The sequence below is a fragment of the Macaca mulatta genome, chromosome 2 (assembly GCF_049350105.2).
Source record: "Macaca mulatta isolate MMU2019108-1 chromosome 2, T2T-MMU8v2.0, whole genome shotgun sequence".
Classification (NCBI taxonomy): Eukaryota; Metazoa; Chordata; class Mammalia; order Primates; family Cercopithecidae; genus Macaca; species Macaca mulatta.
The window spans coordinates 36,720,607-36,850,809 of NC_133407.1; the positions used below are offsets into that span (position 1 = coordinate 36,720,607).

Consider the following 130,203-nt stretch of genomic DNA (forward strand, 5'->3'; position numbering starts at 1 on the left):
GAGAGTAGGCCCAGCGCCGTCCGTTCAAGAGGTAGGACCACAGGCCAGGAATACTCCTTTACTGTTAAAAAAGCCACGGAAAGAAAGGATGTCCTCAATAGATGTACTTTATACCTGCCTTATACCAGGTATGCACGGAAAAACGTATTATCCAAAACAATTCCTTGAGGCAAATAGTGGTAGTTCCATTTTGCAGATGTAAAAACGGAGGAAGTTAAATGATGGGTTCAAGGGCACACGGCTAGTAAGTGGTAGAATTAATACTGCATCCAGGTCTTCTGACTACGGACTGGGTGGTTTCCCTCCAACACAGCAGGAATAGAATCACTGCCTAACACAGCCACAAGATGGCAAGGGAAGAAAGGATGACTTACTACACAGCTAATGTCTTTGCCAAGATCGTCAATGGTCTCCCCTCCTCCTCCCCTTCAGTGGACATCACCGTTCTCTTTCTCTGCATCTGCCTCGTACTGGGGAGATTCTAGCACTGAACCTGAGGTTCAAATGGCAGAGAGCAAAGGGAGAGGGGGTAAAATGGGCCTGCAAAACCTTAGCTCAGTGATAACTAGTGGTAAACTGATTAGTTGTTGCTTCTTTTCATTTTATTCTTTAAAAATATTTTTTTCTTATTTTATAAAATCTAGCCACTATACTAATGCGGATCATTTTATTCTTGACTGCTGAGATTGAGAAAATGACTTTGGATTTACTAATGTAAAAGTATAATGCCATGTCCCTTGATCGTTTTTGTTTTTCTTTTCTCTTTAGAGCCTAAAGATAGTAGTGAGCAGCTTGAGTCTTAAGTGTTTGAATACAACGATGGAAGGTGACAAGGATTCTTTGCTTGGCCAAACTTTAGTCAGACTCCTCAACTTTCTCGTAGGTTTATCTGTGTATTTCCTTGGAAAATCCAGTTAGAACCCTCCACGCTCAATATCTGATCAGGTTCCTCATCCTCTACCATCCTTAGGTGATGTCTGATCACCTTCACCTATTTTCAGCAAGAAACCCCTTTACTCGTGAAGTTCCTTCTTAGTAATATTGTATCCAGTGACCCCAAACTTTTGTTCCTTGGCTATAAATTCCCACTTGCCCATGCTGTATTTAAAGTTGAGCCCACTCTCTTTCTCCTAATTCGGCATCCCATTGCCATGGTTGCTATACGTATCCTGATGGTCCTGAATAAAATCTGTCTTACTATGCTTTAATAAATTTCTATCATTCATTTTTTATTTATTTATTTATTTTTTATAAAAAATGAGTCAGAATCAACACTGGGGCTCAAAGGTAAAGACCTATTGCTGGGGGAAGGGTGAAGAAAGCCTTAAAAACAAAAATCACTAGAGGTGGAAAAAAAAAATAAACCACATTAATTGTTAAGGTGCAAATCTGACCTGAATCTGTAATAATAATTAATATTTCTGTTAACTGTAAACGGCACTTTACAGTTAACATGGGACTCCTCACACTATTCCCGTTTACTCTTTTCAGCAACCCTATAATAGATGGGTATCATTGTCTCATGTTATGGAGATGGGGAAAGTGAAGTTCAGGGACTGTGTCACTTGCCCATGCCTTTCCTGACACACCACACTGCTCCTGGGTACGTGCTGTCTGCCCATCTATGTGTGAAGGTCCACACCAGGGAGGGAGCCCATTCCTGGCATTTCTGGCCCAAGTAGAGACCTCACACAAGAAGGAGATTCATAGATGCTGCTCATGAAGATGAAGAAAATGCACCCTTTAGCTTTTAGCCAGCCAGAACTTGATAGCAGAGGAGTGACCTGTCTTTAGAGTAAGAGTTCACCACTAGGGGCAAGTTCTCCCATCGTGTGTCTCGAGACAAGCAGAGAGGATCTGTCTCTAGTACCTACTCCTGGAAAATGGATAGAGCAGTGGTTCTGATGTGTAGTCTCTGGGCCAGCAGCATCAGCATCTCCTGGGAATTTTGGGGGAATGAAAATTCTTGGGCTCAACTTCAGACCTATTAAGTCAGGAACACTTGGGGTAGGGCTAACAATCTGTGCCCTTCAGGTGATTTTGATACACATTTAAGTTTGCTTGAACAGCAGTCCTTCAGGAAAGGGTGAAAATGGTTAGTCATTTCTCAGTATGCACGGAGGATTGATTCCAAGGCCCCCTGCCGATAACAAAATCTGAAGATGCTCGAGTACCTTATATATATGCACATACTCCCATGTACTTTTTTTTTTTTTCTGAGACAGAGTCTCACTCTGTTGCCCAGGCTGGAGTGCATTGGCACGATCTCGGCTCACTGCGATCTTCACCCCTGAGGTTCAAGCGATTCTCCTGCCTCACCCTCCCGAGTAACTGGGATTACAGGCGTCTGCCACCGCACCCAGCTAATTTTTGTGTTTTTAGTAGAGACGGGTTTCACCATATTGGCCAGGCTAGTCTTGAACTCCTGACCTTGTGATCCACCTGACTCAGCCTCCCAAAGTGCTGGGATTACAGGTGTGAGCCACTGTGCCTGGCCACTCCCATGTACTTTAAATAATCACTAGGTTACTTATAATACCTGATGCTATGTAAATACTATGTAAACGGTTGTTATACTGTTTTTTAAAATTTTATTTTTTATTGTTTTTCTTTTTCCACTATGGCAAATTTTACACAAAAATTGTATTTTTTTTCCTAAATATTTTCGATTCCTGATTGGTTGACCTCCTCAGATGTGGAACCCACAGATACAGGGAACTAACTGTATATGGGTTTGTGGTCGCTGAAGACTTTGGTGAAAACGGGGAAAGGTTGTGATATGACCTTGGAAGCTGAGGTTTTGGTGCTTGCTTTGGCAGCATATTTACTGAAAAAAAAAAAAATGATACGGAGATTAACATTGCTCATGTGCAAGGATGACATGCAAATTTGTGAAGCATTCCATATTTGCCGGTCATGGTGTTTCACGCCTGTAATTCTAGTACTTTAGGAGGCCCAGGCTAGAAGATCACCTGAGGCTGCTAGTTTAAGACCAGCCAAAGCAACCTAGCAAGACCCCCATCTCTAATATTTACAAAAATTTTTTTAAAAGAAGCTGGGGACCGGGTGCTGTGGCTCACATCTGTAATCCTAGTACTTTGGAAGGCCAAGGTGGGCAGATTGCTTGAGCCCAAGACTTTGAGACCAACCTGGCAACATGGTAAAACCTCATCTCTACAAAAAATACAAAAATGAGCTGAATGTGGTGGCAGGCATCTGTAGTCTCAGCTACTCGGGAGGCTGAGGTGGGAGGATCACCTGAGCCTAGGAAGTTGAGGCTGTGGTGAGCCATGATCATGCCACTGCATTCTAGCCTGGGTAACAGAGTGAGACCCTGCCCCCTTCCCGCCTTCAAAAAAAAAGAAAAGAAAAGAAAAGAAAAAACTGTAGTTGGGGTTGGGAATTAACTTTCCCCTCACTTTCCTGGCATTTAGGGTCAGTTTCCTCTTTCTCTGGCACTTCTGTCACCTAGAGCCAGTCTCTCTAGACCCTGCTTGGGATGAGATTACAGGCAACTTTATCTGTTTATAGAATGGGAAAGGAGGCCAGGAGCAGTAGCTTATGCCTGTAATCCCAGCACTTTGGGAGGCTGAGGTGGGCAGATCATCTGAGGTTGGGGGTTCGAGACCAGCCTGACCAACATGAAGAAACCTGTCTCTACAAAAAATACAAAAAATTAGCCAGGCATGGTGGTAGGCACCTGTACTTGGGAGGATGAGATAGGAAAATCACTTGAACCCAGGAGGCGAAGGTTGCGGTGAGCCGAGATCGCACCATTGCACCCAGCTCGGGCAAAAAGAGCGAAACTCCATCTCAAAAAAGAAGAATGGGAAAGAAATCACAGGAAACAAATATGACTAAATAGTTACTTTTACAATGTGGGTGGTGGGAATATGAATATTTCTTATTATATTTTACTACATAGATAATATTTCTCAAAATTAAAGCCAAACTAAAACTAGGTTTTTTGAGTGATAGAGTTTTACATTTGTTTCCAATGCTGTAAATGAATATATATAAATAAATGAATGTACGATTTGTTTTTATTTTTGTTTTGAACTGGAGTCTAACTCTGTCACCCAGGCTGGAGTGCAGCGGCATGATCGCAGCTCACTGTAACCTCTGCCTCCTGGGTTCAAGTGATTCTTCTGCCCCAGCCTCCCAAGTGGCTGGGACTATAGGCACGTGCCACCATGCCCGGCTAATTTTTGTATTTTTAGTAGAGATGGGGTTTCACCATATTGGCCAGGCTGATCTTGAACTCCTGACCTTGTGATTCGCCCGCCTCGACCTCCCAAAGTGCTGGGATTACAGGCACGAGCCACCACGCCTGGCCTTGAATGTACAATTTAAAAGTGAAATTAGTAAATGATATTTATCACTACAGAAATAGTCTGATTAGCAAAACATTTGTTTAAACTATGGTGTTCAGTAACCTGGAAGATAGAACATAGGCCTACTAAGTCTGCTGAGCTCTAGTGAAGAGGAGGTAAAATGGAAGATCAGCAGCATATTCTATTCTATGTTGGTTGCTACTGGCTGCATTTAATTAGGTAAGCAAAAGACAAGCTCAGGGAATTGGCCTGTTTGCAAACAAAAATAAAGAGAATTTAAAAATCCGGGCAGGTGCAGTGACTCACACCTTTAATCCTAGCACTTTGGAAGGCTGAGGCAGGAGAATTGCTCAAGGCCGAGAATTCAAGACCAGCCTGGGTGACACAGCCAGACCTTGTCTCTCCAAAAAAGTGTTTTGTTTTGTTTTTTTAATTAACTGAGTGTGGGGGACACACCCCTGTAGTCCTAGGTACTGGGAGGCTGAGGTGGGAGGATTGCTTGAGCCCAAGAGTTTGAGGTTACAGTGAGCTATGATCTGACTATTGCACTCTAGTCTGAGTGACAGAGCAAGACCCTGACTCAAAAAAAAAAAAAAAATTCAAGTATGTGAGATTTTGCAAAGCTGGAAAAGCTGACTTCATCTGTGTCCTAAAAACAAGAGATAAACCTAAGAAAGATTTTGAGGAACAAATGCCCATTACAACCCAACTATGTGGAAAAGATCTGCTTAAAGAATATGGTCCTCTCACCCAAGCTAGGTAGGCACCATCAACTGAGAGAGAGGTATGGGGCCAAAGATAGCGATCAGGTGTGAAAATTTTGTCTAGGAAAGAACTGGGGAGGGGACTACTTATGTAGAAGAACAACTCTGCCATGGCTTCCCCTGTTGATAAGCTTACACTTATCAATAGAGGCAAAGGCTTGAATTGCAACTTCTCTGAGCCCTGGCAGAACACCTTGTCATCCTTAAAGGAGGTGTCTAAGGAGCTACTAGAAAGGCATCTCTCACTTGCCTTTCTGTCTCTCCTAAGAGGCCGTCATGACATAGTTTCTCATCACCTCCCAGGTTTTGATGAGATATGGGGCTTTCTGCCCCACTCCCCTCATGATAGGACTGCAGAATATAAAAGCACTAGCTACCATCTAGATTTGGCTCCTTGGTAATAGAGTATCCTACAACTCACATTGCCATCATCAGACCCAGGGAGATTACATCTTTCACTTATTCTTCTCTGTTGCTATCTATGGAAGTAATAAACCATCTAAATCTAAAATTGTCTCAAGTATATTCACTGGTGGAATCAGGCCCTACCCTTGACCTTGTTTCATATGTGTGAGGTTGACAGCTACCATGTGAAACTGACTGGAACCAAATAGATCTGAAGATTACGAACATTTTGAGGTAATTGCTTTCTGAACCCAACCAGAAACCTGGAGTATTCAGACTTTGATTTAATCCTCAAATTTTCGCAGCACAAGTAGGTGAAAAGTCATACAGCCCCAAGGAGCACAAACTCCTCAATACTGAGATAGGGATAGAGAGAGTAATAGAAAATGAAGATCCTCCCAGAAGGAGGCACCAGGGATCTTGAAAAGCAATGAGCAAAGGAGCTCCTGTAACAGAACAGAATCTGATCTAAACAGAACCCCCAATAGAGAGCCTCCTAGTGCCTGCCCAACTTCAAAATTGATACTAATGATGGCTATGGGTCTCCACTGCTCCCTTTTCTGAAAAGGAGTTTTATTGTTGTTATTTTGTTTGTGCCTCCCCGTTCCCCACTGTGTAGCAGATGTGTGCTTGGGCAGGGAAGGACAAAAACATTGTCTTTTGAGTCGTATGTTACTGGTCGATTCTGACAGAGACCATGTAGAAACCCTTAGTGTCTCACCCATACCCCCTCACCCTTAGCACTCATGCACATTAGGAAACTTCCAGGTGCCAGCATCTGTGTTCGTTGCATGTAGGCATTCTCTGGCACCAGGAATCTGCTCTGCCACCCACACAGTAGGCCAGAGGGCTAAAGGATTTATGACCCATAGGAAAGAAAACCCTCAAATGATGGCTGACAGGAGTTAGTGCACAAAAACCCTTGTTTGCATATCCCATGGATGGGATATCTACTCGGACTCTCATAGTTTCCTCAGGGGAATTAAGGCCCAGGGCCCACAAGTGGCACAGTGGCAATTGACTTGTTAACACATTCTTTGGATGCCTTTCTCCCTGTCTCGCATCTGTATTTTATTTTCTTCTCTCCCCCCCTCCCCCGCCCCCAAACTGAGACAGAGTTTTGCTTTGTTATCCAGGGTGGAGTACAGTGATGCAATCTCAGTTCACTGCAACCTCTGCCTCCCAGGTTCAAGCAATTCTCTTGCCTCGACCTCCCAAGTAGCTGGGATTACAGGTACCTGCCACCACACCTGACTAATTGTTTGTATTTTTAGTAGAGACGGGGTTTCACTGTATTGGCCAGGCTGGTCTCAAACTCCTGACCTCAGGTGATCCACCCATCTAGGCCTCCCAAAGTGCTGGGATTGCAGGCATGAGCCACCATGCCCAGCCACATTTCTACTTTCTTGCCTGTGTTTCTTGTCAAATAAAACATCTGAGAAGTCTTGTCTAAAAGTCCATTTTCTGGGGCTGCTCAAACTAAGACAAAAGACCCCAGACATGTGCTCCCCTTTCATAGTGTTTTGCTGTTGCTGAGAAGTAGTTTCCCAGCCAAGGACTACAGTTCCCATCCTCTTTACAATTGGTGGGGTCATGGGACTGAGTTATGACCAATAGAATATAGGTAGAAGTGATGTTTGTCACATCCGGGCTTGATCCAGGAAAATTTCTTGCACTACCTTCCATGCTCTTCCTTATTCTGTCATTTGAATGTCAACACATGTAGCAATCTTGGAAGCCACGTGTTGAAAATGGCAGAACCTCTCTTAGCCTGGATCTCTGAATGACTGAATGGAGTTATGAAAGTGAACTCCCCACTCCCACCCTAACAAATCACCACAATTGCTGCCAGATGGGCTTTATGTTACTAAGAAGTCAACTCCTATTGTGTTAAACCATTAAGATTTTGGAACTTTGCTATTATAGCAGTTAGTGCCAATCCAACCAATTCTGAACTTGGAAACAGTTTAAACAAACATGTTGCCCCCATGCCATTATTATTTCAAGATCCCTTGGAAAGGGGAAAGTGTGAAATTGCTCCAGAGACAAATGCCAGAGGCCACATGAGAAAGAGCATGGACTATGGAAGCAGACTGCCTAGTTTGAATGCCAGCTTGGACACCTACTAGCTACCTGACCTTGGGCAAGTCACTGGTTAACCTCTCTGTGCTTCACTTCTCTCTGTACAAAAAGGGGATGTCAATAACCTTGTGGGGTTACTATCAATTAACATTTGGGAAGCACTTAGCACCCTGCCTAGTACACAATTAATAATAAATCTATACATCCCAAGTTTTCCAAAGATCATCTTTGCCATGAAGTTTTTAAACTGTTTTCCACCATACAAGCATCATACCTTCTGCTTTGCTATTTGTGAGAGCCTGCACCAAAGCACAGAAATGACTTTAGCACTTTGGATGTCCTATCTTTGCAATATGACTTTGTCTCAGTACACATGAAGTTTTCAGAGTTTGATCTAATCTAGGGTCGGGGGCACAGTGGCTGCTATTGGATTTAAGCTGTGTTAGTTTTAGGTGGATAATTAACCTTAGAAGGAATGATCACCTCTGGACTTTATTTGGTTTTTGTCCATAGGTCTGCAGAGGAGATTGCTCAACCCACTTTTGAGACATTCGTGTGCATTTATTGATCTGTTTGATTTTTTGAGCCCAATATTATAGCAGACACTATTTTCCAACCTTGTATTAGAATGTTGGACAAGAAAAAAATTGATCTCTGCCCTCATAGACCCTATTTCCTCTCAAATGTTTGAATAAGTGAAGGGAGAGCCAGGACAGTTGAAGATGAACCACTCGGCACAAAGTCAGAGGGAATCTGGCTTTGCCTGAGCAGAGGGTCACTGCTGGCTTACAGAGAAACCAGCCGAGCTGATGGCAGTCTCAGGGCTGGGAAAACAGAAGTGGAGGCAAGATCCCAGTGAGAAAGGAGGAGCAGAGAACTAAGCTTGACAAAGGGCCAGTTTTCTCCTTAAGATACTTGGCACAATTTGAAGTTCCATGGAATGGGAGATAAAAAGATAATGCCACACCTGGAAGAGGCTCCAATAAATATATCAAGTATATGAGTTTCCTGTTACTATTGTAACAAAACTTAATATCTTACAGTTTTGGAGGTTGGAAGTTGGAAATGGGTCTCACTGGGCTTAAATCAAGATGTCAGCAGGGCTGAGTTCCTTTCTGGAGGCTCTGTTTCTACATTTAAAGAAGCCTTATGATGATATTGGCTCACCTGGATAATCAAGCAATACATTTCTAAATAAACCATGAGTTGAATAAGAAATCACAATAAAATTAGAATATATTTTGAACTGAATAACCATGAAGTTATAATATATCAAGAAAAGGAATGCTTATAGGGAAATTCATAGCCTTCATCACATATAGTAGAGAAGAGAGGCTGAAAAATCAATGACCTTAACTGCCTTAAAAAAAAAAAAAAAAGCAAGAGAAGCCAGGCACGGTGGCTCACACCTGTAATCCCAGCACTTTGGGAGGCCAAGGCAGGCAGATCACTTGAGGCCAGGAGTTAAGAGACCAGCCTGAACAACATGGTGAAACTCCATCTCCACTAAAAAAAAAAAAAAAAACAGCCAGGTGCTGTGTCTCATGCCTGTAATCCCAGCTACTCAGGAGGCTGAGGCAGGAGAATCACTTGAACCCGGGAGGCGGAGGTTGCAGTGAGCCGCAATCGTGCCACTTCACTCCAGCCTGGGCAATAGAGCAAGACTCTGTCAAAAAAAAAAGAAGAAAAAGGAGAAGGAGGAGAACAAAGAAAGAATAAAGAAGCTAGAGAAAGACCAAAACTCAAAGAAAGTCAACAGAGCAGAAATCAATGAAATAATAAATGAATGTACAATAGAGAAAAACAGCAAAGCCAAGGTTGGTTCTCTGAAAAGATTAATGAAATAGGTAAAATCTTGGCAATACTAACCAAGGAAAAGTGGTAACATAAATCACCAATATCAGCAATGAAAATACTAAATACCACATACTAAAAATGTCAAAGGATAAGATCGTGAATGATTTTATATCAATAAATTTGAAAATTTAGATAAAATGGACAAATTTCTTTAAAAAAAACTTACCAATATTGAAATTTGAAGGATCATAAAACCTGGATATTTCTCTAGCTATTTAAGAAACTCAATCTGTTATCAAAAACTTTTCCACAAATAAAACTCTAAACACAGGTGGCTTCATTGGTGAAGCCTTGCAAACATTTAAGAAAGAAAGAATGCTATTCTTACACAGTGTCTTCCAGAGAATAAGAAAAGTAGCAGCATATTCCAGTTCATTTTGTGAGCCATTAAAACCTTGAAACCAAACTTTTAGTGACATTAAGATAAAGAAAACTGCAGAATGATTTCTCTCACGAACACAAATGCAAAAAATCCAAAAAAGAAAAGTAAGTTCAGCAATATGTAAAAAAAAGTTAAACATAATAGCCAAGGGGGGGTTATTCCAGGAATGTAAGAGTAGTTTAACATTTAAAAATCAATTAAAGGAGTCCAGCGTGGTGGTGCACAGCTGTAGCCCCAGCTACTTGGGAGGCTGAGGAGGGAGGATCACTTGGGCCTAGGAGGTGGAGCCTTCACTGAACTATGATCCCACAGCTGCACTCCAGCCTGGGCAATAGAGCAGGACCCAAGCAAGAAGGAAGGGAAGGGAAGGGAAGGGAAAGGAAGGGAAAGAAAGGGAGGGGAGGGGTGAGGAGGGGGAAAGAGAAAGGAAGAATGGAAGGATGGAAGGAAGGAAGGTAAACAGAAAAAGGAAAGAAAGAAAGAAAGAAAGAAGGAAAGAAAAGAAAGAGAAACAATTAGAGGAGTTTACCACATTAACATAAAAAGAAAAGGGAATCATATAAGTATCTTAGGTGCAGAAAAATACTTGACAAAATGCAACACCTATTCATGACTTTTAAAAAATTTGGGCAACCCAGGAAGGAAGGAAATTTCCTTAGTATGGTTAATAATATTTAAAACAAAACAAAACACCAGCAAAAATTTTGCATAATGGAGAATTATTGAAAACTTTCCCTATCACCACTTCTACTCAATATTGTATTAACAGTTTGGCAGTAACTATTAAAGCTGAACATACATCTACTTCATGATGTGTGGGGAAACCCTGCAGTAATGCATACCTAAGTGCACTAAAAGACATGTAGTAGAATGTAATGTGAGTTCTAGCCGGTGCAGTAACTCAAGAGGAAAGAGATTCCTAAGGATCTGAAAGGAAAAACCAAAACTGACGTTATCCATATAAGATGTAAGGATGTACATAGAAAAGAAACAATTCCAACTAATAAGACAATTCAGCAAGATCACTAGATTCAAGGTCAATATACAAAACCCAATTTTTTTTTCAGATACTAGCAGCAGATAGAAAATAAAATTAAAATTATATTCACAGCAGCACTATCCTTAGGAGTCCAAACTGAAGACTGCAACGATCAAGAGGAAAGATAAAACGTGCTGCATACACAGTGTAAAATGTGCAATGCTGAGAATGAATAAAGGGCAACTATACACAACATAGGTGAATCTCACACACAGAATCTCCAGTGAAAGAGGCCAAACACAAAATTGTACATATGGTATGATCCCATCTGCATAAAGCTCAAAAATCAACAGAATTAGTCTATTCTGTTAGAAGTCAAGATAATGGGTACCTTTGTGGCAGGGGGCTGTGCCAGCTCTGTTAACGTTTTGTTTCTTGATGTGGGTGCTGGTTATGTGGATGGGTTCATTTGATGATAATTAAGCAGTACATTTATTTAGGACATGTGACGTTGTATGTATATTTATTATATTTTAATTAAGAGTTCTTAAATTTTTATTTAAATTCAGATTTTCCTCCGGCAGAAGTCAGACTTGAGCAGGATCGCGCTGCAGGTACGAGGAGAGGCAGCCCTCTCTGGGTTCAGCGCTTCACCTGACCTTGGCCTCCCAGAGCTGAGGGCTGCTGGGGACAGTGTCATTTGGGTAGAGTTTCCGAGAGGACCCAGGAGTGGTCCATTCTCTCAATGGAGACCCTTTGGGAGGAAGAGTCTGAGAATCCTTGAGAATTGTGTTCAAAACGTTGGGTATACGAGAGCGCGTGCTTTCCTGGGGGAAGAGCCCACAGTTTTCACCCTATGGACAGCCCCCGAATCCCAAAGATTTTGTGTTTTTGAGATGTTTAGGAGCTGCTGGGCTGGATGAGGGTCCGGGGGGTCAGAAACTTGCGAACTAGCAACTCACCTGGGACCCCCTGCGGATCTCTCTCTGGGTTGTAAGGCGACCAGGCTAGTGCGCTCCGAAGCTGCTCAGGCTCCGGGGTGCTGCCCCTTCGCCCTAGGTGCAGCCTCGCAGACCCCGGCCCTGGGCAGGGGGCGGGAGAGAGGCTCGCATCTTGCAGCCCTCTGGTCCCACTGAAGGCACAAGCTGCTCGCTGCCTGCCCCACGGGAGGAGTGCGAGGAGTAACGAAGGTTGCTTTCCCAGGGCGAACCTTTGCCAGGAGGCGCTGCTTGCTCCGGCAGGGTAAAGCCGGACGAGGCGCGAGAGCGGGTTGGGTGACGCGCGTCAGCCGCGGAGAATGAGGCTCGCCTTCTGCGCCCTGCTGTACGCCGGGGTCCTGGGTGAGTGCGCGCTGGGAGTCGAGGTGGGGGCCGGCGCTGCAGGGTGCTCCGTGGAGGCACTGGGTGCCAGCAGCGGCTCGGTCACAGCGGGACCCTGCGCGACGACCGGACAGCCAGCGGGCCTGCAGGGCTGCGATGCACCGCTAAAAGTGCTTTCTCCACGCGGGCGCACCTGACACTTTGGTCCTCGCAGAAACCCGTTGACCAGAGAGAGGATTGCAGACTATGACTAGCTGGCCAAATCCTGTCTGCGGCTTGATGTTGTATACACCTAGATGAGCCGAGAATGCTTTTTCACATCTTTAAATGGTTGAAAGGGAAAGGCCGGACGCGGTGACTCAAGTCTGTAATCCCAATATTTGGGGAGGCCGAGGTGGATGGATCACCTGATGTCAGGAGTTCCAGACCAGCCTGGCCAACATGATGAAACCCCGTCTCTACTAAAAATACAAAAATTAGCCGGATGGGGTGGCGCGCGACTGTAGTCCCAGCTACTCGGGAGGCGGAGGCATGAGAATCTCTTGAACCCGGGAGATGGAGGTTGCAGTGAGCCGAGATCACACCACTGCATTCCAGCCTGGGCGACAGAGTGAGACTCTGCTTAAAAAAAAAAAAAAAAAAAAAGGTTGAAGGGGAAATCTAAAGAGCAATATTATGTGACATGAAAATTATATAAAATTCAAATTTCAGTGTCCATAAATAAAATTTTGTTAGAATGCAATCATGATCATTCAGTTAAATATTGTCTATGGCAGCTTTCAGACTTGTCCAAGTCAAATATCCCCAAGTTTAAAACATTTTATTTGGGAAGCAAGAATTGAAATTCTGGGCATACACACAGACTGGGTCGTCTTCTATATGTCCAAAGGACAAAGAGAAGATTGGAGGTTTCATAGAAAAGGAGAAATGTTCTTCTAGAAAGTTCATTGGCACAAGTAAAGTTTTGGGGAACTGACAAGTCCTGACTGGTGAGGGACTATAACAGGTAAAATTAACCTTAGAGTGGCAGCTACTTAGCCAGTAGCTGTTAACTAAAACTGGTCTCAGGTTACAATAGGCAGTTTCAGCAGCCAGGCTTGCGAAGAATTTCACATGTGGAGCAATGCTATGAGCCCCGAGTGCTTTTTTGCCTCTGACTTCTCACCGTGTTTTAGTTGGATATGACAAAAACGACCCAGTTCTGTATGATCAACTTTCACAGGCTTCAAGGTCAGAGTTGAGTAGTTGCCACAGAGACTGTGTGGCACACAAAGCCTAAACTATTTACTCTTTAGCCCGTGACAAAATAAGTTCATGACCCCTGGCCTAGAGGCTGTTGATCTCCTTTAAAGTGAAGGAAATGGGGTTAGAGGAGAGAAGGGATTTTTCCCCCCCAGGGCTTAAGGGTTATTATTAAGTGCAGGGGAGGAGCAGGTGGGACACATGCTAGGTGTGCCTAACATCTAACCAGAGGAATTTTTCTTGACCCAAACCGGAGAGCACTTCCAGTACTTTTACCATACAACAGAGAGGTAGAGGGATATAGAGAAAAATCAATCACTGTAGAATGAGATCCACCTGTCACTCGCTGCTGTGTGACTCTGAGCTCTCCCTTGACATCTCTGAGCTGGTTTCATTCACTAGTAATTGCCTTTTCACAACAAACACACAATTACTGTGAAAATGTGATACTATGTCTAGTGGCAGGCAGAGTTCTAGGCACAGGTGAGTTTCACTGGTAAAAATCCTGCACATAAATGCAAGGGGCCCCTTCCTGTTTTGCAAGGGTGGGGTCCTCCAGGGCTCTTGGCTGGGTGATTTGAGGAAGGGAGTGATGCAAAGTCAATGAACTCATGCATGTGAAGAGCCCTTCCTGACTCAGCAACTGTTGGTTCTGTCCAGCCCTGGTTCTGTCATGTCTGAGACTGTGGTAAATAATTTCTGGGGTAGGGTATCTTATGTGGGGTGAGGAATAACCAGAGCAAGGGCAGAGCAAGAAGGCGGCAGGAAGGGAAGGGGGTGCTGTGATGGCCCTTCACTGGCTCAGCACTGCCACGTGGGGCCACACAGGGAGCTCTGCTGGGGCTAGGGAAGGCTGGAAGGTAGAGCACAGCTGTAGCTCAACTGCAGTCACAAGGAAACCCAGAGTGCATCCCCGCTGAGATGGTTCCAAAATTCTTCCTGAACAGGGTTTGTGCTGTTTGTTCTTCCTCTGTCTCTTGTCCTGGCAATGTCAGGCTCTGACCAAAAGATCATTTTCCCAATTCACCCTGTGTTTACAAACCAGAGGCAAGAGCTGCCCATTTCAGCCTCCGCATTTACCTTCTCTCCTTCTTGGCTGCTGGACCAGGCTGGAGTCTGGGATATGCTTTCCTCAAAGCTCAGTATTCTAGTCAAACAAGAACAATTCTGGTGGCAAATGACAGAAAATCCAACCAAAGTAGCTTAAATAAAAAAGAGCAAAGGGAAGGGGGCAGTTATTGGTATGCCCTGCAAGATCCAGGAGCCAAGGGCTCAGACAGCCAGTACCTCCACCTTGGCCTCCACCTCCTTTCTCAGCTTCTTGCCCTTGCTTAAGAACTTTCTCTGTTTGGTAGGCATCAGCAGCTTTCCCGTTTCAGGATCAGTCTGAAATATTCACAGCGGGCTCTGATTACCACTGCTTTAAATTGCCATATGGCCAGTGCTTTTGGTGAGTGACCTAGTCTAGGTTACTTGACTCTTTCTATCCTTAGCTTGCTTGCGCATACTTTCATTTTCTTTTAAAAATTATTTCTTTCTTTTTTCTGTTTTATAGAGACAGGGTCTCTTTCTGTCACCCAGGCTGGAGAGCAGTGGTATGATCATAGCTCACTGCAACCTCGAACTCCTAGGCTCAAGCAATCCTCCCATCTCACCCTCCTGAGTAGCTGGGACTACAGGTGTGCATCACCATGCCAAGCTAATTTTTTATTTTATTTTGTTTATTTATTATACTTTAAGTTCCAGATACATGTACAGAATGTGCAGGTTTGTTACATAGGTATACACATGCCATAGTGGTTTGCTGCACCCATCAACCCATCATCTACATTAGGTGTTTCTCCCAATACTATCTCTCCCCCATTCCCCCACCCCCCAACAGGCCCCAGTGCGTGATGTTCCCCTCCCTGTGTCCATCCATATGTTCTCATTGTTCAACTCCCACTTATGAGTGAGAACATGCAGTGTTTAGTTTTCTGTTCCTGTGTTATTTTGCTGAGAATGATGGTTTCCAGCTTCATCCATGTTCCCGCAAAGGACATGAATGCATCCTTTTTTATGGCTGCATAGTATTCCATGTTGTATATGTGCCACGTGTTCTTTATCCAGTCTATCATTGATGGGCATTTGAGTTGGTTCCAAGTCTTTGCTATTGTGAACAGTGCCTCAATAAACATAAGTGTGCAGGTGTTTTTATAGTAGAATGATTTATAATCCTTTGGGTATATACCCAGTAATGGATGGCTGGGTCAAATGGTATTTCTGGTTCTAGATCCTTGAAGAATTGCCACACTGTCTTCCACAGTGGTTGAACTAATTGACACTCCCACCAACAGTGTAAAAGCGTTCCTATTTTTCCACATCCTCTCCAGCATCTGTTGTTTCCTTTTTAATGATTGCTGTTCTAACTGGCATGAGATGGTATCTCACTGTGGTTTTGATTTGCATTTCTCTAATGATCAGTGATGTTGAGCTTTTTTAAATATGTTTGTTGGCCACATGTCTTCTTTTGAAAAGTGTCTATTCATATCCTTTGCCCACTTTTTGATGAGGTTGTTTTTTCTTGTAAATTTGTTTAAGTTCCTTATAGATTCTGGATATTAGCCCTTTGTCAGATGGATAGATTGCAAAAATTTTCTCGCATTCTGTAGGTTTCCTATTCACTCTGATGATAGTTTCTTTTGGCCCAGCTAATTTTTAATTTTTAAAAATTTTTGTAGAGATGGAGTCTCACCATCTTGCCCAGGCTAGTCTCGAACTCCTGGGCTCAAGTGATTCTTCTGCCTCAGCCTCCCAGGGTGTTGGGATTACAGGTGTTAACCACCATACCTGGCCTTTAAAATCATTTTTATTGAAGTATGATTTACCTATAGCATAATACCATGTATTCATTTAAAGTATACATATAGTTCAGTGAATCTTAGCAAATATAACTATTCATGTAATTGTCACCAAGATAAATGACATTTTCATCACCCCCAAGATGCCCGCAGTCATTCCTACTTTCTGCCACTATAGATAAGTTTTGTCTTTTCTAGGATTCCACGTAAGTGGAATCATACAGTATATTGTGCTTTGTTTGACTTTTTTTTTTTTTAACTCGACATACTTGTTTTGAGATTCATCCATGTTCTTGTGTGTAGCATGCTTCATTCCTTTTTATTAGTGGGTAGTACTCTATTGAATGGATTTACCACAACTTTTTCACCCATTCACTTGTTCATGGACATTTAGATTGTCTCCAGTTTGGGGCAATTATGAATAAAGCTGCCATGGACATTAGTGGACGAGTCTTCGGAGGACATGTTTTTATTTCTTTTGGTTAAATATCTAGAATTACTGGGTCATACCGGTAAGTGTATGTTCAACTCAACTTTGAGTAGCTGTGCCATTTTACATTCCCACCAGCAGCATTTAAGAGTTTCAGCTGCTCCACGTCCTGCCAGTGCTTGGTGGTGTCAGTTTTTCACAGTTAGCCATTCTAATAGGTATGCATTCTAATTGGTATGTAGTGAAGTCAATCTCCATGTGGCTTTAATTTGCATTTCTCTGGGGACTCACAATGTGAGGATCTTTTCATATTCTTATTTTCTATTCCTATATTCATATATAGTCTTTTATGATGTTTCTATTTGAACTTTTTCTCCATTTTTTTTTTCAAATTATGGGAGGCTTCCTGGCTTTCACTCATACCTTTTTTTCTTTTTCTTTTTCTTTCTTTCTTTTTTGGAAATAGGTTCTCATTCTGTTGCCCAGGCTGGAGAGCAGTGGCGCAATCATGGCTCACTGCAGTCTCAACCTCTTGGGCTCAAGAGATCCTCCCACCTCAGCCTCCTGAGTAGCTGGAACTACAGGCACATGCCACCACACCTAGCTAATTTTTTTATTTTTTGTAGAGACATGTCTCACTATGTTGCCCGGGGTGGTCTCAAACTCTCTGGGCTCAAGCAATCCTCCTGCCTCAACCTCCCAAGCATCTGGGATTGTAGACACACAGTACCATATGGAGCTACTCTCCACCTTTTTTTGTTGTTTGTTTCTTTTAACACAAATACAATGGTGACTGAAAATACTGACTTCTAAAAAAGGCCTTATCTTGACATTCCACACAAAGGCGCATGGCCTGCATAATTCCACTCCCTCACTCGGGCTTCTTACCCTGTCTTGCTGCTACTGAAGACATTTTCAAGTAAATTTGAAGGGCTCTATTTGTCCCTTTTCATCACTGGCATGGGATTCTGTGTAAGGTAATTTGGCATCTTCTGTCCTATTTCTTTTAATATTTCCTACCTATAGACAGTTAAAAAGCAGTATAGGTTTTAGAGTCAAACAGACCTGGATGGTTCAAATATTAAGTTCAACTGCAGTAATTTAATTCCCTGGCAGTTTTTTAAAAATCTCATTTCACAACTGTGAAAATTAGAGGAAAGAAATGTGCTTGGCCCACTGCCTGACATATGGGGCTCAGTCAAAAATGGTAGCAGTTATTATTGCAAACCTCACCTTCTAGAGTTCATTTAAATAATGTTTTGCCCAAATACCACAGATTCGTAAACAGCATTTTGCCTTTCTAGTGCTCTCTACGTTAATTATTCCACCTTACAATGCCAGTAAACTAAAGTCACTGATTTTAACATCCCGGCAACCCTACCGTGTAAGGTTCAAGTCCCCAGTGTTGAGATACTGAGTGAATCACTAGGCCCTACCTGTGGGGGTAGGAAGCATTTTTTTTTTTTTTAAGGTGAGATTCACATAACATAAATTAGTCATTTAAAAGTGTACGAATCAGTAGTATTTAGGGCATTGGAAATGTTGTACAACCACTACCTCTATCTAGTTCCAAAACGTTTTCACCATCCTAAAAGAGAACTCCATACCCATAAGTGGTCAGTGCCCATTTTCTTCACCCCCTGGCACATGGCAACCACCAATTAATTTCCTTCCTGTCTCTATAGATGTACCTAGTCTAGATATTCATATAAATGGAATCATATCGTGGGTAGCCTTTTGTGTCTGGCTACTTGCACTCAAGTTGGAGTTTTCGAGGTTCATTTACCCTGCAGCATGTAGCAGTACTTCATTCTTTTCATGACGGAATAATATTCCATCATCTGGCTATTCCCCATTTTGTTCATGCATTCATCTGTTGATGCACATTTGGGCTGTTTCCACCATTTAGCTATTGGAAATAGTGCTGCTGTGAACATTCGTGTGCATGTGTTTGAGTCCCTGTTGTCAATTCTTTTGGATATATACCTAAAAGTGAAATTGCTGTACTGTATGCTAATTCTATGTTTAACTTTTGATAGAGGTTTTTGGCTTTTTTAGCTGAGGGGTGGGGCAGAATCAAAGAAATGGGCCCAGAGAATTCATGTGAGCCAGGCAGCCTATGGAACTTGTGTGTAGCCCTCTTAGCTGACCCTTTATCTTGTCTTTAACCTCTTCTCCCAGCACAGAAGAGTGAGTGCTGTGGGTCCCTTACACCTCTGGCCTCTCCCTCCTAGGCCTGTGCCTTGCCCCTCCTGAGAAAACTGGAAGATGGTGTGCCGCATCAGATCACGAGGCCATGAGGTGTGCCAGTTTCTGAGACAATATTAAAAAAGTGTTTCCAGCAGATGGTCCCCTTGTCACTTGCGTGAAGAGAACCTCTTCCCTTGAGTACATTAAGGCCATCACAGTAAGTCACTGCTGACTAAAACAGAGTGGAAGAAAGTCTATACTTTCGTTTTGTTTTTCTGCACTTGTTTATTGCTTTCTCCCCACAGGAAGCAGCCCATGCTTTAGAGCAGAAAGAAACAAGCCAAAGATCTGAAAATGCAGGGACTATGGGTGGAGAAAAATATAGCTGCTCAACATTCATTGATAGCAAAAATTGTAATCCTAATCATAATTCAACAACTAATAGAGAATGATTCAATCTCAGTAAAATACCTCTGTCAAGCAAAGCTAGCATTACATTGAAAGAGAATCTGTAAAGGCTCAGAAATAAACAAGAAGCTCTAGTGTCAGTATTATTACTAAATATTGTTTTTGGAAGTTATCGTAGTGCAATATGATATAAAATGCATATAAGATAGAAGACACAAACAAAAACACCAATATTTTCAGATGGTGGAATGCCTAGAAAATGCAGTAGAATCAAGAGAAATGTTGCTATAATTATTTATTAATGAATACATTAGTTTGGCAAAAGATAAATGTATCACAAAGTCATTTTCATATACCAACAATTGTTAGCTGTGAAAAAAATCCCAAAATTGTTATCTCATTTACATTTAAAATAATAAAAAGAAAAATATTTCTGGAAAAATATTATATGAGAGATCTGCAAGGCTTTTATAAATATAATATAGGCTGGGTGTGGTGGCTCACACCTGTAATCCCAGCACTTTGGGAGGCCAAGATGGGTGCATCATTAAGGTCAGGCGTTCGAGACCAGCCTGGCCCCCAACATGGTGAAACCCCATCTCTAGTCATTTAGAAAAATACAAAAATTAGCCCGGTGTGGTGGCACACACCTGTAGTCCCAGCTACTTGGGAGTCTGAGGCAGGAGAACCCAGGAGGCAGTGGTTGCAGTGAGCCAAGATTGCACCACTACACTCCAGCCTGAGCAATGGAGCGAGACTCTGTCTCAAAATAAATAAATAAATAAAATAGTAAATAAATAAATAAAATAGTAAATAAATAAATAAAATATAAAGGTCTGTAACAAGTGAATAATATTTACTAACAAATGAAAACATATGCTGTATTCCCAGATGGAAAGACTAAATATCACATACTTGCGTACCTTCCCAAAGTTAACTCATAAATTTAGTATATGTTTAATCAAAATACAGTCTTTTTAAAAGCATCAATAAAATATTTATAACATTCTTGAGAAAAAATACATGCATGAAATTTTAAAGTTGTATTATGAAAAAGAAAAGTAGCAGGGGAGTGGCTGAGTCCTACCTAAAACTATACCATATTTAAATAACAGTGTTACAAAGGACAGGATACTGGCACATATATAGAAGACCCGGAAGAGAACAAGATTCAGATACATTGTCAGCTTTCTGTATATCCATTCAACTATCTAATTATCTACTTGATATGATATAGATGCAAACTGTGATAGACATTAGGGCATGAGGGTCCTAGGCTTAATAAATTTAGGTAAGATACATGAAGATTTGTTCTTTAAATCAAATTAAATTGAATTTTTATTTGACAAATAATAATTGCACATATTTATGGGGTAAATGTGGTGTTTTGATACATGTATACTAGATTTAGATAAGTATAATAAGGCAAACTTGCAAACAAATGGCTGAGAAAGGGGTCTTTAGTTGGACAACTGGGTAGTCATTCAGAAAAAATAATCAAGTGAGCTTCTTAATCCATTCACCGAAATAAATTCCCAGCTTGACTCAACTTGATTAAAAGACATACACATAACTAGAGAAATTACAAAAGTAGACACATTTGGAAATGTAAAAAAATTTAAACCATGACAAAGAAATGTTTTTTAAAAGCCCTAAGCATGCAGAAAAAAAAAAAAATCACATCAGCTATAACAAAACCACAAACTATATAAAGATGTCATTTAAACTTATAAGAAATACTGAAGAATAAGAAACTATAAACAAGCCATTTGCAGAAAAGACATTAAAACTGAGAATATTAACAATAAAGGAAAAATGTTCATCCCTTTAATAAACAAAGAAATGCAAATAAAAGCATTCTAAAAGTAGCAGTTTGTATTTAGTAATGTAATGACATTTCTAAAGTGGTAACACTTCTCACTGGTAGGTTTGCAGTGAAATTGGTATGCATTGCTATTGGCATTATAAGTATACATTTCTATATCATTTCTGGAAACCAATTTAGAAATATTCAGTAAGGGTCATAAAGATGTGCATAAATTTTCATCTATTTTTGTAATGTGTGTGTGTGTGTGTGTGTGTGTGTGTGTGTGTGTGTTTATGGGAAGAGAGAGCGAGAGATTTGTTAGAGGAATTTGACCTTATACAGTTGTGGGTGCTAGCTAAGCAGTCTCTATGAGACTGTTGTCTTTTTGCATCTGTTATTGGGGTTTGCAGAGGAGTCAGTCAGGAAAGAAAGATGTATGTAAAGTGGAGAAAGGCAAGAACTACCCGGAGGCCATAATCATGAGCTGGAGCCCACGGAATGGACTGAAACCCATGTCAATTCTCCTGGCTTCTCATCTTGATAGTGCTCACAAGGCCCAGTGGCCTTTTGTCCTTTTACCTGTATACTAAATCTCTCCTTTTCTTAAGGTAATTCGTGTCAGTTTCTGATGCATGCATTTAATAGAGTCCTAACTTTATACACACATACATAGATACAAATATACATACATATATATATGAATATATATTATAAAATATTTATAAGAAAAAGTGGGATGGAGGAAAAGGGAGGAATACAGAAAAACTCAAGTTGCTTTAAATGTCAATTAATAAATGAATAAAAAGAATGATTTCCATGACAGGTAGGGAGATGATCCAACATCCAACCTCATTGTGGAGAAGAGGCTGTGCAGTTTCCCTGCCACGGGAATCCACATCTGAGAGTGCAAAACCTGACTTCTTATGGATGGAAATATTCTACAATGCATTCACTCACGTACCCAACAAATGTTTATTGAACAGCTGCCTGTGCTAGGTGGTCCTCTAGGTGCTGGGATTCAGTAGGGAATAGAACACACAAACATGCCTCCGCCTTCATGGCGCTTACATTCCAAAGGGGAGGACAAACAATAAACAGAGTTTGTCACATGGTCGATAAGGGCTCTGAAGGAAAACAAAGTGGCATCCAGCATACACGAGGTGGTAGTTTGAAGACTGTGGTCAGGGAAGGCCTCACTGAGGAGATGACATTTGAGCAGTGACATGATGGAGGTGAAGAAGGCTTGAAGCCATGCAAGTGTCTATTGAGCAAGTGTCTCTGGCAGAGGGTTAGAGGAGTCTTTCTCAGAGGTGATGGGCATCATTCATGGTCTGTTCCCTTCTCTTTCAGGCAAATGAAGCAGATGCTGCGACCATTGATGGAGGTTTAGTGTTTGAGGCAGGCCCCCTACAGCCTGAAGCCCATCATGGCAGAATTCTGTGGGTCAAAAGATGGTGTGTTCTCCCTGGGGACGGGTGTCTCTGGTCCGACACTGCAGCAATGGTGGGTGTGGCAAGGGCCCTGTAAGCATTACACTTAGTAGGGAACCAGGTTGCTGGAGCTCTTTGGATTGAAGGAGGCTGTCTCTCATGCTGACTCCTGAGAGCTGGGAAATTGGCTCTTCCTGGGCGACTATAAACTGCACATTTTGATAGAAACTCCGCTGGTGCTGCTGGCCGTGGGGTATCTCCAGCCTGAGAGGGGAGTGCTGTCAAGAGTCCATTGCTCACCCAGTGGGGTCTCACCCATGGGAGGCCCCTCTCTGGAGACACCAAGGACCTGACTGCCTCTCCTTGTGCTAACCCTGCCTGGGCGACAGAACACGGGCCTCCGTCTAGGGTAAGGAGAGATTTGGGGGAGTCTAAGAATGAGGCTTTGCCTCTTTCCCATACTTGTCCATTAGTGTCATCAGTGTGTGTGTGAGCGCAGCCGGCCTCAGTCTGACTCACTTGAAGGGCCCCGGCATATTCCTGGGACGCCCCTGCATCCTTCCTCTTACACCTCCACTTTGTGTTTGAGCTGCAGGGAGAACCGCTGTTGGGGAAAAGGGGGAAAATGGGGAAAAGGAGAAAAGCCCTCAGGGAGAAGCAGTAACAACACAATGGCTGGGCGCTGAAACAATCCCTAAGTGCGCTCCACTCAGTAGGCCCTGTAATAGCTGGTGACCTCGAGGATCCTGTTTCCACTGGCTTAGAGGGACTAGCAGAAAAAAGAACTAGTGTTTATTGACTTGAAAAGGGACGGTGTTCTCTCTCCTGTCAATTAAGGGCTTTTTTTTCTTTTTCTACCCACTTGCCAGAGGATGGTGAGGTCCTAGCATCCCAGAGTTCTGCATGGTACATGCTCCAGAAGATCAGTGACAATATGGCATCTTCCTTTGACCCTTCTTTCTCTCTGCTCCTTTGCAGATCCGCAAACCCACTATTATGTCAATGCCGTGGTGAAGAGGGCACCAACTTCCAGCTGAGCCAGCTCCAAGGCAAGAAGTCCTACGACATGGGCCTGGGCTGGTCTGCTGGGTAGAACATCCCCGTCAGGACACTGCTTCCCCCTAGCTCCCTTGAAACAGATGAGCCAGCTGGGGCTGGGTGTCCCCAGGCAGGGCTTCTGCACCGGTCACCCTCATGGGCTGTGCTGGAGTCACACTGTCTCTGTGAAGTGTATGTGTCCACGGCCTCCAAGATGGAGTGAGGGTAACCTGCTTTAAACATGCACTGGCTGGGGGTGTGCACCAGCAACTCCTGGGAGCTGGCAGCTGAGTCTTCTCTGAGGAAAGGTGTCAGTCCCACCTTCCTCCTCATCCTCAGTCGCTTGGCTTGACAAGAGACATCACTGAGGCCCACTGAGAAAAGCCACCTCCCTCCCAGCTTCCCGGAAAGGCTCAATGGGGCTTCTAGCCACACTGCCAGGACTCAGGCCTCCATGACTTAGGTGAGGGCTTGGGACATGGGCAAGGAAAGGTTGACTGGGCTGGCGCTAGGGTTTTTTGTTTTCTCTAGGCTTCCTGTTCAGTTATGTTGAGGCACAGTAAGCCTAGGGTGATTTTTCAGCCCTTGAAAGATGATGGCCAGATCTTTTTGAACTCTGCAAAAGTACATCTTTTTGAGTCCGACCAACCTCTGCAGTGTTGATGTCTGACTGTGACAGGGACAAGCGGCTGCAGGGACCTGAGAAGGGCTACAGCCTGGATCGCGGTTCTGGCCAGCTTTGCCCTTTCTGGGAGTGATCACTTGCCTCAGTGTCAGGTGCAACTGGACATGCATCTGGGCAGCTGTGCAGTGGCTGGTAGCACACCTCCTACCCAGTCCTCGACAAGCTGTCCCAGCCCTCTCCCAGAAGGCATATCCCATGAGCTACCACAGCCTCTGGATACACAAGGGGAGGTTGAAGGGGAGGCATTTCCTGAGGTAAAGAAGGACTGTTGGCGGTTGGCTGACGTGCAAGTGTTCCTGCTGTGTTTAGAGTTCAGTCTGGCCCCTTCGAGCCTCCATGTGGGTGAGTTAGCAGAACTGCGTGCCACTGGGACTGAAGTCTTGGTTCAGTGTAGGTCAGCAGCTCTCACATCCTGCAGTGGACAAGCTGGAGAACATTCCTGTGGGTTCCATCACCACATGAGTGTGATGCCTACACCTGCAGGGACCCTGGGCCATGCACTCCCTCCGGCTTGGGCATTGCCAGCCACCTCCAGCAGGCTGCACTGGCTGGCCCCTGCACACCCACTTCCTCAGCCAGTCCTGGGAGGTGTGTGCACATGCATGGGTTCTCAACGAGGGCCACTCTCTCGCGCACATGCATGACCTGGAGGCCCCAGCCAGCTCATGCCCTGGGGTCCATGTCTCTGTGCTGAGCAGCAGCGGCCAAGTTCTTCTCCAGCAGCTGCGTCCCCTGTGGGGACATGAAGAAGTTCCCCCGCCTGTGTCAACTGTGTGCAGGGAAAGGGACAGACAAGTGTGCCTGCTCCTCCCAAGAACCGTACTTCGGCTATGTGGGAGCCTTCAAGTGAGTGAGACCCCACTGCTCCTCCTCCTCAGCCTGATGTTGGGGAGACAAAGGCACAGAGAGCGAACAGGGCCCACCCCAGGCCACCTAGCGCATCAGTGAGAAACCCGGGGTCCCAGGTGCCTCCCATGGCCAAACCTTGCTCCTAACCATCCACAGAGCACTCTTCTGTGTGGGAGCTCCTGGCCTCCCCGGAGCTTGGGGTCTGCCCGTGTTACCCTCCTGGTCAAGGGAATGCTGGGGAGACAGACTCAGGTCTGGGACTCTGAGATCTACAGACATGGGTCTGGGCTTTCGGCTGGGCCACAGGCCAGGACCTGCCGGCTCACAGCTTTCTGCTGAGCTGCTTCTTGTACGTGTCTCTCCTCATCTCCCTCTCAGCCCCCTTGCAGGCACCTCTGCACACTCCATGCTCCATAAGAGAAATAGCTACTATTCCAAGGCTATCCAAAGTTATTAGTCTCCATGGAAAGGCTTTAAGCCTTTAGATTTTTTTTTTTTTTTTTTAATTTGAACCTGTTGCTTTTGGTTGCTTTCTAAGAGGAAAATGCGGGTCCTTCTATCCCATCCTGCCTCCTCAGAGTTGTCTGGTTTGGTGACTTCCAGGGCTCCTGGCTGCTTTTGGCCTGGGCTTGGCTGTGGGGTTCAGAGGCCCTTCAGACAAAGCCGTCGCCTCTGTGAGGACAGACTAATACTCAGGAACTCTGGGCAAAGCCCTGTGAGCCAGCAGTCCGGGCTGACCCTCAGAGGGGCTGCGTGGGGGAGAAGTGAGGCCTGTGCCTGACTGCGGCTCTCTCATCTGTCAGGTGTCTGAAGGGTGAAGGGTGGTGTGGACCCCACCCTAGCCAGAAAAGCTGGTGTTTTTTTTTTTTTTTTTTGAAATGGAGTCTCACTCCTCACTAGGCTGGAGTGCAGTGGCATGATCTCGGCTCACTGCAACCTCCACCTCCCTGGTTCCAGCGATTCTCCTGCCTTAGCATCCCGGGTAGCTGGGACTACAGGCACATGCCACCACACCAAGCTAATTTTTGTATTTTGGTAGAGACAGGGTTTTGCCATGTTGCTCAGGATGGTCTCGATCTCTTGACCTCGTGATCCACCCACCCCGGCCTCCCAAAGTGCTGGGATTACAGGCGTGAGCCACTGCGCCTGGCCCATCTCTAGATATAAGTTGTCTTCTATCTAGAGATCGGTAAAGCTCATTAATGCCACACGACAGTTTCTATGTAAGCATTTCTATTACAGTAATTCCCACTTATTCACAGTATCACTTTACACAGTTGGACTTGTGGCCAACCAAGGTGCAAAAGTATTACATTACTACTCTTGCACCTTGAGGCCATTACTAAGTAAAATAAGAGTTACTGGAACACAAGCCCTTTGATACCACGGTGGTGGATCTGATCACTGAGAAGGCTACGAAGTAACTAACAGGCAGATAATGTAGACAGAGTGCATACAGCATTGACAAAGGGAGGATTCACATCCTGGGAGGGACAGAGCAGGACAGTGCAGATTCTGTCACACTATCAGAACAGCAGGCAATGTAACACTTGTGAATTGCTTATTCCTGGCACTTCCCATTTATGTTGCAGTGCCTTCACAAGAAGGGTGAATATGGTGTAAGAAGATATTTTCAGAGAGAGAGAGAGAGAGAGAGATATTTTGAGGCCATATTCACTTAACTTTTATTACAGTATATTGTTATAATTGTTTGATTTTGGCTGGGCAGAGTGACTCATGCGTATAATCTCAGCACTTTGGGAGGCTGAGGCAGGAGAATCACTTAAGCCCAGGAGTTGGAAGCTGCAGCGAGCTATGATCACGCCTCTGCCCTCCAGCCTGGGCAACAGGCTGTCTCAAAAAAAAAAAAAAAAGGTTCCATTTTTTATTAATTATTGTTGTTAATCTCTTACTGTGCCTAATTTATAAATCAGACTTTATCGTTAAGTATGTATGTATGTGAAAAGAAACATACCGTATTACGGTTTGGTACTATCCGTGATTTCTGGTATCCACTGTGTGTCTTAGAACATATCCCCCTTGAATAAGGTGGGACTGCTGTATTTGTTTTTTCTTTAGTGCTCAGTTTGATTCATCTATAAATCTACTAAACAAATTTTATGAACGTTTAAACAATACTTACCATCTAATAAAACAAGTTGTAATAATCAATTCTCTTAGTCATTGAAATTTCAAATTTAATCACTTTCTTCAGAACATTTCATCATAAATGTCTCTCAACTGCTTCAGGCACCTTAAGCAAAACACACAAATTATTGTAAATATTTCAGAACTTATTAGCACATCTGCAATTAAATCTGTTGCAAAAGCATTATTGACATGGACAAAAATGTTTATCTTCTTCTTCGTTGTCTTTTTTTTTTTTTTTTTCACATTTAGGGAAAAAAAACAAAACTTTTTCAGAATGTTGGACAGTTTACCACAAACAAACAAAATAATATTTCAGACAAATTGAGTTTCCAGATTCTGGGTCTTATAACAAATTAAATTTCTATCAGATACAGAACATTCAAAACATTTGAAATACAGGTATATAGTCACGGTGCTAAGCTCATTTTTATAATAAATGTCTGCTATATAAGGAGAATTTTAGGTCCTTGCTTTTTACATAGGTCCCAGTTCCTTACAACCTAATGTCTTTCCCTAACACGAAATTGACTTCAGTGTCCTTTGTTCCCTTGTTCAGTTATTCACAATTCACTGTTTCCTCATAATTACACATTGACTACAATTATTACTCATTATTACACGGTTTGTTAGCATTTTGGCAATTGATGCATGTCTTATTATCCACAATTTTAATTAGTGGGGTCACCTATGGGTCTCATCAAGTTATTATTATTACGCATTGACTACAATTATTACTCATTATTACACGGTTTGTTAGCATTTTGGCAATTGATGTATGTCTTATTATCCACAATTTTAATTAGTGGGGTCACCTATGGGTCTCATCAAGTTGCTCCAAATAATTATTATGTCCTTTGGATGCTCAAGTTACCACACTTAATGATAGTGGCAGCATCTTCTATCTCCCCCTGAAGTATTTGAAAGCATCTTCACTTTATGGAAACAACAGATTGTCCCAGACCATCTTGATTTACCTTTATCCAAAGTCACTTGTGTATTTTGTAAGACCCCTTCTTACCTGGTAGGAGAATGTCCTGAGATGATGACAATGAGTGCGGGTGGAGAGCCCTGGGCTGCTCTTGCCACCCTGGGCCCTTGAGTGGTCAAGGTAGAAAACTGATTTATTTCTGAAGCCATTACGTCATATTGATTCTCTAAATTTAATACTAATATTACTAAATAATTTTGAAATTTTTCTTTGAATATAAAGATGTAAAACATATTTTCTAGAGAAAATACAGAATTAAAATTGTAACCACTCACAGGAGCCCTGATGACACTCTTTCTCTTTCAGTTTGAGATTTTATCAACCCCAAAGACCATCTGATGCAGGAGAATAGGGAATTAGGGTAATCAAGGGTGAAGGCATAAGCAATAGCAGGCGTAGTCAGTTAGTTCTAGGCAAGACATAGGTCACATCCTCGCTCCTGTGATAACAAGACCGAAGTCTCCACTTCAGCCTCCGATTGACCATGGGCCAGTCCTTTATAGGGTATAACCAACTGGAGGCCTCTAAAGGGCACCTGGGGTGTTATCAAATTCTTTTTGCTTAATAAAAACCCTAAAGAACACTGTAATCAAGGCTCTGGAGCCTGCTCCCGCTCTGTGGAGTATACTTTCACTTCAATTAATCTGTGCTTTCATTGCTTCTTCTATTGCTTCATTCTCTTGTTGCTTTGTTTGTGCATTTTCTCCAATTCTTTGTTCAATGTGCCGAGAACCTGGACAACTCACAGTCAAGACTTTCCATCCAGTAACACATCTGCATTTGTTTTCTAGGACTGCTGTAGCAAAGAACCATGAACTAGGTGGTTTAAGCAACATAAATGTCTTGTCCGTTACCTCCGGAGGCTAAAATTCCAAGATCATGATGTTGGCAGGGTTGGGTCCTCCTGAGAGCCGTGAGGGGAATCTGTTCCAGCCCGCTCTCCTTGTTTCTGGTGGTTTGCTGCTGATCTTTGGTGTTGCTTGACTCACAGACACATCACTCCAATCTCTGCCTTTATATTCACATGACCTGTGTGCATGTCTTCTGTGTACAAACTCCCCTGTTTCATAAGGACACCAGTCATATTGGATTAGGGGTCCACCCTAACCCAGTGTGACCGCATCTTAACTAATTACATTTTCAAGGACCCTATTTCCAAATAAGATCACATTCTGAGGTAATGTGGATTCGGACTTCAATATACGAATTTATTGAACCCATAACACTTTCCAATACCTAGACAATGGAATCAAAGAGCCTGTTTTCCTCATAGGGTCTTTCTGGTTCATCTTTGTACCTGCAGGTTACCCTGACTGGGCCCCGAGACCTACTTCCATCTCTCAACCCTCTCACCTTTCCCCAGCAGTCTCTGTATCAAAGGGAATGTGGCCCCTTTAGTGGGGGACCTAGGCTGTCCTGGCATGGTAATGCATCAGCCCCAGACTAGTTACCTTAAGTCTCTGAGTCTCAGTTTCCTCATCTGTAGAATGGGATAATCATATTACTGGCCTCTCCAAGTTGTTGTGAGGATTAAATGCAACAGAGCCTGGAGAGCCTTCGGCAAGTCTTTGATGAGCTATGAGTGCAGAGTACACATTTGCTGTCACCATTCCTGTCAGCAGAGCCACAGAGAAGTGGGGCAGTTGCGCTGGGCCAGGCACACCTCCCAGCCCTGTGTCTACCTGCAGTGAGATTGTGAACCAGCTGTTTCACTCCCGAGGCCTCTAGTCCTTACCTGTATAAAATGTTTTTGGAAAAAAATTCTCTCTCAGTCCTCTTCAGGCCACATATTTGATGGTTCATTGAGGGGCATGGGTCATCCTAACTACGGCTCATGGCTTTCCAGTGTTAGGCTCACCTGGGCTTTCCCTCCCCAGACAACCTGGCAAACAAGGCCGACAGGGACCAGTATGCGCTGCTTTGCCAGAACAACACCCGGAAGCCGGTAGATGGATACAAGCACTGCCATTTGGTCTGGGTCCCTTCTCATGCTGTCATGGCCCGAAGTGTGGGTGGCAAGGAGGACTTGATCTGGGAGCTTCTCAACCAGGCCCAGGTATCTCCACCTGCCATCCTCCCCTCTGGCTTAGTGCTCCCTGCTTGGATTTGGAGAGAGGTTAACTTCCTTGACTTCTTGTCACTCTGGAAGTCCTGGTGTGTTCAGGGTACAGTGGGAGCCATGCCACACGTGATCCTCTTCACTGACAAATCGCTCAGTCTATATGTATTATAGACAGCAGAGGCATAAAACCTCGTCTGGAACCACGAACCTGGTGGACTAAAGATTCTCTGCAGAAGTTCTTTTTGTCCCATTTAATTATTTTTCATTCTAAACGGGTCCTCAGGATGAGCTCACATGCCCCTCTTCCTCCACAAAGTGCTCCTCATCATCCCATGGCATGTGATCCTGCCCTCCTGACACCTCTGCCAATGCTCTCTCCTTAGCGCTGGGAGATTCAGAGATGAACTAGGCAAAGACTTGTCTTGAGTCATTCACAGATGAGTGTGGGAGGCACACGAGTATGGATTCTTACCCGATGGAATTGCACTACCTCATGAATATTGATGGTGTCCTTTGTGGAGGACAAAGGGACTGATTTGCAGGGTGTATCTGGGAAAGTTCCTGGGCCCTGGGGAGTAACTGTGTGTACCCTAAGGAGGTGGGAGGTGGGGGTTGTCAGGGAGGGCAGCAGGTGACATTTCATGTAGAGTCGCTGCAAAAGCAAACACCAGCCAGTCATTTGAAAGAGCACGTGGGTAGGTGCTGCTGTGAGCTATGTCAGGAGTGGCTCTGGGCCAGTCAACCGGAGTCACAGGCAAAGAGCCCTTTGGTTTTTGGAGACCAGAAAGGAGGGAAGGGACCGTTTGATGTTCCACAGCTGGTCCTTCAGTGGCAGGCTTGGTGTGGGGAGAAGAGGAGCTCAGGAAGCCTGATCGCAGCCCACGGTCCTGGATCACCAGCTCTTCAGGATGGAGACTACCACGGGCGCTTAGGGTGATCAGATGGCCTGAGGGTAAGGCAGCCTTTGCTGACTGTCCCATGGGAACACAGAGCCACAGCCCATAGTGGAGAGGGATGGATCTGGGGGGTGGCCCCTGGCAGTTCCCCTGAGGCCACACTCAGGCAGACAAGCTGGGATTTGAGGAGAGCTTTCCCTCACCGTGAGCCAGGGATGCTGGGGACCTTGGCCACTGTCTTCACCCTCAGGCACTCATATCTTGCTTTCTGTTTCCCTTGTCTGTTTTGGGGTTTGTTTTACCTTTATCTCTATGTCATCCTCCCTCCTTCACCATCTCTTTTGTCCTTTGAACAGGAACATTTTGGAAAAGACAAGTCATCAGGGTTTCAGCTCTTTGGCTCTCCTCTCGAGACAGACCTGCTGTTTACTGATGCTGCTCATGGGTTTTTAAGGGTCCCGCTGAGAGGTGACAACGTGCTAGCAGCCACCACCTAACATGGATGCCAAGCTGTACCTGGGATATGAGTATTTTTCTGCGACTCAGGATCCAAAAAGAGGTATGTAAGGTCCCGGGAGGGACCTGGCCAGCTTGGGCAGCAGGGTGGGGTGGGGCCGTCACGGGAGGCTTTCCAGGTGCCTGCAAGCCTCACCTAAAGCTTATTGGCCTGCAAAGCCCAAGGAAGCTACTAACTGCACTGGGTTAATGAGGGGGTTTTCTGTGATTAGAAAAGGGCTTTAACGGTCTTCATATTCTAGACAACTTGAAGTCATGATGGCCCTGCCTCCTTTGTATTAGCCGGGGTCATCCCACCCAGGGCGGGTCTATTCGACATGAAGTATAAAAACAATCCATCCTAAACTGAAGTGGGAATGTGGCCACTACCACCATCCAGAGGTTTCTGGTCTGGTCATCCACTGGATCTCTATGGTTTATTTCTTCCTTCCTTCCTTCTTCTAGCTTTGCCCTCCATTCAGTCAACCAGTAAGTATTTGTATCTACAGAAGGGCAGCTATGGTATTAGATGTGGGCATATAGTGGTGAGCAAAGATAATGGGTGAGGGGAGCGCAATCAGGCCCACCCAAAACAGAACTCGTGACTGCCATGTGGGGCATGCTTCCTGGATGGGGAGCCCAGTCTTGCAAGAGAAAACCCCAGAAGGCCCTGAGCTGGGCTGGTGCTCAGAGAGGCCTCCCTGGGGAGGTAATGCCTGAGGAGCTGAGGTTAGGAGCAGGAGGAAGCTCTGTCTTCACTGATTTTTCTGAGAACTGAGTTCCCCCATTTCTCCTGGAGGGTGACAGCAGGAATTAGCAGTGTCATGGGAATGAGACATGTCAGCTCTGCTGCTGCCAGTGAGGGCCTCATTGGACAGCCACTTTGCAGCACTAACCTCCCAGACCCACCTGGGTCTTCCTTTGGATCCCTCCACCCGGCCTGGATGTGGAAGACTGCCCGAGGGTGCAGCAGTGTGCAGTGGGCCACCATGAGAGGGCCCAGTGTGTTGAGTAGAGTGCTATGAGTAGTGGTGCCTTGGCGTGCACCATGGAGGAGACCCCCAGAGGACTACAACACTGCCATCATGGTTGGAGGGCCCTGCTCTTAAGGCTGGGTTCAGACACTCAGACACACAGCACTTCTGCCAAATCTGGCATTGAAAATCTCCTTCCCTAATGCCTCTTCTTCAGTCTCCAGGATAAGGATGCCTGTTGTGCGCTGCCTCCCACCCACCCCACAGGCCCCTCCAGCTCTGGGCAGGGCAGAAGGTCAGAGCCAGCCCAAGAGCTGGACTCCTGTGGGGCTCAGCTCCGGAGTCCAGGAAGCTCAGGGGAGTGTCTTGCCTAGGAGCCCCAGGAAGTAGCGTGACATTCCGGGCTATGGTCAGGCTACTGTGAATTGTGAAAGCAGATCAGCCTTTTCAATCCTTTAATTGTAAGTTTATTTTTTCTGATTATAAAATATTACAATAAATAAATAAAAATAGGGCTGCAGCGAGCCATGGTTACACCATTGCACTCTAGCCTGGGTGACAGAGCAAGACCCTGTCTCTCAAAAAATCAATAAGTAAAAATAAAATCTTTCACAACTTCGTCACTCAGAGATCATCATCACATGATCTCTGAGTGACGAAGTTGTGAATGATTTTATTTATTTTATCTATTATGATCTCTGAGCGATGAAATTGTGTTGTTACTAACTTTAGGAGCAGAAATACTTTTGTAATTAGGAAAAAATAAATTTATAAATAAAAGAATGAAAATTTGACAAACTTAGAAGGCTATGCAACCGTTTCGTTTTGTTTTGTTTTACTTGAGAAGACCCTCATCTTGGTAAACTTTCCTAGGACCAATTCATAAGATTAAGATCTTGATGGTTATGTAGTCTCCCAAATGTGTCAATTGTAAGGATTAAGTAACTCTGAGTACTTATAACACTGCCTGGCACATAATAAGCAGTAAGTAAGTGTTAGCTGTTATTATTATTCAAAATCCCTAGGACAATTGGTATATTTTCTTTGTTTTTTTTTTTTTTTTTTTTTTTTTTGAGATGGAGTCTCATTCTGTCGCCTAGGCTGTAGTGCAGTGGCATGATCTCAGCTCTCTGCAAGCTCCCGGGTTCATGCCATTTTCCTGCCTCAGCCTCCCAAGTAGCTGAGACTACAGGCGCCTGCCACCATGCCCGGCTAATTTTTTTGTATTTTTAGTAGAGACAGGGTTTCACCACGTTAGCCAGGATGGTCTCGATCTCCTGACCTCATGATCCGCCCGTCTTGGCCTCCCAAAGTGCTGGAATTACAGGCATGAGCCACCGTGCCTGGCCGACAGTTGGTATATTTTCTTAAATAACGAAACACTCATTTAAATAATGGCTGTGTAATATTCCACCAAGTATGTTGGCCTCCATTTAACCAATTTCTCTGAGTTTATATTTGAGTTATTTCCAAATCCTTTGCTATTATAGACAATGTGGGATTGAAAAATCTTTGTATCTATAAATGCCTATATTTCTGAGTGTATCTTTAATATTAATGATAACTAATTTTTCTGGAGTTACTGTGTGCCAAGCATGTTTATAAGGTCTTAACCTGTATTACTCATTTAGTCTTCATGATAAACCTATGGGGTATAATTTTTACCCAACTTATGGATGAAAAAATGTGTATAGCATAGTATTGAGGAATACGTGCTTTGGGGTAGACAGAACTTGGAGGCCATCTGCAATAGTGGTTACAAGGAATTGAATTGCCTAGGTTTAAGTCTTAGTGGCTGTTGATTGGACAAACTTAACCTCTCTGTTTTCATTTATAAAAGAGGGGAAATTCTAGTACCTAGCTTATTGAAGTTTGTGAGGAATACATGAGGTAATCACTGTGAAGTGTTTAGAAAGGAGCCTGGCACGTAATAAGGCTTGGTAAGTTTTTGCTGCTGTAGTCACTGTTTTTAGATTTCTAGAAGGGTAGTGAAAAGGTCAAAAGCAAAGAGCATGTATGTGTATGTTTTTATCTTGGTGACCTTATCTATAAGTATACATTTTTTGCTCTATTAGAAAAATAAATTGATTAAAATAATAAGCGAATTATTAGTGTATTATCTAGAGAAATGAATTATTTATTGAACATCTTTGTTGTGCCAGGGCACTGAGTACAGTGCTAGTGGGATTATGGGAACAGATTTGAACGCCATTATCTGGAAGAAACGTGTTCCATAGACACAGATTAAATGCATTCCCTGAGTCTGGCCATGTTAATCATTGAGTTGAGTGACTATGGTCACAAAGAAGGAGTGGTGAGGTCATGTCCAGGACTCAGCATGGGTCTCATCAGAGGACAGAGATGTCCAGGGGGCATGACCTGGGTTGGAACTTGTTTCCAGGTCAACAGGCCAAGAGCATGTCCAGTTTTTTAAACCTTGTGTTTACATGGCAGAAGATTTGAGTGATCCACAATTGGTTAATCACAAGGACGTTTACATGAAGCCAATGAAATGGGAACCTCTGAGGGTCAGAGGCTCAGGAGACAGCTATTGTGCTATTGGTACTATGATTTGTTTCTTAACTTCAGAAAGGAGAAGGTGATGCCATGAGCTTGGATGCAGGATTCATCCACATAGCAGGCAAATATGGGCTGGTGCCTGTCCTGGCGGAGAACTACAGTAAGTGGAGGGAAGTGTCCTTCTGCATTTTTTCTGTCCACAGATCCCCTGGACTGTGGGCATAGAAAGATGAGGAAATCACTTAGTTGAGTGTTGAGATAATAACTATTGTTGGAGTGTAGGGAGCTAGTAGAAAAAAAAAAAACCCCTCTCCTGGAGCCAGAACCAATTAAGATACAGACAAAGGAATTAGGCAGAAAGAGATCAAAATAACACCTTTATTTCTGAGACAGCGATACTGGAGTGTGTGATGTAGAGCTGGCACGGGGCTGCAAGTTACCCTTACCTTACACTTGTCCACTAGTTCAGAAAAACGGGTCTGATGGCTTATGCCATGACGAAAGGCAAAGGGAAACACGTTTTGTCATAGGTAAGAAGACCTAAGCAACCCTCTCCCCATTGTCTTCAAGAAAGAAAGAAGGGGCTGAGCCACACGTGCTCATGATCCTTCACCCAGATGCACTGGGTGGTTGAGAAGGTGGGGCTGCAAGGTCATGTTCTTTAGTGGGTATCCATTCACATGGAAAAATGAAGCCGGCATAAAAGAGGGTTTCCCTAATATCATTGATTACACCTCATCTGCTACATTATCTTTCAAAACAAAACAACTCTGTGAGGTAAATAGTGGTATCTCCATTTTATAGCTGTAAACACTGAGGCTTAGAAAAGATAAGTGATGGGTCAGAAGCGTGGTGGCTCACACCTGTAATCCCAGCACTTTAGGAGGCCGAGGTGGGTGGATCACGTGAGGTCAGGAGTTCAAGACCAGCCTGGCCAACGTGGCGAAGCCCTGTCTCTACTAAAAATACAAAAATTAGCCGGGCGCCTGTAATCCCAGCTACTGAGGAGGCTGAGGCAGGAGAATCGCTTGAAACTGGGAGGTAGAGGTTGCAGTGAGCCAAGATTGCACCATTGCACTCCAGCCTGGGCAACAACAGCAAAACTCCATCTCAAAAAAAAAAAAAAAAAAGGATGAGTGATGTTTCCATTGTAGAATAAAGACTGAATCCAGATCTTTCTGACTCCGTGCACTGGGTTATTTCCCTCCCATATAGCAAGAATAATGATTGCCTACTACAGTCTAAGACTCTGGAGGGAAGAAAGACATCAGGATGACTTATTACACAGCTAATGCAAAGGGATATGGCCTCTCCCTGTCTTCCCCTTCAATGAGCACCTCCACTTTCTTTCCCCGCATCTGCCAGAGTACTGGGGAGATTTTGGGATGTAACCTATGTTTAAATAGGAAAGAGCAGAAGAGGGTAAAATGGGCTTGCAGAAACTTAACCCACTGATTCCAATGATACCTTGCTCATTTTATTATTGACTATTGAGATTGAGAAGCTCCTGGCTTTGGATGGAGTATGTGAGGGTTTAATGTCATGCACCTCGATTGTTTTTCTTTTTCTTTTCAGAGCAGTTTAGGTCTAAGTGAGTGAATTTCCCCATGGAAGGTGAGTTAGCATCAGTAACACTGGCTCAAAGGTAAAGGCCCATTGTTGGGGAGAGGAAAGCTTGAAGACAAATAAAAATGACTGGAGGTGGAAAAAAATTCACAGTTAATCGTTAAGATGCAAACCTATCCTGGGGCTGTAATAATACTATTTGCAGGGTACTTTATAGTTGGCAAAGGACTCCTGTTTGCACTATTCCCGTTCCCTCTTCTCAGCAACCCTGGAGTATGTGGGCATTGTTGTCCCATGTTATGGAGCTGGAGTCTGGGGCTCAGGGACAGTGCGACCTGCCCAGGGCCACACAGCCAGGAGGCGACTGCACCTGGGTTTGAGAAGAGGCGGAATGACTGGAAACCCCTGGCCCTTCGCCCTGACACCACACTGCACCTGAGCACATGCTGCCTGCCCCTCTCTGTGTGAAGGTCCGCACCGGGGCCCGTTCCTGGCATTTCTGGGCTAAGTAGAGACCTCAGGAGAGAAGGAGATTTACAGATGCTGCTGATGAAGATGAGGAGGAAAATAAAATCCACCTTTCAGCTTTTAGCCAGCTGGAGCTTGATCGCAGGGGAGTTGATCAGTCTCTAGAGTAGAAGACCACCACTAGGGGGCAAGTTCCTTCGTTTTGTGTCTCCAGATAAGCAGAGAAGGTCTGTCTCTAGTACCTACTCCTGGAAAATGGATAGAGCAGTGGTTCTCAGGTGTGGTCTCTGGACCAGTAGCATCAGCATCAACTGGGAGTTTGTTGGGAAGGAAAATTCTGGGGCTCCATTCTAGACCTGAGTCAGAAGCTCTGAGGCCGGGGCTAGCAACCTATGTTTTAACAAATTTAATGCACGTTATATGGCTCGAAATCCTGAGGTGAAAGCCAAGTGCATACTTGGGTTTAGAGTTTCTTCTGAGGCAGCAGAGCTGGGGAAGGTGAGGAGTTTGGAGCATCACAGCACAAGGAGCTGTGGTCTCTGTTCCCTGCTGAGCACTGGGTAATAGGACCCTGCACAGCCCACCCTGCACAAAGGCCACTGGAGTGCAAAGTTGAGGCATCACTTCCCTGCTCACCTGCAGCAGCTCCCCTTCCTGTGTGGCAGGACCCCAGCCCGGGGATATGCTGTACCTCATCCCTCCCTGCTGTCATGGCTAAGAAGTCTTCTCTAAATTGTGTCTTCATCCCCAATCCTAAAGTCCAGCAAACAACCTTCTATCTGCTATGTATTCTATTCTGATCGTTTATCATCAGAAACAACCCTAACTGCTTCAAAAGTAGTTGACATTTTCAGGAACTGCAATGACACACAAATGTAGATCAACAAGCACGCTTAAAGGATGGTTTAGACACTGGCAGAGGGGCTGACTGTGATGGAGAAGGTGCCATCTGAGTAGAGAGGGGGAGAGTTAACCTCAGAGTCACACACACATGCGTGGAAAGATGGATGACAATTATGAATCCCATAGGTACAGAAATCGTGGCATTGAAGGAAGGCACTATGACAGAATTTGGCTACCAGACTGGTGTCGTGGACTGCAGTGTGGCAGGCAAGGGCTTGCCATGGCCTCAGGAGAACCTGCTTCACTGGGAGGGGCCTCCAGTCCTGCTTCTGCACTAGCAGCACTGCTGGAAAGCCACGTCCCTAACCTGCCCTTCCGGTTCCTGATGTGCCTATGCTCATATCTGCACCTCTGACCCCCGTCAGTCACTCCAGGAGGGGTTCCACTGCCACCATTTAACTGAAGAAAAATGTAGGCTCCTAGATGACAAGGACATGTCTGAGGTCACTTAGGAAGGACAAGACAGACCTTCCACCTGCCATGTTGACACCCAACTTCTCCAAGTTTGAATTTGTAGAGAACTGATCTACAACACGGAGAAAGGGTGTGTACGTGCGGGAAGCGGGGAGTGGTGAGCCACATTATCTTCTAATTCTAAGAATTTATGATTCAAATCAAGCACAATTCAGTTATATAATACTGGGACTGGAATAAATAAAATATTCGTGGTATTCTCATTAGAATCAGGAGCAAGGCAAGAATGGCCATTCCCACCAAAGATATTCAGCGTTATATTGGAAGCAAATGCAGTAAGACAAGGAAAAGAGTTGGGTTTTTTAAATATTGGGAAAGAGAAGAGAGATTAAATTGTCATTATTAGGAAAGATTACTGTAAACTTAGAAAATCAGAGACTTAACATTAAAAAATAACTCATTAAAGCTTTCTTTTGAACTTATATTCAACAGAAAAACTTGACTAAGTGCATACTCATAATTCCAAAAATTTATAGAAATAAATGGTTTTTAATAGGGGAAAATGGGCTACAATAAAAATACCTCCCAGTATAGATACGATACATCCATATATAATAAGATATAAGTTAGATTCAGCCAAATTACAGAATGATGTAGCCATATCTATCACTACTGAATCAAACAAGTGTCCACAATATATTATTGAGGAGGATTAAAGCAACTCACAGAAAATAATGCAGCAAGACTGTCTCAAAAAAGGAGAAAATAATACATAGCAAGATTCTATTGAAAAAGTACAGTGTATGTAAATATATGCGGGTGCATTTATGTAGACATAGCTAGGGAGCAGTAGTGTTAGTCTGGCTCAGTACCTAATAATGACGGCTATTGGGACGGTCCTCTGCTAGAGTAACATGAGGGGTTCAAGATATTCCCTCTCCCCAGGGAGAGTGACAGGCAAGGGCTAGCAGCAGTAGCTCTAAAATGTATTTTCAGAGTGCCCTGGAGGTATGAGAATAGTATCTTGGCACCCCTTCCACTAATATATATATGTAAATATGTGTGCAAACATATATATATAATCTATAATGTATGTATTTATCAATATGTATACTTATATGTACATATGTATAAATACAGAGTATATAAGTAAACACTATATGTATATATTTAAATGTATAGGTTTTTTTTCCCCCTGAAAGAGCAACTTGCTGCCAGCGAAGTCTTCTCTGAGATGGTCTTGCTGTCTGCTTGAAAGGACAGACAGAGTACACCACTGAGGGGTCAGTAAAGAAATGAAGCACTGTTTTAAGCAGGAAGGGATTTAATACAGGGAATTAAATGTTAACAAAAAGCGGACACTAGGTTCCTGGAATGACTGCCACCCATAGTGAAACAGAGCTGACTCCCTAGGAGACCTACTACCCACAAGACCTCTACTAGTACAGTGATTTCAAGACACAGCCTGTAGCTGTGACCAAGGGATAGGAAGCCAGAATTGACAGTGGCTGTTGCTGCTGCATTTGCTGTAATAGCTTCTAATCCTCTAGGATGGAGAAGGGATACTAGAGATCTGGATAGAAAAGCCTAACATCTCCGGGACTTTATTTCCTAGCAGAAAAGAGGTGAGGGGGAAGGCAAAGACCTCTATGTGACTTCCACCTTCCAAATTTCACACATCCTAATTTACACTAAGAACACAGCTGCAAGGAAACATTGGAAGTGTAGTTTCCACATTTCGAGCCAGAAGTGGGATGGGATGGAAATGGAGAATACCAGCTCCACCATAGCCACCATATAGAGATGGCATTTAATGGCCTGGTACAGGAGGGCTGGCCAGATCTCACTGGATTGTCCATTCTTCCTCCTCCTTCCCCTTCTCTCCCTGAAAGAGAAGAAATTGCATCTTGGTATTTCAATTTCTAGGCTATTATGTCACGGCTGTGGTTGAGAAATCAGATGCTGATGTCACCTGGAACTCTCTTCGAGGCAGGAAGTCCTGCCACACTGTAGTTGGCACTTCTGCAAGCTGGAACATCCCCATGGGCTTAATATACAATCACACCAGGTCCTGTAAATGTGGTGAGTATGTTCTGGGAGGTGTTGTGGCAGTTCATTCCCTGTGCCTGTGCCTGGGTAAAGGAGAAATTCAGTTTGATGAATGGCAGAAAATGCCATAATGGGTGGTGGGCTTAAGAGCTTGACAGAAATTGTCGGTGAGCCTCACATCTTCTTGAGCAGGTCCTCCTCCTTCTCATCCTTTTGCTTCTGAGAAGAATACCTTGGCCTAGAGGGCAGATCTCAGGGAAATAGCTCTATTCTTGATGTCTCACAAATGGCTCAGGGAACAAGCCTAAGTTTGCAAAGCAAGACTGGGCTGGATGCGTTGGTGCGCATGAGTGTGTTGTTTTCACATATAAACCGAAATGGCTGCCTTCTTAATTGGAAACCTTCCACCAGTAAGTCCTGGAGTGCTGTTTATCATGTTCATCCTCATCTCTCTTAGATGAATTCGTCATTTCAGCTACACTCACGCCACTACCTAAGAGGCTTCTGCTCCTCTGCTTTCCCCAACTCTCTGAAAATGCCAGTCCTAACTGAACCCTATTACCTGCTCTCTTTTGTACCTGAGCAGCTAAATGCGGTTGGAGAGCGTCACAGGGCAGCAGAGCAGTTCGTGTCACCGGAATGCTTCAGGCACTGTCTTTGGTGTGCCCCCAACATTTACAAGCGCCCCCACCACTTCTCTGCTCCACATGCCACATTCCCAGTGATTCTCCTAACGTCCTACTTGTCCACACACCTCAAACAAACACCACCTACCACCTTTCTCAGCAGACCATTTCACCTGCACCTGCAGGAGACAATGAAACCATCAGAGAGGTTTCCCTTAACATCTGCCTGCCAAGACTGTGGGCCTCCTGGGGGCTGCACCTCCCCACCTCCTCCCTCCCCAGCCAATCCCTCTACCTGTGCTTGGGTGCGGGTCACTCCCATGTTCTCTTTAACGGTCTCAACTCTCAGTTATTACTTCTCCTTCTGGTGTGTCCAACAATTTCTCTCAACAGGTAAACACACCCAGTGTTTTCCATCTTTAAAAGTCCCCTGACCCTCAACCCACCCAATATTCTCCTGCAGCTCCTGCCTTCCTTCCCTCCTCCTCTTTAAGGCCCGAGTGATCAAAGTGTTGTTGGAACCACTCCCCTTCCACTCACTCCTCAACTCCCTGCTGCCTGGCTCCAGTGCATCACTCCACAGGAAGGATTCTGGTCAAGCCACCAGTGGCCTACATACTGCTCATTGGAAGGATGTGCTTCCGCTCCTTTCCCCATGACCTCTCAGCAGCGTTTCCTCATATTGCCCTAGAATAATATCTCCTGGCTTTTATGGAAACACACTGGCTTGGTTTTTCTCCTGCTTTCGCAAGGACCCTGTTTCCCAATGTAGTTAAGAAACGTTTGAGTTGCTAAATGAAACTGTTTTTCCCAATCTCAGTGGAATCCCCAAGCACTCACATCCATGCCCACAGCCTCAATGGCCATCCAAAGGGTGTTACGCGTACAAAGCTAGGCACATGATAAGCACTAGGTAAATGCTTTTTATCTATCTTTGTGTTGATAATTGTCAAGTTCTTATCCCCAGCACAAGTCTCTCCTTAGCCTCCAGACATGTGTGTATTGAACTGCCTATTTGACATCTCTGGATGGATATCTCAAGAGCACACTAAGCTCATCCTGTTCAAAACCGAATGCACCATCCCTGCCGAGCCTGCTCCTTTTCCAGAACTACCTGGAATGGTGGAGGACTCTACAGTCCATCCCCTTGTGCCTGGGGGAAGCCTGACTGTCATCCTCCACACAGCCATCCATCTCCAGGGGTGCCGATTTCTCCTCCTTCCACTCATCTCCCTCCCCTTTGTGCTCCTCTAGTCCCAGCTGCCCTCATTTCCCCTGAACTTCTCCAGGAACCTGCCACCCAAACTCCACATCGCTCTGGTTTCCATCCATCCTGTTGCCAGGCCAATCTTTGCAAAGTGCAGCTATGACCATATCCTGCTTACTGCCCCGGCCCAGCATTGTCTAAAACCCTTCAGAGACTTCTCATCTCTCTAAGGACAAAGAACAAAACCTACCACAGTAAAAGGTCCCATGGGGTCTGGACCTGCCGCCAACCGCACTCACCACCATTCTCTTGATGGTTTAGTCCTGATGGCCTCCATGAGGCTCTCTGGGCCATGCCTCCACCCTATCCCAACACAGGCCAGTGCAGATGCTGGTTCTCCTGTCTGGAGGGCTCTTCCCCTCTTCCCTTCACTTAGGCGACTCCTACTCACTCTTCATGTCTTGGCTTAAAGCTTCTCCCTGACCCCTAGGGCTGCAAGGGGCTCTTTTATTGTAGCTTCATGGAACCCTATAATATTTTCCCAGAGCAAAGAGGGAAACATGAATTTACTCGTGTGGTGACTTAGGTTCTGACTGTCGCCACACAGGCCGCAAGTTCTCAAGAGGGCAGGGCCTATGTCTGATTTCTTTATGGTGGTGCCCTGGAGCCCAGCACAGGGCTGGGCAGCTGTGCCTCTCTAGACTCTTTCTGGACCTGAAGCTGTAATGGCACACCTTGTAAAAAAGGGCAAGGGCAGCAGAGCCCAGAAAACATGTGCTCCGGGTTCCGCCTGCCAGGACTTCTCTTTTGCCCCTCACTGTTAAACTCTGTGTCCATCTTTCGACGCCACTGCCCTGTGCTGCAATGGGGTAGACCTCTGTGAGCTCACAGACCCTCAGTCCAACTTGAGTCAGTTCCCCTTTACTTAGCTCTGGCTGGAACCTTTTTTTTTTTAAATTCCATAAAGTCTTGCTTTTAATAACATGTTACAAATAACTGAATGTGTCTTTATTAGGCAATTTTTGGGACAGAATCTGAGGCTTTCTTGCTAACACAAGCAGGGAAGGCTGATTCTGACCTCTGGTTGTCCTTTCTCGCAGATGAGTTCTTCAGTCACAGTTGTGCCCCTAGGTCTAACACGGATTCCCCTCTCTGTGCTCTGTGTGGTGGCAGGTGCAGTCCTGCCCACATGTGGGCTCACAACAGCCAGGAGAGATACTACGGCTCCAATGGGGCTTTCAGGCAAGTAGTGTCTGTGCACCACCTTTCTCTTTGCACCAACCCAGTACATTTCTTGTCCACTAACTTTTTCCATCATCCCAGCCTCTGGCTGCTGCATTTGGAAGGAGCCAGAATCTAGGAAATAGAACTACTGCAAATTTTGAATGGCTCCAATGACTCAAGTCCAGCTCTTCTCTAGGGCACTCTCCTGCAGACCCAGATGATTTAGGGCCCCTTGGGGCTCCTGAGGAGAAGCAAGAATGATGGTAGCAGAGTCACGACTCTAGTTCTACTTTTGCCACTTTCTTCAGTGTGATTGTGGACAAGTCAAGAATCCGCCAGAGCCTTAGTTCAAAATCACAGGAGGGACACCAGACACCTCACTTCTTACACTTGGTTGGTGAGTATATTTTAAAAATAGATGCTCCTGGTCTCCTCCATCCATTCAAGAAATATTTACTGAGCACCTAATAGACATTGTTCTAACTGTTACAGCAGTCAAGCTGTTACCAACCGTGGGTTCTCTCTCAATGCAATAGAAATTGTCATAAAGCCAAGAGAGTTTTCCCAGACAAGGCTTTGTTGGAGCTTATGCCCAGGAATATGGGAGGCAACACAAGAGAGAATTTTCTGGCTGACTCCCCAGAGGGCGTTGTAAAGGGGCCACGGTGAGAAAGGAGTGATGTCTAGGAATGTAGAGGCAGGGAACTTTTAGCACCTCCACAGTGTGATGACATGCTTCTTCATGCTCGCATGTCTTATAAGCATGTTACATCTCCACCCCTGGGTGTGATTTTTAGCATTATAATGAAGCTAAGGTTAAGGATCAGTCGTTCTCCTGGCCTTGCGTGCATGCGGGAGATAGTAAGATTCATGGTGGGAGCTGCTGCTTTTAGCTTCCTCAGGGTCCGACAGTCAGCAGGTACGGCTCCTTGAGCAAGGTTTATCTTGCAAGGTCTGGAGGGTCTGTTTGGGGTCCCTGCCACCCATGGGGCCTCCCCTCTACCAGCTTGTGGTGAGGTCCTTGGTGGGGCATGGGGGGCACCAAGTCCTGTCCCTCCTCTGCCTCAAAGCCACACATAATACCTGTCCCTCCCCTGCTCCCAGTCTTCTGGGGAAAGTAGGACAACAGCACACAAATAAAGGGCAGGATATACCTTCCAACTGTAAGTGCTACGGAGGAACCAAGGGAGGTGATGCAGCAGCAACCAGTTTTAGAAATTTTAGAAAAGGTGGTCAGGGCAGGCCTTAGCAGGCAGAGGGGCCGTGTGAGCTGAGAATAATGTGGGAATCAGGCCTGAGAAAACCTGGAGGAAGAGCAACCTAGGATGAAGGAACAGCAAGCACAAAGGTATGGGGGCAGGGCAAGTCATGCTGTGTGGAGGCCAGAGAAGAAGGTCTGTGGATGAGGGTGCAGAGAGAGAGGCACTGGCTGTCTCAGAGCCCTGTTGGCCTGGCTAAGGACGTAGATTTAACTCTAGGTATTGTGGGAAGTGTTGGACCTTTGCGGAAGCAGGGCAGTGCTATATGAATGAGTTATGTGAACAATGTATGAGACTCTAGAAAGTTCTCTTTTATTCATAGACACCAGGGTATTCCACTACGAGACTACTTTGTCCTGCCCTTTCTGAAGTTTTCTCTCTTTCTTTTCATAAGCCATGCATAAATTACATGTTTTCACAGATCCACAACAACATATACTATTATTACATTAAACCTGGATGAAATATGTATGTATATATTTATTTATACACATAAAAAGCAGTCTTAGCTTCAAACCTCTCATTCTCCCCATCTCCTACCTGTCTTTTCACTTCGTTGAGTTTTGTTTGTTTTTTTTTTTTTTTTTGAGATGGAGTCTTGCTCTGTCACCTAGGCTGGAGGAGTGTGGTGGTGCGATCTTGACTCACTGAAACCTCCACCTCCCAGGTTGAAGCAGTTTTCCTGCCTCAGCCTCCCGAGTAGCTGGGATTACAGGTGCCCACCACCACGCCCAGCTACTTTTTGTATTTTTAGTAGAGACGAGTTTTCACCATGTTGGCCAGGCTGGTCTCAAACTCCTGACTTCAGGTGATCCGCCCACCTTGGCTTCCCAAAGTGCTGGGATTACAGGTGTGAGCCACCACACCTGGCCCTTTAAGTTTCTTGACTCCTCTAGCCATTCACTCCTGCTGACCTGTGATCGATTGATCCTGCACCTTTCCCCATGGCCTTTTATTCCATCCTTTCCCAGCATACATTTCACAATCAACCGTGCCTGCACTTCCAGGCTGGCTGGCTTCCATTTAAGTGATGAGGACCCTGTTAAATGAGCCATGTATCTCTAGTCCCCCCACTACCCCATTTCTCCTAGAAGACAATTCCATACTTTCTCCTCTCCTTAGGTCTCCAACACTTCTTCCCCCACCTTTCATACCTTTGTTTCCTATTTCTCCTAAGAAAAGAAATCGAAAGATAAATTCTACAACACCCCGCTGCCATATCCACCCACATGCCACCATCTGTGGCCATAGATACTGCCTTCCCTCCTCTTACTGGGGTGACCTGGCTTTCTCCTTGCTATGTCCTGTCCTGCACCTGTTTAGGATTGTTGCCCTAGCAGTTCTCCCTTTTTCTGCAGCAGCATCAAATCTTCTTCTCTACTAGATCATTTCCATCAGCATACAAAACATGCTGCTATGTTTTTTTTTTCCATCTTACACACAAATAACTAAGTAAAACCTCTCCACCTCACTTTCCTCTCCCATTTCTCCCCTTCTTTTTACAACAAAATTCCTTGAAAGTGTCAAATTTCTTTGCTAACTCAAATTTCTCTCCCTTAAATCTCCCCGGGACCCAGTTTAAGAATCTGTTCAGGCCCCAAACCCCCAACATGGAGTTGGTTTTATTACTGTTTTTCAGTGATCTACAGAAAATATACCTCTTTATTGTCAGAGTATGGGCAGACTACTCCCACCACTCCAACCCCCTTGGTACACCACTGACCACGTGGAGATGAAACTACACCAGTGACCTCTGTTCTAAATCAAAAGGCCAGTTCTTCGTCCTTGTGTTGTTGCAGGATTTTTAAGGAATCAGCTTACACACTCCTTAATTTCTTTTAATTCCTGTTCCAGCATTACTTGATCTACCAGTGTCACTGGCAGCACCCATCACTTCCTCCTCTTGGATTTCATCCTTGGCTTCTGGAATGCTACACTCTCTTGGATTCTCCCCTCCCCCTCCTGACACTGCACCTCAGTCTCTTTTGCTGGTTCTGCCCACTTCCCCAGCCTCTACATGCTGGCATGACTCAGGGCTCCGTACTTGGAATTCTTCCCTCTGTCTGCCCATCCTCTTGGTGGTTTTATCTCTGTATGCTGACGATTCCCAAATTTACATTCTGGTTCTGACTTTTTCCTGAAACCCCAGACTTGTAGATCCAGCTGCCTACTGGCTATCTCCACTTGAATTTCTAATCACCAACTCAAACTTAAATGTCCAAAACTGAGCTCCTGAAACTCCATACATTCCCACCCAAATGCTACATCCTGTAGTCCACCTCATCTCAGTTAGGGGCAATCTATTTTTCATTTTGGAAAAAATGTCAATACCTTGCTACTTTCTATGCCTGCCCTTGTTCTCTCACACCCCATATCTCGTCCATCACCAAATTATATTAGCTGTACCTTCTCAAGCTATCTAGAATCAATCTCTCTGCCCATCTCCACTGATACCATTCTGATCTAAACCACCATCCTCTCTCCCCAGATTTTTATCATAGCTCCTTAACAGGTCTCCATGCATCTGTCTTGTCCCACTCTCCTCCACAACACATGAGCCAAAGTGATTCTGTTACACTTAAAGCATTATATTAATACTTCTTTGCTCAAAGCCCACCAGTGATTTCCCGTATCACTCAGAGTGAAAGTCAAGGTGCCTCTTTGATCTATAAGGTTCTTCTAGAAGCCTTTGCAGCCTCATCTCCTACTTCTTTCCCCATGAACTCTCGGTTCCAGTCAGCTTGGCATCCCAGCTGTTCCTCGAAGACCTCAGGCACACTCCTGCCCCGGGGTCTTTGCACTTGCTTCTACCCCCATCTGGAGTGCTTGTCTTCCTCAGATCGTCATGGCTAGTTTCCTCATTTTATTTAGGATTTCTCAGGGCAGCCTTTCCTGGCCACTCTGTAATTGTAAACCTATAAAAACACATGCTTGCACATACCATTGCCAATACTTCATATCCCCCTTTCTTGCTTTATGTTTTCTTTAGCACTTATGACTCTCTAGCTTACTACATATTTTATCTACTTACCTCACTTTATGTCTCTTTTATTCTGTAAAGTGAACAAGGACCCCGTTGGCTGTAAGTGAGAAAACCTCATGTGAAGCAGCTTACACCAAGGGCACTGTCTTGACAGGTGCTCTGGGTGCTTCCTCCTTGAAAGAGCTGATACCTGAGCCTAGGAGGCCAACGAAAATGCTTTAAGGGTAGGGTTGCCACCTACAATTCAGGATGTCCAGTTAAATTAGAATTTCAAATAGGCAACACATGACTTTTTAGTATAAGGGGATACACCCTGCTTCTCCCGTCTGTTTGTCTTTCTCTGCACATCTGCCTCATTTTTCTTCTTTCCTGCAGGGTGGGTTTTGGTTTCTCAGGCTACCTGGAGGGAAATGTTTGCAACCAGCAGTCCCAATGTTGTTACAGCTCATCAGTTATAAAGGAGCAGTCAAACAAAGACCACAGCGTATTCGTCCCAGTGCTCAGGAAGGGGGATTGTCACCCCAGTCTGGGCGAAAGCTTCCTGTTCACACAACTCATGCAGTGAAGTCACATTGTAAGGTGACAGCTGCCTCCACTGTGATCACATGGATTGAAGTGGCCGGGGTGGGGGGAGTTGGTTCTCAAAAAAGTAACAGTGCTTGAGGGACCAAACAAGAACTGAGTACACAAAGGGAAATTTTTTTCCTAGATACAAAAATCACATTATAATGATGTAATAATGGTTTAAGGACGGTTTAAGTGCAAGAATGACAAAGAAGTGGAAAAGAATAGAGGTCCAAGAGAGATTCATGGATATATTGCCATTTGGTCTGTAACAAAGGTGACATTTCGAATCACTGGGGAAAGAATGAACTTGAGAGGTCCAATAAAATATGTACCAAGAACTGGCCCCTGTGCTCCCTGATGGGAGCACATTTAATCGTGAGTGAGTCCTGGACGCTGGATAGGCAAGGGTCCAGGAGAGTGGTGGGAAGGGAGAGTGGTGGGAAGGGAAAGTGGTGGGAAGGGGTGCTGATGGTGAGTGAGGATGATTTCTTTTAGGCATTTGTATGAGTGGGGAAGAGAAGCCCATTGCCGGAGAATAGGGTGGGATAAATGCAGGATTTATTGTTTTTGTAAAACGAAAAGACATATAAATGTGACGAAATGTGTGTTTAGCTAAAGGTTTCTCAATTTTGTTTACCTTTTCAAAAAACCAAATCTTTGTTTTGTTAATTTTTTTTAATTGTTTCTTTAATCTCTATTTCATTTATTTCTGCTCAGAGTTTTATTATTTTCTTCCTTCTACCAATTTCAGATTTAGTTTGTTCTTGTTTTTCTAGTTCCTCGAGGTGCACAGTTAGGTTGTTTATTAGAAATCTTTCTTCTTTCTTGATGTAGAAATTTATTGCTAAAAATTTCCCTCTTAGAACTGCTTTTGCTGTGTCTCATAGGTTTTAGTATGATGTGCTTCCATTTTCATTTGTCTTAAGGAATTTTAAAATTTTCCTTTTTAATTTCTTCATTGACTCACCAGTTGTTTAGAAGCATGTTGTTTAATGTATATGTAAAGATTCTGAAGTTTTTCTTACTGTTGATTTTTAGTCGTATACCATTGTGGTTAGAAAAAATACTTTGTATGATGTCTATCTTCTTAAATTTGTTAAGACTTGTTTTGTAGCCTAATGTGATATATCCTGGAGAATGTCCCATGTGCAGTTGAGAAGAATGCATACTCTGCACTGTTGGATGGAATGTTCTGTAAATATCTTTTAGGCCCATTTGATCTATGATACAATTAAAGTCTTTTTTTTTTTTTTTGCTTATTTTTTGTCTAAATAATCTGTTCATTGCTGGAAGTTGAATGTTGAAGTCCTCTATTATCACTGTATTACAGTCTATCTCTCCATTTAGGTGTAATAATATTTGCTTTATATATTTGAGTGTTCCACTGTTGGATGCATATCTACTTACAATTGTTATATCTTCTTGTTGAACTGATCCCTTCATCATTATCATCATTATTTAATGACCTTCTTTGTCTCTTTTTATAGGTTGTTTTTGTTGTTGTTGCTGTTGTTTGAGACAGGGTCTGGCTGTGTCACCTATGCTGGAGTGCAGTGATATGATCTTGGCTCACTGCAACCTCTGCCTCCTGGGATCAAGCCATCCTTCCACCTCAGCTTCCTGAGTAGCTGAGACTACAGATGCTTGCCACCAAGCTCAGCTAATTTTTTTGTATTTTTTGTGGAGACTGGGTTTCACCATGTTGCACAGGCTGATCTCAAACTCCTGAGCTCAAGCAATCTCCCTGCCTTGGCCTCCCAAAGTAATGGGATTACAGGCATGAGCCACCATGCCTGGCCTCTTTTTACAATTTTTGACTTAATGTCTATTTTATCTGATGTAATATGGCTACTTCTGCTTGCTTCTGGTTTCTATTTGCATGGAATATCTTTTTTCATATTTTCATTTTCAGCCTATGTTTGTCTTTAATGGCGAGGTGAGTCTCTTGTAGAGAGCACATAGTTGAATCTTATTTACTTAGCCACACTATATCTTTTAATTTGAGAATGTAACCCATTTACATTCAAAGGCTGTTATTGATAGATAACAACTTACTCCTGACATTTTTGTTAATTGTTTTCTGGTAGTTTTGTAGATTCTTTGTTTCTTTATTCCTCTTTTTTTGTTTACTTCTGTGGTTTGGTGGTTTTCTGTGGTTTCTCTTTCTTATTTGGTAATTGCTGTAATTTATTTATTTGTGGTTATCATGGGGCTAATGTGAGTCTTGTAAGTATAACAGATAATTCTAAGCTAATAGCAACTTAACTTTGGCTGCATGAAAGTACTCATTTCCCCTCCCACAGTTAATATTTTTGTTGCCTAATTTAATATTTTTATTTAATATTTTTGTTGCCCTAATTTACTTCTTTATCTATGATGTGTTCCTCAGCCACTAATTGTAGTTGTTTTTTAACCATTTGACTTTAAATCTTCATACTAGAAGACTGACAGTTTTACATAGCACCATTATATCACTGAGTATTCTTAGTTTGATTTATGAAATTACTTCTACTGGTTTTATATTTTAATGTGTTTTTAATGACAGTAATTATCATCCTTTTGTTTCTTGCTGTAGCACTCCTTTAAACATTTCTTGTAAGGCTGGTCTTAGCGGTGATGAATTCTCTTAACTTTTGCTTGTCTGTGAAGGACTTTATTTCTTCTTCACTTCTGAGGGATAACTTTGTGGGACATAATATTCCTGGTTGACAGTTTTTTTTTTTTTCCCTTTCAGCACTTTGAATATGTCGTACCATTCTCTCCCAGTCTGCAAAGTTTCTGCTGAGAAATATATTGATAGTCTGATAGAAATTCCCTTATATGTGACTTGACACTCTTCTCTTGTTGCTTTTAGAATTTTCTCCGTCTTTGACTTCTGACAGTTTGATTATAATGTTCCTCAGAGAGAATCTTTTCAGGTTGAATCTAGTTGGAGACCTTTGGGTCTCCTGAATCTGGATGTTCATATCTCTTACTATATTTGAGAAGTTTTTAGCTATTATTTCATTAAATTGGTTTTCTGTGACTTTCTTCATCTCTTCTCATCTGATATTTCTATCATGTGAATATCTGTTCACTGAATGGTGTCCCATAAGTATCATAGGGTTTCTTCATTCCTTTTTATTCTCGCTTTTTTTCCTATCTGACTGGGTTACTTTAAAATAGCTATCTTCAAGTTCAGAACTTCTTTATTCTGCTTGATTTAGTCTGTTGATGAAGCACTTAATTGTATTATTTTACTTTATTCATCGAATTTTTTTGCTTCACAATATCTGTTTGGTTCTTTTATATGATATCTCTTTGTTGATTTTTTTCATTCAGATCATGAATTGTTTTCCTGATTTCATTGAATTGTTTGTCTGTGTTCTCTTGTATCCCACTGAGCTTCCTTAAGATCAATATTTCTAAATTTCTTTTCAGTTATTTTGTAAATGCCCCTTTCTTTGTGGCCTCTTACTGGACATTTATTGTGGAGTCATATTCTCTTGCTTTTTCATGTTTCTTGTGTCCCTACATTGATATCAGCACATCTAGCGAAATGAGCTCCTATCTCAAGCTCCTCATCTACCCGGTGAGCTACCAGATTGACTCTTCCAGCTCATTTAGTTGCCAGAGCTGAAGAATCCAGCAAAGGCAGATCTTCTCTCTAGCCTAGAACTCAGTCCTACAGAGGACAGGAAGGACCCCTGGCTCATAAGCTTCCTACCCAGGAGTTTCTGGGGACAGGGCCTCACTCCTTCTGGAAATGGCATTTTCACATCGAGCCCTATGTTCTCTCCATGCAGTTTTCCCCCAGGAAGCCATGGGCATGCCTATCCTTTATGCTGGGCTTCTGGAAAACTCTCCCCTGGAGTTTCACCTGCTACAAATCTTCAGACTCTGTTATCCAAAGCCCAGAGACTTCTGGCTATGACGGGCTTGTGGTTCTACCACCAATTTTCTATACCAGGAGAGTCAACCTTGCAGTCCCAAGTGGCACAGACCTGAGGCAGGAGCCTGAAGACCCTGGTCCAATAGGGGTCTTTCAATGGCACAGGAGGAGAGCTGTCAAGAATCCCACCTCTGCTTTGTCCCAATACTAAGAACTTGGAAAGAAAGCCAGAGTAGATAATTAATTAATGTTTAACATTTCAATATATTTGGGATACTAATGAATCCCTTTGAAGATTAAAAAAAGCCGGGAACTCTCATTCTAGTAACACACACACAAGCATGCACACACACACCTTTGCATACAATTTTTGTGCATTCATAGTTTCAGTTCAGTGATTCTTCTGTGACCTCACACTGCCTTTCCCTGAGTGGTAGAAGTGTACGGATGGAGATTTATTGATCTGATTTTAAGTAGATGCTACCGTAGGGGGTTGGTAAGTCTTATTAAATTGTACATGTAGACACGTTACATATATGTATTTAAAAGGCCTATTTGTGAGGAATATTTGAAACAACTAAAAGGGTAAAATCATTCCATTGTAGAAACCAACAGTTGACACCAATTATTTACAAATCTGTATAGGTCAGAGATTTACTTTGGACAGCTGAGAAACCTGGTGAACTTTGATCTTCTTTTTCCATGGACCCTGAGGACATTAAACAAGGGAGTTTACTCTGGGGGCAGTAGAAGGATCAGTGATCAGTTTACTTTGGCCCTAGGAGCACTGGACTCTGTTCAGCTTAAACAGCCACCTCTCACGGGCCTATGTGAAGGTCTTGGGACTTGACCTGTCTTGGTGAAGGAGCAATGGGAAGTGCCATCCTTAAATAATGTTGGAAGAAATTATGAATAACACTTCTCAAGAAAGTGTGTCACAGGGCAGTGGGGACAGCTCAGGCTATTGAGTTCATAGCCCTAGGTTCTAGCCTTCCATCTTGCTGGACAGCCTACCAGTTATATCCTCCAGCTGAGTTGTTTTTGTCTCTGTAAAATCAGATCTCTATACTAAATGGTCTCTCAGGGTGTGTTTTGCCAAAGGGCCCAGTAGCAATGGAGGGAGACATAAAGCAGTCACACAGAATAACTTCATTAGTTCACTGAGTGTGTATTTGGTATGTAGTCTATGCTGAGTGTTCTGTAATAACGATAGTTGTCATCACCATCTATTAGTGTCATTACCATCTATTGGTCAGACAGAGCAAGCAATCTAATAGCAATGTGAGCAATCTTCAGAATGACAAGGTAGACATTTGTACTCCTATGACTAATGAGAAAACAGAGCCTCAGAGTAGTTAGGTAACTTGTCCGGTATGATGCAACTACTCAGTGGTCTAACATCCAAATCCAAGAGTCTTTAACTCCAATTCCATGCCCATTTTATTACTGCACAGATTGCATGTGACAATACTCAGTGGATGAATGGACAGGTGACTATTAATAGAAAGTGGGCACAGGGAACTAGTATACAGAGAAAAAGACCTGCTAGGATCTGTCTGCTCTGTTCTCTGTGATGGATTGCCTAGGACTTAGTGGTCAGCATCCTTGCAGGGTCCTTGATGTAGTGGGACCTGAGGGGCTGGGCTCAGAAGCTGTGCACATGGGACTTAGAAGGGGAAGATATTGGTCAGGATATAAATAAAAATTAGAGGAAAAATGCTAAGGTGCTGGATACTGTACTAGGTTATTTACAGTAATTACTAATTTAGATCTCAGAATAACTCTATGAAGTAGGCATTATTGAGAGGTGAAGCTGGCTGGGCTTCTGGGTCAGGTGGGAACTCGGAGAACTTTTCTGTCTAACTAAAGGATTGTAAATGCACCAATCAGTGCTCTGTGTCTAGCTAAAGGTTTGTAAACACACCAATCAGCACTCTGTCAAAACGAACCAATCAGCACTCTGTAAAATGGACCAATCAACACTCTTTAAAATGGACAAATCAACTCTCTGTAAAATGGACCAATCAGCAGGATGTGGGTGGGGCCAAATAAGGGAATAAAAGCTGACCAACTGAGCTAGCAGCGGCAACGTGCTTGGGTCCTCTTCCACGTTGTGGAAGCTTTGTTCTTTCTCTCTTCTCCATAAATCTTGCTGCTGCTCACACTTTGGGTCTGCACTACTTTTATGAGCTGAAACACTCATGGCAAAGGTCTGCAGCTTTCCTGTTGATGTCAGCAAGACCATAAACCCACCAGAAGAAAGAAACTCCAGACACATCTGAACATCAGAAGGAACAAACTCTGGACACACCATGTTTAAGAATTGCAACACTTGCCGCGAGGGTTTGCGGCTTCATTCTTGAAGTCAGCGTAAACCAAGAACCCATCAATTCCGGACGCATTATGATCCTCATTTTCTAGGTGGGGAACTGGGGCACTGAGAGCTTAGGTGACTTGCCTAATTCAGTGTCCAACCTGAAAGTCTTAGCGTATAGAAGTGAATGACCAAGCCACTGTAGCTTTAGTCGTGTCTTCAGTCAGGGAGAACCAGGGCCAGGATCTTCTCTTGTCGTAATTCGCACAGTTATGATCCTCTCCTGTATGCCACTTCTACCAACGCTATGTTCCTGCCTTGCAGTGTGAAGATTATTTCCAAATTCAGATCTGGGAATGAACCCCACTTCTGGGAGCACGTTCATCTATCAGAATTTCTTCTTTTGTTTTTAAATCCAAATTCGTTGACAGCTGTTGTCCCAGCCCACTTTATGCCATGCTCTCAAAATTTCACAGCCTTCCTCTTCACTCCCGAGCATCTACTATCTCACCTGGGAGAGGGGCCTCTGGAGGAAGGCACTGAAGCAGCTGCTGTGACACATGCTGCCTATTTCACAGATTGGGCTGACATCTCTTTGTGGGGCACAAAACTCGTGTGTCCCCATCCCTGACTGCTAACCTCCTTCCCATCTTTGCCGGGCCTGCCCAGGTGTCCTGTAAACAGTGTGTCAGGGAAGATTAGCAGCGATCCTGCACAGCTGCCTTTGATCAGGGACCTTTGTTACGTTACACATGAGAGTTCCCAGAGTGCGCTGGGCTCCAGGGTCAGTGGCCCTTTAGCCGTCAGCCTGGGGTTCAAGTGGAGCTGGATGAAGTTGAAAATACGGTGATGAGAAAAGGGGTTTCTTAGCAGGGTATATCTCTGTCTTAAAATGAGGACAGACAGCTCCCGGTCTCTCCAGTTGTAGAAGGACTGAGTTGAGGAAAAGGAGCCCCTGACTTTGTAACATTGAACAGTACTGAATATCTCTGCTCCATTATTCCTCCATTCTGCCCACAATCCTAGCTGCCCTTCGTAGTCCTGTAGAGGAAATGATTAAAAGGCTGTCTGCTCCCTTTCTTCTTTCATTTCCCTACCTTTCTCTTGTTTCCATTTTCTTTCTTTCCTTAAAAAGAAAACAAACAAACCAAAAAACCACGGATTTATTCTATTCTCGTTCCTTTGCTTGAGGTGGCTATGGGCAGTGGCTCCTGAGAGACTGGGGTGGAGCAAGCAGTGGGAGGATCAGGAGGTTGTTTACGTACAAGAGAAATGAGCAAAGAACTGAAAATAGTGAGCACTCTGGGACTGCGGTTTCTCATGGCCAGAGAAGGGAGCTGCACATATGGGGTGGAAGACAGCTAGAATATCTGCAGTGCTGTTCAGTCAGAATTGAGGGATCAGTGTGAACTCATGGTTGTGTAAGAGTGTGGGACAGGTATAGATGTGTGTGTGTGTGTGTGACCCCAGCTCTGTCTGGAGAGCCTAGTATCAATGATTCTGCAACATGAGTTACCACACCTGGCACCCAGAATTTGCTTTCTAAATACCGTTCTCCACTAAACGGATAGGTCACCTTAGAGAAGGAGATTCCAGAAATAGAGATTCCAGAGCTGGTACAGAGAAGGTACAAGGTAGGCCTGAATGTCTTGTTCTAGCAGAAAGTGAAGCTCTTAAAAAATGTCGAGGCTTGTAACAGGTCCACAGGAGCCAGCTGGAAGCGCCGCCAATTGGCCACATGTGCAACAGTTTGAGCACTAAACTAGATAATGACAGTAACTTGCCATAACCCACCAAACAAAACAGGAACTCACGAGTCCATGCAGATAAAAACAAGTCATAGAAAAAATTAAACAGATGAAGAAAGGGAAGTTCTTCCTTACCTTAGAATGCTAATTAATAAGCATAGAAGAAATGATATCTGAAAATCGTCATTTTGCAATCAATATAGCACTAATCCATTGTATGAATCATTAAGAAAACAGCATTGCCTCTGTGATATTGCTGCCCAAAACGCAGAACCTGAGTCAAATCATGTGGTGATGCCACAAAAACCCAAATGGAGAAAGTCTCTTAAAAAATTACCTGTTAAATACAAAATCCCGGCATGAGAACACAGACCAACCAAATCCAGAATGTTGGAAATTCCCAACGATCAATAAAATGATCCAGTTTATTTGACAAGTATGCAACATAAAATGCTGCAGATTGTTTGGAGTGAAAGAGATTTAAGAGTTAAATGTAACATGTGGATCTTGTTTAGGATCCAGTTTGAACAACCTAACACTTTTTTAGACAACAAGGGTAATTGCTATATTGACTGAGTATTAGATGATAATAAGAAATAATTGTGCTGTAGTCCCAGCACTTTGGGAGGCTGAGGCAGGTGGATCACAAGGTCAGGAGTTCAAGACCAGCCTAGTCAAGATGGTGAAACCCCATCTCTACTAAAAATACAAAAATTAGCCAGGTGTGGTGGCAGGTGCCTGTAATCCTAGTGAATCGAGAGGCTGAGACAGAGAATTGCTTGAATCTGGCAGGCAGAAGTTGCAGTGAGCCAAGATCACATCACTGCACTCCAACCTAGGCAACTAAGCAAGACTCCATCAAAAAAAAAAAAAAAAAAGAAAGGAAGGAAGGAAGGAAGGAATGAATTGTGGAAAACTCCAAAAACCAGAACACTTCTTCTTCTCCAAAGGAGCATCACTCCTCACCAGCCAGGGAACAAAACTGGACAGAGAATGAGTTTGACAAATTGACAGAAGTAGGCTTCAGAAGGTGGGTAATAACAAACCCCTCCGAGCTAAAGAAGCATGTTCTAACCCAATGCAAGGAAGCTAAAAAACCTTGAGAAAAGATTAGCTTTTTGTTCTGCTAACTAGAATAACCAGTTTGGAGAAGAACATAAATAAGCTGATGGAGTTGAAAAACACAGCACGAGAACTTTGTGAAGCATACACAAGTATCAATAGCCGAATTGATCAGGCAGTAGAAAGGATACCAGAGACTGAAGATCAACTTAATGAAATAAAGCACGAAGACAAGATTACAGAAAAAAGAATAAAAAGGAACAAACAAAGCCTCCAAGAAATATGGGACTATGTGAAAATACCAAACCTACATTTGATTGGTGTACCTGAAAGTGACAGGGAGAATGGAACCAAGCTGGAAAACACTCTCCAGGGTATTATCCAGGAGAACTTCCCCAACCTAGCAAGACAGGCCAACATTCAAATTCAGGAAATACAGAGAACACCACAAAGATACTCCTCAAGAAGACAAATCCCAAGACACATAATCATCAGCTTCACCAAGATTGAAATGAAGAAAAAGTGTTAAACGCAGTCAGAGAGAAAGGTTGGGTTACCCACAAAGGGAAGCCCATCAGACTAACAGTGGACCTCTTGGCAGAAATCCTGCAAGCCAGAAGAGAGTGGGGGCCAGTATTCAACATTCTTAAAGAAAGGAATTTTCAACCCAGAATTTCATATCCAGCCAAACTAAGCTTCGTAAGTGAAGGAGAAATAAAATCCTTTACAGACAAGCAGATGCTGAGAGATTTTGTCACCACCAGGCCTGCCTTACAAGAGCTCATGGAGGAAGCACTAAATATGGAAAGGAAAAACTGGTACCAGCCACTGCAAAAACATAACAAATTGTAAAGACCATCAACACTATGAAGAAACTGCGTCAACTAACAGGCAAAATAACCAGCTAGCATCATAATGACAGGATCAAATTCACACATAACAATATTAACCTTAATGTAAACAGGCTAAGTGCCCCCAGTTAAAAGACACAGACTGGCAAATTGGATAGAGTCAAGACCATCAGTGTGCTGTATTCAGGAGACTCATCTCACATGCAAAGACACACATAGGCTCAAAATAAAGGGGTGGAAGAAGATTTACCAAGCAAATGGAAAGCAAAAAAAAAAAAAATTAGGGGTTGAAATCCTAGTCTCTGATAAAACAGACTTTAAACCAACAAAGACAAAAAAAAAAAAAAAAGAGAAAGAAGGGTATTACATAATGGTAAAAAGATCAATGCAACAAAAAGAGCTAATTATCCTAAATATATATGCACCCAGTGCAGGAGCACCCAGATTCATAAAGCAAGTTCTTAGAGACCGACAAAGAGACTTAAATTCCCACACAATAATAGTGGGAGACTTTAACACCTCACTGTCAATATAAGGCCGATTAACAAGACAGAAAATTAATAAGGATATTCAGGACTTGAACTCAGTTCTGGACCAAGCGGACCTAATAGACATCTACAGAACTCTCCACCCCAAATCAATAGAATATACATTCTTCTCAGTACCACATCGCCCTTATTCTAAAATTGAACACATAATTGAAAGTAAAACACTCCTCAGCAAATGCAAAAGAACAGAAATAACAGTCTCTCAGATCACAGTGCAATCAAATTACAACTCAGGATTTAAAAACTCACTCAAAACTGCACAACTACATGGAAACTGAACAACCTGTTCCTGAATGACTACCGGGTAAATAACAAAATTAAGGCAGAAATAAATAAGTTCTTTGAAACCAATGAGAACAAAGATGCAAGGTACCAGAATCTCTGGGACACAGCTAAATGAGGGTTTAGAGGGAAATTTATAGCACTAAATGCCCACAGGAGAAAGCAGGAAAGATCTAAAATCGACACTCTAACATATCACAATTAAAAGAACTAGAGAAGCAAGAGCAAACAAATTCAAAAGCTAGCAGAAGACAAGAAATAACTAAGATCAGAGCAGAGCTGTGGAAGATAGAGACACAAAAAAAACCTTAAAGAATCGATGAATCCAGGAGCTGGTTTTTTGAAAAGATTAACGAAATAGACTGCTAACCAGACTAATAAAGAAGAAAATAGAGAAGAATCAAATAGACGCAATAAAAAATGATAAATGGGATATCACCACTGGTCCCACAGAAATACAAATGACCGTCAGAGAATACTATAAACACCTCTATGCAAATAAACTAGAAAATTTAGAAGAAATGGATACATTCCTGGACACATACACCCTCCCAAGACTAAGCCAGGAAGAAGTTGAATCCTTGAATAGACCAATAACAAGCTCTGAAATTGAGGCAGTAATTAATAGCCTACCAATAAAAAATAGCCCAGGACCAGAAGGATTCACACCTGAATTCTACCAGAGGTACAAAGAGGAGCTGGTACCATTCCTTCTGAAACTATTCCAAACAATAGAAAAAGAGGGACTCCCCTCTAACTCATTTTATGAGGCCAGCATCATCCTGATACCAAAACCTGGCAGAGACACAACAAAAAAATAAAATTTCAGGCCAATATCCCTAATGAACATCAATGCGAAAATTCTTAATAAAATACTGGCAAACTGAATCCAGCAGCACATCAAAAAGCTTATCTACCACGATCAAGTTGGCTTCATTCCTGGGATGCAAGGCTGGTTCAACATACACAAATCAATAAACATAATCCATCACACATAAACAGAACCAATGACAAAAATCACATGATTATCTCAATAGATGCAGAAAAAGGCCTTCAACAAAATTCAACAGCCCTTCAAGCTAAAAACTCTCAATAAACTAGGTATTGATGGAACGTATCTCAAAATAATAAGAGCCATTTATGACAAACCTACGGCCAATATCATACTGAATAGGCAAAAGCTGGAAGCATCCCCTTTGAAAATTGGCACAAGACAAGGATGCCCTCTCTCACCACTCCTTTTCAACATAGTATTGGAAGTTCTGGCCAGGTCAATCAGGCAAGAGAAAGAAATAAAGGATATTCAAAAAGGAAGGGAGAAAGTCAAATTCTCTCTGTTTGCAGATGACATGATTGTATATTCGGAAAACCCCATCATCTCAGTCCAAAATCTCCTTAAGCTGATAAGCAACTTCAGTAAAGTCTCAGGATACAAAAAGAATGTGCAAAAATCACAAGCATTCCTATACAACAATAATAGACAAACAGAGAGCCAAATCATGAGTGGACTCCCATTTACAATTGCTACCAAGAGAATAAAATACCTAGGAATCCAACTTACAAGGGATGGGAAGACCTCTTCAAGGAGAACTACAAACCACTGCTCAACAAAATAAGAGAGGACACAAACAAATGGAAAAACATTCCATGCTCATGGATAGGAAGAATCAATATTATTAAAATGGCCATACTGCCCAAAGTAATTTATAAATTCAATGCTATCCCCATCAAGCTACTATTGACTTTCTTCACAGAATTAGAAAAAACAACTTTAAATTTCATATGGAACCCAAAAAGAGCCCATATAGCCAAGACAATCTTAAGCCAAAAGAACAAAGCTGGAGGCATCATGCTACCTGACTTCAAACTATACTACAAGCCTACAATAACCAAAACAGCATGGTACTGGTATCAAAACAGATATATAGACGAATAGAACAGAACAGAGGCCTCAAAAAGTAACGCCACACATCTACAACCATCTGATCTTTGACAAACATGAGAAAAACAAGCAATGGGAAAATGATTCCCTATTTAATAAATGGTGCTGGGAAAACTGGCTAGCCACATGCAGGAAAATGAAACTGGACCCTTCCTTACACTGTATACAAAAATTAACTCAAGATGGATTAAAGACTTAAACGTAAGACCTAAAACCATAAAAACCCTAGAAGAAAACCTAAGCAATACCATTCAGGACATAGGCATGGACAAAGACTTCATGACTAAAACACCAAAAGCAATGGCAACAAAAGCCAAAATTGACAAATAGGATCTAATTAAAGAGCTTCTGCACAGCAAAAGAAGCTATCGTCAGAGTGAACAGGCAACCTACAGAATGGGAAAAAATTTTTACAATACATCCAACTGACAAAGGGCTAATATTCAGAATCTACAGGGAACATAAACAAATTTACAAGAAAAAAAACCCATGAAAAAGTGGGCAAAGGATCTGAACAACCATCAAAAAGTGGGCAAAGGATATGTCACAAAAGAAGACATTTAGGCAGCCAACAAACATCAGGAAAAAAAGCTCATCATCACTGGTCATTAGAGAAATGCATATCAAAAGCACAATGAGATACCATTTCATGCCAGTTAGAATGGCTGTCATTAAAAAGTCAGGAAATGACGAGGCACAGTGGCTCATGTGTGTAATCCCAGCACTTTGGGAGGCCGAGATGGGCGGATCACGAGGTCAGGAGATCGAAGCCATCCCGGCTAACACAGTAAAACCCCGTCTCCACTAAAAATACAAAAAATTAGCCAGGTGTGTTGGCAGGTGCCTGTAGTCCCAGCTACTCAGGAGGCTGAGGCAGGAGAATGGCATGAACCCAGGAGGTGGAGCTTGCACTGAGCCGAGATCGCACCACTGCACTCCAGCCTGGGTGACAGAGTGAGACTCCGTCTCAAAAAAAAAAAGAGAAAGTCAGGAAACAACAGATGTCGGAGAGGATGTGGAGAAATAGGAATGCTTTTACACTGTTGGTGGGAGTGTAAATTAGTTCAACCATTGTGGAAGACAGTGTGGCGATTCCTCAAGGATCTAGAACCGGAAATACCATTTGACCCAGCAATCCCATTACTGGGTATATACCCAAAGGATTATAAATCATTCTACTATAAAGACACAAGCACACATATGTTTATTGCAGCCCTATTCACAATAGCAAAGACTTGGAATCAACCCATCAATGATAGACTGGATAAAGAACATGTAGCACATATATACCATGGAATACTATGCAGCCATATAAAAGGATGAGTTCATGTCCTTTGCAGGGACATGGATGAAGGTGGAAACCATCATTCTCAGCAAACTAACACAGGAACAGAAAACCAAATACCACATGTTCTCACTCATAAGTGGGAGTTGAACAATGAGAGCACATGGACACAGGGAGGGGAACATCACACACTGGAGCCTCTCAGGGGATAAGGGACTAGGGGAGGGATAGCATTAGGAGAAATACCTAATGTGGCATGATCTCAGCTCACTGCAACCTCTGCCTCCTGGGTTCAAGTGATTCTCAATTCTCATGCCTCAGCCTCCCAAGTAGGTAGGACTACAGCTACATGCCACCATGCCCAGCTAATTTTTGTATTTTTAGTAGAGACAGAGTTTCACCACGTTGGCCAAACTGGTCTCGAACTCCTGACCTTAAGTGATCCTCCTGCCTTGGCCTCCCAAAATGCTGGGATTACAGGCATGAGCCACCGTGCCCACCTCTTTTGCATTTTCATTTACGAACTTTAGAATTATGTTGTTAAGTTACATGAAAAAACATTTGGAATTTAATTGGGAGTACACTGAATTTCTACATCAATTTGAGGAGAATTGTAATTTCTCAAGTCTTCCACTCCCTGTTCAAGATATAGTTTTCCATTTACTTTGAGTTTCTTAATTTAAAGTCTGGTGCATAAAAGTTTTAGATGTCTTTTGATAGATTTAATCCTAGGCATTTGTTTTTCTTATGTTACTTTAGGTAGTATTTTTCGTGTTTTTTCTTTTCTTTTCTTTTCTTTTTTCCAATTTGAGTATAGAAATACAATTGACTTTGGTGTATTTACCTACCTTGATCCAGCTCTTTTTTTTTTTTTTTTTTTTTTTTTTGAGACGGGGCCTCACTCTATCACCCAGGCTGGAGTGTATTGGCGCATCTCAGATCACTGCAAATTCTGCCTCCCGGATTCAAGCGATTCTCCCACCTCAGCCTCCTGAGTAGCTGGGACTCAGGTGTGCACCACCACACCTAGCTAATTTCTGTATTTTTAGTAGAGAAGGGGTTTCGCTATGTTGGCCATGCTGGTCTCAAACTCCTGACCTCAGGTGATCTGCCTGTTTCAGCCTCCCAAAATTCTGTGATTATAGACATGAGCCACCACGCCCAGCTTTAACTCATTTATTCTAAAGTATACTCTAGTTTCTTCAGAATTTTATACACATACAATTTATTATGCATAAAGATGAGAGTTTATTTTTTTCCTTTCCAATCCTTTTACTTACCTCTTCCAGTAAAAGTTTGACTAGAAATGATAATAGTAAACATCTGGTCTTACTGATCTCAACAAGAAAGCCTTATTCAACATTCCACACTAAGTATGATTTCTGTAGATTTTTATGGCACACAGATACTTGATATCAGACTGAGAAAGTTTTGTAGAATAAGTTTGCTAAGAGGTTTTGTTATGAAGGGATATTGAATTTTATTAAATGATGTTCCCATACTGAGTGGTAGGGTCATACCACTTTCCTTTATTATTCCACTAATATGATATATTACAGTGATTGATACTTGAAAGGATAGCTTATATTCCTGGAATAAACCCAATTTGATAATTATTTATTAATCTTTTTTACATTTTGCTAGATTCTGTTTGCTAATCTTTTGTGTAGAAATTTTGCATCTGTGTTCATAAAAGTTATGTTTTTTATCTTTGTCATGATGTCTTTGTTAGTTTTTCCTTTCTAAGTATACATACTGTCCTCAAAACATTAGTTAAGGAGTGTTCCTACTTTTCTGTTCCTGGAGGAATATATTGGTATAATCCTTTTACTTTATTTAGAGACAGGGTCTCACTTTGTTGCCCAGGCTGGAATGCAGTGTCGTGATCTTGGCTCACTGCAGCCTTGAACTCCTGGGCTCATGTAATCCTCTTACCTTAGCCTCTCAGGTAGCCGGCAATACAGGTGCATGCCACCGTGTCCAGCTGATTTAAATTTTTTGTAGAGACGAGTTCTCACTATATTGCCCAGGCTGGTCTTGAACTCCTGAGCTCAAGTGATCCTCCTGCCTCAAGCTTCCAAAGCCCTAGGATTACAGGCATGAGCCACCACCCCCACCCTGTAATTCTTCTTAAATGTTTGATGGAATTCATTCCACCTGGTCCTGGACTATTCTTCATGAGACAGGTATTTTTATAGACTCCCCAGTGAAAAGAATGGAAAACTTGAGAATCTTCATTGTCCGAGGACTTCTGAGAGGTAGAACAGAGATAAAGAGAGAGAGCGGAAGAGAGAGAAAGAGAGAGAGAGAGAGCGAGAGTGAGCGAGCAGTAGTGTCATGTGGCATTTCAAAATGCCTGGCATTTTCCTAAAAGAACCCTGCCCAGTCCCCAGCCCCCTGGTCATACGGCCTGACCCATCGGGCTTGCAGGGTGACTGGCTTCGTGAATGTCAGTTCTCAGGCTGCCAGGTTGCTGCTTCTCAAGGATGACCCAGGCTCAGAGAAATCTCTGGTGTCAGGCGGAGGACACTGAGTGGGGGACAGGAGGAACTGCTCAAAACAGAGGCTCTTTGTTTGCTTTGCTTCTGTGTCAACTGGGCAACATTTGGAAACAACAAATATTGGTTCAGAGGCCCACTGCTTTCTTACCCACCTCCTGCTGTTCAGCTTTTCCAATTTTCCTGCACGTACACACGAGTGCAGCTATTTCCTTAAGGGCCATTGAAATTTAAGAGTTTTGCCCTGTTTGCGGTGAAAGATTTGGCTCATGCTTGGGTTGGTTTAGAACTGTAAGCTTCCTTTATGTCCTCTCTCATTCTCTTTCTCTTTCTCTTTCTCTCTCACCTCCCTCCCTCTCTTTCCTCCCCCACTAAATAAATAAAGAGAAGGTCAATATCAAGAAGGCAGCTGTGGTCTGGAGAAGGCCAAGATTTAGGAAGTGTGAGTTCAGGTCTCAGAGCTCCATGAATGAGGACCCATCATTTGACTGTAATGTCCACATCTGATAAAAGGAGGTACTGATCTTATCTTGCAGGGCTGCCCCAATGATCTTGCCCCAGGACAGTGCCTGACACATACAAGGGGATAAAAACATGATATTTTCTTCCAGCTGAGCATAATCAAGCCAGTCCATGTCTAAGGATCTGCAGTTGGTACTCGGACCTCTCCCAGACTGACCAGCCCCTGTGCTGGCAAAGCCCTGGGGGCTGTGTGCCTTTGGAGAAATGGCAAGGCTGGGTGTCTCATGTTTGTCCCTCTCTCGGTGTGACCCCAGGTGAGCTCCTTGGCCCCTGCATGTCCTGGTTTCCTGGGAGAGGCAGTGTCCCTGGTGGATGCGTACACTCTGGAATCAGACTGCCTTCTTTTGTATTCTGACTTTGCAGCTGACCTTGAACAAGGTATCATCCTCTCTGGTCCTCAGTTTCCTTGTCTCATCTGTAAGATGCAGACGCTAAAGCACCAAAGTCAGAGGGGTATGGTAAGTACTCACTGAAGCTCCCAGTAAGTCTCAGCCATCATTAAGCTATAAAAAGGGACAGTGAATTTCAACTCCAGAGCATCTCTGGTGTAGAATTAAAGAATATAAGTGAGAGCACAGGTACAAGTGTCATGGACATGGAGCGCTGTAATGTTACTCTTACCTTCACATGCTCCTACAGACATATACAGGCATAGGCACCCCATACAGCTAGGGCCATGCACACATGTACACCCCAAAGCTGGCCTCACCCCTGTCTACCCCATCCAAGGAATGGCAAACACGAGGCTCTGCTGTTGTCCTCCTGAGCAAGAGCCAAGACCCTGGGCCTCTCCATCTAGGTGCGTGTAGATGACGTGGGAGCACCAGTTCTCTATGTCTTGTCTGAGCTTCCTTCATATCCCATGAGGCTGTGTACTTCCTTCCCAGCACCTGTCTTGGCTTGGACTCAGAGGATCCCTCTGAGGACAGGGCATAGAGTTGGCTGGTCTGGAGAGAACTCAGCCTGGCCAGTAGGTAGTTGCTCCCTGCTCAGGGGCTCTGGGTAGGCTATGGACCTGTGGCTGGAAGAGTGGCCTTGGCAGGGCTTAGTCTATGAATTTAGATGGGCTCCAGGGAAGGAGAATCACTGACCATCTTCTTTCCATGCCCTGTGTTGAGCTTCCCTGAGTTTGTGGCATGAGCTCAACCTTTGGTAACTGCACTTCCTGCTCTCTGGCAGACCTTGCAAGCTTACTACAGGGCCTGTCCACGCATCAGCTGTACGTGTGCATGCTGCTCTGTCGGGTGCCTCCCAGTTAGCCTTGCCCCTGACTTTTCCTGCTCATCTCACATCCCTACCTCAAGGTCTCCAAATGAATCCAGACCCCTGCCTAGAGCCTGCTGCAGGGACAGTAGGAATATGGCCCTCATGCCAAGAGTCTTCTTTCCCTATGGCTCAAGTGCAAGGGACCCATGGACGGGCCAGGGGGGAGTAAGACAGGGCAGCAGTGGTCACTCTCCCTCGCTGGTGAGGCTGATGTGTTGGGAAAGCCAGACTTGCCTTCTGTCCTCACTGTAAACAGAAAGCCTCTGCAGTGGACTTTAAAGTGGGAGGTGTGTAACCCCTTTGCATATGAGATCATCTTTTGGAGCGTGGGAGAACATAACCTAACTTCCAGTTATATTTATTGTTATTGCAAAAGATTAACACATTATCATTCATTCATATTGAATGTGTGAATTGGCCCTGTCTCCCACCTGAGTCTGCAGTCATGACAGATGGAGCCTTTGAGGTGTCCTAAGGGAAGATGGGGATCACCTCACAATGCTATAGGTTAAGAGGGGAGTGCCGACCCTGCCCTTTGTTTTGGTATTTTTATTTCCATATTTTGGGGTTTGTATGTGCCCAGTTAAACGGATGCACAGATTAGATAATCTGGCTTTAACTCCAATCTTCACGAGATGCACACATGCCTTAAACAGATTTCTACAAAGAAACTAGAATTAGGAGATAATTCTGACAACACAAAAACAAGTGAACAAAAAGCAAATGCCTGACCTGACATATCCACTAGGCTTGGTATGGGCTTGGTCAACTAAAACATGAGACAGAATGAAGGACCATCTGGTCAGGTTGGAGAAGAAGTAACTTTTGGCAAAATCTCCGAAGTCTGGATTTACACTTCGTGGAAGGAATCTTGACCTTCCCCCAGGTATGTTATGCCTTGAGATAATAATCCTATATAAGGCCGCATAAGCAAAACGGCATTCGAAAATGAGTTTCGTCTTTAGCTCATTCTTTTACAAAGTTCTATTCCTTGTGCATGATTAAAGTGTACACATTTTTTAGTTAAAATATAACCATCTAGAAGGCACAAATTCAGTATTTTTCATGATAAGTGTGTGCAATTAAAGCGGTTAGGAGACTAGAGGGGAACATGGGGGTCCCAGGCTGTAAGAACAGGCCACACCCTCCACTGGGCCGCTTGCTTTGTGCTAAGATGGTACTTGGTTCTGAGCCTCACAGTGTCTTGACCACGTTCCTGGAACCTTCTTGTGGGAGGGAGTTCATCTTCCCCTATTACTCTGTCCCCAGTCTAAGGTGTCCCACAGGAAGCTTGAGGGCAGGAAGTTTTCCAGCCCAGGAGCCTGAACTCAGCGGGGCAGGAAGGAGGAGCAGCTCCTCCGTGGGGGACCTTTGAGAGCCCAGGAGCAGGATTTCGAGGGACACCTGGTAGGGAGCAAAAGGTGCTGAGTCTGTCTTTGACCTTGAGGCCAGCTTGTTTCTCCTGCATGCTCTCCCAAAAGGGGCTTTGCCTGTCATTCTCCCGTTCTAGTGTGGGGTCTGGGCGCAGTTGTTTTCCCTCTCCAGCCTCGGGAGTCTCCCTCTGTGGACTGCGCAGATAGGACTGGTGGCACGGACCAGCTCAGCTGCCCTGGAGTCAGGAGCAGAGCCACCCGGTTCCCAGCCCGCCTTAGCCGCTCCTGGCACCGAGAGAGCCGCAATGACAATGGCTGGATTGTGCTTCATGTCCCTTTTCATCAGCATTTCTGTGCTGGACTCCTTCCACTCGCGGGTCGTCTCCAGAGCTCAGGAAATGAGGTGATCAGTGGGGCGAGTAAGGAAGGGGGGTTGGGAGAGGGGCGATTGGGCAACCGCGCTGCACAAACACGGGAGGTCAAAGATTGCGCCCAGCGGGCCCGGGCCGGGAATAAAAGGACGTGGGGCGCGGGAGGCTGCACAGAAGCGAGTCGGACTGTGCTCGCTGCTCAGCGCCGCACCCGGAGGATGAGGCTCGCCGTGGGAGGCCTGCTGGCCTGCGCCGTCCTGGGTGAGTGCGGGCTCGGGGAAGCAGCGCAGAGTTGCTGGCTGGCGCGTTCCCTGCAACCCGGGCGGCCACCGCGCAGCCTGCATGCACTCCTCGCTCAGACTGGAAGCCTGGGTGCCTGGGTGCCTTTCCCTTGCCTCTCTACGCCCCACCCCTGGCCTCTGCTTGGGCCTCTAGACACCTTTCACTGCACTCACTGTCTCCTTCCCGTTCTCCTCTTTGTCCAGCAAATCTTGCAGCAGTGAAATACAATAAATCAGAGCACGTCTAATCAGGTTATCAAAACCCTTTGCTGCTGCCTCTTGTCAAGTCCAAACTCCTTAGTACGGCATTCAAGGCCTCCCGGGTCTGACCATTCCCCCTTTCAGAGTCTGATGTCCCCTGGGTGCCCTGGGAGCTGTCAGAGCGCCCATCGAGCGGTCAGAGCATGGGATTTGAAGCCAGACTTCTTGGATCCAAATCCTGACTGGCTCCTCACCAGGGAAGGGGTCATCACAGCACTTGCCTGGGAGGGTCAGGTGAGGGTCAGCGAGGTGGCGGATGCCGGGTACCCGTGGTGGATGTTGCACACATCCTGCTATGGGGCAGTGACTGACACCTCACTCCCCGACCTCCTGAGGTGGGGCCCTCTTCATACTCTAACTTCTGCCTGCCATTCGTGGGGCATTTGTCACGCTGTTGGGGCTTCCGTGTTTAGTTGTCTCTTCCCATAAGCTAGCAATTCCTTGAGAGAGGACCCCACGTTACTTGCCTTTATCCCCACACAGAGCACTTCACAGGCTGTGCAAGGTAATGCTCCACTGAGGACACATTCTCGCCTATAGGAACCCTGGAGGTGTGGCTTTGAGGAGAGGCTGCCACAGACTTATGTTGCCTCCTAGGATTTCCCATGGGCCAAGGGGGATGATGGGGGTCGCTGGGGTGGCCATCCCTGGTGGCCCCTCCTCATGTATCCTGGAGAGCTGTGGGCCTCCTGGCCACAGGCTTCGTGGATCTTCTTCAGAGCCAGTGAATCAGCCTTGCTGTTGTGGCCCACAACATAAGAGCATTTGTTGTTTCAGTGGAGATGACAGGGGGCCTTGGGCACAGGGCAAAAGCTCATGTGATATGGATGCTATCTCTGCAACCACATGGATTTTAATAGTTACCCATGGCTGGCTTCAGCTTTTTTTTTCTGAATGGCAGCCAAAAAGTGTGGTGAAAATGGAGGGAGAGTTCAGTGGAGACAGAGGGGAGACTGTTGAATTCGTGGAGTTTTTAGTTATTCCTAAACAGAGAGCAACAGACAAGAGTCACAGACAAATTAATTCTCTTTTCATTAATTTACCCACAACTACTGGCCAAGAAGGGGTGTAACTCAGAATGTTTTCTTCTTGTGTGCTCTGAGTAGCAGACTCAGAGTCTGGAGACCCAGATTCTAGGCCTGGCTTGGCCAACAATAAGCAGGGTGACCTTGGGTTAAAAAAAAAACAACAAGGCATCATTCTTTGAGTCTCACTCCCTCTTCTCAAAAAGATGGCAGTTCCTCCCCTGCTGGCTTTCCAAAGTTTGAGGTATCGAGCCAATGTGTTGGGGTAGCTGAAAACGCCCTGTGCACACTGAGGCTTATGTTCCATGGCAGGGCAGGGGCCAGGACAGTGACGGGAGGAGACAAGGCGGAGACAGAGCAGACTGTCATCTCCAGATGGGAGCTGATGGTCATGCCTGCATCCCTCTGGCCAGCAGAGGGTGGTCGGTAGGAAACTGGGAGGCCATTAGGGCAACGTTCTATTGGCCCAGTCTCAGAATGCAGTAGAACTTGTGCCCTGTAGCGTTCATGGACAGGAGTGAGAGGAGGACGGGACTGAGGGCATGTGGCTGTCAAGGCCTTTCTAGGGGTGATGCTCTCTCTCCCTCAGCACAGGGAGTGGGTCTCTTCCACCTCTGGCCTCTCTCCCCCAGGGCTGTGTCTGGCTGTCCCCGAGAAAAGTGTGAGATGGTGTGCAGTGTCAGAGCATGAGGCCACCAAGTGCCAGAGTTTCCGCGACCATATGAAAAGCGTCCTTCCATCCGATGGTCCCAGTGTTGCATGTGTGAAGAAAGCCTCCCACCTCGATTGCATCAGGGCCATTGCGGTAAGTCGCTGCTGCCTAAAAGAGAGTGGAAGAAAGCCATACTTTCTCTATCTCCGGTCACTTTGGAGCAATTCTTTACTCACAGGTAGGAGGCTGATGTATGGGGCAGTCAACCCTGACTGTTATTAAAATCACTTCAAAAATGGAAATGGGGAGGTTTTCTTTAATGTGTCTGGAAAGCAAAAGTCAAAAAGCACATTAACTTTTGCTTTCCAGACACAGTAGATGCAAGGGTGACTGTTTTGAGACACTAGGTTCTCTGAACTCAGCAAAAATATAAGAATGCCTGCTATCAGGCTGGGCGCAGTAGCTCATGCCTGAAATCCTAGCACTTTGGGAGGCTGAAGCAGGTGGATCACCTGAGGTCAGGAGTTTGAGACCAGCCTGGCCAACATGGTGAAACCCCATCTCCGCTAAAAAATACAAAAATTAGCTGGGCATGGTGATGCATGCCTGTAATCCCAGCTAGCTACTTGGGAGACTGAGGCAGGAGAATCGCTTGAACCGGGGAGGCAGAGGTTGCAGTGAGCCAAGATCCTGCCACTGCACTCCAGCCTAGGTGACAGAATGAGGCTCCATCTCAAAAAAAATAAATAAGTAAGAATGTCCACTATCAAAATTATTATATAACCTTCTTTGGCAGCTTTTGATACACAACTGAGAAGACGAGTGATGCATGCAGGGGGAAGAGTACAGTGTCTTGATTGCAGGTGACAGCTGATCCCTTTGTTCTTAGGTCTACAAAAATGCTCTTCATCCTTTCAACGTTGCCCCTGCCTATCTGTACGTGTCAGATCCCATGCTGGGCAATGGGGCTGCAGTGGTGAATTAAACACACTGGTCCTTACCCTCAGGGAGCTCGTGGCCTAGTCAGGAGAGCAGAAAAACACACGAATAAGTAAACAACTAACTCCAAAATGTGGGGATGTACAATAGAGGGAAAAAGGAGAGTGTTCTGACAGGGACTCACTTTGTCCTGGGTGGTCAGAGACCATCTCTCTAAGAGAGATGTAATGAAGCTGAGACCCAACGACTGAGCCTGGGTTGGTCCCAGTGTAAAATACACCAGGCAGCAAGCAAGAGCAGATGCAAAGGGCCTGAGGCAGAGCAGAGCGGGCTTATTTAAGTTGCTAGGGGGAAGCCAGGGTGATGGGAGCTGTCAAAGATAAGCACAGCCAGATATTAGTTTAGGCAGTGACAGTGGGTTTCATTCAGTAACTACTGACAGTGGGGGAAAAAGCTGGGCTCCATTCTGATTTATGCAGTGGTGATGTGGGCATTTTAAAGGGAGAATGAGGGAGGGGAGAACGCAGGGCTTTGTAGAGTCAGAGAAGTAAAAAGGTAGAAAGGGCTGGTCAGTGTAAATGTGAGGAGGCCAGCTGTGTCTGATAGCTGGCAGTTGTCTTGATTAGGACTCTATTCTCCCACAGAGATTGGGAGACAGACACTCTATCCATCCTGATGATTGTGTTGCAAAGGAATGGCTCTCAGTCCTTGAGGCAGATGCTTGTGAGTTTCAAGAGATACATATTCACAGTTTTCAGCCCTTTTTAGTAAATGCTCTTGGAAAGGGAGGTCAGGGGCCTATCATCAGTTGTGTCGGCTAGAAGAAACAGATACATTTTCCTGGCAGCACTGAGTTTTCTCAGGCAAGCACTTTAAGGGGAACCAGGGCCATCCCAGGGACAGAGATTTGTTCTGTTAGGAGCCATGCCAGAGTCTGGTCAGGTCTCTTAGTGCAGGGGTTTGGACAGACTTGTCAAGTGTGGGAAATTCTACAGTTCTCGGCACAAAGCAAGCAGGAGGTTAGCCGAAGGGAAAAGGTGGAAGAGGTAGACACATCCAGATGAAGCCTGGCTTCCCTCCAGGAATCTGCGCTGGGGTTTTCCTCCTCTACCAGTGTCGTTCTGCTGGCTTCCCCTTGGCTTCCCTCCAGCCTTCTCTCTGTGGGCTTTCCTTCTTCTGGGTTTGCTTATCTTGACTTGTGAGAGCTTGCTTGATTATAATCCTGTCCCTCCCAGCTGGCACAGGTTCCCCTGGGAACCCTGCAGCTCAAGTGCTGGACCCTGTGTTTTAGGCCTTAGCTCTTCAGCTCCCTGAGCCCCTGAGCCACCAGTGATTTCTTGGTGTCTTGGAAAAGAAAGACCAGGTTCCTGACCACTCTCCCAGCCCCACTGCACTGGGCAAAGCTCTCGTTTGTTTGCTTCACTTTTATTCAGCAGTGTGAGGACTGGGGAAGGGAAGGTGTTTGCAGATTAAACAAAACCACGAAGTGTGTTTCATACATAAGGTCTAGTTGTTGTGGAACAGAAAGGCCCATTGTGTCTCTTAATTTTGTTTTGTATTGTGGTATATTAAAAGTATGTTTTACAAAAAAAATCCATTGATGAGTGAATAGATAAAATGTGGTATACACAAATGATGAAATATTTTTAGCCTTAAAAATAAATGAAACTCTGATACATGCTGCACTGAGATGAACCTTGAAAACATAAGTGAAGCAAGCTAGATACAAAAGGACAAATATTGTAAGATTCCACTTTTATGAAATATCTAGAATAGTCAAATTTATTGAAACAGAAAGTAGCATAGTGACCTCCAGGGGTTGGGGTCGGGGAGAAATAGGAGATAATTGTTTAATGGGTAAAGAGTTTCAGTTTCTGGAGATGGCAGTGAGGGTTATAAAACAATGTGAATGCATGTACTTAATGCCAGTAAAATGTACACTTCAAAATGTTTAAAATTGGCTGGGCACGGTGGCTCATGCCTGTAATCCCAGCACTTTGGGAGGCCGAGGCGGGCGGATCACCTGTCAGGAGTTCGAGATCAGCCTGGCCAACATGGTGAAACCCCGTCTCTACTAAAAAAAATACAAAAATTAGCCGGGCGTGGTGGCAGGCACCTTAATCCCAGCTCCTTGGGAGGCAAAGGCAGGAGAATCATTTGAACCTGGGAGACAGAGGTTGCAATGAGCTGAGATGGAGCCATTGCACTCAAGCCTGGGGAACAAGAGTGAGACGTCTGATATAGTTTGGCTTACAACATATTTTATTTCATTTAGAAATGCTATTGTCTTATTACTTGATTGTAACATAACAAAGCTCATGGAACTATAGTTTTTGTTTTGTAATTTGTTTTGTTTCATTTTGTTTTGTTTTTTGAGAGTCTTGCTCTGTCACCCAGGCTAGAGTGTAATGGTGCAATCTCAGCTCACTGCAACCTCTGCATCCTAGGTTCAAGCAATTCTCCTGCCTCAGCCTCCCAGGTAGCTGGGATTACAGGCATGCACCACCAAGCCCAGCTAATTTTTGTTCGTTTTGGTAGAGACAAGGTTTCACCATGTTGGCTAGGCTGGTCTCGAACTCCTAACCTCAGGTGATCCTCTTGCCTTGGCTTCCCAAAGTGCTGGAATTACAGGTATGAGCCACTGTACCTGGCCTGCTTTGTAATTTGATCAATAGGAAATCTTCATAGAGAACCGGCAAGGACTTCTGGAAAAATCATTTTGATTAAAGACATTTAAAGCACAAAAGGAGTAAAACTATGTGTTTAAGTGTCTAAATAAAAGAGAGTTTGGCTCACTTTAAGGATTTACATAAAAAGAAAATAAAATTATAGATCAAGTAAGAAGGCAGCTATAGTATTTCAAGGGAGCTGCTGATTTAAAGATGAGGGCTTATAGAAGCACAAAGTCAAAAAGAAACATAACCTGAAGTAACAGTGTAATGATAAGAAATAAACCCGGACTGTCTGGACTCAAATCCCAGCTCCATGACTTACTGGCTACGTGGCCAGGGGAAGTGACTTAACCTTTCTGTGCCTCAGATTTCTCACTTGTAAAATGGAGCTGAGATAGAGAGATGAGCTGCCCATGCGTTGAAGTAGACAATTATACCAGAGATGAGCAAAAATGGAAGCAATAATCAAGCCTTTGATCATTCAGTACATAGTATTACCAAGAAGCTAAACCCAGAGAAAGTGCCCAATCCCTCAGCAAAAGGGTCCTGCAGTTTTATGGACCCAGGACAGGAAGGAAGAGCATTGAGTACCGAGTCAGAGTGAAGATGAATGTTTTCAAGGTTTCCATCTTCCCCTAGAAAAAAAAATCTCCACAGAAGCACCTGAGGAAGACCTCAAAAGAAGTCTCAAAATAAAGAGGTCTCTGAGCAAAGGTCATGGGTTAGGAATGAAAACAGGTGTAAAAAGAGCGTGGCCACCCCAAGCGAGCTGCATCCTTGCCAGCTGAGTCCCCTCCAGAGATTGCATTGCACTGGCTGTGCTCTGAGTCTGCGGTGGCGCGGGCGGCTTTCTCCCACGGAGCCTGCCAGGTTAAGCCTTCGTAATTGCCTATGGTAAAATCACGTAGGATTTTTGACCAGGAGCTGAGCACCTCACCAGGGAAAAGAGAAACACAATCCATCCCTCCCTCTATGCATAAGGAATAGGAATTTGGTGGCTAAGTGCCCTTGCAAGGGAGACAGAGTCAACTGAAGCCAGCAGGGCTGTACATGGTCTAGTCAAGTTCTGGCCCTGGGTCCGTGGAGTCCTGGTAGCCACTCTCCACTTGTGCGGGTTGAGGTGGGCCTTCCTTGGAAGTCAGGGCTTTATCTAGGACTGGCCTGTTCTCTTTCAGGCAAACGAAGCGGATGCTGTGACACTGGATGCGGGTTTGGTGTATGACGCTTACCTGGCTCCCAATAACCTGAAGCCTGTGGTGGCAGAGTTCTACGGGTCAAAAGAGGGTAAGTTCTCCCTGGGACCCCAGGAAGGAGTTGTCACCCTTATTCTCTATGCTGAGTCTTGTGTTTTACAGGCAGGTTTTCATCTTTGGAGAGTGAGTAGGGAATGAGGGGCCCCATCAGCCACCACAGCCACACAGCAAGGCCTCCGGGGGCTTGGGGCTGGCCGAGGACTGGTGCTCCTAAAACTGACCCCTGCGCCAGGGGGATATGCTTACCAGACAAACACAGCAGGCTGTGTGCAGCTTGACCTGCTGCGGTCTAGTGATATGCCTGGGGTCCCTGGAGGCCTCTGGAGCCATAGGTACCACTCACATGGAAGAGGTCACTCTGGAGCACACACTCAGATGCCAGCAGCACTGCAAGTCTTCTGAGATCAACCTGACTGTCCCCGGGCCTGTGCCAGCGGACAGGAAATACTTTGATGGGCCTCTGTTGCCACAGCTCCAGTCTCCTGGTGGCTGGGGTTAGTAGGTGTAGGCAGACATGCTGCAGGGCCAGGGGAGGCAAAGCATTCAGGACACATGTGCATGTGGCCTTCTTGCCCCTGTTTGCCTGGAGGGGTAACATTACAAATATACCTTCTATGGTCTTCTCTCTCCCCTGCAAGCCTAGGCAGGTTTTCCTGATTCCCTCCTCCTTATCGCCCAGTCCAGTAAAAGCAAGGCCTCTCCACTCCCCTCCCTCCTCAAGAGTCCCGTGGTGATGAGCCATGTTTCCCTGCACCAGGCTGAAGGCCTTCCATTCACACTTGCCTTTGCAGATCCACAGACTTTCTATTATGCTGTTGCTGTGGTGAAGAAGGAGAGTGACTTCCAGATGAACCAACTTCGAGGCAGGAAGTCCTGCCACACGGGCCTGGGCAGGTCCGCTGGGTGGAACATCCCCATAGGCTTACTTTACTGTGACTTACCTGAGCCACGTAAACCTCTTGAGAAAGGTAAGCTGGCGGGAGGTTGGGTGCCCTCAAGCAGCTGCCTCTGCTCCAGATGCCCACACAGGCCACACTAGGCAATCACCCTCAGCAGACATGTGGGATGAACTCAGGTGGGGGAAGGAGGTTAACCAACTTTAAACTGGCGGGTCTGCTGCACCAGCAGCGCATGGGAGGTGGAGCTGAGATTTTTTTCTGCTCTGAGCTCCCGACACCCCAGCAGAGGCTGTTCTGATGAGTGAGGAAAGGGTGCAAGGCTCGGCAGAGGGTTTCAGTCTAGACGATGGTGGCTCTCTTGTCCACTTCTCTGGATTTCTTTCCTGGAGATTTCTCTGGAACCCTGCACCTCTCTAGGCAGTTCTATGTCTGGGGCATGGATCCCAGAGGGGACCTCTCTCTGAGCTGTTGCAGCCTCTGACAAAGCAGGGAGAGCGTGCACTGAGAAAGACCCAAGATAGGCCTTGGTTAATGGGAAGCATAGGCCTTCCTCAGATGGATGGTGGCAAGACAGAGGTCAACTGTTCCTATTAGAAATCCTTGATCTTGATGAGTTAGCATAAGGGCAAGCTGGGACTGCATGTGCTGGTTTGGTTTTAGTCCCCTCTGTTCCCTGATGGGCCTGGGCGGGGTGATGCCTTTGGCTGTGGCCAACCTCACTCATGCTCTGTGGTCCATTTCTCTGTGCTGAGCAGCAGTGGCCAATTTCTTCTCGGGCAGCTGTGTCCCGTGTGCGGATGGGACGGACTTCCCCCAGCTGTGTCAACTGTGTCCAGGGTGTGGCTGCTCCACCCTTAATCAATACTTCAGCTACTCAGGAGCCTTCAAGTGAGTGAGATGTCTGCTGCTCCATGGTGGCCAAAGTGCCAAATGTCCTCAGGGTGAGAATTATTTGCTGGTCCAAAGCCGAGCCCTGCCTGCCTACAGGGGCATCAAGGTGGCCTAATCCCCTCCCAGTGAGTCAGAAGCACAACCTGGGACTCCTAGGCCAAGCCAGCCCATGTTCCCTTTCATCTGACCCTGACAAGCAGGCCCTTTTCCTGGGGGCCCTTCCTCTCTCCCCAGAGACCTCGAGCCTGGTCAGGGTCTCCTCTCAGTGGATCAGGCAGAGCCTGAAAGGACAATCATGCCTCTGGTGTCTGGGCCCACTGTCCAGGGACTGGCCCTCTTCCCTCAATCCCAGCAGTGTCACCTGCTCAGTACACTGCCTATCTCCTGCCCCCATCACTGTCTCTATTTGGGAAGCTGATTTCTTGCTCTCTCTTTTTACCTTGATTATATCCTAAAGTTTTACAACCAGCCAAGGACACATTTTCACCCTCAGGAGACACTATACCATTATCTTCTATTCCAGAAGTTTAAAAACTCTTTTCACATGAAAATATCTTCAGTTGCATTTTGCTTCTTTGGGTTACTAGGGCTTTTTATCTTGTGCGAGCTCATTCCCCCATCTCAGCACTGCCCTGGAGGTCTGCACACCACATGGCGTTGCTTCAGCTACAGGGCTGCACAGAGGCCTTCCCCAGGCTCTAACCTTGTATGAGTGCTGGACAGTGTGATCAGACTCTCCAGATGCAGGTGGAAAAGGGCCTGCCCTGCAGGAGCCCTGCTGATGTGTTTCTTTCACCCAGGTGTCTGAAGGATGGTGCTGGGGATGTGGCCTTTGTGAAGCACTCGACTATATTTGGTAAGTATGGGACAAAAATCCACCAGGGCCCCTCCAAATAGTGGGTGTTCTTTTTCCGTGTTCCCTTTTTCATGCTCAGTCGTTGGACATGAGCATACTGTATTTCTCCTTTATCATTGCCTGGGTTTCCACCTGTGCAGAATTAGGTACCTACAGGGTCCCCATCTGGATTCCTGGGCCTCTTTCCATCATTCCACCTCTTCACACAGTGCTTCTGCCTCCGGGGTAGTGTTGCCATAACCAAAGACTGGGGGTTGGTCCTGCTAAGGTCAGGCTCATGGTGGAATGAGGAGCAATCACTGCTGCATGGGCATCAGAAACCTTTACCTGGCTGTGGGGTCTTGAGCAAGTCATTTTTCTGCATGTCCTCTGGCCTTCAGTGGTCACTCCAGGTCTCTCAGCTCATACTTTCTATGATCAATGGAATTTCAAGGATGGGCACCACAGCCCATGGCTCTCCTGCATTAGGCTCACCTGGGCTTTCCCTCCCCAGAGAACTTGGCAAACAAGGCTGACAGGGACCAGTATGAGCTGCTTTGCCTGGACAACACCCGGAAGTCGGTAGATGAATACAAGGACTGCCACTTGGCCCGGGTCCCTTCTCACACCGTCGTGGCCCGAAGTGTGGGTGGCAAGGAGGACTTGATCTGGGAGCTTCTCAACCAGGCCCAGGTATCCCCACCTGCCATCCTCCCCTCCAGCTTAGTGCTCTCTGCTTGGATTTGGGGGTTTTCCTCCTGGCCATCTTGTCACTCTGGAAGTCTGCATGTTCAGGATACAGTGGGAGCCATGCCACATGCCATTAAATTCTCTAAAAGCTGGGACTCCTCACAGAGCAGCAGGGAGTCTGCTGTGGTGCTACCATCTGCTGCCCTTGCCTTTGTGGCTGGTGATATCTGAAGAGGCTCTGAATTGCTCTGTTCCATTCCTTTTTACCTAAACCAGACCTTCAAGGCCCAAAGCTAAACCCCACCCCAAGGAGGCTTTCCATGGCCCTCCCAGAAGGAAATGGTCTCTCTCCCCATTCCCCTCAGCCTGGCTGGGAGGGGGCTGCTCGCACAGCGGCTTTACTTCCCGAGAGCTTGTGATTTGGGTTCAGCCAGCTTCCTCTTGCCCAGCCCTCCCATCTGTCCACTGAGAGTTTGATTGGCACCCACACAGGGCAGCCTCTGGATTAGCCACATTTCTTGTTCTCACTGATGTTTCAACCCGTTCCGTTCCGGGAGACAGGCACAGAAGCAGGTTCAGGGAAATCGCGGACCCACAAGGGCTATGGGCAGAGGAAGTGCTGGGTGAGCAGGAGCAGGTCCGATTGCCCTCTCTCCTGGCATCTTGAACTTTTTCATGTTGTTTCCTGCAGAGACTTGTTTTAACTTCAGTCCAATTTCTCAGCCTCCTTTCTTCTCTGTTGCCATCCACTATTCTGTTTTTCTATGAACAGGAACATTTTGGTAAAGACAAATCAAAAGAATTCCAACTATTCAGCTCTCCTCATGGGAAGGACCTGCTGTTTAAGGACTCTGCCCACGGATTTTTAAAAGTCCCCCCAAGGATGGATGCCAAGATGTACCTGGGCTATGAGTATATCACTGCCATCCGGAATCTACGGGAAGGCACATGTGAGTACCTGGGAGGAAGCAGGTGACCACAAGCACTTGGGAAACCTGGTGAGCACAGGGGCCAGAGATTGAGTCTTTTAAGGGACCTGCATGCCTCTCCTGATGCTCCTTTTTCTGACCTGTCTGTGAGCCCAGTGTTAGACTGATGCTGAATGGCATTAGTCATTATGAGATGGCCTTGATGTCACCATGGGCTTTAAAGGAAATCCACTTTTAAAATGACTTGAATTGGTTCCAGTATTTCCTTTGCATCAATCAGGACTGCCTTGCCTACTTTGCGAAGCCAATTAGCTTATCACAGAGTAAATGAAATAGAACAAAATTATTATGTATTGCACATCTCCAGCCAGTCAACATGTGCCATAATGAAGAGGCATTTTGAGAGAGGTTGATCCCAGTCCTGAATTTCATTGAGTCATTGTGGTTTTGCTTGACCATTAATTTCTTCAGCAGACATTTATTGAACATCTAGCCATATGCTCTGCTAGGTGCTGGATATAGGATGGCATGACAAATATATATTTGATTCTGTTGTTCTGGAAATTTCAAACTGGGGAGAAGATAAATGTTTAATAAATAGTCATGCTATTGAATGATGAATTACAAAATAAGAGATATGCTTAAAAGGGGAAAACTTTGACAACAAAATACCATGGCCCTATGAGAGTGCAAAACAAAGAAAAACAGATCCTGGACTTGGGGTTAAGGCAAGGCTTCCTTGAGGAAGTGACTCTTGAGCTCAGTCTGAAAGATGAGCAGATGCACATTTATTCATCAGACATTTATTATGCTGACCATGTGTTAGCATTGCCCTAACCCTGAGGATGCCCTGGTGAACAAGACAGGCAGGACCCTTTCTCTGTTGGAGCTTATGTTCACCTGCAGAAAACCTGACAATAAACAATGAACATATAAATAAGAACACCTCCGGTAGTTAAATGCTATCTGAAAAACAAGAAGGAAAAAAACAGCCAGAGGTCATATGGTGCCCAGAGGTTGGAGAGGAAGGTTGGCTTCTCAGAAGACATAAAAAACTAAATCTAAATGAGAAGTCACCCAAGAGATTGTGCATTGACTTTGCTTTCTAAGATGATTAATTCCTTGAATGGGACTGTTTATTACTGGCGAATCCCAGCATTTGCATGAAGACCGTGAGTAGTGCTGATAAACACCAGGCAACAGCTAGGGCCGCTTCTGATCTCTGGTTCTTTTTTTTATGCCATAGGCCCAGAAGCCCCAACAGATGAATGCAAGCCTGTGAAGTGGTGTGCGCTGAGCCACCACGAGAGGCTCAAGTGTGATGAGTGGAGCGTTAACAGTGCAGGGAAAATAGAGTGTGAATCAGCAGAGACCACCGAAGACTGCATCGCCAAGATCATGGTATGTCACTCCAGCCTTCCTAGGGCACTGTCCCTGTCACTGCTGCCTGCTGACCCCCAAGACTGAGCTAGTGAGTGTTCCTGGGAATGATGCAAAAACCTGGCTCCCAGGAACCTTGCCCTGACTATGTGAGCACAGTCCCACTGGAGGTTCAGAATCTTTGAGTTTGTGGATCTGAAGGATGCCCACAGGGCTCAGTTTCCTCCTTGTATGAGTGTATGGTGAAAGGGCAGGCTGAGCGGTGCCTGCTTAGGGAGGCTGGACCATGGTGTGGGTGTCCTGAGACCAGTGGTGTGCCATGGTCACTGTAGTAAGATCCTGAGTAACTGGTAGGATCCAAGCAGGTACAAATTTGCTTTGTTGATCAAAAGAGTATCCTAGCCAGGCATAGTGGCATGCATCTGTAGTCCCAGCTACTTGGGAGGCTGAGGCAGGAGGATTGCTTGAGCCCAGGAGTTCAAGGCTAGCAACTTAGCAGAACCTTGTCTCTCAAAACTTTTTTTTTTTTTTGGTTTTGTTGTTGTTGTTGTTGTTGTTGTTGTTTTTAAGAAAGTGTATTCCATATTGGCTTACAGATAATTTTTAAAATCCTAAATGATATTAAGAAGAAATGAAAAGTACTTATAATCATGTAATTCAGAGAAAATTCTCTTATTGGGATCATTTCTTATAGGTTGCTTGCTATCTTTTACTCACCTCACAGTCTCTAGTAAGCTTTTCCCATGTCATAAATCATTCTTGTAAAACCTAATCTGGAGCTTCTGTGTTAGTGCATACATCGAGATGGGGGAGAGTGGTTTGCCCAGAGAGAACATGAAGTGCCAAGCTCCACTCCCCCTCTTTCCCCACATTTCTTGCCCTCTGTGTCTCTTCCATTTGGCTATTCTTGAGTTGGATCCTTTATAATAAATCAGCAAATATATTGAAACAAAGATGCATATTATAAAGTCACTAGTACCTCTTGCCATTGTCAACTGATTTTTGCTGAAATATGTTAATTCTACTTTTTGAGCACTTACGAATAACCATGTATCTTCAGAACTATCTACCATGAAGCAAAAACAGACCATCAGTCCCATTCTTTTATATTTCATACAATTTATAAGTATCACTTTATCCTATTTTAACATACATTCCATTTTAGTTTTTGTCTGAGTCAAGACAAGAAAAACCAAACTAAGTTAAAGCAAAGCCTACAAATTCAAAACCTGAGTCTATACAAATCTGTTAGCAGTTTGAGTGGTTGGGCTTCAATATTATACTCTGGATGTGAGACAATAGATAAAGTTTTTACGTCTGTAAAAAAGGGAACAACAAAAGACTCTTGGGAACATGTGAAATCTTAAATGAAGATGATGAAGTACAACCCAATGGAAACATATTTTAAAAGGTTCTTCTTGGACATCATAATTTGCTCTCCTATGAAGATATCGTTTGAGCCTTTAACATTGGAAATAGCTTACAGATGTTGGGGCAGAAACCAAAGACCAACATTGCCATGTTCTGTGAGACCACGTCCAAGTGGATGATTGCTGGACAGGTATGTTTCATGCATAACATTTAGTTCATAAAATTATATGCTACTTTAGGAGGTCCAGGGTTTGTGGATTAATGAAACAGAAGTAACCAATATCATTGCTAGTAAAGAATTATTGGAAACAAAGTTGAAAGACATAGTTTATTTGGTCCCACACCTGTGACACATCATCACTGTCAACGGGAAGCCACTGACCTATCCCAATTTCCCAAGGTTGTTATCGTGACACCATGGCTGCAGTAGAAAGCGAAGGTGAATGTGGAAAACAGATCCCAGAGCGACCAGTGCCCTCAGTTACTGCAGTAATCATGTTCATGAGTAGACACACAGGACTTCCAAAGGGAGTCATGATCTGGCATAGAAACATCATTACTGGTATTACTGGGATGGCGGAAAGGATTCCCAGACTGGAAGAGGAAGATGACTACATTGGATATTTGCCTCTGGTTCATGTTCTAGAATTAAGTGTTGAGCTTCTTTGTTTTTCTCATGGATGCCTGCTTGGCTACTCTTCACCCCAGACTTTTAAAGTAAAAAATGGGCTGGACACTGTGGCATGCAGTTGTAGTACCAGCTACTCAGGGGGCTGAGGTAGGAGGATTGCTTGAGCCCAGGAGTTTGAGTCCAGCCTGGGAAACATAGTGAGACACCATCTCAAAAAAAAAACAAGAAAACAAAAAACCGGAAGCAAAGGGTCTACTTCCTTCCAGGTTGAAACCAACACTGATGGCAGCTGTTCTGGAAATCATGGATCAGATCTACCAAAATGTCATGAATAAAGTGTATGAAATGAGTAGTCTTCAACACAATCTGTTTATTCTGGCCTATAATTATAAAATGGAACACGTTTCAAAAGAGCATAGTACTGGATTGTGTGGCAGCTTTGTTTTCTGGAAATTGTGAAAATATTCAGCTTTGCTAGGTGGAAGTATTCAGTTTTTATTGTACAAAAGTGCTCCACTTTCTGCAACACGCAGCAAGTTCATGAGTATGTTTTTGTTGTGGTCAGGGATACAGACTCACTGAACCTACAGGGGCTGGAACAATTACAGATGTGTGGATTACAATGCTGGTAGAAGTGGGAGTCCCAATAGTTTGCTGTGAAATTAAAGAACTGGGAGGAAGGTGGATACTTTAATATTGAAAAACCACATCCCAGAGGTGGAATTCTTATCAGTGGCTAAAATGTGACAATGGGATGCTACAGAAATGAAGCAGAAACAAAAGCTGATTTCTTTGAAGATGGAAATGGGCAGAAGTGGTTATGTTCTGGAGATACTGGAGAGTTTGATGGTTGTTTACAGATGATTGATCATAAAAACGACCTTGTAAAACTACAGGCAGGAGACTGTGTTTCCCTTGGGAAAGTACAGCCAACTCTGAAGAATCTCCCAGTAATAGATGACGTTTGTGCATTTGCAAACAGTTAATCCTTCTTATGTCATTGGATTTGTTATGCCAAATCAAAAGGAACAGAACTAATTTGAAAGAAAGGACTTCCAGGAACTTGGAAGGAGCTGTTTAACAGTTGTGAAACAGAAGATGAGGTGCAGTAGTCCCCCTTTATGTGAGGTTTTGCTTTCTTGGGTTATACCTACAGTCAACTGTGGTCCAAAAATGTTAAGATACTTTGAGAGAGAGAGCGAGCACATTAATATAACTTTTATTATAGTATGTAATAATTGTTCTGTTTTATTATTGTTGTTAATCTCTTACTGTGCCTAATTTATAAACTTTATTATAGGCTTGTATGTATAGGAAATAAACATTGTATAGGATTTCAGGTTCCAAGACTGAGGGTCTTGGAACATATCTCTTGAGGATAAGAGGGGACTACCAGACTTAAAGTACTTTCTGAAGCTGCTATTTGAGCATGTCTGAAAAAGTTTGAAAATCCATTAAAAATTGGTTTGAGCCCTGACCTATGGATCCTGAAACTGGTCTGGCGACAGGTGCCTTCAAGCTAAAACACAAAGAGTTTAATACACATTAACAGGCAGACTCTGAGCGAATGTGTGGAAGAAATGATTTTTCTCTTTTGGCATCAGTTTGCTACAGTGAGCTCAAATCAAATAGGAAATTATTTGAAATGCATGTTTCAAACCATGAGGCAAACTCCATTCCTCATATTCAACCTAGACTTTTACTTCTTAAGACATCACCATCTTCAATGGACAGGATTAGTAAAATAGTAGGAGAGCAAACTTGTGTCTGTCTCTTTTTTCCTTTTCCCTCCTACAACTACCTTTACCACCTGTGACTGTATTGTCAGTATAAGGAGTTTTCTGAATCATATTGAGGAAGCAGATTTCTAAAACCTCAAGTTTCTAAACATGACCTATATGTTCGATTTATGACTTTTTAAAGTTTGGATGTGTAGAGGGAGATATTGAAAGTATATAAAGTGGCCGTTGGGGGGTGCTTTTTAACTTACAGTATTAAAAAAATGCAAGGCTGTTGATGTGAAATTACATACATTTCAAATACTTATGAATCAAATCATTATTGAAGATAATATTTACTGATGTGTAATAATTATCTTGCATAAATTGAGAGAAATAAATATAGCCAACTTATGTTTTAAAGGAAAAACAGATGATATTTTAATGTTGATATCTGTTCCATAGTATGGATATGCTTCCATTTATTTAGCTATTCTCTGTCATTGAGGATTTAGTTTAATTTTCTTTTTGCTATTATAAATCACACCTGTTATTTTTGCCCACTTACACATTTTGTCTAAATAGTTGCCCACCAGTCTGATTGTTCTTTTATGGTTTATTACTAGAAAGTATATTGCCAGGTCAAAGGGAAATCTTACAAACCTCATTGAATCTAAGCATTTCTGAAATTTGGGACTTATTAGAGCTGAGATTTAGATCATTTGAAAATATTTGACTCATTCATTAAACACGTTGTATGCACCAAACACGGAAATAGCACTCAGCCAAGGAGGCTTACATTAGAGGCTAGAGCCCCCTTCAGAAGGTGCTGTGTTCCACAGCCACAGCCACGAGTCTCTGACTCCACTCATCCATCTGCACATGAGAATTCTTGGTGTCAGAAATGTGTTGTAGGAGTGTCTCTGGGACAGTGTGTCCTATGAGAGGGCAAGAAGACTGAATGTGGGTCTTTGCTCTTGAACTAGGCACCTGGAGTTGATGATCAGTTCACGATGGTTGGGTGAAAAATGAGAGTACATTTGATTTTCTCTGCTGAGTGTGCCTGGTTGATCCTTTGGGGATTCAGTATCAGCACCTGCTGTCTCCCTGGCACTCATGTGCTGGTAAGGCTGCTTCAGGGAAACAGCTGGAAAGGTGGGTGGCACAGGAAACAGCCTCTTTTCATCTGCTGTGATTTACTGTGTTTTTGCAGAATGGAGAAGCCGATGCTATGAGCTTGGATGGAGGGTTTGTCTACATAGCGGGCATGTGTGGTCTGGTGCCTGTCTTGGCAGAAAACTACAACAGTAAGTGTTGGGGAGCACCTCTCTGTGTTTTCTTCCCTCTGGGCCATGGAGAGAGGAGATGGAAAAATCACAGCCTGATTCATACCACAGCTGCCACAAAGCTTTCCCTCTCTGAGCACCTCCTACTTTGCAAGCTCTGGGCTCCATCATCTCAAATCCCCACATTTATCTTGAAGGTTGGGAGTTATAGTACATTCCAGAAATGGGAAATGAAAGTTCTGCACTGGGAAGTCCTCACTAAAGACGACCCCATTGCAAAGGACAGCTGGGATTCCTGGCAGTCTTCCAGGTTCCAAAACTCACACTTCTCTCAATGCCCTGTTGCTAGGATCTAAATATAGTTGGCCAGCACTCCTCTGTGGGCTCAATGCAGACAGGGCAGGAAACTTGACATTCACAGTTTGTGGATAAATTCCAGAGGCCAGGAGGTGAAATGGACTTGCATGAGCCAGAGAGTCTGGACTTGTTGGGAATTGGTAACATGCATAGTTTTCTCTGACTTTCTTTATTCTTAGCTGCAGTATAAAAAAAGGCATGGTTTCCCAATCTATACATAAGGGTTTAACGCCTTCTTCATTTTCTTTTCTCCAGCACCCAAACCTAATTGTGAGAATACAGCAGAGGAAGGTGAGTTGGAATTGATAACCTCTGGAGGTAAAAGATAAATTCCCATTGTTTTGGGGAATTGGCTTGATTTAAAATTCAAGTATATAAGGCACTGTAAGAGACCAATTTTTACAATGTGAGCAAATCATGGAAGGATAGTAATTGATCATGATGATTATCCCTTTACACTTGCCATGGCTTGCACACAGGATTTTTCATTTAATGTTATAGGGTAGGTTTTGGCATCGTCTAAGGATACACAAGTAGACCCTAAGCTCAGGGAGTTTACAGACAGATCATCTAGGATTATATATCTAGGAAGGGAAATCCAGGTCTTTCCCACTGATCCTCAACTTACATGACATGAGGCCTACACATTTTCAGATAAGAGTGAGCACCAACTAAGGAACTTTGCTTATTTTTTCCTTATAGGGCTCAGTAGAGAGCTTCACACAGGCAGATATCAAGGAACATAAAATTATCTGACCTTCCAGCCAGGGCTGGGTCCAGGAACCCAGGCACACCTGGCTGTCACCCAGGGCTCTGGCTAAGGGTACATACGAAGAAACAGAGCAGGAGCAAGTCAGGAAGTCGTACACCAACGCGGGCACTGCCCCCCTCTGCTCAGGCCCCTACAGGTCACATTCCAGGCAGCCATTACTGTACAAGTCTGTCCTTGCCACTTCCACTCATTACAACCTCGCAGCCTCTCCCCATCACTTGGGGAGCTAAGCCCTTCGGCAGATATAGAAAAAGCCATTCTTATTCTATGGAAAATAAAGATTCTGTTTTGTAATCTGAATTAATTAAACTGGCAAACCGAAATCGTAGGTTAATGTTCTATTTCCCATTTTAAGGACCAGTATATATTTGCTGCTGAAAATGGCAGCTGACTTGATACTGACATTTTCTATTTTGCATATTTATTTTGGTATAAAACTATGTTCTCCTTATCAGAAAATGTTTGGCCCAATTTTTCTCATTTGCTTATTGATCTTTTACTACTATATCTCAACACACGTTAATTTATGAAAGTTTGTGGTTACATTAGCTGTTTCAGTATCCATTCCTCTGATAGGACACATTGGAGAGTGAATGGCTGGTTTATAACTTCAGTGACTTTATGCATTTAGGGAAGGGTTAAATACCCAGCCATTGCTCTGATGATGATGTTTTCACAATATTTTGTTTTTAAAGTTCAAATTGATCTCCTCCTGACAAAGTTCCTTGTACTTCCCCTCAGTCAGTTACCAGGAAGATCCTTTCAAGATACAATGACTGATTGAGGATATCTTTGCTTCCCTAGGGAAATTGATTGGAAGCAGACACTCTGGAAGCCCCAGAGGTGTTAATACATCCTTTTCTGGTGTCTTTCTTGCAGGATATTTTGCTGTAGCAGTGGTGAAATCATCTTCTGACCTCACCTGGGACAATCTGAAAGGCAAGAAGTCCTGCCATACGGCAGTTGGCAGAACTGCTGGCTGGAACATCCCCATGGGCCTGCTCTACAGTAAGATCAACCATTGCAGATTTGGTGAGTGAATATTGGGAAGGAGTGCTGGTGAGGGCTGTGCCAGAAAGCAGGGTCCTGCCTTAGGGAAGAGGAGTGTGGCATAAGATGCCGTGGGCTCTGGTTCTAGAGAAGTAGAATTTGGTCAAAGAACAGTAGAATTTGCTGTCCTCAAGGACATTGCAACCAGGGCTGGGAGGGCTGGAACTGGGTTGCTGAGTTGGGATGGTTCATTTCAGTTGCACATAATGGCATGAGTGAATATACATTTATCTCCCATGGGAAAGACCAGAGGTGAGCAGTGCATGGCTGGTATGGTCATGAGAAACCCAGGCTCCTTCACACTTTCTGCTCCTCCATTCTGAGCATGAGACTTCCATCTTCAAGGTCACCCCATGGTTGCCATCGCATCCATGATCCAGGCAGCCCCAATCACCAAGGGGTTACAGAAATGGAAGTTTATGCCACCTTTTTAAAGGAGCTCTCTAGGAAGTCTAACCAGTTATTTCAGCAAACTTCTCATTGCCCAGAACTTAGGTACATAACCATACCTCGCTGTAAAAAAGAAATGTAATATTTCATTTGGGAATGTCCCTACCCCAGATAAAACCAGATTTTTGTTACAAAGTACAAGGAGAAACAGATAATGGGTAGACAGGTAGCAATCCCTGCCACAAGGTGTTGTACGGTGTGTGAGTGTGGGTGATCCTGGGTCTCTATGGTGTTGGCAATCTCACCAAGTCCCTGCCCAGCTCCTAGGACCCTTCTAAGCAGTAGAAATCACCTTATTTTCTATGTCCTCTGAATATCACCAAGTATGAGCTCATTTCTACCCCGCTTAAACTTTTAAGTGTAAGTTCTCCCACAGACAGATGTTTTCCAGTGGTTCTGATTTACATTAGCTTCCTAAGTACTTTGTCCCTGCCACCTCCAAATTTGGGCAACTCTTTAAAAAAACAAAGGCCTCTAAATCGGTTATTAACCCAGAAAACCCTGTGGGGTCGGGGAAGTGGTGATGAGAGTATGTCTCTGTACCAGGGTGCTTTGTGACGCCACTTAGACATGAAGCAAAGCGCAGCCGGGGTGACATTCAGAAAACTCAGGATCCCCACTGACAAAGGCACTACCTCTGCTCTCCTGAACCTCCTAGCACTTTTATGGCCACAGGAGAGCAGCTGAGCTGCAAAGAAAGTTCCCCATCCCTTTCCTGAGGTTGGAGATGTAGCAAACACTCTTCTAACGAATGGCAGGGAATGGGAACATCTGAAAACAGGTGGCACATGCTCAGGAAGCAAGACCTTCCGTCTTCATCCTTTTTCTGTTCCCTTTCATGACATTTTTCATTTCTTCTTTCTTTAGCGTAGTGATGACATCATTATTGTGCTCGAATAAATCCCCTCTGCCCTAAATTGTAATGGTCATTAACTCCTTTTCCCAATCTCAATAGGTTCCCCTTTAAAGCATATAGCCTGGCAAGTCCTGGGTTGCTGGTGGCTGGTCACAGAATTAATGAATATGTTCTACTTATTCTGGGCCATGCAGCCCTGTTATGTCTTAGATAAAAGCTGCTTGCATTGACTCAGGCTGACTTTCTCTTGTCCTTCCGCGCAGATGAATTTTTCAGTGAAGGTTGTGCCCCTGGGTCTGAGAAGAACTCCAGTCTCTGTAAGCTGTGTATGGGCCCAAGCCCAAACCTGTGTGAACCCAACAACAAAGAGGGATACTACGGCTACACAGGGGCTTTCAGGTGAGTCTTTTAACCCTGACACAAACAGAATAATATACAAGCCTTGGCCAGATTTCTTTTAGGAACGAAGGTAAGATTCTTAGGCTCCTATTCCGTTAGTGCTGTATGTATTAAGAGAGTAGATTTCACAATGAGGTATAGAGCCGCATGGGGCAGGGCAGCCAGATTCCCCCAGGATGCTGACATGGCTGTCAAAGACAGCAGAGACTTGTGTTTGGTACAGTTTAGCAGCTTTCAACTGGTAATGATTTGACCCCCAAGGGGCATTTGGCAATGTTTGCAGATTTTTTTTATTGTGACAATGTTGGGGTGGGGGAGGAAGTGCTACTAGCATCTAACACATAGAAGCTGCTAAACATCCAACAATGCACAGGATAGCACGGTACAACAAAGAATTATCCAGCCCCAAGTGTCACTAGTGCCTTGGCAATGATACCCTACTGTAGTTGAATAAACACTGAGGAGAGTTTTTCCATGCTCCTCTGGATAATCTAGAACAATACTCATCTGGAAATACAGAATAGTACATGATTCCTAAATTTCTAACTACAGTTGTACTTTATGGAGTGCCTATCATTCATTTTCATAGAGACACCTGTGTACCTTGCTATTGTTTTTTCTTTTTTTTTTTTTTTGGAGACAGGTTCTCTCTCTGTTGCCCAGGCTGGAGTGTAGTAGTGGCACACTCATGGTTCACTGCAGCCTCAACCTGCTGAGCTCAAGCGATCCTCCCACCTCAGTCTCCCTAGTAGCTGGGATTATAGGCATGCACCACCACACCCAGCTAATCTTTTTTTTTTTTTTTTTTTGTAGAGACAGGGTTTTGCCATGTGGCCTAGGCTGGTCTTAAACTCATGAGCTCAAGCAATCCTCCCGTCTTGGCCTCCCAAAGTGCTGGCACTCACAGGCGTGGGCCACGTGTGGCCCTACCTTATTACTTTCTAACTACCCATTCTGCTTTAGGCCTTCTGTTATCTGGCGGTTCATGAATCCATAAACTGCACAATGATGATGGTATTATAACTGAGCTTCCCAGTAGTGATGTAAAAAACAAAGGTCATTCCTATTTTCCAGTTAGAGCCACTTTGTAAGTTACATTAAGTACAATTCACATTCCCCAAGTTTCTAATTTCACAAAGTAGAGCGTGTTGTTTTCACAAAGACTGAAGAGTTTGGGGGACTTAAAATACAGTTCCCCTTTGCATTTTTATACCTTGTCTTTTTCTGGTGGTAACATATGTTTGAGAATTATAGGTCATGAGAAAGGCTCAAATAACATGTATGTATAAACATGCTTAAAATAAACGCGTATAAAGGCTTCTTTTTCTAAACATGTCTTATAAAACTTAGCTATGAGGTAAAACACACCAGACTGATAAAAAGACTCCAAACTCCATAGAAAATAAAACTAAATCGATATGTGGCACAATAGGCGCCCTGTCTCCTCAGCTATAGCCACCCCCAAAACTCTTGAACCCATGCAGCAAGAGGCAGGTTCTTTTCCTCAAAGCAAGGGGATTAAAGTACATGGAGAGCAGGGTTGGGTCCATTGTCCAAACGTCCGACCCACCCGGCTCATCGAGGAGGGCCTTGTGTAGACTTTGAAGTACACACTAGTTGATCATCTGTGTGGTATGCCTTTTCAAAGGACTGGAAGACAGTCAAAATTAAAATTAGAACCCTACTAACCAGAGTTTATTTTGTGATTCTTTCTTTTCGGAAACTTCTTGGGGATTTGTAGCTCAGAGCTGTGTTACAGCCCCCAATACCACACCCAGAGATATGTGATCTGGGAGTTAGTAGAGTCGGGTGCCTTGATGCCAGGTTTTGCCATATTCTCTGCATCTTTCAAAAACAAAAACAAAAAACCCCACAACATAGCAAATGCTCCATAAATGTTAAAATTCTTTTTCAAAGGAATGAAGGACAGCACAAATTGCAATTTGTGATGGAGTTTCAGTCTCTCACAAATGTTGCCTAGACATTTGCCTTGTACAAGAACCTGAAGGAACTGAGTTTTTCATTCATATGCTGGGGGAGGCATCACCCCACTGAAAATCAGTTCCCTACTATCCTTGTTGATGTCAGGGAAATGATGTCATCTCTCAGAGAAACTGTACAAAAAAATTAAGATTTAGTATGTGGAACTGAGATTGTATAAGTATAATCAATTCAAAGTGTTTTGTTTTTGTTCTCTTTATTCCTTACATTGCTTACTGTTAGAATGGAAGTTATAATTGCTGTTTTCAGATGCTGTCCTGAATCTATAAGGTAGCCGCTTGAATGACAGATAAGTCACTCTGACCGCCTCCTTTTTCTCTCCCACTCTCTGGACCTCTGCAGGTGTCTGGTTGAGAAGGGAGATGTGGCCTTTGTGAAACACCAGACTGTCCCACAGAACACTGGGGGTACGTGCACCTGCTCCTCTGTCTCCCTGGATCACTAGATCCTAGTCACTGGTATTCACTTGTATTCAGGGATGCCTCTGTGGAAGTATTACGTACACTGCCAGACTTCAAAGCTCTGATTCTCAATCTGTCTGCTTGGTGAAGAGAGACATGTTCACCTGGGTGCACAGAATGATCAGGATCATGGGGCCCCCAATGGCCCTAAATCCTCCCCAACACTCACTCCCACAGCTGCAAGCCTTGTGCTCCTTTCCCCTAAATACTTCAGTGCCCATTTCCTAAGAATAAGACAATCTCTTGCATACCCACAGTATGATTACCAAGATCAGGATATTTTACTTTATGTGGATATAATACTCGTCACATCTACAGTCCCCATTTAAATGTTGTCAGTTATCCCAGTAATGCCTTTTATAGCTATTTTCTGTATTTCCGGGTTGTGTCCATTGAGAAGGCCTAGAGGCAATGGCACACCAACAGGAGTAAGTACCAAGATACTGGCTTGTAAGTACGCTTCTTTGCTAAGAGGAACCAGAACTCCTTGGAAAAATAGCTGACTTCAGGGCTCGGGCAGGAAAAATACATGCTGAGCCTAGAACAACACACTGAAGTGCTCAAACAGTGATGGGACACTCAAAGCATACAAGAGCCAATTGGCAGGATCTCCTGTTGCTAAGTCCGAGAATTTTGAGCATTAAAATAAATAATGATAGCAGTAAGGGATAATAGCTCATTGAAAGAAATAAGAATGCATGAGGCAATACTGATTAAACAAATGAAGAAGGGAAAACTAATGAATGTGGAAGGAATGACAGAGTTAGAAAACTATCACTTGGCAATCAATACATTGATAACTGATTCAAGCAAGAATCATCAATGGGTGTTAACTTGTGGGTGAAAGTTGGACAGCCATGACATTAAAAACAAACAAAACAAAGCAAAACAAACATTGACCAGAATAAGCACTCCACACCTGACCCCTCAGTATCACTAAGTGCTAGCAGAGCCCACTGGAATTCAGGTTGTGAATACTTCCCTGCTTTCCTTCATGTTCATTCCCCCAACTCCTCACCTTTCCTGGGCAACTCATTCAGAATGAACCAGCTTGGCACCAGTCCCTCCAGGAAGCCTTCCCAGGTAGCATACCCCATCCTACAAGAAGACACCTCTGTTCATGTTGCCATTATTACTGAATTCACCACACTCTGCAGTACACTTTGGCTACAGAAACTCTTCGAGCTCTTTTTCTTCCTCTTTTATTCCCAGCACCTAGTGTAGCACATAGTACACAGTAGTTGCTAAGAATTTGTTTGAAGAAATATTGGGTTGACTATTTCCTTTCTTCCCTCATATTGTTGCTTTTTCCTTTAAGGGAGTGTTACCCTAAGCTTGGCTCTTTGCCACCCTTGATTTCTTTTGGTACACTTCTGAGTAGAGCTCCCTTCTCTAAGCTTTGACTCTCTACTCTTTGCAATGACTCAAACATTCTTATCTCCTGAATAGAATTAATATAGGAGGCCTGACCTCCAATCTCAATTCCATTCCAGTCTATTTCCTAAGGTGTCACTTTTATGTAGAGAGGACATTGGCATTGCAATTGTACTTTTTTACGCATGTATATGGATGTCCTCATATATTGTAGTTGTATATATACAGTTCATATACAACTCAACTGTCCTCATCTTTCTGTCAACGTTCCCTCTTCTTCTCCCAGCCTCTATCCCTATAGAGAATCCTGCTATACTCCCTGCCCATCAGGCCTAGATTAAGTCTGTCAGTCAATATCTTATTTCTTCAAAGTGTGCCTTTTTTTAAACTAAATTTTATTGTGTGCATTTAAGGTAGACAATATGATTTTTAAGAGTCAAAGTAATTTTGATGTATTGTAAATTTGGGAACTACTGGTCTAATACCCCTGATTTAATATCACATTCCTGATAAATATTAATAAATATAGGTCACATCATGTCTGATTCATCATACCTATATTTTGCACCTTCTTACCTTCTTCTGTTATTAATTTATTGCTTTTACAACTTATATTTTAGATTGAGGGTACATATGCAGGTTTGTTACATGGTGTACTGCATGATGCTGAGGTTTGCAGTATGACTGAACCTGTCACCCAGGTAGTGAGCATAGCACCCAATAGGTAGTTTTTCAACTCTTGCCCCCTCTCTCCCTCCTCCAAAGTCTGTCTTAAGTGCTATGGTATATACAAGAAGGAAGACACAAAAACACATGGGCTTTTTTTTTTTTTTTTTTTGATGGAGTCTCACTTTGTCACCAGGCTGGAGTACAGTGGTACGATCTCAGCTCACTGCAACCTCTGCATCCCAGATTCATGTGACTCTCCTGCCTCAACCTCCCAAGTAGCTGGGACTACAGGCGTGCACCACCACGACCAGCTAATTTTTGTACTTTTAGTAGAGATGGGGTTTCACCTTGTTGGCCAGGATGGTCTTGATCTCTTGACCTCATGATCCGCCCGCATCGGCCTCTCAAAGTGGTGGGATTACAGGCGTGAGCCACTGCGCCCAGCCCACATGGGCTCTTTTATCTCAATTTGTGTGTGTGTGTGTGTGTGTGTGTGTGCATATTATAGGTGCGTGTAGGAAAAAGAATGTTAGAAATGTACCAATTTTGAAGGCGTAGACTATGAAATTACAAATGCTTCAAAATTTCTTCCCAATACTTACGTGGCATTTTACAAATTTCCATCAATAAGCGTGTATTATTTTTATGGAAAAAGCACATGTTTAACATGCCCTTCTAGATGCCCTCCTAGCCAGATTGAATCACCTCCCATCTGATTTTTCTTAATTTTCTACCTTCAGGTTCTGGCTCATTCATTAACATCAATTTCCATTCATAAGTCTTTACAAACCCACTTTTCTCTTGCCTGAGTGCCTCACAGACCCTACTGCCTGAGATGGTTCCAGAGGCAGATCTCCTCTCTCCATTAGAAACACCAGGCACACACCTGCCCCCAGTCTAGCCTGCACTCTCCTTTCCTCCCACAGAGAGGCATTCCTTTCTCCTCCTCTCATCCACACATGCTATAAGAGACAACTGAAATCTTGCCTCCTCCAGCCAGCTTCTTAATTCATTTGTTCTCAAAGCCCTGGTTTGAGCTCACACAGCATCTAGAGTGTTTCACAAAATATAAAATATTATTATCCCTGCCCTGAATTTTTGGTTTTGGTATGTGTGTTATTTTTCCCTCCAAAAAGATTGTGCCTTGGAGAGGGCTGAGAACATACTATCATAGATAAATAAAATAACATAAAATAAAATAAAAATGCATATACCCTTTGAACTAACTATTCCACTTCTACGTAAGCACAATTATATGCCAGTAACACTCATTTTAACACTACTGTAGTGGCAAAAAATTGTAAACACCTCAAATGCCTATTAAAAGAGGAATGGTTTAAAGATACTATTATAGCCACACTATGAAATATAATACAGTAGTTAAGAAGAATGAGCTTGATTTATATGTACTGACAAGAAGAATCTATAAGGTATGTAAACAGTTGAAAAAAAGCTACGGAGTTTTACATTTGTCAAGATCTAACACTAAACAAAATTAGAAACATGTGACATCCATATACACATGTAAAACAATACATATAATGAGTTGTGGATGGAAACTCACAAATGTGATATTAAGGACTAGCACTATAAAACTGAGTGAGACTTGGAGAGTATAGGAAAGGAGACTTTTAGTTAATATAGAGTGATATTCAAAAATTTATGAGTGTGATCTCATGTATTAGTTATTCGGTTAAAGAAAGAAAATTAAATGAAAAATTGACTTTTAAAAAGGTTGCAATCCTGAATTATGGGAGAGAAATAAAAATTAGCAAAACATATTTGCGAAGTGCCTCAGGAGGAAGGAGCTGAAACCCTAAGAATGGGTGAGATTTTTTTTTTCAGAGACAACACAGTAAAGAAGAGGCAAAGGGGCCGAGATGGGATATAGACCTGTATCACACAGGCGTGTGCACATTCTCATTTAGAACTAGAACAAGGGAGTCAGATTTTAAATTCTGGTGCAGATTCCAAAGGTGTCCTCTGCGGAAAAGTTCTTTTGTTTGGAGATGCCATGTGTTACAGCACATAAATTGATCAACCTGGCTTAGGGCGTCACATGCTTCCTCTGCTGGAGCAAGAGGTACAGATGGAATTGGAATTTAGTGGAACTGAAGATCTTTTTGAACAGCATCTGCAGAATGTAGTTCATTCTCACCTGGCTGGGTAGGGAAGGTTGGAAGGGGATGGTCAATAATCATTCCTGGTCACTGTGAGTCTGGTATCCCCTGGTAGACCACATGGGTGTCTCTTCCTGTCCACATAACTGTAACCCCAGTGTGGGCACTTCTGCTGGCCAGAAGGTCCAGGTTCTCTACACACCACTGAGTCAGTCCCATCTCCCCAGTGGGGCACCTTGACCAAAGCTGTCAGCTGAACCATCTTCTTTCTCTCCCTAGGAAAAAACCCCGATGCATGGGCTAAGAATCTGAAAGAAGAAGACTATGAGTTGCTGTGCCTTGATGGTTCCAGGAAATCTGTGCAGGAGCCTGCAAACTGCCACCTGGCCAGAGCCCCGAATCATGCTGTGGTTGCACGGAAAGATAAGGCAGATTGTGTTCAAACGCTGTTACTTGACCAGCAGGTATGGACCAGCCAGGGCCTCCCACCTTTTCTTCCTAGATGGCTATAGGCTATTTGGGGGGAGTTTACAACAAAGTGCAGCCATGACTCCAGCACTTTCTTTTTGAAAACTAGAATTTAATGCATTGTGCATTTCATGCCATGCATTGTGGACAAGAGTATCAGGGTTCAAATCTCAGCTCCACAGCTTCCTAGCTGTGCCATCTTGGGTATATTACATAACCTCTCTATGGCTCGGCTTCCTCATATATAAAATTGTAATAATAATACTTTTACCTACTTCTAGTTAACATGAGTATTAAGTGAAGACATGCACCCAAACGGCATAGGAAAATGCCATTTCCTATAGGACATGCTCAAAACATGTTACTGTGTAATTATGGAACTAGACCTCTCAGGCCCAGCTCTGCTTCTAGCTCCTGGTCACTGGTGATTAGTCCCTATCTGATCCATGTGCCCTTGGGACCAGGAATCTGCCTTTCTGCTCCCCCAACCTTGTTCAGTGGTACTCTCATTTCCCTACTCCCATCCTTCCCGAAAACGAAGACGACAGCTCCTATTTCCCAGCGTTTGTTGATACGAGTCATGAAGAGTAGATTTCTGTTCCTCTTGCCTAGGCAGACTGAGCACTGTTCTCAATAGTCTGAAAAAAACACAGGACCCCTGCCCTCAGAGAGCTTGTCCTCTGGGGGAACAACCACTCAGGGCCAGCCTTGTTGAAGAGAGGGGCTGCCTGAGTATTCTAATCCTAAAGGCCCCTCCACACACACACATCACCTTCCTTTTGGGCGTAGCTGCCTGCTGTTGATTCACCATTACGTTTTTTTGTTTTGTTTTGTTTTGTTTTGTTTTGTTTGAGACGGAGTCTCGCTCTGCCGCCCAGGCTGGAGTGCAGTGGCCGGATCTCAGCTCACTGCAAGCTCCTCCTCCCGGGTTCAGGCCATTCTCCTGCCTCAGCCTCCCGAGTAGCTGGGACTACAGGCGCCCGCCACCTCGCCCGGCTAGTTTTTTGTATTTTTTTAGTAGAGACGGGGTTTCACCGTGTTAGCCAGGATGGTCTTGATCTCCCGACCTCGTGATCCGCCCGTCTCGGCCTCCCAAAGTGCTGGGATTACAGGCTTGAGCCACCGCGCCCGGCCTTGTTTTGTTTTTTAAATAAGATAGTGTATATTTAGAAGTCCTTTTAAGGTACATGACAATAATGAGCATTTAACATACATTTCCTAGATGCTATATGGAAGGTTAAACATTTTGCAGTCATCATTTCACTTACAACCTTTGGAGATATGGAGAAGTTGAGTGGCTTGCCCAAGAAAGGATTCAAAATGCAGTCAAACGTGAACTTTTAACAACTACCTCTGCCAGTCCTCTGGGAGGGTTCACATTTAACATCTTCTTTGACAATAACGTCTGAAGGGACATGTTATTGTCCTCTCATTTTCTACAAGCAGCCCCCAATGCAGGGCAATGAAGTGGGGAAGAGAGGTCAGATTAGGCAAGCATGGGTGGTGGGTGGGAGGGACTTCTCAGAGGAAGGTGGGACCAGGGACCCTATAGATGATTTTGGGGGCATCATGAAAGCATGGAGCATGGGTCCCTAAGTGGGTAAATGGCAGATAAGAGAGGTGGAAAATTCCCAAGGCGTACTCTGTAGCTTCCATTTATCCCCAGGGCTGGTTCAGAGCTTTCAGACTCTTCTCATCCATGTGTTCTCAGCTGCTAAAGACCACAGGTCCTCATGGACTTTCTGTTCACTTGACAGCACATGTTTGGAAGTAGTGTAACTGACTGCTCGAGCAACTTTTGTTTGTTTGAGTCCAAAACCAAGGACCTTCTGTTCAGAGATGACACAGTATGTTTGGCCAAACTTCATGACAGAAACACATATGAAAAATACTTAGGAGAAGAATATGTCAAGGCTGTCACTAACCTGAGAAAATGCTCCACCTCACGTAAGTAAGAAGAACAGCATGGGGAAGTGGCAACCAAACACGGTGGTGAGTGCCGGGGTGGTGGGTACAGGAGGGGCAGACTGTGGCCCTCGGGACAGGACAACATGGACAAAATGAAATGGTGAGTGAGCAATCTAAGCCTAGCATGTATGACAGGCTAGGCTGTATGGGCAGATAGTAAGGGGACACAGGCTCAGAGCTCTAAGGTAGTGAACTTACTGGGCATAGAGAATTCCATCTTATTTCTATGAAAAGGACCAGGTTTATGTGTACATGTCATTGCTCTGCAGTAAACTTTTGATTAGAGTTGCCTTGTCCAGTATGGTAGCCACCAGCAAGATGTGACTATTTAAATTTAAGTTAATTAAAATTAAACTAAATAAAAGATGTATTTCTTCAATCCCACCCAGCCACATTGCAAGTGCTCAACAGCCACATGTGGCTCCATCCTGGTCAGCAAAGAGAATGTTTGCATCATCACAGAAAGCTCTTTCAGACAGTGCTGCTCTAGAGGGCCTCAACGATCATAGGTTCTGGTAACCATAAAGTTGCCACGCATACTACTCACTTGCAACACCAGTTTCTGAGAACTGAAATAGAATAAAACACACCTTTGCAGTATAACTATGTTGGGTGTAACTGAGTCACCTGAAAGAGTTTGGAAGTTGGGAAATAACACATGGTGGTATAGCGCAGTTAGTCTTTCCACAGGAGTATGCAGATAAGGGAGTCTTGATCCTTATTAAAATGCTGATTCTCAGAGCCTTGAGATACTGATTTAGAAAGTCTGTGCTAGGTCAGGCATCCACATTTTAAAAGTTGCCCCCATGTAATTCTGATGGAAGCAGCAATGTGCTTGTCTACATTTGCTATTGTGAGAATCAAGTTGATATTTACCTAACCTATATCCTCCACAAAAGGAGACAGTCTGGCTCTGCTGTTCTTTCCTCCATCCTTAGCCCACAGCACAGAAACTGGCACATTGCAGGTGCTTTTTGCTATGTCAGTTCCTCACCTGCTTAAAGAGGTCAGGGAGGACAGTCTTCCTGGGCGACTCCCAGCCTCACAAACTCAGATGTGTGAGCCTCACCCATAGGAAACAAGGTGGGGAACCCTGTAGGGCAGGAAAATCATGTTACAGCTTTGGCGTGGGGCACTCCTCAGGATAGGCACAGGAGCTGTGCAGGCAAGTAGAAAAGAGCACTGGGAGAACGGCCCAATTCACAGAAGAGGAGGCAAGTCTGTGCCCTTTGTACTATGCTGAAATTGTTCCTTCACTTGACAGTTCAGAAATAAATATAGGAAGATTTTGAAAATCCTACCTCTCTGCTCTGCTCCACAGCACTCCTGGAAGCCTGCACTTTCCATAGAGCTTAAAATCTGAGAGGTGGGGCTGCCACCAAGGTGACGATGGGAGCGCAGATGATCCATGAGTTTGCCCTGGTTTCAGTGGCCCGAGTGGTTTGTGCTAACCACGTCTGTCTTCACAGCTCTGTGTTGCCATGTGTGCTGAACAAAAAATAAAAATTATTATTGATTTTATGTTTCAAAACCTCCATTCTTTCCTAAATATTTTCAACAGAAGGATTTCTTTATGTGTTCTGCCTATATATCTATGCAACTGAGCCCTTCCTTCTCAGCTCAAGATTTGTCTGGTCTTTCCCTATGGCTTTGTGTGTGCCATGGCCACACCTCCTGGGTACAGTTCAAGGGGAAATCTTTTCTAATAGGGTCTGCGTGATCATTAAAATATAATCAAATGTATATTGGTGTGTGTGTCTTGCCAGGGAAGGGGCAGGAAGGAGGATGCAGAGTAAGTTACAGAGATCAAGTGCTCAAGTGAGTACAGAAAGACTACAGAAGACTTACCTTTATTTTGGTATTTTAAATGAATTCCACCAGGCATAGCTGAGGTCCTGATTCTAAGTAGTTGAAAAAAGTGAAACACTGACACCTTTTTTGCTGAAAAGCATTCCCTGAGCCTGATGCCATAGCAGTTACTGCCCTGTCTCCTGCCCTTCTCAGCCCAGCTCCCTGTAAGGTGGAGGCTCACTCTTCTGTCTCACTTCTTCTTATTGGCTGAACACATAGAATTTTGTCTTCTGCTTCACCAACTTACCTGAAGGTACCCTGGCAAAAGTCACCATCTACCTGGCAACTGTTAAACCAATTCAGGTCTTCCATTCCTGAGCCCATTTCCTGCAGTTGATAGAGTTGACCACTCCCTCTTCCTTGGAACTCTTTTCCTCAGTTTCTTTGACATGGCGGGTCTCCACTTTGATTCCCACCTCTTTCTGTTCATTTGTAGTCTTCACTGTGGGCTCATCCTACTAGCCTGGAAACCCTGGGGAAATCTTTCTGAGGTTTTCTCTTGATCCAGTCAGTGCTCCTCTCACTTTGCAGGCCCTCCTTCAGCGATGCTCGTGACTCCTGGGTATCTATATCTATAGCTGTGACCCCAGCCTGCAGCAGTATCCCTGCACTTACACGTCCCACTACCTACCTGTGGGTCTATACTCGAGTCTTGCAGCAGTCAGAAACCCAACAAATCAAAATTGAGGTGATCATCCTGTTCTTCTCTCTCTTGCTTCCCTAAACCAACTGTTGTTATAGTATATTCCATATCAGCTGAAGACATGGTCATCTACCCAGTCACATAAGCCATAATAGAGGGGTGAAATTTCAGTTTGCCATTTTCCCTCATACTATATCCAGTGTCTCCAAGTTCTGTTGATTTTGCTTTATAAATAACTTCAGTTGGCTCCTTTCTTTTCCTGACTCCTAACACAGCCTCAACTCATACTCAAATGCAGAACTGCACGTAAGACGTATCTGGACACAACATTCCACACCTCTCTCAACTGTCTAGTATTCAAGAAAATAGGACTCTGGGTCTACTTTGCAGTCCAGACCTGATATGGACCTTGTTACACATAGCCCTGCTTTCCTCTGAGCCTATCAACACTCTGCCTTATTTAATATTAACCTAAACTTACCCCAAATCCTATAACTCTGCCTTTCCCTTTGTTTGATGAGATACCCCATGGTTCCCCTGGAATGCAGTCTGTCTCATTGCAATGGATCAATAAACCTAATTTTATTAGACTACAGGTATATTCCTGGAACTCTTAGGCAACTGGGCTAGAACAAAAATGTACAACATCCATTCTTAATTATTAAATTAATTACTAAAATAGGATAGACAGATGTTATTTGGCCATAATTTTATATATATGTAAACAAAAACTAATATATACCTAATGATGAAGAAACAGAAGCATTCCTACTAAACATGAAAAAACTTGATTACTATCTATCTTATTTTACAGTGTTTTAGAACAGGTGGCCAATCCAATTATATAAGAAAAATAAGTTATAATATTTAAAGAAATGCCAAAATTACTTTTATTTGTAAGTGATTATACACCCAGGAAATCCATGAGAACCAAATAATAATAAAATATTATGGCCAGGCACAGTGGTTCATGCCTATAATTCCAGCATTTTGGGAGGCTGAGGTGGGTGGATCACCTGAGGTCAGGAGTTCAAGACCAGCCTGGTCAACATGGCGAAACCCCATCTCTTCTAAAAATACAAAAATTAGCCTGGCTTGGTGGTGCACACCTGTAGTCCCAGCTACTACTCGAGAGGCTGAAGCATGAGAATTGCTTGATCCTGGGAGGTGGAGGTTGCAATGAGCCAAGGTTGCACCAGAGTACTCCAGCCTGGTGACAGAGCAAGACTCTGTCTCGAAAATAATAAAAATAATAATAATAGGCCGGGCGCAGTGGCTAACACTTGTAATCCCAGCACTTTGGGAGGCCAAGTCAGGCAGATCACCTGAGGTCGGGAATTCGAGACCAGCCTGACAACATGGAGAAACCCTATCTCTACTTAAAATACAAAATTAGTCAGGCGTAGTGGTGCATGCCTGTAATCCCAGCTACTCGGGAGGCTGAGGTGGGAGAATTGCTTGAACTCAGGAGGCGGAGGTTGTGGTGAGCCGAGATCGCACCATTGCACTCCAGCCTGGGCAACAAGAGCGAAACTCTGTCTCAAAATAATACTAATACTACTACTAATAATAATAAATAAAGTGTTAAAAGTGGTAAAATAAAATTCCATAAAGTGAAAGGAAATATTAAAATAAAAAATAACTTTCTTTTATACAAATAATAGTGAGTTAGGACAATAATAATTAACAAGAATAAATAAAATGTATCATTCAGCAAATGAATAAAAGCTGCATTTAAACCACACTTGTCAAAGTAAAAAATAATGTAAAGAAGACATATTGCCTTGGATAGGAAGACTCAGTATTGTAAAGATGTCAATTCTCCCTAAATTAGTCAATATGCAATTTTTTAACTTGACAAAATGATACTAATCCTCAACTAAAAAACAAAAGTGAGACAGATAAGAAAAATTCTGAGAAAAAAATGAGAGTGGATGAGCTCTTCCAGCTATTAAAATGTATGATAAGCTCCTGAACCTTGGCCTTAGCAATGATTTTTTGGCTATCACATCAAAAGCCCAGGCCACAAAGGCAAAAATGAATAAATGGGACTACACCAAGCTGAAAAGCTTCTGCATAGCAAACAAGCAACAAAATGAAATGGCAACCTATGGATTGGAAAAAATATTTGCAAACTATATATCTAATAAGATACATAAAATTGATAAAGAACTCATACAACTCAATAGCAGGAAAACAAATGATCCCATTTAAAAACAGGCAAACATCTGAAAAGACATTTCTCCAAGAAGAAAAATGGCCAAGATGGATATGAAAAGGTATTCAACATCACTAATCACAAGGGAAATGTAAATTGAAACCATTATGAGATACTAGATAATACTAGGATGACTATTATCAAAAAGTCAAAAAATAGTAATAATAAACGTGGATAAGGGTGAACAGAACAGAGAACCTTTGTGCATTGTTGGTGAGACTGTATAGCCATTGTGGAAAACAGTACGGAGCTTTCTAAATAAACTGAAAACAGAGCTACATATGACCCAACAATCCCTCTTTAGGGGATATACCCAAAGAAGATGAGATAACCACCTTGTATAGATATCTGCGATCCTATGTTCATTGTAGTATTGCAGCCAATACAGGCAAACAACCTAAATGCTTGTTGAAAAATGAATGGATAAAGAAATTGATATATATATGTACAATATATATATAATATTCCATCATATATATATATCAGGATTAAAGAAATGCCAAAATTACTTTTATTTGTAAGTGATTATACACCTAGGAAATCCATGAGAACCAAATAATAAAATATATTAAATATAAGATTAAAACCATAATATATATATATCATGGAATATTATTCATCCCAAAAAGAATATCTTGCCATTTGCCACAATATGGATGAAACTGGAGGACATTAAGTGAAATAAGGCAGACACAGAAAGAAAAGTATTACATGATTTCACTCATATGGGGAATCTAAAGAAAACATTCAAATACAGGTATACAGAGATAACAAAACCTGAGGTGGAGGGTGGAGAGATGTAGGTCAGAGGATACAAAGCAGCAGACAGGAGGGCTAGGCGCAGTAGCTCAGTCCTGTAATCCCAGGACTTTGGGAGGCAGAGGTGGGCGGATTGCTTGAGCCCAGGAGTTTGAGACCAGCCTGGGCAACATGACAAAACCCCATCTCTGGGAACAACAACAACAAAACACACACACACACACACACACACACACACACACAATTAGCGAGGCCTGGTGGTGCCCGCCTGCAGTCCCAGCTACTCAGGAGGATGGATTGAGCCTGGGAGGTCGAGGCTGCAGTGAGCAGTGATTTGATAGTGCCACTGCACTCCAGCCTGGGGACAGGAGACCCCGCCTCAAACGAAACAAAACCGAGTAGCAGATATGTATGATAAACATGCTAGAGATCTAATGTACAACACAAGGACCCAGTATAGGTAATAAATTCTACTTTATTTGGGATTCCTTGCTTCACTGTAGTAATCTTTTTTTATTTATTTTATTTATTTATTTATTTTTTTGAGACGGAGTCTCTCTCTGTCGCCCAGGCTGGAGTGCAGTGGCGCGATCTCCACTCACTGCAAGCTCCGCCTCCCGGGTTCACGCCATTCTCCTGCCTCAGCCTCCCGTGTAGCTGGGACTACAGGCGCCCACCACCGCGCCCGGCTAATTTTTGTATTTTTAGTAGAGACAGGGTTTCACCGTGTTAGTCAGGATGGTCTCGATCTCCTGACCTCGTGATCCGCCCGTCTCGGCCTCCCAAAGTGCTGGGACTACAGGTGTGAGCCACCGCACCCGGCCGATCTTTTCTTATTTTTAACTACATAGGTATCTCATAACATGTTGTATACCTTAAATATATTCTACGAAGCTTATTTTAAAAAATGAAATGTATAATGATGACTGGAAAGGGTGGTAGTCACATGGAAATAATGAAGCAGAATAAAAGTTCCAGATATTAAATGCAAATGAGAATTTAGTACATGATAAAGCTGGCATTATACTCTGGGGGGATAGACAGGCTACTCATTAAAGTGCTTAGAAGCAAAGCGGCTGAAAATTTTGGCACAGAAGAAAATCTCGTGGACCTCTAACTCACTGGTTAAAGTAAAAACTTTCAAAACGTATTAAAGGTTTAAATATAAAATTAAAACCATAAAAAACATTATTATGTTAACATATTTCTTATATAGTAAGTACTTGGGAAGATTTTCTAACATTCCACAAACCTAGTAGCAATTAAGGAAAATATTAATTTCAGATCATACAAAATTCAGAAGTCCTGCAGGACAAAAATAAATAAAATGTGAAGATTTTTAAGAAAGAACAAAGGGCTAATCCATATTTTGAAATCAGTATAAAAAGACGAACAGAATTTGAGATGGGAGCGCGGCCAGCTCTGCGGGGCCCTCCAGGCCCTCCGCCCTGTAGAACCCAGAGCCCTGGCCGTGGCTGCCCCGCCGGTCCCATTTCTTGAAGCAGCGGCGAACCGCTTTTCCCCACCCGACCGGCCGGCTGCCGGGTCTCCCCGCCCAACCTTGCCAGGCTCAGACAAAGCTTCCGCCGAGCCGCCTGGACGCAGCGCCCTGGGTGGCAGCAGGTGTGGCAGGGCGGGAAGCAGGGAGGCAGCCCCAACGCCGCGGAGGCCACTAGGGGGTGCGGAGGGCCAGGAAAGCGGGTCTACGCGCAGGCTCAGCTGCCCCTGTAGGCCGTGGAGCCGCGCAGATCCGGATACTCGGGTGGCCGCAGTGTCCCAAGTGGGCGACACTCACCTAGTCCCGAGGACAACCGACAAAGTCCTTAATGGGCCCAGAAGGTGAGAGGAGTCTGGCAATGAGGGGTGGAAGGGTTAGCGGCCATCGCCCAGCTGGTTTTCCTTCTACCAGACGCTGGTGCCGGAAAACAGAAGTGGAAGAATAACTTGGCGCTATTAGGCCCATCGGAAAGGCCCACCAACCTTTGGGACGATTATTGGCTGTTTACAGAAGGCCCGTGTGTATCCTATGAAAAAGCTGCTCTCAGCTTCCCCCCAGCCTTTTAAAAGAAAACATTTGCTACATCCAACCCTTCTAGGTGTAAAGAGGTTGCGACTTATGAGAGTTAGAGAATCACACATCTTGTAAATTTCCACTTGTTAAAAATAATAATAACAGGACATAAATGGCTTCTGGAGATGACTTTTTGCAATGAAGTTGTTAGACCACCTCTGGAAGTGACAGCAGGAGCCACACATCCACATTTATTAAGTGGGTTAGAGCAGGAGTCCCCAACCCCTGGATCTAGGTTGCATGCTCCTTATGAGACTCTAATAATGCCTGATGATCTGAGGTGGAACAGTTTCATCCTGAAACCATGCCCCTACCTTCCATGGAAAATTTGCCTTCCCTGAAACCAGTCCCTGGTGCCAAAGAGTTTGGGGACCTCTGGGTTAGAGGATATGGGGCAGAAGACCTGAGAAGGAAGATAGGACAGTTCTGTGCCACACTGGTCATATTTAGAAGACATTTTCATATTCCAACCATTGTTCTGTGTGTGCATTTTATTTCTCACTACTGTATATGTAGTTGACAATATTAAGTATTTTTTGAACTATACTCTTTCTAGATGTTCTGAAATGCTTATGTTAAAATTAGAGGTGGTAAAATGAAGGGGTGGCCTGCCCCTCCACACCTGTGGGTGTTTCTCGTAAGGTGGAACGAGAGACTTGAGAAAAGAAATAAGACACAGAGACAAAGTATAGAGAAAGAAAAGCGGGGGCCCAGGGGACCGGCGCTCAGCTTACAGAGGACCCACGCCGGCCCCGGTCTCTGAGTTCCCTTAGTATTTATTGATAATTATCTTTACCATCTTAAAGACAGGGGAGTGGCAGGACAATATAAACAAAGAAAAAAGAGGAAATCGGCAGTAAGACATATGAACAAAAACCTCTGTGACATGAATAAATTCAAAGGACAAGGCTGTGCCTTGAGATGCATATGCAAACATCTCCATAAACCTTTAGGCAGCATAGTTTCAGTCTATCACATGGGGAGAAACCTTAGACAATACCTAGCTTATCTAGGAACAAAGTCACACCCTGCACGCCCAAAATCCATTAAACCTTGAGTTACCACAGCACATGTCTCTTGCAAGGACAAGATTGGGGGTAGGGTCACAGACTAACAGCATCTCAAACACAGAACAAAATGGAGTCTCTTATGTCTACTTCTTTCTATATAGACACAGTAACAGGCTGATCTCTTTCTTTTCCCCACATTTCCCCCTTTTCTTTTCAACAAAACCACCATTGTCATTATGACACCGAGATTACATATTTCACAAAGTAATAGAATTTCACAAAGCAAGTGGAGGCAGGATGAGATCACAGGATGGAGTTAAAATTAAAATTTTTGGGCATGCATAGTCATGGATAACATTTTATCAGAAAACAGGGTTTGAGAGCAGACAACCTGTCTGACCAAAATTTATTAGGTGGGAATTTCCTCGTCCTAATAAGCCTGGGAGCGCTACAGGAGGCCGGGGCTTATTTCATCCCTTCGGCTTCAACCGTAAAAGGCGGCACGCCTCCAAGGGGGTCGTTTATAGGCCTACCCTCAGAGCGCATTCTCTTTCTCAGGGGTGTTCCTTGCTGAGAAAAAGAATTCAGCGATATTTCTCCTATTTGCATAATGAAAAGAGAAGAAATATGGCTCTGTTCCGTCCGGCTCACCGGCGGCCAGTTCAAGGTTGCCTCCCTTGTTCCCTGAACATTGCTGTTATCCTGTTCTTTCTCCAAGATGCCCAGATTTCATATTGTTCAAACACACATGCTCCACAAACAATTTGTGCAGTTAAGGCAATCATCACAGGGTCCTGAGGTGACATATATCCTCCTCAGTTTACAAAGAAGATGATGGAATTAAAAGATTAAAGTAAAGACAGACATAAGAAATTACAAAAGTATTAATTTTGGAGAACTAATAAATGTCCATGAAATCTTCACATTTTATGTTTTTCTGCCGTGGCTTCAGCCAGTCCCTGCATTCAAGGTCCCTGACTTCCCGCAACGTTCTCCCTCCCTTTTCCTCTATATAAATGTGCCATGGTGATGAAGGCTTGTTCGTTAGTCAATGGTGCTCGATTGCGGTGTTTCCGTCTCCGTGGAGGCGCTTTTCTTTGCATCTCCGATGGGTTCATTGTAGAACTTCAAATGTTTAGTGGGTATCCAAACAGGAAGCTGATTTGCTCCTGGTGAAACACAAGCAAAACCTCTTCCCCAGGTTATCACCTTCCCTATTTCCCATGTCTTATTTTTGTTGTCTTTCCACCAAATCAGTTTTCCTTCATGTGGACTGTTCTTTTTACCAGTAAGATGTTGTTCTGCAGAAGCAGTAGTCTGATTTCTATAAATGTTTAAAAAATTTAAAGTATAGAGTGCTAGATTAAGCTGCATCTGAGGAGTGGTACACTCCTTACTATCTCCCCCTTTTTTTTGTTTAACTAACTGAGTTTTAAGTGTTCTATTAGTTCTTTCAGCTATGGCCTGTCCTTGGGAATTATAAGGAATTCCTGTTGTATGTGTAATATTCCACTGATTTAAGAATTTTTGGAAAGCTTTACTACAATAACCTGGTCCATTGTCAGTTTTAATTTTTTCTGGAACTCCCATTACAGCAAAACAAGATAATAAATGTTTTTTAACATGGGAAGTACTTTCTTGATTATCTGGTCCTAAACAATGTAAAATCATTGTACTTTTGTACACTTCTGAAGCTGTGCCTACGCCGACAAGTCTTGTAACAGCCTTTTGTTTAGGCCAATTTTTTGGCCACTGATTTAAAGCAATGACAGAGACATCTGCTCCAGTGTCTACCAACCCTTCAAACTGTTTTCCTTGAATGATGGCCTTACACACAGGTCTGCTCTCAGAGACCAGATTTGCCCAATATGCAGCCTTTCCTGTCGGATCAGTGCTTCCGAACCCTCCTGTTCTTTTTATCTCACTGTTTCCAACTTTAATATAAGGTAGGAGTAATAATTGAGCAATCCTGTCTCCTGGACTGGCACTCCAAGGAACTGAGGAACTAATAACCAATTGAATTTCGCCTTTAAAGTCTGAATTAACCACACCAGTATGAATTTGAACTCCTTTTAGATTTAAACTTGATCTTCCTAAGATTAGTCCTACAGTCCCCTCAGGCAATGGGCCATATACCCCTGTGGGGATTTTTCGAGGAGGCTCCCCTGGAAGCAGAGAGACTGCTTGTATAGTGCATAAATCTACTGCTGCACTGCCGCTTGTGGCGGGGGATAATTGCTGTATTGTGATAACTGGCTTATTCCCTGAGACACTTGTGGCAGTGGGGGTTGTTGTTCCTGAAAACCCTGAGGAACAAAGGGCTGAATTTGGAATGCCCCAGTTTGTTGCGGGGCCTGAGGCTGGCCCCTCCTCTCGTTTCCCGACAGTGGTTGCCCATTTTTATCAAATTTAGAACGACATTGATCACCCCAATGTTTTCCCTTTTTACATCTTGGACATAGGCCAGGTGGCTCTTTATCTGTTCTTGTAGTAGCTTGAGTAGTTACATTTCGTTTATTTGAGACTAGGCAATTCTTTTTTAGATGACCAATTTGACCACAATTATAACATCTTCCCCCAAATGTTCTAACCTGTCCTCCTAAAGCAACTCCTGTTATTGCTTGAGCCATAAGCATAGCTTTATGCATAGCTCCTCCAATTCCATCGCAGGCCTTAACGTACTCTGAGATTACATCTGATCCTGCGGGAACCTTTCCTTTTAATGGCTTAATGGCTGATTGACAATCAGGATTGGCGTTTTCATATGCCATCAACTCCACTATGACCTTACGGGCATTCTCATCGGTAATTGACTTTTGAGCAGCATCTTGAAGTCTTGCTACAAAATCAGGGTAGGGCTCTTTAGAGCCTTGTCTTATTGTATTAAAGGAGGGGCAGGCGGTTCCTGGGTCTTGGATTTTTTCCCAGGCCCTAAGGCAGATAGCCCTAATTTGCTCAATGGCCTCATTTGGCATTATTACTTGTTGGTCAACAGTGCTCCAATTTTGACCTATTCCTAATAGTTGATCTGCATCTATGTCAATTGGAGGATTGGCAGTCCTATTTTTTCGGACCTGTACTTGTGCCCCATCAATCCACCAAGTCTTAAATTGTAAAAATTGAGAGGGTGAGAGTGAGGATTTTGCCAGAATCTCCCAATCATAAGGAATGAGTCTATGTCCATGAGCAATGGAATCTAATAATGTTCTCATGTAAGGAGAGTTGGGTCCATACTGTTTTACTCCTTCTTTCATTTCTTTTAGCATTTTTATAGAAAAGGACTTATATCTGGCTTCAGCTACGGGAAGCTCTCCCTCTTGGGCCCCTTCTCCAGGTGGTCTTGCTTCTAATATTACTGGGAATTGCCACGCCTCAATATCTCCTTGTTTTCTTGCCTCATCAATAATTTTATGTAACGCACTACCCTGTGTACTAGGCAGTGCTGTAGGATTAAGTCTCATGGTGGGCGGCTGAGGATATGGCGACCTGCCCTGTGGCACTGGAAATGTTCCTGGCTGTCCATACGGATTTTCTGGGGGCTGCTGATACTGTAGTTCAGCTGGCGGCCAGTATTGATAGGCTACTGGCGGCTGGGTCTTATTTTCTACCGGCTGATATTGTGGACACTGTATTTGGAATGGCATTGCCATGACAGAGACTCTATCTTTTTCTATTTGATCTTCTTTTGGAGTTTGTACTTGTTTAACCTGTATTTGAGGTTGTAAAGTTACAGGCATTTGAGCTGCTGGAAGAGGAGTTGGCCATCGTGGTTTAGACTCTGATGGCTCCGCTAATTCTGGATTTTTTTCTTCTAATTTTAACGTTTCAGGATATACTACCTCCTGTAATTGATTATTGTCAACATTTTGCGTTGACCGAGCCATAGCCGGCTCTGATACACATTCACAGTGTGAACTTTCCTTTCCTTTCCGGGATTCTATCCCTGCCTCTTTTTCACAATCTACTGCACAGCTTTTAGGGACATCAGAAATTGGAACGCTATCTTCTTCTGTTTGAAATGGTTCTAAAGCTACTTTAATAATGACCCAATCATTCCATACTGTGAGCGGAATGATTTTACCTTCCCTACTTGCTTGTTTTAATTCTTTGCCAATTTTTTCCCAATCTTTTAGATCTAAAGTTCCCTGTTCCGGAAACCATGGACAAAACTGCTCTATTGTCTGAAATAGTGTAATTAGATTTTTGGTAGAGACTTTAACTCCCCCTCTTTTTAAGAGAATTTTAATAAAGCTGCGATAAGAGGCATATTTACTCTTAGTTTGCCCCATTGTTACCCTAGGTTCTTCCGAGCGCACAAGCTTACCGCAAGGCTGACTGTAGACGTACTCGGGAGTCTCTCGTCGACTTGTCCTCAATGACCACGCTCCAGCGTACCTTCACCTTAGAGAAAAGCTTCCACGTTGGGCACCAGATGAAGGGGTGGCCTGCCCCTCCACACCTGTGGGTGTTTCTCGTAAGGTGGAACGAGAGACTTGAGAAAAGAAATAAGACACAGAGACAAAGTATAGAGAAAGAAAAGCGGGGGCCCAGGGGACCGGCGCTCAGCTTACAGAGGACCCACGCCGGCCCCGGTCTCTGAGTTCCCTTAGTATTTATTGATAATTATCTTTACCATCTTAAAGACAGGGGAGTGGCAGGACAATATAAACAAAGAAAAAAGAGGAAATCGGCAGTAAGACATATGAACAAAAACCTCTGTGACATGAATAAATTCAAAGGACAAGGCTGTGCCTTGAGATGCATATGCAAACATCTCCATAAACCTTTAGGCAGCATAGTTTCAGTCTATCACATGGGGAGAAACCTTAGACAATACCTAGCTTATCTAGGAACAAAGTCACACCCTGCACGCCCAAAATCCATTAAACCTTGAGTTACCACAGCACATGTCTCTTGCAAGGACAAGATTGGGGGTAGGGTCACAGACTAACAGCATCTCAAACACAGAACAAAATGGAGTCTCTTATGTCTACTTCTTTCTATATAGACACAGTAACAGGCTGATCTCTTTCTTTTCCCCACAGTAAAATAACACATTTTGTAAATCTTTTTGTTAAAATTCATATGTAATGTTTTGGTGGAGGGGGGGAATGGCCAAATCACCTGTTAATATTTTTAAATTCGGACTCATTTGTCCAGTATATAACACAATATATAGTATAGCAAAGTTACATGCAATGCATTTAACATATAGGGCAATGGATAAACTGAAATTTTCTAGTACACAATAGCAAAACACCTTTTGTGAGCCCAAAGACATTTGGGCTTACCAAATGTTGCATGGAGGTAAGCCCAAAGTGCACCTGTGTGCACTGGTTCAGGGGAGGAGAGAGGAAAGGAAGTGCCAATGTGCTTATAGTGAGGCAAGGTTAACCATTGTCTCGTCTGGGCATTTTGTTTTACTTATCTGGGTATATTGTGTATATAAAGGACAAATGAGTCCTGACTTTACAACATCTGGTCTTTCTAGATGTTAAAGAGGTTGCCAGTGTATGACAAAAGTAGAGTTAGTAAACTAATATATTTTGTGCATTTCGTTTTAACATTCCCAGGAAAGACTGTCTTCTGAAAATTTGAGCACTATTGCTCAGTGGGTTGATGGAGATGGGAAGGTGTAGGCCAGAATGTTCATATTTGGAAGACTCAGTCATAACTGTTTTTACGTGTGTTCACTTTATTCAAGACTTCTGTGCATATAGTGGACAAATTAACTTCTTACCTGAAACATCTTGTCTATTTAGATGTTCAGAATTGCCTGACATATGTTAAGTGTAGAGGTAGTAAAATATCACCTTGTAAATATCTTTTTGCTAAAATTCTTAGGAAATACTGTCTTTTAGAAGTGGAATTGTGAAGCCACCTCTGTGAGCAGTGTAGTACTGTCTATACTTGTTTAATGGTTTAGAAATGGGAGGGAAGAAATCACCAAAGGTAATAGGCTAGTGTGTTCATACTTGGACATTTCACTCGCCATTTTTCTGTATGTTTTGTGCATTTTGTTTTGCTGTGTGTGTAAAGTACATAATGGACAAATGAGTCCTAATTTTGCAACATTTGGTCTCTAGATGTTTAAGAAGTTGCCAGTGTATGACAAAGTAACTAGTAAAATTAGCACATTTTGTACACTTTGTGTTGAAATTCATAGGAAAGCTTGTCTTCTGTAAATGATTTTTGGGTATTAATTTGTTCAACCATCTCTAAGCATTACAAATGCATGTACCTGTCCACTGGATTGAAGACAGAGAGGAGGAAATGAGGAAGGACTGGTTCAAGGTCAAAATTGTCATATTTAGAAGATACCTCAGATTATAGCCATTGTTACATATGCAATTTTATTTTACAATGCTATGTACACAGTGGAAAGTTATATGAAATATCTGGTCTTTCTAGATAGTTAGAAATGCTTGATGTATTTAAAAGTAGAAATAGTATAATAACACTTTTTGTAAATAGCTTTTAAAAACTGATGGGAAACACTGTGTTTGAAAGTGGGATTGTTAAATCACCTCTGTGAACAGTGTTACTTGCTCATTCAGTTGAGGAAGGTGAGAGGGAAGAAATTACAAAAGGTGTTTTGCTATTGTGTACTAGAAAATTTCAGTTTATCCATTGCCCTATATGTTAAACGCATTGCATGTAACTTTGCTATACTATATATTGTGTTATATACTGGACAAATGAGTCCTAATTTAAAAATATCTACTCTTTAGATATTAAAGAGGTTGCCAATGTATGACAAAAATAGTAAACTAACACATTTTGTACACTTTGTGTAAAAGTTTATAAAAAGACTATCTTCTGAAAAGGACTTTTGGAAGTGAAATGATAACATCAACTCTAAGTGGCACATGGCCCATATCCACCAGGTTGGTGGTGCAGAGGAGTTGGAAGAAATGAAGGATTCTAGATCAGAATGTTCCTATTTAGAAAACATTTCAAGATACAACCATGTGTGTAGTTCATTCAACCCTACTGAGGCAGGAGAATAGGGCCTGGAGGCAGGAAACATAAAGCAGATTCGTGCAGACTTCCTAGAACTAAATGAAATGGAAACACATCAGCTATCAGAGGAAATATATTTTCCATTTACATTGGGCATACACAGAGTAAATGACTGTTTTATTTCATCCTGTCTATTTACATAGGGCATATACCAAGTACACGACTTTGTAACTTTATTTCATCCTCTTCATTTACATCGGGTGTATACCAAGTAACCAGTGGAAACCTTGAGAGGGTATTTAAACCCCAGAAAATTCTGTAACTGGACTCTTGAGCCCCTAAGTGCAGGCCTTCTCCCACCCTGTGGAACATACTTTCATTTCATAAATCTCTGCTTTTGTTGCTTCATTATTTCTTTGCTTTGTGTGTTTTGTCCAATTCTTGGTTCAATATGCCCAGAACCCAGACACCCTCCACTGGTAATATATTTTGGCAAGCCAGCCAGGAGGTAAGCCCAAAGTTTGGGATTTTTCATCTTTTCCGTTCCACTCCATACAGGAGAATCTCTCCCTCCCTCTCTCTTTTCCTTTCCAACTTGGGACCCTTGGTGGGCAGCACCTAAACACGGAGGCAACTGTAGGTTTCTGGGTGGGGCCACCCTGAAGGACTTTTTTCTATCTGTTCTGGTTGTGGTCCCTGATTCCTACGTATGGCGCAGCTCAGGGCAAACTTGCAGCTCAGGGCGAACTTGCACATGTTTCAGGCGACGGAAACCTTCTTTTCTAGGCTAACTTCTTCCCTTACCCTACTTGACTGGCTGAGGACAAAAGAAGCCTACCCAGCTTCCAGCTCCTGTCATTACAGTTCATGGCTATCACTCTAGTGGAACAGGAAGCATGGGCTAGCATGGCCGTATCAAATTATAAAGATGCTAATCGTTAGTGATTACACCCAGGAACCAAAGGAAAGCTCACAATAGGCCATTGCCTCTGGAGGGAAAACATGCAAAGCGGCACTGGTGCCCACCTAAGGTCAGAGATGCCTGACACTCTTGAGACTGGACCCCAAAGGGGGTTCCCCAGGGGATCCTCCAGACCTCAGCCTCTCCAAAGGGGATGCCCTTGGCAGCAGTTCTAAGGGCTAGTACTAAACCCTCCTTAGAATTTTCTCTTGCAGTTGCAATACCGTTTGGCCCCAATATGGTTTGGAATCTGGCATTTGCTGTTGAATGGGAAAGTGGGATGCAGTTACATGTATACAGGCTTTGGTGCTGCTGTTCTAAGCAGGGGCAGGCCTAGTTAGTATGTGATATTCTCCTTTGGTGCTGTTTGACCCCAGTGTTCTTTCGAGTCTGGGGAGGTTTGGCCTTTAAAAATCAAACTGCCATGGAAATTGCTTTACCTGACATAATGGTTCACAGCCTTCATTGGATTACTTATTGGGTAAACGGAGTAAAATTGGCAAGCTTGTATTACTATCTAATGGTTAGGGTTCCAAGGTAAAAGCTATTGAATCTTCATTTGTGTCTGTATATACATGTCTAGATGTGTTTATTTATATGCACACTTGTTATATGTTATGTCTTGGCTTATAAGTAAGAGAGCACTCATAAATTAAGTAAATAAGTCTAAGCAATTTTCAGGTTCACGTGACTTAAGTATAACTTTCCTAAACAAGCTAGTTTTAAAATTATTGGTAAAGTAAAAATAGAAATGCCTTCAGAATTATCAGCATACATTTTTGTCTGGATTTTATATTTGTCTCTCTTAGATATTTTGAGGTGTTAGGGTTTGGCATAGAGGGTTATAAAACTATAAACCCAGCCAAAACAAAATGATCTTGGTTTGTGTGTCTTTTTCTTTTTTTTTTTTTTTTTTTTTTTGACAAATGGGCATAATTTAATGTTAGCTAAATCTTCTGGGTGACTGGCAAAAATACCTATGGATTTAACTTTGAGGCTCTTACTTAGGTTTAAGTGAGCACCCGATATTCACTGGCTATTCAAAACGTGGTTAACAAGGAAATAACTGACTTTAAATGATAGTATCTAATATCTCAGTTTACAGAGGTAATCTAGATAAACTGTTAAAAGTGAAAGAATTGAGTACAGTGAATGGGACAAATGTTTTAGGTTTTGTGTAAAGTCTTAAAATTATTTTTGATACTCATTTAATATCTGGGCCATTTCCAATTAAGAAAGGTTGTGATATGGGGAAATATGTTTCTAAAATTGTGGAATTGTTCTTATCTATAAATTCCTGTATCTGATAGTTCAGGATTTCTTGCTTTTTAGTGTTTCACTAAAGTTTTAGGTTACTAAGGATAAGAATTCTAGTTGATACATAATTCTGTATACAAAACATGCCAGAAAAGTTGTGTTATTAGTGAGAAAAAGAATAATTTTGTCTAATTTAGAAGTTACCTAAAAGTTAGTTCAAATTAGAGATTTGAAAAGGTTACTTATGAAACAACGTATTAAGGAACCAGTAAGTAGAGGAGAAAGATGTAGAAAAAGTTGAGATAATAAAATATTCTTTAAAACCTGATAGAGAATTGGAGACATTTGGCTAATTAACATTTTCATAGTTAAAGCTCTTAGTCTTGATTAAAGTAAAATAAGCATTGTAAAGAAATGCATTAGCAGTTTGGCAATTCCTTTTTAATACAGTTAAGCATGAAGCTGGATTTAGTGTGAAGCCAAATTTCACATATATGCTTGCATTGCTTCACACTGTTTACTGCTTTGTGTGGACAGTGCTGGCACTGGAGTACTTATTGGCTATGGGCCTAGAGTGTATTTCTTGATTGCACAGGATGTATGGTGATATTGGTGAACTTAAGGATACTGAATTGTGTATCAGGAATAAAACATTCATTATGTGGGTTTTGGGGGGCCCTGGGTAAACACTATAGCCTCCAGGGTAGATTGAGAAGGAAAAATTTAGGGTTGGGTTCCTATTTGGTTTTGCTTCTAATTTTCATTTGTTTGCTATTTATTCTCCTCTGGCTTTGCTTGTGTATGCATATATAAAACCACATATATATATATGTATTTTAAAAATTTCTAGTGGAAGGCTTTTATTTGGTTCTGTGAATAGTTATTTTGTTCCCTGTGCATTTCTAGCAAGTCATCATTTGTTCCATTTATCTGGAATTCCTAGGCTACCTTTGTCAGGCTGCAAGGAATTGATGGAGCACACTAGCTTTTTAACTTTTAACTAACTTGTTGGATTTTAGGCTTCCTGGTAATTTAAATGTGTTGAGTATATTTTCATAAACAGAATTTCAATCATATTTCTCTCTCTGCCCATTTTCTCCAAAATTCATAAACTATCTGTGAATATTCTTAATTCATGGCAATGTATTTGTTTGCATATAGTCAAGCAGGGTTCCTAGGGCCACTTTGGGAGACAGAACCCAGAAACATGGCATACTGGCAAAAGGGTAAGAATTTCTTACCAGCCAGACTCTGGTCTCTGTCTCTCTGTGCAAACTGGTTAAATGAATGGTAAAAGTCACTCTTTGTCTCCTCTGTAAAGTTTTGATTAATACAAAAAAAGAATTCTGAGGCTGGTCTTAAACTGTAGTGAATCTGGTGTGCTTTGTGTCTTTCTGTATTGTTCTGTCATAAAGAGGGGTACCTTAGAATAAAATGTGTGCTTAGGACCCCATAGGCCTGCTGTTCAAGATATCCCAGCAGACTGATCAGTCATGTCTTTGGGAGCCTGACCTTGTAACCATGTGGCCATGCTTTCTCTTTTTACAGTGGCAGCCTGGGTTTAGGGTTCAATTCCTGGCTTAGGGAATGAATCCTTTATTTTCTGTCTGTGTATTTATATGTGCTGTGTGTGTACTATAAAAGAGCATCAATTAATTGGTTTAATAATAATAAGAGCTCATATCAAATATTTTGTCAGAAAAGTAAAAAATGTAATGCCTTTTATTTACCTCATGTGAGTTAAGTAATCTTTGGAAAATAAAGACATTCTTAAAGATTATTGGTAAAATAAAAATATCTTCAAAATGCAAATATTTAGTCTAAATTATGCAGGTCAGATATTCGGTGTGTGAAATGCTTTAAGGTCATAAGCTGCTTCTTTGACTTTTAAAAATTGCTCAATTTATTTTGGAGCATTAGATTCTAGATAAGGCCTGGGGACAAATAGAATTAGCTATGCCCCCTAGCTATGCAAAGAAAGTTATAAAGAAAGGAGATTTTATATAAGAAAGGATTTTATATCATAAATTCTTATCCTAAAGTAAAATAAGTGGTTGTTAAAAAAAAAGGGATGTTTAGGACAAGTTAGAAAGTCCAAACATGTCATAGATGGTCTGTGTAAGTCATGAAATAATTTACAAAAGAGAATGTATGCAAGAAATATACAATTTAACGGTGATTAAGACTCCTAAATGCTTCATAAAATGCCACTATGACTCTTAACTGTACAACTTGCCTGCTTTACAGCTAGGTAGATGCTGGAAAGAGTCAGACCTTATGTGTACTTCTGTCTGGGTCCTAGACTCCACACCTAATAAATAATTAAAATCCTGAACTTACTAAGGTTTTCACCAAAAGTAAAACTCGCTAAGAGTTAACATCATAACATGTGAGACTACTGAAGCAACAGTTTTACATGCAGGGTATGTAAGAAAAGTGAATGCATTTTCAGTGAAAGATTATAACAAGGCATGGGAATGTAGATTTTGTTTTTTTGCCTAAAGGGTTAAAGGATTGTTTTAAGTTCAGACAAAGCTAAAAGTTTGAATGAGTTGTGGAAGATTTATAAATATTAATATTGTAAAAAATTATGTGTGTGAACATATTGACTAAATTTAAAGGGGTATTTTCTGTTTTTTCCATAAATTGAACATCAAAATAAAAGCACAAACAGGGTTTTCTTAAAGCACTGATCTGCTCTTTAACAAAAATTTCTAAAGGGTTATATAAGGTTTATGAGAATCTCACCTTATGGTCAAACCAATTAAGATTGGAAAGATATGTCTACAGGGTTTTCTTAAAAATTGGGGTTGACATTAATAGTACACTAACGCAAAGGTGAAATTTGACTTTCTCTCTTGAACAAGATTTTCATGCAATATTAAAAGATGATGAAAGATTTTTGTTTGCCTTTTAAATAAACTACCCCCCCCCCTACACACACACACCAAAAAAAAGGAAGGGAAAGACAAGAGACAGATTGTTTGGAAAGTAAGTCTTCCCTCTATCAACAAGTAAAGGTTTTTGCCTTTTAACACATTTTTGAGTCATCATTTTGCTAAATGAATGACTATGGTAACCTGGAATTCTATTTCATAATATCGAGTGTTTTAAATCTTTTACCATTTTTAATAGGCTTCCCAAAACCAAATTTCAGCTTCAAAATTGTTTTTTCTAACCTCTAACTTTGAGATGCTGCAGAGGGCCCCTAAAGCATCCAAAAGAGAGGTGAACAGAATTATTTGGCATGTTCAGTTACATGGGAAGCAATGTCAAAAATAAAAAAAAATTGATCTTCTTCAGGTTATATTTTAGTGAATAATATTAATATATGTTCCAAAATTGTATGAGATTTCTAAAATTCTAATATGTCTGAGTATATGCTATCAATCATAATTATGTAGACCACAGAAATAACTAAATTTCCTTGTCGATTATGTTTTTAACTATAACTATTTAAAGTCATTTCCACAGTTAATTGCTTAATACTGATGCAGTTTCTGAAAACTTCACAAGCATGCAAAGTCCTAGAATATGGTATCTTTTAGGAGATTCATAAAAGATTGGAAGGGACCCTAAAAAAGCACTCTTGAATACAGGTTTCTAATAAGTTTAGAATCATGTCATTTGAACTGGGTAAGAATTGCTGGAACTTTAATGAAAAGACTGACTGGGTTGTAAAACTGCTAATCCAACTAGAACAAAAATTAATTAAATACCAAGAAAATAATTTGCCAGATTTTCATGCTAAATTAGCTGATACTGAAACTGTTTAGATATACAATTTGATACATTCCATCATCTAAATCAAAATACCTATAATAACCTATCAGTTATCAGTGTTATGCACCTAATTTGGGGAAACAACTGGTATTCAAGAGGATATAAGTCTAATGTTAATTAAGCATGAACTCATGGAGAACCAGGATGGCCACCTTTTCCTTCCTCAGTCCTTAAAGCTTTTGTTAGTAAAATTTCTGCATTATATGACTCGTCATGGAAAAGATGAAATGAATATGTTGATGTGGTGACTTATAAATTGCTAAAATAGTTTATAACAAATGTTTGGTCCCATATTTCTGGGAAAACAATAAAAGCTTCAGGTACATCCGGTCACCTGATGAGCCATTTAAACATTTTATAGAGGGATTTAATTCAATTGTTATTTTCAGTGCATGTTTTCTGGTTGTATAAAAGCTTTCCCATGCAAGAGGGCTGATGTTATAACACTAAGTTATTATGCCACCATGTATTTTCACAAGGTAAAGACAGCTTTTTATGGTTCACTAAGGACAATCAACTCCTTCACAACCTAGAACCCGAAGATTGGATCTTCTGAGAACATCAGATAAAGACTGTCCTTGCCATCCACACTACAGCAAAACTTCTGGACCTTGAACTTTGGGTTCATGATCTCACAACTGAGAAGAGTGCCTCCACACTCTTGGACCTGTACACCCATTGGAACCCTTAAGGTAAGGCTAACCAGGGAAGCTTCTCTTGAAGAAGAAGATGGCATCCTTGATGTGAACAGCTTTTCCCAAGATCATGAATCAAGACTTCTCTATTATCATGAGACTCTTATCTTTGAATATTTTTTCCTTGCTTATGCCTCTATGAAAAATAGAAGTGGAAAATGGATCTGTTGCGTACACTTATGGGGTATACTTTTATTTGTGAAGAATTTTGCAGCCAGCTTTAGGTCCCTTTTCCATGATTTGGAATAAAAGATGCAATGATTAGAAATCTATCCCTCATAATAGGCTCTATAGCAGTTTACTACAAAGGTTATGGATGCATAATAGACTAAATTCTCTTAAGAAAGTTATGCTAAATAATAGAATTGGCTAAACAGAAGAGTATCTGTGCAGCTGCCGGCACTCAAGGCCTATGGAGAAAACATCAGGTATTACCGAGATTCATTTGTAGCGAATTAATGAAGAGACTGCTTAGTTAAGTGAGTAGACTCTTTATCTAGCTCATTCTTTCATCTATTTGAGTTTAGGAGGTTTGGTTTATGGGGACCCTGGATAAGGAGTGTACTCACAACTTTGGTATTATCCTCCTGATAGTCATAATAATAGTCTCCCTGGTGTGCTATATTCTCTCAAAGGTTTTAAATGTTTGCATACAGCCATCTCTAGAATGTCAAATGGTCTCTGTCAAACTGGAATGACAAGAACTGAAAGAAATGTGCGACCGTGAGGACACTGTAACCTATGAATGATGTGCTGAGACCAAAAACCCAAAATGTTGGTAACCGAGAGTGGTGCTAAGTAAGGCCCTAAGTTTTGGTCACACTCTAAGTTAAGTGAGAACCTGACCGAAAAAGGGAAATTTTTTTAAACAAAATTATGGGAGGCCATTTTTTTTTGGACTAAGCTCATGCACTAGGCCCCAACAGACTAAACCAAACCAAAATGGAGTCACCTATGCTAAGACCTTAAGCAAACACATAGATCCTAAAACAGACCACAGGCCAGGTTTTGTTTTTCTCCTACAAATCTCTATAACAAACATTCCTGATAGCATATGTATCCACCCTCTGAAGTTCCCATTAAATCTTTTAACCAAATTAATTTCCTCTCGCCAAAAGACCATAAAGCTTCAGATGATCATACAACAAAAGTTCCAGCCGTTTCCACCACCCCTGGCCATCAGGGAGCTACCCTGCCTTCACTAGACAGAGCAGGGTAGGAGTTCCGTGATCCTCAATAGGCAGGGACTACACCTCAAGGCAGCATGCAGCAGTTACAGGAGAAAGACCATTGGCCCCTCCACCTCCCATAAAGATTTATAGGGATCACATCTCTGGAGGAAATGAGGCAGAAGAATAGGATCTGGAGGCAGGGAATATACAGCAGATGCATGCTGACTTCCTAGAACTAAATAAAATGGAAACACTTCAGCTATCATGGGAAATGCCTTCTCTATTTACATAGGGCATACCCTGAGTAACCATTGGAAACCTCTAGAGGGTATTTAAACCCCAGAAAATTCTGTAACTGGGCTATTGAGCCCCTATGCTCAGGCCCTCTGCCACCCTGTGGAGTGTACTTTCATTTTCAATAAATCTTTGCTTTTGTTGCTTCATTCTTTCCTTGCTTTGTGCATTTTGTCCAATTATTTGTTCAAGAAGCCAAGAACCTGGACACCCTCCAGTGCTAACACTAGTGTGCATATAGTGGACAAAATTAAGTCCTTATTTGAAACATCTAGTCTTCTAGATGTTTAGAAGTGCACAAAGTATGTTAAAAGTAGAGGTAGTAAATAACAAATTTTGTAGATACCCTTTTGCTTCTTATGAAATACTGTCTTTTGGAAATTGATCAAACCACTTCATATTATATTTATGCTGATTCAGGGAGGAAGGAGCAGAAGAAAGTGCAAAGGGCTTTATACCAGCGTGTTTACAGTATGACACAATTGACTATTGTCCCTTATATCTGCATTTCCTTTGACTTTGCTTTGTATATAAACAAACATTTACATAGCTTCAGGATTTTGAATTGGTAAATATTCATGATGTGTGAAAAAGCGTGATACATACTGTATGATCCCAATCGCATAACATTGGATGGTGTCCTAATTTATAATATCTAGTCTTTCTGGATGTTAAAGAGGTTGCCAGCATATAACAAAACTAGAGTTAGTAAACTAATACATTGAGTACACTTTATGTTAAAATTCATAGGAAAGATTGTTCTTAAAAACACTTCAAAAGTAGAATTGTTAAAATTCCCTCTAAGTATTAGAGATGTTTATACCTGTCCACTGGGTTGATAGAGGTAGGAAGGGGAAGGGTTCTAGGCCATGTTCCTATTTAGAAGACACATTCAAATTATAGCCTGTGCTTTGTATGTGCACCATTTATTCAATGCTACTGCGTATAAAGTGGAAAACTCAAGTCCTATTTAAAACTCCTAGTCTTTCTAGATGTTTAAAATTGCACAATATAGATTAAAAATAGAGGGCTAAAGTAATACCCTTTATACATTTTTGTGGTGGTTGTTATTTCCTAGGACTGGTTGCATTTGAGAATGGAATTTTTAAACTTGATGCTGACTGTTCATTGGGTGGCGGCAGGCGGGAGGAGGAGGAAGTATGCAGGGAGAAGGGTTCTGGGCCCGTGAATTAGATTAGTTCAGATGATCTAGCCATTGTTCTGTATGTGAATTTTAGTTAATATTGATGTGTTTTAAAGAATAAACAAGTCTTAATGCTCAAGGTAGTTTAAAAGTAGAGGTAGTAAAATATCCCTTTATAAATGTCCTTTTGTTAGTTTTTAGGAAGACCTGTCTTCTGGGAGTAACCTTTGTTAATCCACCTCTTGGAGCTAGACATAGTCCTGTACTTAGTCACTGGCATGGGAGAAGAGGAAGGGTGAAGGGAAGGGCTTTTCACTAGTATCTGCATATCCAGAAGATAGTTTGAGATGACAGCCATAGGTCTGTCAGCATTTTGGTAAAGTGCCCGCATTTATTGTGGACAGAGTTTATTTTTTGGAACACCTAACTTTTATGAATGTCCTGAGGTGACAATGTATGATTAAAAATAGAGCTAGTGAATTAGCCAATTTGTAAATATGTTTTTGTTATAATCGATAGAAAAGATGCATGTTGGACATGGAATTGTTAAACCACCACTGAGCAGTGTATATCAGGACTTGTTCATTAGGTTGGCAGCAGAGGGGCAAAAGGAAGTATAAAGGGGGGAGAGATATATGCAGATATACATTTACATTTTGATGATAGCCACTGATGTGTATGTGCATCTCTTTTGGCTGTACCATAGGAATACATTAAGTAATTCAATGAAAATATACCTTCTTGCTAATATTTTAATGGTATAGATCTGCTAATGAATTCTCTTAGAAACATACTTAGTGTATTCTGTTGCTTTATGTTTCATTTTAAATTGAACATTAAGGGAATGCAGTATTTTAATTGGAACTTTGCCAATGCTTTTATCTGGAGGTGTGATGCCATTTTTGTCTTTTATAAAATTTTTGTCCCAAGAAAGGCAGGATTATATTTTTTCTTAATAGATTGAGTTGGTGTAGTGTTTCCTTGACTATCAAAATACTCATATAGCTTTAGGATTTTGAATTGGTAAATATTCATTATGTGTAAAAAAGCATGACACATAAAATTGCATGATCTCAATCCCATAAATTTGGATGTTGTGTCTATACACACACAGGACCTAGAAGGACAAGTCAAACTGTAAACTGCCTGTGATTGTGGATGACTTTGCTCTTTGCTTCATGTGTTTTCCAGTTTCCTAAAATGCACATGTTAGCTTTTAAAAAATAAAGGATATTTTAAAAACCTTAAAAAAGATATGAACATTGTGATAACAGGCAAAAAATACTAGAGACAGTTACTAGATAACATACATAGAACCAACACACATCTAAAATAGGAAGCGACTCACTCATAACTAAAGAAATAGAATACATGAGAACATGCATTTTTTTTTAGATCAGCTAAAGTTAAAAAACTGCTAACATGCAGAGGTGGGAAAGGAACAGAGAAAACGGTTACTGTTACTACTTTTGATGTGACTCTAGATTGGAGAAATCTTTCCCTAGAGGGACGTTTTGCCAAATCTATTATCCTTCAAATGCATATGTCCTTTATTCTCGATTGCACTTCTACGAATATATCCCACGGAAGTACTCTCACAGAGTGTTTATAATAAGGTAAAAAAAATATGAAATCCTAAATTTCCATCATTAGAGGACCAGAGTAATTTAGGACATATCTCAACACTGGAATACCTACCCCGCAGCATTTACAGAGAGTGCAGTAGAGCTATATGAACTGCTGGGGAAAGGTGGTTCAGTAAAACAAGTTTCATAATCAGATGTATAGTATATAATCATATATTTGAATAAAAATCATGAACATATATGCTTGCGTGTGTGTGAAAGGACAGTTACATATAAGCAGTAGCCTTGGAAGGACAGAGAACAAAATAATCATTTTAATTTTGCATTTTTATATACCATTCAACTTCTCAAAATCAAGATCTATTACCTCAATTACTTTTTTCAAGTGGCTCTCAGGGAGAAGTTAAATAGTAAAATAATCTGAATTTTGCAATTCCTGGTATTATGCAATTGTGTATTTTAAGGTCTAAGGAAAGTATGCCCAGATAATTCTACAAAGGTCCCAGCTAGATTCTGTTAATATCAGGAAGGATTTAAAGTAGAAGAGGCCCCTTCTGTGTTTAACAGACAAAAAGTTATACTTGAATGTGAAGGAAAAAGTGCCATTGGGTGGAAAAGGCTGGGAAAGATGAACAGAAGTGAGTGGAATGTTCCCTTGTAGAACACCATGGTGGCTCTTCTCGTCTACATCACTGTAACACCAGCATGTGCACTTCCACATGCCAGTGAGCAGTAATGACAGCACGCTTTGAGTAAAGCCAGGACAGCTGTGGCTGACACCATTTTCCTTCTTCCCCCAGGAGAGAACCTGGAAGTGTGGCACGGTTCCTCTGTAGTACCAGGCTGCCTGTGACTGAGGCTCAGGGCTGTAATCTGGCCTGGCCTTAAATCCTCCTCCTTGGTCTCAAAAGGATAAGGCATCATTTGTTCACACTGTGCTGCTCCATCAGCAGATAGGGACCGCCCAGGACCTCCAGGTGTTTCCTTCCAAGATCAAGGCATTTAAATAAGTGCAAAGTGGGTGCCTGCTAAGAGCCAGCAGTTTTGGTATAGAGCCAGATCCTCCCTATGCCTACACCTGAAGAATGGATGATTACATTGTTACAATGTATGCTGTGGGACTGTCCACAGTATCAGAGAGCTGAATAAGCTTAGATATGGTGCAATCAAGTGAGCAAGTCAGCTCTGAAGTGAAGCTCTTTGTCAGGACCTCTGGTATTTCCAGTAGACTCACCTTTCTCCCCTTCTGTCCTTTAAGAGACAGGAGGGAGCTGCCCAAGCTGTCTGGCCAGATGTCTGGACAAAGTGTGATTGATGGATGTGGGCGACTGATCCTACTTATATCTGACTAAGAATATTGAATGATGTTAGAGAAAATCCTAAATGGTGCCTCTATTCAAATGTAATTATTATTATTATTTTTTTTTTCAGACAGAGTCTCACTCTGTCGCCCAGGCTGGAATGCAGTGGTGCAATCTCAGCTCACTGCAAGCTCCGCCTCCCGGGTTCATGCCATTCTCCTGCCTCAGCCTCCCAAGTAGCTGGGACTACAGCTGCCCACCACCATGCCTGGTTAATTTTTTGTATTTTTAGTAGAGACGGGGTTTCACCGTGTTAGCCAGGATGGTCTTGATCTCCTGACCTTGTGATCTGCCCACCTCAGCCTCCCAAAGTGCTGGGATTACAGGCATGAGCCACCATGCCTGGCCTTCAAATGTAATTATTCTTACCAGCAGATCCCACTTTCGAAGAAGCTAAAATTAGAAATTAAATTTGTTAGGCTAGGGTGACACATCCCCAAACCCGCTAAAGCAGGGATGTGAACCAGGAGGGTGTCAGACAGGAGCCTGGGGTATGGCAGTGGACACAGTAGGCCTGGGATCATTCATTCAACAGTTGACCAGTGCCTCCCATGAGCCAGGCACTGTTCAGGGACCGGGAATACAGAGGTGCGTACTATAATCTCTTTAAAAATAATGTGTTCATTTGTATTTACTGCTCTTATCCATACAGCCTTCTTATTAGTACATATGTACAGAGGAATGTCTGAAATATTATTTATCAGATATTATAGGTAGAAAAATGGAGGTGATCTGTGGCTTTCATTATTGCTTGAGTTTTTAATGTAATAAGCATGTGTTAAATTCTGTTTTTAAAAATCCTCTAGACATTTTTTTTTAAAGCCATAGCAGGGGAGTCCCATGATTGGTATCCCTAGGTCTGAGGTATGTTCCATTGTACATTGGAGCTTTGGGGAGCAGATGGAAGAAGGTGTCTGGTGAGTGGGACATTTTAGTTTATGGAAGAGAAGGAAAAAATTCCCTGACTATATTGGTTTCATTGTAACGCTCCATCTGCTAGTGGAATCAAGAACTAAAAACTTACCAGTGGGCAGCAGTCAGCATCGCATGTCTTTCCTTTGCATCTGTGCCCACAGAGCTCCCGATGAAGATGGGTGAGTACAGGGAAGCAGCTAATCTCACCCCTGCTGCTCATTCCTGAGAATGGGGGTGCTCACTTCTCTCTGAGTGTGGGAGTTGTGCACATTTCTTCTGCCCAGGAAACATACTGAAGAAAAAAAGTCTGTTTTCTTAAACCTTCTTTCTTCCTTTCCCAACTTCACCACCACGGCAGCCCTCTTCCATTCACATAGCTCTGACCGAATATCCTCAGAGTTAAGACAGTTACGGTTGGAATTCTCTGTGTCTGGCCCTTCCTTCTTCCCTGCATCTTTAGTCCCCAGTCAGGAGGTCTAATGGTAATATCCAGTGATTTTTCTAAAGAGGAATCAGTGATTATATTACACAAGGGGTGTGTGTGTGTATGTGTGTTTTGAGTGGTGAATACAGAGCAGGGGTTAGGACCATAAGAAATAAGAGAAATGGAATGTGGCATGACTGCTGCCAGTTCTGATAGTTTTGAAATTGGTAATTTAAAATAAAGTAGTTGGTTTACTTACTTAAGCCTCACATCTTAACCATCCTTCCTTGATCTGGAGTTCCTATCACCTACCTTTATCAATAAAAATGCCTTGAAAATGAATCCTACTGTGTTAAAGCATACAGTTAAGTAGATAGAAGCCCATTGCCTGGGATGAAGTCCCAAGCCTGCTCATTACTATATATCCTTAGGGAGGTTACTCAACCCTGCTTCAGTTTCCCCTCTGTAAAGTTAGAAAATGAGTCAGTGTGAAAATTAAACAAATTAATACATTAGGCAGGGCGTGGTGGCTCATGCCTGTAATCCCACCACTTCGGGAGCTGAAGCAGGAGGATCGCTTGAGCCCAGGAGCTCAAGACCAGCCTGGGCAGCAGAGAGAGACTGTGTCTCTACAAAAATAAAAATAAAAAAACTATCTGGGCATGGTGTTCGTGCCTGTAGTCCCAGCTATTTGGGAGGCTGAAGCAGAGGATCACTTGAGCCCAGGAGTTCCAGGCGTGAGCCATATTATCACTGCACTCCAGCCTCAGCAACAGAGTGAGACTCTGCCTGAAAAAAAAAAAAACTAAAAGTATTTGGAATGATGCTTGGCACCAGGAAGTGCTCATTAACATTAGAAACTATCTTCATGCCCCACTGTCTTCCCCATACACCATAGTCTTGCTTCCATCCTCACACTCCCCCATCTCTTGCTTATCCCCTTGAGCTCAGACTCATTCAAAGCCTCATCAAAGGAGTCTCTCTGCTACAGAAGATGCTACTGACTACTTATAGGACATGTCTGTTTTACTCCTGTGCCACTGACTCTTCCTTCCTAGGCTTTTTTGTGGGTTCCTTTCCTCATTCTTCATGCTCTCCATGATTTTAATGACCAATTATTTATTCCTGACTCCCAAATGAAAACCTAGTGTATACTTGTGGAACTTTATGTTTACTCATCACTTGCTTGACATAAGTTTTTAGATTTCCCAGAAGCACCTGAAATGCAACATATAGAAAAGAGACAGTTTTCATTCTGGCTACTCTTACATTGGATCCACAGCCCCAAGCCCCCTACCATTGAGGTCCCTAATTCATTTAATGGCTTTCTCATCTTCCTAGTCACCCACACCCACCACCTAGGATGCAGCCTTGAAAACATTCCTTTTACTTAATTCACAATATCCAACTAATCACATCCTATGTATTTTAACTCTCAGACATCTCTCAAATTTGTGCCCTCATTTTCATACCTATTTCTGTCTCTGTATTAGATTCTGAGCATCCTTTGCCTAAATACTGCATCTTTTACCTAAATGCTCTCAGCTGCTCTCTCTGCCTGAAGTTTTTTTTTTTTTTTTTTTTTTTTTTTTCTCTCAAGTGTTAGTTCTCCATAGATCTGCCAATTATCTATATCACCCCAAATGAAACTTCTTACTGCATTCTGGATAAACTCTAAGATCCTCAACATAGCACACAAAATCCCTTCTGGTCTGATTCCTGCCAATCTTTCTAGCTTCATCTCCTGTCACTCCTACTTAAATGACTGCTCTAATCAATATTTATAGATTTTATAATTGATGATTTGGCATCCATTCATCACCAGGCCAAACTAACAGCCAACATTGTTTACATTTCCCCCGTGGCCTGGCTTTTGAGGGTGTGCCTAAATCATATTACAAAGCTTCCTACCACAACCCTTAACATCTGTGTTTCACTTCTTGCCCAATCAAAAATGTCTCTATCTAGCTACTTGCTGACACATTAGTAATAAAGGCAGAGTCCCAGTTCCTCTCTTTTTTTCTTTTTTGGAGGCAGGGTCTAGCTCTGTTGCCCAGGCTGGAGTGTAGTGGCATGTGATCACAGCTCATGGTAACCTGGAATTCCTGAGCT

The 130,203-nt window shown here is 43.1% G+C and overlaps 1 protein-coding gene, 2 long non-coding RNA genes, 1 other non-coding gene and 2 pseudogenes across 26 annotated transcripts; 4 read left to right on the forward strand and 2 right to left on the reverse strand.

The window, feature by feature from the left end:
• Positions 1 to 2,803: 2,803 nt before the first annotated feature.
• On the forward strand, positions 2,804 to 2,911 carry LOC114676550 (U6 spliceosomal RNA). The gene has a single exon (XR_003727607.1). It is a non-coding gene; the product is annotated as a U6 spliceosomal RNA (small nuclear RNA).
• Positions 2,912 to 11,973: 9,062 nt separating this feature from the next.
• INHCA (inhibitor of carbonic anhydrase) lies at positions 11,974 to 64,829 on the forward strand (annotated as a pseudogene).
• A 3,667-nt stretch (positions 64,830 to 68,496) lies between these two features.
• Positions 68,497 to 96,148, reverse strand: LOC144339019 (uncharacterized). The gene is made up of 2 exons (XR_013413567.1): positions 94,776 to 96,148; positions 68,497 to 71,057 (listed from the first exon to the last, which is right to left on the reverse strand). It is a non-coding gene; the product is annotated as an uncharacterized LOC144339019 (long non-coding RNA).
• On the forward strand, positions 68,498 to 100,503 carry TF (transferrin). Of its 23 annotated transcripts, none has more exons than XR_013413329.1 (17): positions 68,498 to 68,587; positions 70,526 to 70,698; positions 75,332 to 75,440; positions 76,201 to 76,377; positions 77,064 to 77,196; positions 78,000 to 78,055; positions 78,549 to 78,727; positions 79,497 to 79,674; positions 80,900 to 81,054; positions 85,967 to 86,066; positions 86,652 to 86,687; positions 88,048 to 88,200; positions 89,788 to 89,923; positions 92,267 to 92,331; positions 96,828 to 97,012; positions 98,774 to 99,084; positions 100,254 to 100,503. XR_013413329.1 is itself a non-coding variant. In XM_077989861.1 (17 exons), the coding sequence occupies exons 4-17, from the start codon at positions 76,257 to 76,259 to the stop codon at positions 100,338 to 100,340; spliced, it is 1,716 nt and encodes a 571-aa protein (XP_077845987.1). In that variant the 5' UTR covers positions 68,498 to 68,587; positions 70,526 to 70,783; positions 75,311 to 75,440; positions 76,201 to 76,256; the 3' UTR covers positions 100,341 to 100,503.
• Positions 81,965 to 85,084, forward strand: LOC106997113 (fatty acid CoA ligase Acsl3-like; annotated as a pseudogene).
• Positions 100,504 to 107,213: 6,710 nt separating the features above from the next.
• On the reverse strand, positions 107,214 to 112,033 carry LOC144339018 (uncharacterized). The gene is made up of 2 exons (XR_013413566.1): positions 111,861 to 112,033; positions 107,214 to 108,705 (listed from the first exon to the last, which is right to left on the reverse strand). It is a non-coding gene; the product is annotated as an uncharacterized LOC144339018 (long non-coding RNA).
• Between the last annotated feature and the right edge of the window lie 18,170 nt (positions 112,034 to 130,203).

Excerpts from the sequence above, each read along its gene's own strand:
- TF (XM_077989850.1), top strand. The coding sequence starts at position 68,545 with ATGAGGCTCGCCGTGGGAGGCCTGCTGGCCTGCGCCGTCCTGG. Across the intron at positions 78,056-78,548 it reads GAAGCACTCGACTATATTTG|AGAACTTGGCAAACAAGGCT; the intron begins GTAAGTATGGGA and ends TTCCCTCCCCAG. Across the intron at positions 98,964-100,305 it reads GAGAAAATGCTCCACCTCAC|CACTCCTGGAAGCCTGCACT; the intron begins GTAAGTAAGAAG and ends TCTGCTCCACAG.